The sequence below is a fragment of the Apostichopus japonicus genome, chromosome 9 (genome assembly GCF_037975245.1).
Source record: "Apostichopus japonicus isolate 1M-3 chromosome 9, ASM3797524v1, whole genome shotgun sequence".
Classification (NCBI taxonomy): domain Eukaryota; kingdom Metazoa; phylum Echinodermata; class Holothuroidea; order Aspidochirotida; family Stichopodidae; genus Apostichopus; species Apostichopus japonicus.
Window position 1 is genome coordinate 17,217,501 of NC_092569.1, and position 128,368 is coordinate 17,345,868.

Here is a 128,368-nt window from a genome sequence, read left to right on the forward strand (position 1 = left end):
ATTGGGGGGGGGGGGGGGGGCAAGCATGTCTGGAAGTTAAACTCAAACTCAATAAATAATTTAAATCCATTCAAACAAAAACTTATTTTAAATGCTATCTTGATTCGTGTAGTATTATTTTTTTTATATTTGTTCCAGAAATATTTGCACGGAGATTTGCTATCCATTCAAGGAACACAGATGACTATGTGACAATATAAGTTTTTCAAAGCGCTATGTAAGTGATGAGAAATAAATGAAGATTTAAGAAACAAGTTACTAATTTCGGATTTTGCTTTTTTAGATTAAAGAACATGTGAAAGATATATGTTTGTGAAAATTAAGTTTATAAATTGATTTTCATTTAGGTCGAAATGAGATATTCTTGCTTTTGCTTATAGAAGTAGCAACTTTTCGAGTGAATAATAGAATGTCCCAAATAATCTTTAAATATTGTATATACAAAGCAATGTGAACAACTTTGCAATATTTTATACCGGTGTATTTGTCATGGGAAGTTTATGTTATCAAAATCGTATGGTTTCATGTGCTTGTATGAAACGAAATGAAGTAATGCTTTTTGTATAAAGCATCCTCAGATTGGCATGAACAAGTACAAATTCTTACAATGTTTACGCAGAGACCGTTCACGGTACGTTCGAAGCGTTGTCAGGGGATGATAAATTAATGACGATTAGAATTAAGAAGTAATTTTTGTGAAATACCAACAAAGTGATTTTAAGTTAAATGATACATTTATTTAATAAGGTATTTGCCAGTGTTTTCTAGCTGATAAAACATAGCAATTATTTCAATGAATAAAGTATACGACGTGAGTTGTGTGAAATAAACACAACAAAGACTTTGAATTGGAATTGAATATATTGAAGGAAAGGTATGAAATGCAACACTTGCATGGGTTAGGCTTGAAAGAGATATTGGCAGCTGTAAATGATAACAAAAATATATTTATATTTATATATTTCTCTCAATTGTAAATACGCTAACGCGTTAATAAATATTACGTGTGAACGTACCTGACAATATCCGATACCTTATTATATGTGTTTCAACCCGAGTTAGCGTTATATTAAATAAACAGTTAACGAAATAACAGTGCATGTTGTAACCGATATTTTTCGAAGGCGTCGAGAACTAGGTTTATAGTATAGTACCAGTGTAGAGAAGTAAATTAAAATATATAATTGCAAGTGATATGTAACCATTAAAGTTTACTATGCAAGTATTAGTGTTTACGTGACTTTCATAGATTGAAAAATGCCTACTTAGAAGAAATCAAATGAAACTAAATAGGAAGTATATAAGAAAATTATAGAGGCTCCTAAAACTTGTTTTCTCTCTACATTAAAATAAGATAATCAAGACAAAAATATACTCAATCTTGTTAAATGACGTTGATTGACAGACAAGGACAAAGAGGAAAAATTTTAATTAGTTCAAACATTGTCAGAATATTTATTTGTCCAAGCTTTCTGCATAGATATTTTCTAAGTTACTATATGAAAGTCTTTGTTTGTCCAATAACAAACAAACGTTGTCATTTAACAGTTCCGTTTATAATATTGCTAATAACTTTGTTGATATTTTGATTATGATTTGAATATATTGTCGATCATTTACTCTGTTTTCAAAACTCAACATTTATTTTCTTAAACTTTAAGACGAAGAAAAAACATAATGAAATGATCTAAAATTGTTTACCATACTTTCTCAATTATACGATAGATTTTTTAAGTAATTAACTTAGACTAGTGGAAACGTATAAGGGTCCACACAGGCTTTACTTGGACAATAAGTGTAGTGACTAAATGTAACAGAGAGCGGACTACAGTTATCATTATAACATTTTTGGCTTAAGTTAAAGAAATTCAATCTAAAGATGTAATCATTTGGTCAACGCAGTTTATTTCGAGTAAGATAACCTATACTGTAGGCGTACAATACTTTGTGTAATAATATAGTCAAAACGTTTTGTTAAGGGGCAGTTATCCGTACCTAATGGGGAATTATAGGGATATATATAATAGTCGATTAAATTTAGTGAGATCTACGTTCAAAGTTTATAAAATGATTATGGTAGTTTAATGAATTTAACTGTTCAGCTGCCTTAAAATAACTTTCACGAATGTTTTGTTTTATTCTGAAATATTACAGAAGGCTTACCACATTTTCTCAATTATAAAATAAATTGTTAACATATTTAAATTAGACCAGTTGAAACGCGTTAGGGTAAAGGCTTTATTAAGATAAGAAGTGGAGTGATTAATTTAACAGAAAGCGGGTTACAATTAATTTTTTTCTTATTGATATTATTATATATTTTTCGCTTGAGTTAAGAAATTTCAAGATAAAGATGAAATCATTGAATTATTCAAATGTAAAGTGTAAGTTAATCATATTACTTAGTCTTACAATACTTTGCGTACTACTATAGATAAATCGATTTGATAAGAGGCAATTATCCGTATCTAGTGGGAAAATATAAAGACTTGATAATAGTCAATGAATTTAAGTGAGATCTATGTTTAAAGTTTCTAAAATGATAAAGATAGTCTTAATGAATTTAACGGTTCAACTGTCTTAAAATAATTTTTACGAATATTTTGTTTTATTCTGAAAATATTGACAGTCTTATACTAAACAATTTAGTAAAACAAACAATTCTTGTGTATGAAATTTAGTATTATATTACATAAACTAGCGACAAATGGGTAAACATTAACACTTAGGTTTACATTAGCGGGATTGTGCGTTATTTATTGAAAATATAAGAAAACGCTTCTTAAGGCAATTTAAAATTTGAGTTTTAACTAAAAAAACAAATTTATACATTTTTGTAGCTTTTAGTGCACATTTTACAACAAAACCACACTTTCCTGTACGCTGCTGAAGATAGATTATTATTTTGGAAAGAAGGAATTAATTGAAGAAATATTAGTATTAACAAAATAAATTTACTTTTTTATAAGTCGCCATATTCAAACTGCATAAATTTTAAGAATTATATAAGAATTATATTATAAATTGTCGAACATGTTATTATTATTTTTTTCTTCATATTTATTTCAAAAATGAAACATAAACAAGTTTATCCAGTGATTGAATTTTCGACCTGACTCTCTTGTTGTTAAAATTGTAACATCTAACAATCAAAAAAGATTCATGAACACAACGATTTATAAGAAACAAGAACGAGAAAGAAAACTGTTTAACTCACCGTTTCTTCCGAGGACGTAAAGGCGATAGTTGTTGTGCACAAGAATGCAAATATTGCTCGAACAGCCACGGAAGGCTCCATATTTTATGAATGTCTTGGTATAATATGAATGACAGCTAAAAATGAAATGTATCTCGTGAGGTTAGAAATATCCTCAATTTTCCTGAAAACAACGGATGACCTGAAGGTATTCACAAAGATGTAAAATGATTATGTCTCGCAGCCAGTTTACATTGTTCTTCTTCGTTATTAGATACAGTCTGTCAGTTTTAAATATATAAGGATTCAAAGGCACCCATCCACAATGGAAACTTCCAGTCAGTCAAGAAAGACTGATACATATTACGTCACGTTGCGGAAATATTTACACATTGTGCGAGAATTTACCATTAACAGTTTTGTAGATGTGTTAATTTCTATGTAAGGTAGCAGGTTGAGTATAACAAGTTTACTCTCAATTATTGGATGAGACACTTTACCAGGCGACTTTCAGTGTCACATAAATCTGCCTCCACGAATTATGGTGAAGCTTTTATTCATTTGATTCTAGGACAGTTGAAAAGATTGAAACATGTAAGGATGCAGGGATGAAATTCAATTTTCTAAAAACTTAAAACTATATTATCAACATAAATCAAGTTCGTAATGTTAAATATACGGTAAGCAATTGGTATGCAACCTTTATTAAAGATATCAAATTACTCATATCATTGCGTGGAATCAACGTCCTCTCCCCTCTCCCTTCCTTTGTCCTCTCTTATTTAGTATTTGCCCTATTGACACACAACATTATACCAGGAACCTCGTACACCAGGTTTACCAGAGAGAGGGGGCAGGGGCAGAATGCACTCCACATTTTTAGAGGAAGAAGCGTGGAAGAGTAATCGATATTCTCTCAAACATTGAGAAGATTTGGAGTTCTACCACAAAATGTATTATAAATGATGGAAAAGATATCACTTTCCATTTACCAAACTAAACATGTGTTTACTTAGATCCCTCCCCTAACCGATGTCAGCCAAATTTGGTGACCCTTCACCCCCCCCCTCTCCAATATAATTTGAACCGAAACACTTTGGCGGTTTCAATCCTCAGAAGGATCCAGGAGGCCCAACCAACGCCTCTCCACCGGCAGACAGAAAATTAAAAACGATTCCAGATGCCAAAATGTGCATACATGCATAGTTATATATATTATCGTTTAGTTACTTAACAACCTAGCAATTGTCGTATCATTGACAAAACAAATATACACCTTTATGTGCTAACGTATCCATACTTGCATATTTACATTGTAAGATATCTTAACTTAGCAACCTAGAAACTAGCTATCATTTCCAAAATAAAGTTGCATCTTTGACACATATAAATTTGTCTCTTTCAATCGTGATTTTCTATTATGTTTCTTATCTTGAACAGATTATCGTTTGGGGAAGTTAGTAAGCGGAAAGAATTTCTAGCGTAAACAAATAAACACTTCCGAACCATAACAGTGGTAATTTAAGTTAGTAGATATTGAAGTCTAGACTAAAAATCTTTATGGTATCTGTATAAATGGGTTGTGTTAAATGTCAGTTGTTGAAGCATAACGAGAATGTTATAGTTTATGTAAAAACTGTTTTCTTATGACAGGAATCTGCTGCGTATATGAACATTTCCAACAATATGAATGTTAGAGATTATTTGTGTATACGTGTATACATTTGTAAAGATATAGCTTTCGACCTGGCTCCTAGGCTAAATAAAAATGAACCTATGAAGAACTTTCTGATTAATAGAATGCCAATCTAGATCTGTCCAGTCTTGCCAGGTGATGACGAGAACTCGCACAACAATGTTGTAAGAAATCAATAGTATATGCATACAAGTTGGAAATCATCGTACTATTCAAATATAACCGTTCATTAGCATATTGCTCCAAAGAGCCAATCACAAGAAAACAGAGGTAGGTACATTCATAAGTGTTATGGCCCGCGGATTTTTAGAAAATTGCTATGGGATCCCGCAAGTTACATTTCAGGCCGACAGTAAAACGCCGACTTTTTAAGTAAAATGTTCAGCCATATTAGAGATAATATGAATGCTAAAATTCCTTCGCGCTCTCTGTTAATATCAGGTCATACTTGAACACCAAATAAGATTAACTTGTGTAAACTTCAGTACAATTTAGCAGCACACAAGATCGTGTTTCATCTTATTTTCTTTAATTATTTAACTGATTGTATTTATGGATTTATTGCATCTTTAGAATCATGCAATCTTCTATATGGAAAGACATTCTTGCTAGTGACAACAGAAGCAAAATGGTGCCACACGAAGCTGATGACAGCACTATAGTACAGCGGTATCGAAAATGGAAATAATATATCATCTAAAATATTATAACATGTAAATGCAGAGAACATATAATCAATTCTAGATCGTTTTAGTTCGAAACAATTCAGTAAGTGTGTTGTTCTTATATTCAAACTCACAACTAATAAGACATTGCTGGGCACGTATTTACTACTTTAGTAATTAGAGCCCTTGTTAAAATATCTTCGTTAAGGAATTGATCAAATAAATGAACGTGCTAAAATGCCAATGACTGCCGCATTAGTTATTTGCATCTTTTTTGTTGTGTAGAAAACTGGAAGGTTACACATCCAAACAATTAGGAATATGGCTTCTTTCTCAGCAAATTCAGGAAGCCATGGACTACCAGTGGCGTAGCCAGCGGGCGGCAGAGGGCAGAGGCCCCCCCCCCTTCAATTTTTTTTCGGAGACGCGATTGGCGACGGTGAAAAATCGATGGGAGCAAACAAATTAAAATGTACTCGAATTTGGGGGATGGGCCGATAAATGGGGGGGGGGGCGGAGGGTGGCATTAAATAGAATATCATTAGCGATCACCTCAAAAATGTACGTGCTACACGCGCGTTTGCAGTGACTCTCTGAGTAGCCATATATTTGTATTCACATATTTTTTTTTTCAATATGTGATCTAACCGTGTTCCCAAAATTGGTAAAGTTTTCGAACCAAATATGGAAAATTTATTACACGAATGTAGTTTAAAAAATAGAAATGATAGCACCATTTTGCATCTAAGACCATTTCGAAATTTGAATCATCAATTAATCTCCCGTCCCTCTGGACGGCGACCCATCGCTATGTGCCTGAAAATGGGGACAGCAAACTGACTTTGCCCGCTACTACATCAACAACCTACCTAAGCCCCTGTGGACCACGCCGTATTTTCAGGCACTTATTTTATAGTTTGATGCTACATACTGACAAGTATATCCTTTAACCGTCACATGCATGCAGATTTCAGACTGGTATTCCGAGACATGGACACTGTGGTTACGGTAATCGCATAAACTATAGGCCATATATATATATATATATATATATATATATATATATATATATATATATATATATATATATATATATATATATATATATATATATATATATTCATGTCATTGTCTGTGGGAAGGACTTGAAATGTTCGGATGTGACGTTTAGGAGGCTAACATAGTAATGCATTGTTTAAAAGTGTGCTTATTTCCCACCTTAACACCATTAACGTCCAAGGTACTTTACTTCCTTTACTTACTGCTAATTTTAAAAGTACTTCAATAGAAACTGTTGCTATAAAAAGAAAGTTCTGCTAGGAATCAAGCCTTTCCAATAATTGCTGTAAGAATAGTCCATAAGTAAAGTGTTGCCTCACTTTACTATACTATTGTGGTTCAGTGATATTACTACATTAGGTTGTGGTCTCAAAGACCTCCTGAAAGGCATTCAATACGTCATATCACTTTCATTTAACCAGGTACCAACTGACGTTTTTCTATTCCATCATCATTACCAGCACACTTGTTTAAACATATGTTGGATTATGTCTGTATACTTTTAACGAGATTTCTGCATCGCTTCATGTGACATATTGTTGAAGTTATTCGGTGTTTTATATGGTACACAAGGAAGGAATAACCCCTCTACTTGATAAACTTTTGTTTAAGTAGGGATGCTCAAAGTCATGCAGTGAGGTGGTGAAGGGAAGGGGGGGGGGGGAGGTAACGCTAATGTTTAACATGTTGCCAGTGGCTAGCCCCTGAGTACATTAAATTTTGCCCGTTCATGTTTGTCTATAGTTACGGTTCGATTTGTGGGAATTTTCCTCACCATCGAAAACTTTTGTTTTAAGTTGAGAGAACTCAATGTGATATGATGATGCCTAATGCAACTTATCAAGAACATTTATTATCACGTCAGTAGCCCTAAAAACATGGTCTTCATTTTGTTGAATGTAATTAAGCTTATAGAGATACATTTTTACACACACCATTAATATACAACATATATATTTTCTACATACTACATCATGCTGGGAGGGGGTTGTAACATTATTATGTTGAAATGCTTACAATGTTCTAATTGCATTGTAGATTAGGGGTATATATGTTGAGACAGAAGGAAAGAACGTTAATCATAAATTCCGAACCAAGTGGTGCTAAAGTTCGTGGATATTGCAGCAGGCTTTGTTTTCCTAAATTCGCTGACTTATAAAGTTTTTAGTTTTACGACTTGCTTCTTTTGGTCTGTATCATATACAACCATTTAATAATGCATTATATTTTTAAATTCACTACATAATTTAAGCAGTAAGTTCAACTTGATAACTAATTACGGCAAAGAAATTGTTGACAGTATTACTTTCTTGCAAAATTTTAACGAATATGTGACGAAATCATCCCATCGGCCGTTTACCTGTGAGCAGAATTCGGATGGAAGCTCACTAAGTTATTAGCCAGAGTAGGCTACATATAGTGCATTGTTTTATGTATGGCTGATCAAAGATAGTGAATTTAAAGTGATTTGAATATATTATATCAAAATATGGACATTTTAGTTGACTGTTGTGTCTGTATAGTATAAAGTAGACACCGTAATAAATTGCTCACTGGGCGCTGTAGGTTTTAAGTCACTGACTGATACACAGATGGCCAATTGACCCTAATTGTGTTATGGTATCTTAGTAATTATAGGTTATCTGTATAAATTCAGATGAATGAAAGCAGGCTAGTAGAGGTCGAGCCTTAAGACTTCAAAGTCTAATAGAAATAGCCACAAGTTATATTGTTGTTGTGTAAGCGTTATTGGGAGTGCGGTTGGGAATGATCTTAAAGCGCGAGATCTGGTGATTCAAGAATGGAATAGCCAGTATATATTAAAATTTCCTAAAGGTATTATTGTTCTAGTATTAATACTTTACAGGGTAGGGGAAAGGTCTTAATGCGGGGAATCGGAATATGTCATTCTTGAAACCAGTACCTATTAAATGTATACTCATATATAGATACTAAGAAGTGATCTTGTTATTGTGCTAGCATTTAGCCAAGCTTATATTAGGCGGCGTGATTCGAGCTCAATGACAGAAAGAGGTACATCATACAGGCAACTTGTTCAACAAATGTATTTGGTACAAGTATTTTATAATCGAATCTTATTTTACTCACGAAGAACAACAATAATGATGGATAAGACACTAGTACTAAAGTCATGCTTAAAGACTTGATTGTGTCCTTTGCTTCAAGTTCAAGCCCTGAATTTTTTTCCAGTTAGCCATTTACAGTTTTGATCCTAAAAGAATAGTCGCGTACTTTATTGGCCTTCTTTGTTGAATGGCGTTAGTAATTTAGATATTATTCTTTCCTTTGTTACAAGACGAGTCACTTTTATGGTTATTCGGCGAAAGTAGTCTTCTCTTTGTTGTCTCGTGAGAAATTTTATGACAGGCTAAGCCATTCAAGAGGATGGACGAATTTTCATCTCAACAGATCTGACGTTGCAGTAATAACTATAATAATCATAAGTGATGATGTTTTCTCCGTTGCCTCCATTGTAGTCGCCATTGAGGTTGTCATAAGTACAATACGAGTGACAGTTCCCGTTGTATTGGAAATAATAGCAATAGCTAGAACGATAATAGCAGCTTTTACAATAATAACTATAGTTGACATGCCACCAGCCGCTTCTGTGCTTCTCTGCGCAGTGAAAGTGACCACATGCATCATTGTCTTGTTCATACGTGCTGAATTGTTTGCCCCTGCTATAATAGAGATAATTACCTGCAAAAGGAAAAGAAGGAAAATCAGCTGACAGTGTTTAGTCGATAAAGGGGGGGGGGGGGGGGGTCAAGTCAGTCAACAAATAAGCTATCGCTGGACAGGAAAATCTTTTTGAACCAGATTTTAACATTTTATACCAGCTTGCTACAGCAATTGCTTTATTAATATATATATATATATATATATTTAACTTATATAGATGGCGTTTTTCTTCAAAGGTAGTTCAATTTTAAAGAACAAGACCTTTATTGATGTTTTTTTATCACAAATGATCATAAATTCAATGTAATATTTTGGAAAATGATGATCATCATCTGCAGAAAGTTTTATTGTTCACTGTTTTGTATATATATATATATATATATATATATATATATATATATATATATATATATATATATATATATATATATGTATATATATATATATATATATATATATATATATATATATATATATATATATATATATATATATATATATATCAATATTGTAGGCCTATGTTTATGGTATTTTACGTAAAATTCCATATATACCTATATTAATTTGTTATTTCAAAGGTTTGAAAGGTTTTAGGAGTAACTTGAGGACTGGTCTCTTTCCATATTCAGGACAATACTAGTGAGTAATAGCCTATTTCATTTTTTTTTCTCAGTTTCTTTCTATCATAGTACATCAAGAAGTAGAAGTTAACTTGCATCTGTATTTTCGAATACAGTATCATTGTTGTAACACTTAATCGTTGATATTAATTAGGTCTCTGTCATACCACGCAGAAGTACACATGTACAATGAATGAATGATGGTTGATATGCTTAACGTGTGTATATAATTGTAAGCATTGTCGGCAAAATGTATACCACTCTGTGAAAATTTGAAAAGAGACGTTTACTTATTGGATCAAAATGTCCTAATTCTCATATCCAGGTTTTTCTCACATTCAATTGTTTTCTCTAGACGTCTGTTTAGTTGATGAAATAGAAAATAGACGAAGTCAAAGGTTGTGAATTAGCAATAGTTATTTAAGATGTGATACTATATGTCAATTTTCTGTCTGTCTGTGTGGGACGTTATCTAATATGCACATGTAATAATATGACTGCGTTATTGGGGTGATGTTTAAACGTTGACATTTATACGTTGTAACTTGACAGAGGTTATCTAACTGCACAAAACTGTTTAACCCGATGGCGTCATCCAAAAACGTTAATAACATAATAGCAAGTTAATCGCATCATTGGTAAAATCCCTTTATGAAGTGATGATATAACTGCTTTGGACGATGGTAACATACACCGTATTAAATTATTTAACTAAATATTTGCTATATATTATATCACTTATCACGACAACGTGTAAATTACATACTGAGACATCCGTCAACAGAAACAAAACTCAGGATAAACAAATGACATGACCTTTGTTGATATTTGTGTGATATTTGTGATATTTGTGTTGAACTTTACATATTTAGATAGTAAACTTCTAGTAGGTTTTAAACTGACCTATTAAGTAAAACAGGTGCAAACATCAAATTATTTAACAAACCTGTACTTCCACTGTGACTGCCCAGTTTATTCATTCTGTACTTGTTGCTTTCAGACTCTATTTGAAACTCTGGATATTCAGCATATTTAGCCGATCCACTAGAAGTAGTGATGTCAAAGCGAAGCTTGTAGTTTCTCTGGTTCGTCAAGTAATAAAGCTTTTCGTTTCCTAGCCACAGATTCCTGTCGTTACCAAACCCGTTTTTGTACGCATCCCAGTTTCGATAGAAATCAACCGAGTCATCAGTACGACGCTGAAATACCTGAAAGATTTCACAAAGAATGTAAGAAGAAACTTGTAATAATGACGCGGGTTATTAGTCTTACAAATCAAAGACAAATAACAAAAACAGGTAGCTACTTTAGCGTTCTGGCAGCATTAGCTCATTAAGTCTTCCTCCAATATCTTTAACATATCCAATCCCTCCTGTTTGGGCTGTAGCAGATGTGTGGTGTAAGAAGCAAAACTAATAACAGTAAAAACGGACCGAGAACAAATTATTCTGCCATCTAAGATCATCTTTAACAACACAGAGGAGCAAAATTGGAAAGTACGTATTTTCTAAATGACTTACGGTCCATCCTCCACCGTTCTCCATTTTACAATGTACGTTGAATGGTGGATCAGGCCATCCAGTAGGCATGATTGTATAAACGCCATCTTGTCTATGCCCAGCGTCATAAACATCCTGGCAGTCTGTGAACAAGGGCTCACAAGTTTCACCGTCACCTTCATATCCCTCATTACAAGAACACTTTCGTGCTCCATCTCTGACATCACACACAGCATTGGTACTACATCTGTAGTCTTCACAGGTCAGTTGGTTATTGTTACAAGAACATTTTTGTGTGCAGTCATCGTTAACGAATGTTTCTCCATTCTGGAATTGAATTGTCGAAAAAATTAAGGCATTTCTTTCAACATATATTTTGTTCTTGCATGTTGTGTCATCGCAACGTCATTGAGCATTAGTTTTTTTTTCTGTTTCGTTTAAATTGCCACTTGATATTGAGCCGAAAGTCGTGCCAATACTCACTGGTATAACCAAGTTTGCCTCTGCTACGAAACACCCGCATTCACTCGCATTGATACAGTCACTCCCTTGCATTAAGAAACCAGCTGGACAGGTGCAACCCTCACTACCCAAACAGTCCCTGTTACAACCAGATTGTCCGTTGGGATCGTCACATGTTGCTTTGCAACTGCAGGTTCCGTAGATCGTGTTCGTAGGACATGTAGGGATCACTGTACCTGCTAAATGGGATTTAAACAAGAATGTTATGCAAATACTCCTGTCATAAACTTTCTAAATGTTGCAGTAAAATAGAAGAATATGAAAGATTTGAATTGAAAGATTATGCAAATTATTGAAAGTTGTACATTTTGTATCAAGATATTACTGCATTATTATTAATGTTTTGTTTTTACTTACGCGGATTAATTTCGTATGCGCCGATATATGTAGCTTTATATTGCCCCCATTCATCAGCGATACGAAAACCTCTGTATGATGTGAAGAAAGAAACTCCATTAGATAATAGTATATCCACACGAAGCTCGTAGTCTGCTTGATTCGTCAAATATGATAACTTTTCATTGCCGAGCCAAAACTCGGTGGAGAGAAAACCAAATCCATCTTTATAATGTGACCAACTCCTATTGAAATTGACAGCACCGCTATCGCGACGTTGTATGACCTGTAACAGAAAAGGAACAGATTGCGAATACTATCAGCACTTAAATGCACACTCTCAATTGTACACAAATATTGTAAATGGACAATTTATTGTATCAATTGCTGAAACTATTCACTAAGGTCGTCTCCAAAAAAGCTAGCTATTTTTTCCCAATTTATACGTTACTGGGTGGAGGATGTGACTTATTGATTACGACTACACATGTTAAAGTCATGATCCTACATACTTGCGAAAAACTTTACCACGTTTAAAATATGACATAAACATTTCAATGTATAGACATACCGTCCAGCCTCCTCCGCCAACGTCGTTGTTGCAGTACACCTCAAATGGTTCTTCAAATCCGTCTGGCTTAATGATGTATACTCCGCTAGAGTTGGACGTAGAACACTGGCTTTGGACGTCTCGGCAGTCCTTTGGATATTCGGAACGTTGATAAAAGAAGTAATGAGCCACTGTAACAAGGAGAGAGAAAAACATTGACAATTTTGAAAATATGCTTTGTGTTCAATTTGTCACGAAATCGTGTCACCGTATACTGATACTTTACATTTAAAGAAAATCCTACCAAGAAATTGGCAATTATCTGTGATTTTAGGAGACGATTAAAAAACGCAACCGGAAAAATAGAATTAAATATTTGTTTGTAGTAACATGAACTCCTTAACATCATATTTGATACATATATCATTTTGCTTTCATTTTTTCTCACCCTTTCTCTCTTTTCCCCTCTCTCTTTTTTTATGTTCATTTCTTTTATTTTTTTAGGAAGGGACCGGTGAGTGTGAGGTGGAGGTGGGTGCTGGTGAATGTATATATATTCTAAAACAATTTTCAAAACTAAGTAACTTGTCTTGTTCTATAATATTATATGTAGTAATTTTTCTATTGTTTTAAGTTGTCGAAAGTAACAAACTAAATGCTGTCTCACATACATAATGGCAATAAAATTGAAACAGAAATTCACCAAAAGTTATCTTGGGAATAACAAAACACATTTAAGTAATTTAATTGGGTTTTGAATATCTAGATGGAATGACAATATACATGATAACATATCATGTAAATGAAATATCTTACTCTGAGTGCCATCTGTAGTTGAAGGTAAACTTCTCCGATGAATACTCTATTGATGAAAAGAAGAGTCACAGAAATGATATAAATATGTCATGTTTATTGATGGTAATGTTTAAAAAAAATATTAAAAATGCAACAAATTTCGGAAAACAATATTTTGAAAATAATAAATAATTAAAAGGGTTATTCAATACTTGCTCACGTCAGGTTGCTTAACATATTATCCATTAAAATTGCACAACTTTTAATTAATTTTTTTGAAATATGTTGCTTGAAATGTGTAACTTGTTGATATGAGCAAAACTTAATCAGAATTAAACTGGATATATTTCCCGTATATCATATTTTGGGGAAGGAGAAGGTAAGTTGGGGAACTAAATATAGTATAGAATTTAAATTTAATCTATCTGAATAGTTATTTAACTTGATTAAGACGTAAACAGTACTTTCAAAAGTTGTTTGGATTTGTGTAGTACTTTTTTTTCTTATTTGCACCAAAAATATTAGTAAAAATATGGACTTTACATTCAAGGAACGCAGATGAAAATATAATATATTTTTCACAAAACTATGCAAGCGATAAAAAATAAATGAAGATTAAAGAATTTGAATTTTACTTTTACTTTCTTACATTAACGGAAAATGTGAAGAAAAATATGTTGGAGAACATATATTTTTATTGAAACAGTCAACCCAGCATATCATTAAGTTCGACATGGGATACGCCTGTATTTTGTTTAGAGCAGTAGTAACTGCAGTGAATAATGAAAACATGACAAATAATCGTTAAATGTTCTATTTACTACAAAGCAATGTGGGCAACTTTGCACTATTTTAATACAGTATATTTTACAAAAGAAATTGATGTTATCAAAATTGTATCGTTTCATGTGTTTCCATGAAACGAAATGAAGTAGTGATTTTTGTGTTGATAAAGATCCTCAAAATTGACATAAAACAGCAAAATTTAATACACCATATACACAGAGATCTTCCACGTTATTATGACAGCGTTGCCGGGGTGATAAGTTAATGACGAGTGGAATTAACAACAGTCTAATTGTGAAAGAAGTAATGTTATTGAAGACTAAAGGCGTGACTTTGAGTTAAATGATAACTCGAGTCTATCGTTAATAAGATACTTGCCAGTGTTTTCTAGCTTGATAAAACATATCAATTATTTCAATGAATAAAGTATACGACGTGCGTTAATGTGTAAAACAAACACAGCAAACATTTTGTCTTTTGGAAATGGAATTTAGTATATGAAAGGAAATTAAGATTTATATGAACCGTATATTGTATTTTTTATTAAGACCTTTCTTACACCGTGAAAAGTACATTATTGATTTACATGGGAATACAGCACGGTATAAAACGCACCAATTGCATGCGTTAGGCTTCCATGAGATATTGGCCGGAGTAATTAACAAAAAATATGCTTTAAATTGCAAATACAAAGTAAATGGCAATATTTGATAACGGATTACAACCCAAATTAACGTTACATTACACAAACAATAAAACGAATTAAGGATGCAAGTTTTGTAAACTTCATAATGCGAAGTCGCCGAGAACTATCTCTATAGTACATTACCCATGCAAAATTTCAAGAGTATCAACATATTGGGTCTTAATGTCAAGTGAAATTACTTGTTTGATAGTTTAGAGCATAAACTCTATAATGTTGTATCAGTCTTCAAAATCACGGTAGTTTAAACTTCTAAGTACTTTTAAGTCAATGAGAAGGACGAAGTTGAACGAGCAAAATGAACATATACCTAGATATTATTAGTTTAATGTAAAATAATGATAAAGTTCTGAAATGCATGGAAGTGAATTATGAATTAAGGTTGCATTTTGTAAATGTCATAGTGCGTAGTCGCCGAGAACTAGTTTTATACTATAGTACCCTTAAGTTGCAGATAACTTTCAAATTCCAAGAGTATGACAATATCGTATACAAGGATCTCATTATCAAGTTTAAAACTACTATATTGATAGTTTACTACATAAACTCTATAGTTATGCATTAGCCCTCAAAGTCATGAAAACCATTGAAATTTTATACATGTAATTATTACATCGAAGCTAATTGTTAAGTTCAATTATGCGAAGTAAAAAATAGCATTGGTGTCTAAGGTGACCTTAAAAGATTATGCCAATGCTTACTTTGATGAACTCAAATAAAACTAAACGGAAATATATTAGACAATTATAGTAGCAAGGTTCTAAAACATATGTTCTAACTACATTAAAATTTGATAATCTAGACAAATTATAAGTCCGTCTCGTTAAATGAAGTTAATTACCAAGCAAGGACGAAAAAAGCAAAGTTTAATTACAAACTTTGATATGAATATATTGAAAATAATTTTACAAATATGTGTTCAACGCTCACCAATAATTTTCTTACAACTTAATGACAAAGGGAGGAAATGAATTGATCTAGAATTTTTAACCAAAGTTTCTCAATAAGACAATAGATTCCTAGAATACTCAACGTAGACAATTGGAAATGTAATAGTTTTTTTTTTTTACGATTAAGATAAACCTAAACTGTAGCCTGGAAATACTTTGCGCACTAATGTAGTTTACTCGTTTCGTAAAGAGGAAGTTATCCGTTTCTAGTTGGAAATTATATAGAGACTTGATAAAAGTCAATGAATTTTAGTGAGATATATGTTTAAAGTTTCTAAAATGATAAATATAGTCTTAATGAATTTAACGGTTCAACTGTCTTAAAATAACTTTTACGAATGTTCTGTTTTATTCTGAAGATATTAACAGTTATGCACTAAATCATTCAGTAAAATAATTCTAGATTGGAAACTTTGGTATTATATTTCCTAAATTAGCGACGAATGAGTAAATATATACACTTAGGGATACATACTCGGGAATCAGCGTTATTAATTGAAATATGAAGGTGTTTTAAGGCAATGTAAACTCTGAAATGTAACTAAACATTTTTTTTATTGCAAACTTAATGTTATATTACTTCCAGTGAAAATTTTACCCCAGTCCCCACCACCTCAACTCCCCCCCCCCATAAAAAACACACACATTCATATATGCTGCTGTAGATAGCTTATTATTTTTGGGAAGAAGGAATTTGATGAAGAAGAATTATTATTAGCAAAATATTTTTTACTTTCAGTCGCTATATTCTAACTGCACAGGCCAATAAAACAAGAATGTTGTTTAAAAAATTGTAGAAAAGGTAACAAACCAATTGAATTTTCTTCATACTTTGGGGGTTATTGGAACATCTAACAAGCAAGAACGAAAGTTGAACGCAACGATTTATAAAGAACAAGAAAGAAAACTGTAAAATGTTTAACTCACCGTTTCTTCCGATGTCGTAAAGGCGACCATTGTTGTGCACAAGAATGCAAATATTGCTCGAACAGTCACGGAAGGCTCCATATTTATGAATGTCTTGGCTTAATATGAATGACAACTCAAATGAAATGTATCTCCAGAGGTAAGAAATATCCTCGATGTTCCTGAAAACAACGGAAGACCTGAAGAGTATTTACAAAGTTGTAAAATAATGTCACGCAGCCAGATCGCATTCTTCTTGTTCGTAGTAAGATACCGTCTGTCAATCTTTAAAAGATAAGGATTCAAAGGCACCCATCCACAATGGAAACTTCCAGTCGGTCAAGAAAGACTGATGCGTGTTACGTCACATTGCGGAAATATTTACACATTGTGCGAGAATTTACCATGTACAGTTGTGTAGATGTGTTTATTAAATGTAAGGTAGCAGTTTGAGTATAACAAGTTTATTCTCAAAGACACTTAACCAGACGACTTTAGGTGTCAGAAAAATCTGCCTCCACGGAAATTTGCAAAGTTGAAACATGTAAGGATACATGAATGAAATTCCATTTCCCTTAAATGTTAGTTTTAAGGTCCCGCTGTCTATATTATCAACTTACAACGTGCTCGTAATGTTAAATATACGGTGAGCAATTGGTATGCAACCTTTATTAAAGATATCAAATTACTCAAATCATTTCGTGGAATCAACGTCCCATCTCCATTCATTTTTCCTCTCTTATTTAGGTTTTGACATATTGACACACACACAGTTTACAATAGGAACCTCGTACACAAGTGGTTAACCAAAGGGAGGGGGCATAATTCACCCCACCTTTGTTTAGAGGAGAAGCGTGGAAGAGTTCTATCACAAAATGTATCTTGATGGAATGGATATCATTTCCCACTTACCAAAATAAACATTGCTTCCTGAGATCCCTCCCCAGTAACCAATGATAGCCAAATTTGGTAACCCTATACTCCCACCCCCCCCCACCCGCCCCAATGAAATGTTTACAGAAGGTAGAGAAAGGTCTCAACCACGTACATTTTGGGCGGTTTCAATCCCCAGAAGGAGTCAGGAGGCCCTACCAACGCCTCTCCACTGGGAGAACGAATATTAAAAACAATTTCTGAAGTATTCCTTTAATAGTAAATATACGCAGTACAAAATATTTCAACATTTCTTCAATAATTGCCGAATATAGCACCTTGTTACCTCGAAGCACCCTCCATTTTACAACAGTTCTCAAAGGAAGATGACATACGTCCCATTAGACCCTCCCCTGGACGTCAAAAAATCTTATCCTCCCGCTACAAATAAATCCGTGCCCCGCTAGATTAGAGCCTAAATCATATCTTATGACCTTATATTCTCGGACTCTTAAAATAGTGACGAAATATTTATTTTTTCCTGCTTCATGAACGCTGGCTTTCTGCCTGTCATATATAAAAGATATCCCCACATCCCGCGCGATGATTGTTCATGAACACTATCAATAATATATATAACGCTTACGCGGCATACATGATGTATGCTTGAATGTTGCTAGATTGTGTAAAACTGAACCCAACCCTGTATTACCCTGTCGTTTCTAGGCTGGTTATTACATGATCACATCGATATAACAAAAGCGAAAATTCGTAGCTTCGAAAACACAAAAGATAAAAACAAGTTGCCAAAAGTTGCATACGTGCATAGCTATATGTGCTATCGTTTGGCTACTTCACAACCTATAGCAATGTCGTATCATTGAGAATACGAAGATAAAACTATATATGCCAACGTGTTCATATACTTGCATATTTACATTGTAAGATATCTCTACCTAGCAACCTAGAAACTAACTATAATTTCCAAAAGAAAGTTGCATCACACATAAATTTGTCTCTTTTCAATCGTGATTTTCTATTATGTTTCTTATATTGTACAGATAATTGTTTGGGGGAAGTTAATAAGCGGAAAGAATTTCTAGCATAAACAAAGAAACACTTCCGAACAATAACAGTGGTAATTTAATGTAGTAGAGATTGAAGTCTAGACTAAAAATCTTTATAGTATCTGGATAAATGGGTTGTGTTAAATGATCGTTTATTAAGCATAACGAGAATGTTATAGTTTATATAAAAACTGTTTTCTTATGACAGGAATCTGCTGCGTTTATGAACATTTCCAAGTGAATGTATACGTGCCGTTTTTTTTTTAATAGCGTCAGGGGGGGGGGGGGGGATGAGGAAGTCTACTAAAACACCCATTTTATATTCCATTTGTAAAGATCTAGCCTTCAACATGGCTCCTATGATAAATAAGAATGAAAGTATGAACTTTCTGATTAATAGAATGCCAATCTAGATCTGTCCAGTCTTGCCAGGTGATGACGAGAACTCGCACAACAGTGTTGTAAGAAAATAATAATATATGCATACAAGTTGGACATCGCACCATTCAAATTTTACTTAAAGGGAAGGTCATGAACGGTCACCTCAGAAATATTTGCGCTATAGGCGTGTTTGCAATGTCTCAGCCGAACGAATTACATATGTTTGTAGAACTGATAGCTGTTAATGGGTGAATTATGTAGGTGAAACAGGCTACCAGTTCTGCTTACGTTTTAATAATCACAAAAAAAAAAACTATTCGTGATAATTTTGCAGGATTCCCCGTTTCCGAACATTTCAATCTTCATAAACATTCTCTCAAATACCTAAAATGTATTTTAAATTCGTCGAACCTTCAAATTTGTATCTGACCGTAATCGAAAAGCAATCGATTGGATATTTCGTATTAAGTCTCACATCACCAGCCTCAACAAAGACTTGGGACCACTAAACAGCTATCAGTTTTACAAACATGTAATCTGTTCTTCCTACTCTTTGCTCCTTAATCTGCTTACTGTATAGTCATGGTTTATTTGGTTCTATTTCCAGCAATGCCACTTACACTTATCTAGCGTCATACTTTCATTATTACATTTTGTATTTTTTCATCCCACTGTCTAGTATTGCTGACGAATGTCCGAGGGGTACCGAAAATTACAATATATGTGTCATATCTTATTTCTGTGTTTGTTCTAGGGGGATTTAAAAACATTGTTAATCCTGACTAATAATGAATAAATAGGACGCATCTGGGAACTCAAACAAAAGTGAAAAACAGTATGCGAGTAATTGATACAAATAGATTTCAATTTTATTCAGAGCTGTCTTCTAGACGTAGATCATTAATTTTCTATAATTTCCATTTACAAGATTTTTCAAACACAAATACCACCATCGTAAATGTATTTCAACATTACGGTAGCTCATAAACGCCACACAAATACACCACCTTTTGACTAAAATCCATTTATCTATGAAAGAATATCGAAACGGTAGTTCTGCAATGAAACTTAATCATATATCTTGCATATGAAAGAATGGAAATTAAAGTAAATATTAAAAATATAAAATATAAAAAAAATGTATGAATTTGACATTAATTTCTTTTTAACATTTCACTTGAAGTCTATATGAAAAACAATGTATCTTTTTACAGAATTTCCTGTTAGTTGCATTGTTACTGCAAACCAGTAGAGACTTAATTCCACAAAGTACTTCTAACAACAGTCACGACAGGAAAATGTTTTTGACTGAGAATGATGGAGTAAGAAAAACTGTGAAAGATGGAGCAAGGATGACTGGCATGGTTACAACCAACCTGAGGTTGAATAATGTACACAAATCCAGGTTAACTAATTTACAGTAATTTTATTGAAATAATTCTTATGTACAGACCGTACGGGATGAATATTGACTTTTCGCCTAGTATGATTATGAGAACCATTCTTAACATCTCATTTAAATATGATCTATAGCAGGGTTGTCCAACCTTTTGCAGTAGGGGGGGGGGGGACACATGGAATGATTATGAAGAAGGAGGGGGCAGCATGAACCCTACGCTCGATTTTCGATTTTTTGCCCGAAGCCCAAGGCAACAAGATGTGAGCACTGCGCGCAGAGCACACTGATTTAATTTCCTTCCTGATAAAACAGATGAATAAAATTCAGCCACCGCCTCCCCCCCCCCTACGGGGAGAGAGTGTCACACAAACTGACCTGTATGCAGTTTTATTGACCCAGAAGGTTCGAATGATTGATTGTATAGCTTCAAATTGTTATCAATAAATCTGCTCACTAAAATTTCGCACCGTAGAGCATCTCTGGCGGGCCGGACGCAACCCTGCGGCGGGCAGGACTGTGGCCCGCGGGCCGTAGGCTGGACAACCCTGATCTATAGGGATACATGCAAAATGATGCAAAAGTCACGATCAAATATAAATAAATAGTGATAAACTGGCAATGCTTGATACTTGTATCACCTCAATGATGTAAGTGTGTGATTGAGTATTGGACAGAAAGGTTTTATTTTCAAGTTAATAACATTCTGAGAACTGCTTAGATCTGTCCACTACCAAGTTTCCTTCCTGTTCAGATTAATTCCCCAACGGAAACATTTTGAAATGTCATGTTTGGACCTTATCATGACCCCAAAGGATCTTTGACCTACTTTTGTGAACACACCCAATGAAGTCCTTGACATGTACAACAACTTGGGCAATTTTGATGCACATAAGCACATTGATCACACATACAGTAAGTAACTGGGGGCAACAGTTGCTTAACATAATCGAACAGAGGGATGAATGGACAGACAGACAGATGAATAGATTCATTTCTACGATATCAACTTCATTGGCTTGGCAAGCAACTTGATCTTAAAATACAAGTCTAGATTAATCCATTTGGGTATTTCCTTTAATCCCCTCTCTGTCCCTCTACTTCTTCTGAACACTGTGAGGAGCACTTGCAAATAATTATTTTTTGTTGTTTTGTAATTGAATGCTTACATGATCAACACAGAAGACCCAAACAGACATCTGTACTTAAAATACATCTCAGGTCTTACATCCTGATTTAAAGAAAAACATAAACAAAATTGCTACAGAGTTGATAAAGCACCCAGATATTCATGCCACTGCAAAATGCTAACAGCCAGATCTTATGATAGTGTACAGTGATATTTCCTGATCAGACGTAACCCTTTCTTATCCGTATCATTTGATGTTGCAATAGTACATCCTAGATCAGAGAAACAAGAAATGGAGATGCTTGGACTATGACCAAGCTGCATAGTGATGAATATTCATAGCAGATGTCTAGACCAGTTTACTGTACGAGCTTTGATTGGGCGATTATGTAAGGGAGAGGATAATAGCCATTTAGTGTTCAGTCTTTTCAGCAATTGAGAAGGCTGATTGTACAGATTGGCTGCGATTGGTCCACTACAGAACAGAAGAGCATAAACACCATAAATACGGTAAATCTTGTACTCAGCATGTCAAAATGATGTGTGTTAGCTGCCTGTGATTGGTCAATTAGATATGGTAGTGCATAAACTCCATTGGGTTGGCTAAATAATGTCCACATGTTTCACACTATATTGCCATACACAAGTTATGGTAGTTTGTAAGGGGTTCCCGAATACGGATTGGTCAAATAAACACGGAAGGGCATAAGCACATGTTTTCTTGAAAGTATTATAACTTAAATGAAAATTCAATAACTAACGCCAGTTAAGAGACCGTTGTGCAAAATGGCACCAACATGATACAGTGAAGTTAACGTATTAACCAGTAGTGATTGGTCAGTAACGGTAGTCCGATAGCAAATTACTGTCGCTAATTGGTCGATAGGAATTAGTGTAGAGAGGAAGTAGCTTTTTTCAATTGTGTCCAATTATATCTCTTGCTGTAATTTAAAACGTATTGTTATTAAAAAAGATACAAATAATGTAGAAAGAAAATGGAGGGGAAAAATGAAACTAGAAAGATAAAAAATTAAACCTGAGAGAATAACACCAAAAACAAACAGTGTATACTGTATACACATTGCACCCAAAAGAAGCATTCATAAGTACAGTACTGCACACATAAATAATCTACATGTATAGCTTAGTTGATTAAAAAATTGGGCAGAAATATTTTCTCTTGAATGTTGAGACTACTGACATTATATTATCCTGAACTGGCTTCTTTTCCATTTCAAATAATTGGAGATTTACACAGCAGAAAACACTAGATATAATATTAAATAATAAAATAGAAAGATTATATATCCAAATAAAAATAAAACACCTGATAAGTGTATTTAATTAATATAAGGTCATCAGTTTTAATCTTACCTAACTAAATAAATTTGAACACTACTAATTTTACTTCAACTAGTATCTTAATACTACCTGCAAAGTATTTTGTTCCCTTATTTAGCCATTTAATTGTCTAATTTACAATGGCTGAATGTCTGGAATTTTTTTACAAATCTTGAAGTTACTTTTTTTTTTACTTTAAGCGCATCTTTAAGTATGGTAAAAGCGACTTTACATTTGAGACAAAACAGTAACACTTACTGTAAATATTGTATAATCTTATTTGCTAGAGGGTACGAGAATAATCTGTAAAGGTGCTGTAACAACAGTTTTCAGGACTACTTTAAATTCACAAGCCAGTAATTACAAAAGGTTTGTAAACACAAAAATTGGCATTTAAAATATAAAATATAAAACTCAAAGGACAGCCATAATAATGAGATAATTTAATAAAATGTCAGAATCGATTTCAGCAATTTCTTTTCATTAATTTCTTTTCATCATGACTATTTTCTAATTTTCAAGAAAGCTTTTTTGATAAGTTATAACAAATTAAAGTAGTTGTTTCTTGATTGTGAAACATCAAGAATTTAGTAGAAGTAGCCTCAGATTGATGTAAAAAATGAACAGCTTGGCATATCTATTTGAAACAAGGGACTGCAAAGTACTGTTTAAAATATATCTTATGATAATAAAAGGTAAATATTATATTAAATTGGAATTACAGCACAATTATAAGCCATATTTCTAATGCACTCCCAAGCTGTTTGTGTTTAGATTGATAACCAAGGAGTTGTGTGTTACGGTTTATATAGTTATGAGCTCCAAATGAATGATTTATTTTTCATTTAAAAAATACTAAATTGGTAATATTGTACTATACCAAGAATGACACATTTATTTTTGCAAATAGATGAGGTGAAACTTACATTTAAATCTATGGTGATGGTATTATATGTTAGAAGCAAAGGAACAGGCCAACCAGATGTCTTCCTACATTTGAAAAAAAGAAGTATATTTCATTGTTAAAATATCAGCTTTTCAAAGTGATTTTTTAAAATAGTTTTGTTAAACAACATAACTGTAATTATTTAATTGGTTGACTTAATTCCACCATGGTATGCTGTAAAGGAAAAGGTCACAATGCAGGTACACTATTTTGGTGAACAATTCATGTCCTACAGACCCAGTAGTACATATTCTCAGGTTCCCAAAAGGCAGAACTAGCTTCCTTTATATGAACATTGGGCAGCAACTTTGTATTATATTTGAAACTTTTGTAAATTTTACAAAGTATACATATAAAGAAAAGAAACAGCAAAGATACAACACAGTTCATGCTATTTTGATGATGTTTTTGCCAAACACAACACACAAAACAGTATTCTCAGGTTTACTACAGCCATGATTGGCTCTGTCAAATCAATTCAGCATCAAACATATTTGATTGATTTTGCTTTCTTACTGCAATGCTAATGTAAAAAAGATAAAAATAAAAGGGGGAATACTGATTTACAGTAGTTACAGTGTACAATAGCAACTTTACATTGTATGACTCTTTCAAAAGGCATATATTAATTACTGTAAATTGTGCAGGCAATATTTGAAATGCTGCATTGTAGTTGCAACTATGATCCAGTACTTACTTATTGTATGTATAGTGTAATTAAAATCACTAAATAATTATTTTTCTAAAAGGATTCCAAATAGTTTAATTCTAAGGTACAGAAATACACAAGGTAACAATTAACTTTTATTTCTTTTTCAATTCCAAACCTTGGATACTTTTTACCTATATAAAGTTCATTCCTCCTGGGATTTACCTGAAAGAAAGTTTTTTTTTTTTAAGGAACAAAATTAGACATGAACGGAATATCTGCCTTGGATTTTACACATGCTGAATATCTTTCCATACGGTACATACTGTAAAAACATGTCCAATGTGTTGGTCATCTGATCGTTAAATGGCTGTTTGATTTAGGATTATGCTAAAATAAAATGACTTTCAAAATTACTATGTTATGTAAAATTAGTACAGTTTCTAAACAGCCAAATACAGTTCTCTTTTTATTGAACTTTAATTTATTTGAAAAATGTTTTAATTATAGCAATTTTTTAATTTTTTTTTAGTATAACATGTTTATTCCCAATTATTGGATAAGACACTTATAAAAAGTTGAAACAGGTAAGGATACAGGAATGAATTTCCACTTTCTAAAAATGTTAGTTTTAAGGTTCCGCTGTCTATATTATTTTCATACAACGTGCTCGTACTGTTAAATAAACGGTAAGCAATTGGTTTGCAACCTTTAATAAAGATATCAAATTAATCCAATAATTTCGTGGAATCAAGTCATCTCCCCTCTCTATTCCTTTTTTCCACTCTTATTTAGTATTGGGCATTTTGACATACACACCCACACGATTTATACAAGTAACCTCGTACACCAGTTAATTTTAGGGGACGAAGCGTGGAAGGGCAATCGATATTGTCGCAAACATTGAAGTTCTAAAACATATGTGAAAGTAATAGTGGAAATAATATAATTTTCCATTTACCAAAATAAACAATTGTTTCCTTAAATCCCTCCCCTAACCGATGTAAGCCAAATTTGGGACCCTCCCCACCCCTTCTCCACTAACATTTAAAATCGATACGGAGGGTAGAAAAATGGCTCAACTACGTACCCATTTGGCGGGTTTAACCCCCAGAACAAATCAGGGGACTTACCAGGGGCGTATCCAGGGTTTTCTGACCCGGGGGGCGCCAATTACTATCTAAGCGGAGCGCCACCATCGGTTGGCGCGCAGCGTAGAAGAAAATTTTCTGGTTTTGATACCCCCTAGACCACCGGAAATGGCACTTCTCAGGCTTAAAAATGACCAACCAGATGTACACTTTTTGCCTGAGAACCAAGTATTTCCCAATAGTTTTTTTTCCATCCATAACCATTTTTAAGATTGTCACCAGTCACAAATCATGTTCAACCTCATCGCATGTCCTGTGGATCATTGCTTTTGTAGGTGATTCTACGTCGCGGCCCACAATACCCGTCAGCCCCCTTTTCAAGGTTTTCCCCATCTACATAAGATATTTTGTTGTTTACATTAGCATCCCGCGGTATACTGCGAAACTTTCACGGATCGTACGGTACACGATGCCATACGATGTAGTAACCGATGCTGGCTTATGTGATATTGACATTAACATGTTTTTGGTTATTTTTTTCCGGGCAAGTCGTTACAGTCCCTAAATCAAATTGGGCTCGCACGCCCATGACTTCACACATAGACAGTTTTGAGGCTGTTCATCTTTGAATGCCATTTTCATGCTCATTGATATGATGTGATATCTGCTGTTTGCTTTACAAATTCGAGCAGGCGCGTAGCCAGGAGTTTGCCAAGTGAGGGGCGAAGCCTGTAGGCAAACTATCTAAGCGTAGCGCCACCATGTGTTGGCGCGAAGCGTACAAGAAAATTTTTGGTCGAAAATGCCTCCCAGATCGCTGGAAATGGCACTACCCTGCAGGATCATTTGTTGGCGCGAAGCGTACAAGCAAATTTTGGCCGAAAATGCCTCCCAGATCGCTAGAAATGACACTTCCCCAGCCTTGTAAGTTGCATCTAAGCATTTTATTTTTTGAAATTACTAACGATATCATAAAAAAATATGCTCAAGGGGGGGGGGGGGGGTGGGGGCGGTCGCCCCCATCCCGAAACGCGTCATGTTCCCCGACGACACGGTCGAGTTCGAGACCAGCCACAGTTGGTTTCATAGCAGGTTTCATATACACACACACGCGTTATGATAGACCATATATAGTATATATGTACATATACATTATTGAGAGAGGACAAAATGGAAACGTCAAAAATGGAGTTGACGATGGTATAGGGTGAGGCGCACGCCGCTTCCGAAATCCTTGATCAGTCATATAATAGGGATCAGCGCTGTAATGATGTCACTGTTCCTCTTTCTCTTCCAGGTGTCTTGGCGTTTTTCTTTTACTCCCTCCTTTTCTCCTTTTTCTTTCTTTCTTCTTTTTCTTCCTCTCCTCCTCCTCTTTTTCCCCCTCTTTTTTCCCTTTTTTCTTCTCTTTTTGTTCTCTCTTCTTTTTCTTACCCGGGGGGCGCGCGCCCCCAACGCCCCCCCTCTGGAAACGCGCCTGCTTACCAACGCCTCTCTACTAAAAGACATAAAATTACAAACATTCCTGACGTATTCCTTTAATAGTATATATATGCAGTCGAAAATCTTTCAACATTTCTTCGAAAGTTGCAGAATACTACACCGGGTTGCATCGAAGCAGTGTCCGTTTTACAACAGTTCTCAAAGGAAGATGACAAACGGTTCATAAGATCCTCCACAGGACGACCACAACTCTTATCCTCCCAGTACAAATAAATCCTTGCCCGCTAGATTAGAGCCTGAATCGTTTATTATTACCTGCTATTCTCGGACTCTTAAAGTAGTGACGAAATTTTTTTTTCCCTACATCACAAAAGCTGGCTTTCTGCCTGTCAAAGAAGACAGCCCCTCATCCCGCGCGATGATTGTTCTTGATAACTACCAATTATATAACGCTTACGCGGCATATATTATGTCTGCTTGAATGTTGCTAGATTCTGTGGAACTGGACCCAACCCTGTATTAACATGTCGGGTTTAAGCTGGTTATTACATGATCACATCGATGTAACAAAAGCGAAAATTCGACAACACAAAAGATAAATTCAGATGCAAAAATGTGCATACGTGCATAATTATATGTACTTTCGTTTGGCTACTTAACAACTAGCAATGTCGTATCATTGACAAAACAAAGCTTAACTTATATATGCTAACGTGTCCTTACTTGCAAATTTACATTGTAAGATATCTCTACCTAGCACTCTTACAACTAACTATAATTTCCTCTTTTCAATAGTGATTTTATTTTATGTTTCTTATCTTGTACAGGTTATTGTTTTGGGGAAGCTAATAAGCGGAAAAAATTCTAGCGTAAACAAGTAAACACATCCGAACAACAACAGTGGTAATTCAACGTAGCAGATATTGAAGTCTAAACTGAAATTCTTTATGGTATCTGGATAAATGAGTTGTGTTTAATGAACGTTCTTAAAGCATAACGAGAATGTTATAGTTTATGAAAAAACTGCTTTCTGATGACAGGAATTTGCTGTCAATATGTGTGTAAGTGCCGTTTTTGAGAGGTTTGAATAGGGGGGGGGGGGGGATGAAGTCTACAGAAACACCCGTATCTAGCCTTCGAAATGGCTCCTAGGCTAAATAACAATGAACATATGAAGAACTTTCTGATTAATATAATGCCAATATAGATCTGTCTAGTCTTGCCAGGTGATGAAGATAACTAGCACAACAATGTTGTAAACAATGAAGAGTATACGCATACAAGTTGGAAATCATCGTACCATCCAAATATTACCGTTTATTAGCATATTGCTCCACAGAGCCAATCACAAGTAAACAGAAGTAAGTATATTTATAAGTGCTATGGCCAGCGGATTTTTTAGAAACTTGCTATGTTATCCAGCAAGTTACATTTCAGGCCGACAGCGGGCTTAAGACATTTATAGTTGTGATACGCCGAAATTTGTAAGCAAAATGTTCAGCCATTTTGGGGATAATATACATGATGAAGTTCCTTGGCGCCCTCTGTTAATATGAAGTCATACTTGAAAAACAAATAAGATTAGCTTGTGCAAACTTTAGTACAATATAGCAATATCGTTTTTCATCTTCTTGTTTTATGTTTGGTTTTATTGCATCTTTAGAATCATGCAATTCTTCTTCCATTGGAAGACATTCTAGCTAGTGACAACACAAGCAAAATAGTGCATCATGAAGCTTATGACAGCACGAGTAATGGAAATTAATATATCATATTAGATAATATAACATGTAAATGCAGAGAACATGTATTAAATTCTCGATCGTTTTAGTTCGAAACAATTCAGTTGGAATAGCTAAGTAACTCTTACAGTAAGTTGTTCTTACATTCAAACTAATTACTTATACGACGTTGTTGGGCACACATTTCTATAGATCAGAAGTGATAGCCCCTGTTCCCTTTTTTTATGTAAAGGAAGTGATCACACAAATACACCTGCTATATATCCATTTACTGTCGTATTACTTATTTCTTTATGTTTGTGCAGAAAACTGGAAAGTAACACATCAAAACAAAGCATAAGGGAAATTACTCCGTTCTCAGAAAATTACGAAATTCATGGACTACCAGCCAGCAGAGTGCACCCCACATAAAATGTTGGGGACGCAATGGGCGACGGTGAAATATCAGTTTACTCGAACCTGGGGCTGACTGTGGGGAGAGCAACGCGGGGGGGGGGCACTTAGAGAATGTCATGAACGGTCACCTCAGAAATATTTGCGCTATATGCGCGCGGTTGCATTGAGTGGGTATATATTTGTATACACATACTATTTTTTGGCGATACGTGATATACCGAATGGTTTTTGACCGCGGAGGTGCGCACTTTATGTTATCCTTTCTGTACAAAAAAAAAAGAAAATTTTAGTACTCGACTGTAGTTAAAAATGGAAATTTTAGCACCATTTTGCATCAAAGCCTTATTCGGAAAATTTTTGTTTTCCAAATTGTGTTTATTAATTTATTCCCCTCCCTCTGGACGGCGATCAACCGCTAAGTGCATGAAAATGGGGACAGAAAATTGCCTTCCCCGCTTCTACACCAAAAATCTTACCTATGTCCCTGTGGACAACACCGTATTTTCATGCACTTATTTTATAGTTGGATGTTACATACTGACAAGTATATCTTTTTACCGGCACATGCATGTAGGTTTCGGACTAGCATTCTGAGACATGGACACTGTGGTTGTGGATATCTTATAATCGTATATATAATATGCAATGGGTTTCATACTTATCATAATATTAGCAGGTATTTTCTTCTACGTAACGTTTCTCATGATGGTACGATTGTGTTTTGTGATTTTTGTTCTTGGGATTAATTTCAATCGATGCTTTCATACGTACGTACATTCGGCTCTCTGTTTGTGTTCCATAGATTAGAACCACAAAGACACAAATACATCGCTTACGCCACCTTTGACCATTATCTATTGATAATAGAAACCGGGGTCATGCTAAAAATAGTATTTTGCACATGATACAACATTGACCTACACAACCGCACTTTATACTGACACATTTCTCGCCACTGTCATTTGTGTCTACAATGTGTAATGTGTCTAATAATATGTAGCATTACCCTGGTACTGCTGATGACAATTACCTTTTATACCACTACACGAATGTTAACAATCAAGTTGGATGTTGTGGTATATTAACCAGTCATGCCCTAGGCCGTCGTACATTTCACATCAAGGTGCATTTAGAAGTTGTCACCAATAGGAGGAACCATTCACGGACCTTGCAGGTAATTATAAATCGGCCTATTCTGTCCTTGTTTATATTTATAGACGTAAACAACAGCATTGAGTTAAAATAATCAGTTAACGGTTTAAAGTGAAGTACAAGAGTCTTCAGATGAAAGAATTCAGTTAACTTACATCATCAAAATATCATTGAATTTTTTTTTCTCTGTCTGCTTTTTTGGCAATTTCTTTATAAATTATATTGTATAAATATACGATATATTTTAGCATTTGATAGCAGCAAGATCTCATTTCCATAAAAGAAGGGCAGTTTGTATGGTGTTTTCTTCTCAGCTTGTTGATGTTTCACTGATGAACTGGTTGTATTTGACAAAATGGATACAAAATATGTTGGAATTCATTTCGGTCATATTCTCAAATTAAAATAACCTTTCATAAACTTGTAAATATGATATCACAAGAAAGTAGTTTATAGGTATCAGGAAAGATTCAGCTAATTTTAAACCTCAGAACCTCAATTTATTTTAAATTGATTCTTCTTACTTTTTGACAGGTTCCTCATAATATATTTTACACAAATAATGGATATCCTTAAAAAAAACAGGAGGCCCTCACTTTCATATATGAGTCCATTGAGATTCTTGATATTCATACCGCATTGGTCAAAGATAAACTGGCAACTCTGAATACCATTCGTTTAAGACTTATAAAGGTATTCCTTAGAAAAACATTCCTTTCCTTTCGGACCCTCGTCGAAAATATAATGATGACACCAACCTTTTCTTCGCAAAGATTAAACGAGACTTAATATCACGCCACGGAGGAAAACATATTTGCTTCAGTTCATTTTTGGACGCCTTATCGAATCACTTGGGATATAAGGTCCCTATTGTTAGAGGACCTAAAAGAACTTTTACGGGAATATATAATGTACACGGGGCGTTACTCATTCATGGCCTCACTAATCCCGGAAGTAGACATTTAGTAGAAGCCAATCATACATATCAAATGCACCTGGCTGTCCCAATCGATTTCACAGAGGAGTCTCTGTTGAACGGGTTTGATCTAAGTGAAAGAAAGATCGTCAACGCTTGAGACGGTGTTTTTAAATACCGCGTACGACTTAATACCAAAGATCACAATTTGGTGAAGTTTTTGAACAAATTAGCCAACTCTGGGAAATAATCATACAGTACAATACTGGGAAGGCATTAAGTTTATCAGGATTTGTTGACATTGCTACTTTAATTTGTTATAGTATTCCTTCGTTCTGCTCATTCTACCACATAAAATGTACGAATGATTGGCTTTTCTGGCGACAAATTGGTGTTCGTTCATAATAATAACGTGACTCTAAAGGATTCACAACATTACTTTATAGAGAGTTTTGAAACGCCTGCTATGCAAGAAATTGTCGATATAGTGACAAAGTACTTTCCACAATATTCACCAGCACTGGTAGAAGAAAGCATTAATGTGATTAATCATTATAGAAAGCTATTGTCTATGAAACCATCTGAATTAAAATCCGTCGATATATCTGCCTTGCGTTTGATAGAAGATCCACAATAATTCACGTGGCAATTCATACTTCATCGATCTGATATAGCGGACAGGTTATGCAGAGTGGGACCCGGGTCACATTAGGTTATCGAGAGATATCGGATAAATAATAGCGTATTCTGATTTTTATCATGAAGCCTTCACAAAGAGCCTCTTGACATAATTGTCCTCCTTGAGTCGACCTGGCTCTGCGCGCCATAGATATAGTAGAGAACATTCACATAATTATCCAATGGGAGGTATACATTTCATTACGTAATTATTAATCGAGACGTATCGACTTTTTAACGATCATTCCTTGCGCTTGGAACTAACGTTCATCGCGTTACTGAAGAAACATGTTAAAGGTTTTATTCAGCCATAACATATGTTGTGGATATTTTATATTAAAGGTTGGATTTAAATAAACGTTCGGGTAACAAGTGTCATTACTATTTTAAGTTTTTAAATAAACGATGCATTGCACAGGAAGAAGCAATGGCTGCGTAATACAATTAGGCGTGTTGCTCTCCCTCTAGAGGAAAAGGACGTATTCAGTAGATATGATGGTTGTCATGGTAGAAATTTACGAGTGGAATGCTTTCATTATTCAACCCTGTTTCTTCTAAACCGTTCTGCTGTACGCTGTAAATTACGTATATTGTTGTATATGTTCATCCTTATTTTTCATAATATTAGACACTAATCAGATATGTTATCAAAGGGTAACATTGTTTCCCTAATTTATGCAATGATACAAAGAAAAAGGTGGCAACCTGTCTCAACAAGACACTGACCAGATCAACTTAATGAAGTAACTGGATGCATTGGAATACCGGATTACTGTTCAGACGGCGGTCAATTCCGGCCACCGGAAGTACCCACACCCTACCCCAACACATAATCCACCCACATTCATGATTGGTTAATGAACGTTTGTTTGTGAAAATGGAAAATTAACATTTGATCTTTGTCTATCTGCAGATTATTCCTTACCCTCTTACCTGCAACCTATCTTTGTCCCTCTATAGTTCGCCTCTCCCCTGTTAGTTTTTTCTTCTCTCCATCCATTATCTACTAATCCTCTTACTCATATCTCGTTTGTGTTTACATTGCTCATTAACCTGTCTGTATTCTATGTGTGTATTTGTCTCTTATGTTACTGTTACTTGTCAGTCAGACTCTGAGGAAGATCCTGCTAGGATTTAACATTTGTTTGTTTAATTTACTTACAGATCTTGATAAACGACACAGTTAAGCCTAGTCCTACTTTATAAAACTAACTTTGAATAGTTACAAAATATTAGGTATTAAAGTGGTGCGGACACGCTGTGCGGTGTGAAGGTCTTACTTCGGATGTACTGTATGGCTTACCGTACGGCTGCAAACACAAACCAGGCCGTCCGCATATGCAACTTAACCAAATTGTCTCGTCGTTCTGCTAACCAGCTGATTGAAGATGGCAGACGTCGGATTAATATTAATAAGTGCTGTGAACCTCATCACGTGTATAATCTTCGAGGAAACAGGCCAATTTGGCTTATGACTATTGATATGTAAGGTAATTGTTATGTTACACGTTACTCAACACGCAATCATATCCTTTAACTATTTTTGAAATAAAGACCTATAGGTCATGTTAATATGTATTTATCCAGCTATGCAAAGAACAAGCGTTCTCTTAGACACTTCCATGGACGACAACAAATCTTATTCTCCTACTACAAAAAAATATGCTTCTGCCGCTTGGTTAGAGCCTACATAGTATCATGAAACATTAGCTCTCGGACCCTTAGGATGGTGTTAAAGATTCGTTTGTTCCATCATACCGCGAACGCTGGCTATCTGCCTGTCATGCAATACATTACCACATCTCATGTGATGATGATTCTTGAACACTACCAATTATATAACGGCTTACATTATGTATACTTGCACGTTGCTAGATTTTGTGCAACTGAACCCAACCCTGTATTACCATGTACTGTTTATGCTGGTAGTACATCATCACATCGATATACCACAAGGGAAAATTCGTAGCCTCAACAACACAAAAGATAAAGATGGATGCCAACATCTGCAAACGTGAACAGTTTTATGGTACTTTGGCTACTTATCTACTTAGCAATGTCGTATCATTGACAAAAGAAAAGATAAACTTGTAGATACCAACGTATGCATACTTGCATATTTACATTGTAAGATACTTTACTTAACGGCCTCAAAGCTAACTATCATTTCCAAAATAAAATTGCATCGTTGACACACATAAATTTGTCTCTCTTCAATCGTGATTTTTTATTACGTTTATAACCTTGTGCAGAATATTGTTTTGGGGTAGTTAATGATAAACGGAAATAATTCCTAGCGTAAAAATAAGAACACTACCGAACAATAACATTGGTAATTTAACTTAGTAGAAGTAAAAATCTAGACTCCGTACCGTTATGGTACTAGATACACGGGTTGTAGTAAATGACTGTCATTGAAGCACAACAAGAATGTTATAGTCTATCTAAAAACATATGCGTATTTGAAAATCCCCAACAATATAAAAGTTAACTATTCTTTGTGTAAACGTACCATTTCCTGGCTTGAAATGGGGGTGGGGTGGGGGGGGGAGGTCAGTGCGGATTGTGGGGAGTCTACACAAACACCAGGAGAAAGTCCTTGATAGATTTTCTATTTCATTCGCAAAAGTTTAACTTCCGATCTGGCTACTAGATTAAATCAGAAAGAACATATGTAGACCTTCCTGATTTATAGAATGTAAACCTCGATCTGTCCAGTCTGGCCAGGCGATGACTAAACTATTACTATAGTGAGATGTGGTATACAAGCTGGAAATCAGCATACCCCTAAAATATTACCGTTCATTAGCAGTCAGAAGCCAATCAAGAAGTAGGTACATCCATTAGTTCTATGGCCCTGTGGATTGGGTAGAATATTACAATGGGATCCAGCAAGCTCAATTTCGGGTCCACCGCGGATATAAGTCAATGGAACAATTATGGTTGTGGTACGCCGACATTTTTGAAGACATTGTTCAGCCATATTTGATATTCTACCATAATACTGAAGTTCGTTGGCGCCCTCTGTTAATATAGAGTCATATTTGACAGTGACTTCTGTTAACATGAAGTCATATTTGAACACCAAATAAGATCAGCCTGTGTCAACTTTAGTACAATATAGCAGAACACGATATCGTGTTTCATCTTCGTTTAAAAATACAATTTCTTTCTTGAGCCATGGGAACAAATCCTTACTCATAAAAAAACAAGTAAAATGGTGCATTTTGAAGCTGATCACCTTACTAGTACAGCGGTATCGAAATGGAATAATATATCATCTTAGATATCATCAAATGTGAATACAGAGAAAATGTCTACATTCTCGATCGTTTTTGTTCGAAATATTCCAGCATGTGATAACTACCGTACGTAAAATTCAAACTTACAACTGATACGACGTTGCTTTTCCCATGTATCTAAAATTTGAAGTAAGCCTAATATGTATAAAATCGGTCTGTTTTGAATTTTATGGTCGTAATTTTTTCGCACGATATATATTACTGAGGTATAGTTAAATGACATACTTATTAACAGTTGAGATAATAAAGTAAGTGGAATAAACTGGTAAGTCCTTTCATGGGCTTCATGTTACGAATGACAACGAATAATAGTGTGAACCCAGTTTTGAATGTTTACGACATGAGCACACTGCTTGATGATACTGCTATTCCTCTGAGGTAACTTAAGCAAGCATGCTTTATACCCGCGAAATTATTAACTATACCCAGATTATCAACATACCCTTTAATCTGTGAATCAGTCAACATTTATTGAAAATCAACATTGAAATATCTTGTATGAAAACTTCAGATTTATAAATAAATAACTATTGTAGAGGTTAAAGTTTTTTTTTAGTTCAGTACACATTGTAGATGATTCCAAAAATATATTTTCACGGTGTACCAAGACAATCTGTACATCTTTTACGATGTAAAATGTAATAATTGACGAAAAATGTTATGTTAACCAGATATGTTTTGACGCAAAATGTAATCAAAACAACGGGAAACGTAACAACACATAATGCAATAATCTGTGTCGACAAAGACAAGCGCAATGTGTGCTCTGTATAGTAATTGAATATTGCTGGAATTTCTTACACCGCTACTATCATTTGCAACGAATAGTTATAACTAATGAATAGGTGGAACGCACTTTATATTATTTTGAATGAAGAATGTCATAACGATATATTTATTTTTAAATTGATTTGAAATGATAGGTAAATATAGCCAAATATTTCCTTCTTTATTAATACCAGGGTTGAAAATACTTGTACCAATTTGTACCAATATAATATGAAATATAACGAACGTTCAATAAGCGGATATCATCTACCGGCTAACACATCGTCTTTAAAAGGAGCCGCTATTTGTAATTACAAAACAGGATGTATGGTATATTTCTCATACCGCCGGATTTTCCCAATATGTAAGACAGATGTTCATAGAGTTCTTGATTCGCTCCCTCGTTCTACAATGAGCATTTCAGATAGTATGTTATTAATACTATTATTTTTTCGGGAAGAGGGGGATTCGTTATTGGCATCTGAACATGTCAATAAAATAAAGTTGTGTTTCGGCAAAAAATCGTGCAAATAAAATTACTTAGCTCGAAGAATAAACTTGTACACAATGTGCTACAATAAACAGAACGAACTCCGTTATTTCATTTTTTATACCATTTATGTAAACCATGTTAAAATTAAAATTGGCCGAAATTAATCCTCATTAGCAACCGACTTGATAAAAGACAGGCCGTTTCCGTACGATATTTACAAACTATGAGATATGAGGTAAACAGTCTCGATCATTTGAAGCTTATTGTAGGATATATTCTCTCAATTGAAATATCATATATTACTTCATTGTTTTGTGAGTATAGTGTATATATATATATATATTTATATGATATTATAAAAATACACGAGGATAATATAAATATAAACTACCCGATGATAAACTGGAAATACCTTTTTTTTAAAAGTTTAGTGTAACTATATTCAACCAATACTGAAGCATTTTATCAGAAGTTGAGCCTGAAAATTCAAGGTTCAATGTTGAAATAGTCGGTAACATAATTAGAAACGATTTTGTTATATTTTGATAAGGGCAGGGAGAAAATTGCTTCATAGACCATCTTTCAGTCTCTGGCAGAGAAGACAAATGGAGTGTCGAATACCAACAATCTCTGATATTGTTCCCCGTATAAGTAAGCCTACGTATGTCAGTTTGATTCAAAAAGTACATACTACGTGGATCTCGTTTAACAGATACAAAAACAAATTATGGTTTTGATACCCACCCCCCCCCCTCCCCTCTATCTAGATCGTCGGAAATGGTACTTCTCGGGCTTGAAAATGAACAACCAGATGTACACTTTTGCCTGAGAGCCAAGTATTTCCCATAAATTCTTTTTCATCCATAAAATTTTGAAGATTGTCACCAGTCACACCTCATCGCATCTCCTGTGGATCATTGCTTTTGTAGGTGATTCTACGTCGCGGCCAACAATACCCGTCAGCCCCACTTTTCAAGGTTTTAAGCCCATTATTTGTTCAGAATTGACAATTTACTTTTCTCGTGAATAACATCAATTCTAAAACATACCCATAATGTTGCACAAAATTTCATCTATGGAAAACCAATATAGATAAACCTCCTTCAACCCGTAACAGGCCGGTCAAAATTGCACGAGTAGAGGGAATTATAATGAAGAATGTTGGTCAGGAAATTCTCGAAAATTCAGACACAGTTAATTTATTGGTGTACAAATATTAAAGTCTCTTATAACGGCTACTATAAAACTTCGTTAAAGGAAATGAAAAGATACCAAATATTTCCGAAAACGAACACTACACATGTAGACAGTTTGAAGGCCGTTCATCGTGGTACGTCATTTTCATGCTCACTGATATGATGTGATATCTGCTGTATGCTTTACAAATTGAAATAATTGAGATGAGACTGAAATAAATAACTTTTATCTGTTTATTGTGCGATCCCCCACATTCTTTCATTTCAACAGAAGTACAGTTTTAAGTTCATTACACACTGAACGCTTCGATTCTCTATCTGCCTTTAGTTTGACAGAAAGGTAGCGAACTTCAAACGTCTTGGCTTTGCGTTGACGAACTTGTCAGCGGCTGACTCCAGGTTGATGTCATGGTGGTGATGGATAGCCATCAGTGTAAGGCCATTCAATATATCTTCTCCCATAGTTGTTCTGAACGATAAGGGCAGTGGTATTATTATTGCTCAATATGAATAACAGTAAGATTGCCCTACTTTTCAATATCGAAAAAGTGCATAAAATAGGTGATAAACAAAGAAACACGACGTTGGGAATTAAATATGTCATTCGATCGAATTTGGCAAAAAAACTACGGCATCCAATTCAATCGATGCGGACATGATAGGATGAATGTAGGTTCGAAAGCTGATAAGCAGAGGAGCCGAAACAGGAGGCAGGCAGGTAATGTTGTATTTCATCGAGCATAGTTTATTATTTCTCAAGTTTACCAATGCCAAGTTAGAAGAGAGCAGGAGGAGGTTTGAGTGGCAGTGATCTGACAGGTTTCCTCACAACACCGTACTGGCTTTCAGCATTGGTGTCATCGTAACAATAGTGCACCTGGTATAACAAGCGATCATAACGACTCACATCGCTATGCGTCCTCAGATGTCACTGCAGTCGATGTGTTTCAAAACATTAACCGAGTTTAGGAAAGTTCAGATGATGCAGTATTTCCACTTGTAGAATGCTGTAGCAGATCATTTTGTCGAATGCCTGTGCCAATTAACTTTTTGTAGCATTTTTATCACAACTAGTCCATCGAAATGAGCAAAATATAGCCTATTACGAATTAGAATGTCAATAAGAATTCAATGAAATAAATATCGTCTTTGTAGAAGGGAGGGTTAGGGAGATACGGAGTTTATCGTAACCCCCCCCCCAAAAAAAAAAACCCAAAATGGCGTCGGAAAAAAAGGGGAAATTCATGCTTTCTATATTCCCTAAGAAGCTTAATCCCGACCAACCCCGCACAAGCCGGGAAGAGCGGATTATTTACGCTCACAATTTTTATAACTCTGCGGTTTGCCTCCAGCCTGTCCTTCACATAGACATAAACGGGCCGCACTTCATGAATGAACCTAGTAGTATATTACTACGCCAGAGACATTTCCACTGATTTGTTTATGTCTACTATCCGATTGCATAGGCAAATTCCCACGGAGGCAACCTCAGGAATAATGCGTGTAAAATGTATCAATGTTGCAATAATGTTGCTTTCACAGTCATGGGTCGCTTTGATAACTGCATGCATCAAATAAAATTTAGTAGGCCTAATACAGCAGTGAAGTAAATAACTTACGGATCTCTTCTTGGCTGCCATTGTGCTATAATTACTAACATGTGATAAAGCCGATGTTCAGCGCTTTACGTGTATTTTTAAGTTTCCCGCAACTATTTTTCTATGGAAATAGGAAAGATCTTGGGATTTTCATCCCTATAGATATCGCTAGATATTGCTAGATATCCATACAGTACAGTAGCCTTAGGATTTCTTGGGATTTTTCGGGGCCTGTATTTGGGACATTGCAAAATCGGGAGTGGTCACACTGCATGTAGGTCAGTGCACGACCTCTAGACATCACTAATGCACAACCAAATCACTTGTAATCGACGAAGTGGTGTGTGGCCGGATTTTCTAATGTTCATGGTACTACGGGCGAAGGTCATTAATTAAGTTTCGTAACTCATCAGGAGGCGATTAGAAGGGTAGGGCGTAATGTTATGGGGCGTGCGTTTTCATGCAGATGGGAACAATCTCGAGAAGTGCTGGTGTGTCCGCCCACACCCTTCCTCCGCCAATCATACACCCTTGGATCCACTACATGATATTCACAGGAGATGTGCTCAATTCTCCAATCGCATGCGGAATTTATTTTTAGATTCATTGTACGAGTTACGGTACTAGGTTTGGGGTAACAATTAGCATTCAAGTCGGAGTGTACCGTATAACATTTTATATCTGGATGGCAGTGTTGCATCGAAGGACATAGGTCTAGTGCAGTTCGCATATAGATCCTGGTCTAATACCGAAATGCGTCATGTTTCCCTACGACTCGGTCGAGTTTGAGACCAGCCACAGCCTGTTTGTTTCATAACACAATCAAGCAATAGTTTAAGGCGTTCATAAACACACACGCGTTATTATGGACCATATATGGTCTAAATATAGACATTAGTGAGAGAGGAAAAATGGAAACTTCAAAAATGGTGAAGCGCACGCCCCTTCCGAAATTCTCTACCCTTTTTATATAATAGGGATCAGCGCTGTTATTATGTCACTGTTCCTCTTTCTCTTCCCGGTGTCTTGGCGTTTTTCTTCTACTCCCTCTTTTTCTCCTTTTTCTTTCTTTCTTCTTTTTCCCCCTTCCTTCCTCTCCTTCCTCCTCTTTTTTCTTTCTCTTTTTTTTTTCCCTTCCTCTCCTTACTTTTTTTTTTCTCTCCTCCTTTTCTAACCCGCCCAACCCCCCCCCCCCCCTGGAAACGCGCCTCATAACAAAGATGTAAATTCAGACACTTTGCTCTAATTCGGTTTTAGACGTTGTAGAGTAATGTTTGCATTTTTAACACACAACATTATTCCATTTAGTCCTGTATGGGTTGGGTGGGGATGGGGATCTGGTGTATCAAATATACGAAAAAGTTCTTTGGCACAATTATAATACAACTTATATCAATAGTAAGGTCTACACGCCATATTATGCTAATAAGTATTTATGAATTTCGGTGTGTATTTTGTGTACGACTGGTGTCTCCGTGTCTCTGTTTAAAAAAATTGACAAATTAAAGAAAAACTCGAACTCTTTTTTTCTATTATAACTTTATTTATTGAAATTTAAGTGTTATTGATGTCTCTTAATTATTTGCAGTGATGAAAGACTCACCAGTAGAGCAATTTCATACAGGTTTTTGCTCCGATTTTTCAGGATGTCATTCACTTTCGAACAAGGAACTTTTTTAGTGAATGGTCCAATTTAAAGGTTTAATGTTTTCTTATGTTGTGTCCATAAAGTCTATCCCAACCACGCTCCGTTTGGTCATATTTATTTAACTTCTGCATTATAACGAAAATGAATCGTAAAATGCTCAGTTTACAGTCATCTTGTTCATCAACTCAAGTGGTTGGTTTAATTTTCATCTCAACATATTGGACGTTGCAGTAATAATAATAAAAATAAGAGTAGATCATTTCCCCGTTGCCTCCATTGTAGACGCCGTTGAGGTTCCCATAAGTACAAACTACCTTGCAGCTGCTGCTGTATTGGAAATAATTACAATAGCTATAACTATAACAATAGGAGCAATAATAATCAAAGTGCCACCAGCCGCTTATGTGCTTCTCTGCGCAGTTGAAGTTTGCGCATGGGATGTCTCGGTCGTATGTGCTGAACGGCTTACCTGTGTTACTAGAGAGATAATAACCTGCGAAGTAAGAACAGATCCATTCAGTGGTTAAGTTGTGAACAACAAAAATTAAGGTAAGCATTGCGCTTATTTTCCACACCTTTCTATGAATCAGAAAACGTATTAAAGGTTCACAATAGGAGGGGGGGGGGGGATCTCAGTGGTCTTATTAAAAGATATTAAGAAACAATGTCTTTTTCATATCTTTGTTTTAGTTCTAACACATTTTCAGAACTGGAATATTAACATTTAGTTTCCTGTATTCTAACTGAAGCTTATTGAAGCATGTATTTTAGCCAATCATTTCCCAGGGGTGATTTTCTTGCTTTACATAATTATATAGATTATATGAATCATCTCGTGGTGGTTGAAATCAGGCTTATATTAGAATGGTGCGTTTATTGGTTTCTTGTAGCTCTGAGAAGTTGCATCTTCACGCTACATTTTACACGTGAGTACACATCATGTTTTCTTTGGTAGTCATAATACTGTTGTATTGAGCAATGCAGCTTTAAAATATTAGCAATCGTATCGGATAAGTCATATGTCTTCAAACATTGCCGGGAACTGATCGAATTATGATACGTCACATATTTGGCAAGGAACTTGTGTGCGTTTGTTAAATGTATGAGTGTTTGTTTTTAACTGTGATAACAAAACTCATAATCGTCATGTTGACCTTGTTATGTCTCCTACTAAATAGATACTTATATAATGGGTATACAAGACTTAATGACATTAATGTCTTGATGAGAATGAAAAGTTAGTTATCAAATGATACTTATGCGCTCTTTTGTGTTTATTAGTTTATTAATAAAATACACAGATAGACGCTAGAAAACAAAACACGTTCCTTGATATTAATGTATGCTGCCAGTAAAGAGGAATATTATTTATAGTCCATCACGTGTTGGTTTACACTTTTGCATTATTTCTTTCTTGTTCCATAATTGGTGTTTGGGCTAAATAAAGTAATATTAGCTTTTATTGTTCGCACTACTAAAATAGACTCGAACCTAGATTTCATCCTATGTACCTAACCAGTGTGAGAACGTACGTCGGAGCCGGAAAGGGTAGGGAGGTTTCATACAAACAAAGTCATGTGTTACAGCATATCAACAAAAGATAAGGTTTTTTATATTTAATATTCACATGCCATTTGTCACAATTTAAAAGTCAATTCCTTACTCAAAATTGACGTTAGATGCATCAGTCTGATAATGAATATGTATTGCAGACATTATACATATAACAACAAACCTGCATATCCACTGGGACTGGTCCTGCGTCCCAGTTTATTCATTTTGTAGTTGGTGTCCTCGGACTCTATTTGAAATTCTGTAAACTCAGAATATAGACTCGTCCCATCTGAAGTAGTAATGTCAAGTCGTAGTTTGTAATCGTCCTGATTGGTCAGGTAATAGAGTTTCTCATTCCCAAGCCAGAAGTTTAAGTTGTTACCGAAGCCGTCTCTGTATGCATCCCAGTTTTGATAAAAACTAGTACTGTCATCAGTGCGACGTTGGAAAACCTACCATGGAAACGATAGAAAGAGACACTGATATCAACAGAAGAAAATCCATATCCAATCCAATTTTATTTTGGGAATTGCCCTTTACATTTGTTAACGTTCTGGATTACAATCGATTGAACAGAACTGAAACGTATTCATATGTTCAACGTAGTTTTACACATAAATTGTCATATTTGGTACATTCAGTTACGATATGTTTCGGATGTTGGTCTAGTGTAGTTAAATTGTTTAATGCATATAAGTAGTGCGACTTTATCGAGAGCATTTATTCATAAATTAGCAGCGTTGAAGTGACTCACGGTCCATCCTTCGTCGCCGTGCATTCTGCAGTGAACATTGAATGGAGACCCTGGCCATCCAGTTGGCATGATTGAATATACGCCATCTTGTGTATTCCCAGCGTCATAAACATCCTGGCAGTCTCTATAGGACAAGGATCGACAATCTTCACCGTCACCTGCATATCCCTCATTACAATAACACTGTCGTATTTTATTCCTGACATCACACACAGCATTTGTACTACATTTGTAGTCTTCACAGATCAATCGGTTATTGTTACAAGAACACTTTCGTGTGCAGTCATCGTTAACGTATGTTTCTCCATCCTATAATAAATAGATAAAAATATAAAGATGAATTTTCTTTATTAGCCTAAGTTTCGTATCTGTTTCGTTTGCATAGTCATGTGATTGTGAAATGATGCATACATATACTCACTGGTATAACCAAGTTGGCCTCTGCCACGAAACACCCGCATCCACTCGCACGGATACAGTCGCTCCCTTGCATTAAGAAACCAGCTGGACAGGTGCAACCCTCAGTACCCAAACAGTCTCTGTTACAACCAGATTGTCCGTCGGGATCTTCACATGTTGCTTTGCAACTGCAGGTTCCGTAGATCATGTTCGTAGGACATTGAGTAAACGGTGTACCCGCTAGTTGGTAAGATCAAGAACAAAATATAAGATTTTAACAAGAACATATATATAATATGTGAATATAATATCATATTTGATTTAGGAGCAAATTCTTGTTGTATTATTAATTAACGTTTCGTTTTCTCACTTACTTGCATTACACTCATTGCCCCCATTCATCAGTGATACGAAAAGCTCTGTATGTTGTATAAAAAGATGCCCCATTAGATAACTTTATATCCACACGTAGTTCGTAATGTGCTTGATTCGTCAAATATGATAACTTTTCATTGCCGAGCCAAAACTCAGTTGAGAGAAAACCAAATCCATCTTTATACTGTGACCAACTCCTATCGAAATTCACTGCACCGCTATCTCGGCGTTGTATGACCTGTAACATGAATTGAATAATATAGCAAATATTATCACCTCTTAAATACACCATCAATATTGTACACACATATTGGGAAAGGTACAATTTATTGTACCCACTGATGTAACTATGTGTGTGTGTATATATATATATATATATATATATATATATATTAATATATATATATATTAACATTAACTTATTGAGTACGCTTACAGATGTTTCAAGTCACAATACCTACATGCTAACTAAATGGCTTCATCACGTTTGAAATATGGTTAAAAAAAACATTTCCTTGTTCACACACCGTCCAGCCTCCTCCACCAACGTCGTTGTTGCAGAACACTTCAAATGGTTCTTCAAATCCATCTGGCTTGATAATGTATACTCCGCTAGAGTTGGACGTAGAACACTGACTTTGAACGTCTTGGCAGTCCTTTGGATATTCAGATCGTTGATAAAAGAAGTAATGAGCCACTGTAATAAATATTATAAAATGTGTATTATGTTCAACTTGTAACAAAACGTGTCACTGTCAACAGTTACTGGACCGTTAAAGAAAATCCTGTCAAGAAAATTGACAATTATCTGTGATTTTACGAGACAACTTTACCCCCAGCAGGAAAGATTCAATAATAGACAATTGTGTGAAAAGTAACATGAACATCACCATATATCATGTTCTGTGTTAGATTATCTTGCATTCGTTTATTTGAAGATAAGATATGTCTTGGTTGGAATGACACGACGAAATAATGAAGCACTTATCCTCGTATCCATGTCTTACAATGTGTGTGAAAAGCATCTCGTGGGGTACAGGGTTATCTAACGTTTTCTATATTCTAAATCATTTGTCAAATGTAAGTGTATTGTCTCGTTATCAGTATTATCGGTTGTAATTTTTGTATTGTAGCAAGTTGTCGAAAATAACATATCAAATGCTCTCAATGAAACAGTCACCTAAATTTTATTTGGAAACAACGGAGCATATGTATATTTGGTAATTACGTGTTTATATATCTAAATGAAACGACAAAACAAAGTAATTGAGGTTAAGAAGTGAAATATCTTAACAAGTAACATGAACACCTTAACATCAAATTTGATATATATAGTTAAGGTAAAAAAATGATATATCTTACTTTGAGTGCCATCTGTAGTTGAAGGTAAACTTCTCCGATGAATACTCTATTGATAAGAAGAAGAATAATCAACAAAAACATAAATATGTTATGTTTAATGATAGTAAGTGCTTGTAAAGAACTATTGATTTTACTCAATCTCAGTTACCAACTAATTATTTAAAAAAAAATTACATTTGCAATAAATTTTCGGAAAACAACTATTTCAAAATAGTTAATAATCTAAATGGTTGCACAATAAATATATTCATATGTCTTATTGGGGGGGGGGGAGGGTAACCATGTCTGGAAGTTAAACTCAAACTCAATAAATAATTTAAATCCATTCAAACACAAACTTATTTTAAATGCTATATTGATTGTGTAGTATTATTTACACGGAGATTGGATATCCATTCAAGGAACACAGATGACTATGTGACAATATAAGTTTTTCGAAGCGCTGTGTATGTGATGAGAAATAAATGAAGATTGAAGAAACAAGTTACTAATTTCGGATTTGGCTTTCTTAGATTAAAGAAAATGTGAAAGATATATGTTTGTGAAAATTAAGTTTATGAAATCATTTTCATTCCAGCATATCATTAAGGTCGATATGAGATTTTCTTGTATTTGCTTATAGAAGTAGCAAATTTTCGAGTGAATAAATAGAACGTCCCAAATAATCTTTAAATATTGTATTTACAAAGCAATGTGGACAACTTTGCAATATTTTATACCGGTATATTTGTCATTGGAAGTTTATGTTATCAAAATCGTATGGTTTCATGTGCTTGCATGAAACGAAATGAAGTAATGCTTTTTGTATAAAGCATCCTCAAAATGGCATGAACAAGCACAAATTCTTACAATGTTTACTCAGAGATCGTCCATGGTACGTTCGAAGCGTTGTCATGGGGTGATAAATTAATGACGATTAGAATTTAGAAGTATTTTTTTTGTGAAAAACCAACAAAGTTATTTTAAGTTAAAAGAAAAAGGTATTTGATAAGGTACTTGCCAGTGTTTGCTAGCTATACGACGTGAGTTGTGTGAAACAAACACAACAAAGACTTTGAATTGGAATTGAATATATTAAAGGAAATTAAAAGATACATACACCGTATATTGTATTTATTAATTATGACCTTTCTTAGACCGTGAAAGTACACTATTGATTGCCATGTGAATGCGGAAAGGTATGAAATGCAACACTTGCATGGGTTAGGCTTGAAAGAGATATTGGCAGCTGTAAATGATAACAAAAATATATTTATATGTATATATATATTTTTTTCAATTGTAAATACGCTGACGCGGTTAAAAAAATATTACGTGTGAACGTACTTGACAATATCCGATACCTTATTATATGTGTTTCATCCCGAGTTAGCGTTACATTAAATAAACAGTTAACGAAATAAGAGTGCATGTTGTAACCGATATTTTTCGAAGGCGTCGAGAACTAGGTTTATAGTATAGTACCAGTGTAGAGAAGTAAATTAGATGATATAATTGCAAGTGATGTGTAACCATTAAAGTTAAGCAAGTATTAGTGTTTACGTGACTTTCATAGATTGGTAAATGCCTACTTAGAAGAAATCAAATGAAACTAAATGGGAAATATATAAGAAAATTATAGAAGCTTCTAGAACATGTGTTCTCTCTACATTAAAATTAGATAATCAAGACAAAAAATATACTCAACCTTGTTAAATGATGTTGATTGAAAAACAAGGAAAAACAAGGAAAAAGAGGACAAATTTTAATTAGTTCAAGCAGTGTCAGAATATTATATTCGTCCAAGACTTCAGCATAGATATTTTCTATGAAGTTACTATATGAAGTTACTCAACAATTATTTTCTTAAAACTTTAGGAGAGAAAAAAATTAAAAAATATGATCTAAAATTGTTTACCATACTTTCTCAATTACACGATAGATTTTTTAAGTAATTAACTTAGACTAGTTGAAACGTATACGGGTCCATACAGGCTTTACTTGGACAAAAAGTGGAGTGATTAAATGTAACAGAGAGCGGACTACAGTTATCATTATAACATTTTTGGCTTAAGTTAAAGAAATTTCAATTTAAAGATGTAATCATTTAGTCAACAAATTTTTATTTCAAGTAAGATAACCTATACTGTAGGCGAACAATACTATGAGTAATAATGTAGTCAAAACGTTTTGTTAAGGGGCAGTCATCCGTACTTAATGGGGAATTTTAGAGATATATATAAAAGTCGATTAAATTTAGTGAGATCTACGTTCAAAGTTTATAAAATGATTATGGTAGTCTTAATGAATTTAACTGTTCAGCTGCCTTAAAATAACTTTCACGAATGTTTTGCTTTATTCTGAAATATGAACAGAGGGCTTACCACATTTTCTCAATTATACAATAAATTGTTAACATATTTAAATTAGACCAGTTGAAACGCGATAGGGTAAAGGCTTTATTAAGATAAGAAGTGGAGTGATTAATGAAACAGAAAGCGGATTACAATTAATTTTTTTCTTATTAATATTATTATATATTTTTCGCTTGAGTTAAGAAATTTCAAGATAAAGATGAAATCATTGAATTATTCAAATGTAAAGTGTAAGTTAATCATATTACTTAGTCTTACAATACTTTGCGTACTACTATAGATAAATCGATTTGATAAGAGGCAATTATCCGTATCAAGTGGGAAAATATAAAGACTTGATAATAGTCATAACATTAAGTGAGATCTATGGTTAATGTTTTTAAAAGTGATCAGGGTAGTCTTAATGGATTTAAATGTTCAACTGTCTTAAAAAAAATTCTACGAATATTTTGTTTTATTCTGGAAATATTGGCAGTCATTTACTAAACAATTTAGTAAAACAAACAATTCCCGTGTATGAACTTTAGTGTTATATTACATAAACTAGCGACAAATGGGTAAACATTAACACATAGGTTTACATTAGCGGGATTGTGCGTTATTCATTGAAAATATAAGAAAACGCTTCTTAAGGCAATTAAAAATTTGGGTTTAACTAAAAAGACAAATTTATACATTTTTGTAGCTTTTAGTGCACATTTTACAACAAAACCACACTTCCCTGTACGCTGCTGAAGATAGATTATTATTTTGGAAAGAAGGAATTAATTGAAGAAATATTAGTATTAACAAAATAAATTTACTTTTATATAAGTCGCCATATTCAAACTGCATAAATTTTAAGAATGTTATATTATAAATTGCCGAACAGGTTATTAAGTATTTTTGATTTTCTTCATATTTATTTCAAAAATGAAGCATAAAAGAGTTTATCCAGTGATTGAATTTTCGACCTGACTCTCTTGTTGTTAAAATTGTAACATCTAACAATCAAAAAAGATTCATGAACACAACGATTTATAAGAAACAAGAACGAAAACTGTAAACTGTTTAACTCACCGTTTCTTCCGAGGACGTAAAGGCGATAGTTGTTGTGCACAAGAATGCAAATATTGCTCGAACAGCCACGGAAGGCTCCATATTTTATGAATGTCTTGGTATAATATAAATGAAAGCTACAAATGAAATGTATCTCATGAGGTTAGAAATATCCTCAATTTTCCTGAAAACAACGGATGACCTGAAGGTATTCACAAAGATGTAAAATGATTATGTCTCGCAGCCAGTTTACATTGTTCTTCTTCGTTATTAGATACCGTCTGTCAGTTTTAAATATATAAGGATTCAAAGGCACCCATCCACAATGGAAACTTCCAGTCCATAAAGGAAGACTGATACATATTACGTCACGTTGCGGAAATATTTACACATTGTGCGAGAATTTACCATTAACAGTTTTGTAGATGTGTTAATTTCTATGTAAGGTACACTGAAAAAATAAAGTAGTCAATATTGCCACGGACTAACGTTAAATTAGTCTGTAACGTTAGTCAATGCACACGGACTAGCAAAAATCTTCGTTTCATCGCTGCTTCTTAGTTAGTTTACACAGACTAAGGAAAATATAATCGCAGCTTAGTCGGTGGCGACGGACTAAGGTATTTTAACCCATGGACTAAGAACGATACGGACACCCGATTTACGCCATAATCGTAGCTTAGTCGGTGTCGACGGACTAATGTATTTTAACCCAATTCGATTCACTTCAATTTGGAAACCGAGAGGCAACGGCAGCTTGCTGGGCTTGGCATAGTTTCATACGATCACTCTAAGCAACTTTCAACCGTAAATCACCCAAGAAGGTCTTTAGAAGAATGGAGGTATTAACTGCATCATCGGCCTACCTGTTATTCCTTTAACTTGAAGGTAAAATTAAAGTTAATTGTTAGGCCACTGGCACTAGTACTGTATTATGGTTAGTGTAACGCTACCGTTGTCACGTTGGCGTTTCGCAATACACAAGTGCAATGACAGTGAGAAGCCTATAGGCTTCTATTGGGTACTGCAGTGCATTCTCAACACTAAAGTGTGCATCCTAAACACCAATTAACAATGTGTTATGTGTGTATTGGGCTAGATTGAACAGTGGCACATAATCTTCTTATTTATTCCCAAACAAATGCTGGAACTATAAGGCTCAATAGTTTATTTGAAGTCTACACTCATTTGGTAAAGATTTCCTGTAATTTCCCATGTGAATCTAAATGAGTAGGCTTTGTGATATTGAATAAGCAAGGCTAGACCTTCAAACGTACAGTCACAGTAGGCTGAACAAATTATGTTGGCTAGTCAACGGTATTATATGTTACGAGCAGTCAGGATGCACGCTTCAGTTCTATTTAACCTTTTCATTTATCATTTTTTAGTATTTAATTTCCGGTCACGCCCAGGAAACAATTGCGACATTCCTTCACGGTCGACTTGCTTACTGTAAGAAGTATTAACCGTTTTTTCTCAGGAAAGCTTGTTAGTCTGAAGTTATTATAACATGTGCTTTTAGTATACTGCCAAAAGAGTAAGTTGTTGTATTTGTATTGATATTTTATGTAGAAGTAACGGAAAATTTAGTATGTTTAGTTTGGTCTAATTGCACGTTTTTTTTCTGTCCAATGTAGTGCAGGGTTCACTTGCGCGAATTCAAATTATTCTGTTTATGTATATGTATATGCATCGATTCTTAGATTATGATGTTTTTTTGACATTTATTTGTAATTCAAGCATATCTGTTTAGTAGCAAAGTTTAAAGGTTAAGATTAATTAGTTTTCTCTTTTTGATCCTAGATTGAATGAAACTCATTGGCGTAAATAATAGATCAGATGATACAGTTTAACGCAGTTGCTAAAACTCTGGGTATTCTCTAGTCTTCGCCGGTCCATTATATACTTCAGTACTACTAGTAAGACTATATCAAAACGACCGAAGACAAACTTAGTGTAACAAAGTACTGATTCTCCTCTAGCCTAGGTCTAAACAGGCTTGTTATATGAGCAAGCAAAATAACAACTAAAAACGATTAGGCCTATAAATAAGTTGGCTCAGTGCATTTCTGTTTCTAAAATTTTATATTTTTAAAGATCATAAAAACAAACAAAGATTTAGCCCATGTTTTATTATCTCTGTATTCTGGGCATTTGATTCTGGTTGCAATGGTGATGACACTCTCGTTCAAATTTTCAGCTTTATACAGTCTGCTTCAAACTTTGGGATTGTTTTTAGAGACTATAGTGGAAGCAAATCTCACATAACTTTGTGGTGACAACTTTATTTTTTTTTTTTCAAATGATGAATACTTTGCTGTTTCTTTCTTCCAGCAGGAATTGAAAAGCCAAATATCTAAGTCAAGGGTGAGCTTTCCTGTGATGTACGACACCAGTGTCGAGGCAACAACAGAAGAGGAGAACTGTGTTATATATGGCTTAAAGACATGTTTTAAGATGATATATTGGTACCCTTCGCAGAACAAAAGAAATTATCCAAGAGTCCAAAAAAGCAAAGGAACAAGTACCATAGAGAAAAAAGATGGAAGAGTGAGTTTAACTATTGTACCCAACTGTGTAATGATATTTAAGATACTTTTCATAACCTGTTTTAAAAAAAAAAAAACCAGTCTAGTATATCATTTACGTGCAAGCTTCATAAGTTTGGTCAAATTTTCACTACTCTGTAGAGCGGGAGTCCAGAGGGTTTGGTTAGCTGGGAAGGTAACCAATTGCCTGGTACATCACAATGTTCACAATGCATTCCTGTATATGAAACCTGATGACTGGCAAACCGACTGTGGTGGATGTGGCTGGGAGAGCAATTTTAAAGTCACCTAACAGCTAACCTAGAGCAGCTTTCATGGTAACCACATCAAAGTAAGAACAATGTGTCAGGTATGGCCCCAAGAGCAACAAATGGCCATTGCCAGTAATTATTGGTGGTGGGGTACCTCTGCCAGTGATCTATAATTGACCCCTCACGGCTGACCTAGGTCAGCTCATGAGGTAACCACTTGAAACCTACTGGAAAATGTTGGTTAGGACTTCAGATACAAGGGATGGGCATTGCCAGTAATTTTTATTGGTGGGGTACCCCTGCTAGTAGACCCCCAATATGCCCATCCCCTCATTGACCTAGGTGAGCTCATGATTTGACCAGTTGAAACCTACAGGAAAATGATAGGTATCACTTCATATGTAAGGATGGGCATTTCCAGTATTTTATATTGGTGGGCCACCACTGCCAGAGTCCGCCCATCCCTTACATATAGAATCCTGTCAATAATTTTCCAGTAGTTTTCAACTGGTTAAATCATGAGCTGACCTAGATCAATGAGGGGGGGGGGGGGGCTTTTTGGGGTCTACTGGCAGGGGTACCCCACTAATATAAATTACTGGAAATGCCCATCCCTTACATATATATAGAGTCCTACCAATCATTTTACAGTAGTTTTCAACTGGTTATCTCATGAGCTGACCTACGTCAATGAGGGAATGGGCATTTTGGGGGTCTACTGGCAGGGTTACCCCCCCCCAATATAAATTACTGGAAATTCCCATCCCTTACATATGAAGTGATACCATTTTCCAGTAGTTTTCAACTGGTTACATCATGAGCTCATCTAGGTCAATGGGGGATGGGCATTTTGGGGGTCTACTGGCAGGGGTACCCCACCAATAAAAATTACTGGCAATGCCCATCAGTTGTATCTGAAGCCCTAACCAACATTTTCCCGTAGGTTTCAAGTGGTTACCTCATGAGCTGACCTAGGTCAGCCTTGAGGGGTCAATTATAGATCACTGGCAGGGGTACCCCACCACCAATAATTACTGGCAATGGCCATTTGTTGCTCTTGGGGCCATACCTGACATATTGTACTTACTTTGATGTGTTACCATGAAAGCTGATCTAGGTTAGCTATCAGGTGACTTTAAAATTGCTCTCCCAGCCACACCCACCACAGTCGGTTTGCCAGTCGTCTGGTTTCATATACAGGAATGCATTGTGAACATTGTGATGTACCAGGCAATTGGTTACCTTCCCAGCTAACCAAACCCTCTGGGATCCCGGTCTATTGGGATCATTATTAACATGATTAACGTAATTATTAAGCTTTGAGAAATAACTTGGTGTTATGCTGTGCAAAGCTAATAATAATTTGGTAAAGCTGCTATTCCTGGCTTATAATTTGAGGGACCTAGATTTAAATGTATACCTCCCAATATGTTATAAAATTTTAATGTAAATGTATGTTTATGATAATGTGAGTTATCATGTGCTATATCTGTATCTGTGCTTACACGTATATCATATTTTCTGTTCACAGGTCAATAATGGTGCAGATTTTGGCTTCCTGAAGACAAGTGGGAGGCCATTTGTAGTTAAGAGAAACACTCTGTTCGTGAAGACTTAACTGGTGTCGATTTGGGGTACCACTTTAAAACGAAAGTCATGAGGAACCCTTGCCCAAGATTCAACTTTGCATTATTGTGCAGTGCTATACTTTTGCGATTCATGTTTGATCCATTAACTTGTCTTAAATTTGCTGGGAAAAAATCAGATTTTCAGATTTTATTTACAGTGATTTCTTCTCTATCTGTCGAAAGTCAGCCTTTTGTAGACATCAGAAGTTTTATCAGAAATAAATACTGCCAACGTACACATTATTTGTGTTTCTTCTGCTCTCTTTTCTTTCAGTGATACTAGTCAGTGAAACTAGTCGGGTTTAATTCTTTCAGTGAATCTAGTCAGTGCAACTAGTCAGTCGATACCGACTAAGAAAGGTTAGTCGGGAGAGGCACCATCCTGACTAATGTAAAACCTGCTATAAACTAGTCGGTGGCTCATATAAATTAGTCGGTAAAAACCTACTAATGTCACCAACTAATGTAACTGACTAATATACATTTACCAACTAAGAAATTGTTGATCGACTAAGCTGACGGACTAAGATGACCGACTAAGAAATCCAACTGACTAAGGAATAAATTAGTCGGTATAGCAACTGACTAAGGCTATGTTAGTCGGGAGAGGCACCAGATGGACTAACGTTTTGTTAGTCGGTGAACCAATTTAAGTTTTCAGTGTAGCAGGTTGAGTATAACAAGTTTATTCTCAATTATTGGATGAGACACTTTACCAGGCGACTTTCAGTGTCACATAAATCTGCCTCCACGAATTATGGTGAAGCTTTTATTCATTTGATTCTAGGACAGTTGAAAAGATTGAAACATGTAAGGATGCAGGGATGAAATTCAATTTTCTAAAAACTTAAAACTATATTATCAACATAAATCAAGTTCGTAATGTTAAATATACGGTAAGCAATTGGTATGCAACCTTTATTAAAAATATCAAATTACTCATATCATTGCGTGGAATCAACGTCCTCTCCTCTCTCACTTCCTTTGTCCTCTCTTATTTAGTATTTGGCCTATTGACACACACAAAGTTATACCAGGAACCTCGTACACCAGGTTTACCAGAGAGAGGGGGCAGGGGCAGAATGCACTCCACATTTTTAGAGGAAGAAGCGTGGAAGAGTAATCGATATTCTCTCAAACGTTGAGAAGATTTGGAGTTCTACCACAAAATGTATTATAAATGATGGAAAAGATTGCATACGTGCATAATTATATGTACTATCGTTTGGCTACATAACAACCTAGCAATTGTCGGATCAATAACAAAACAAATATACACCTTTATGTGCTAACGTATCCATACTTTCATATTTATATTGTAAGATATCTTAACTTAGCAACCTAGAAACTAGCTATCATTTCCAAAATAAAGTTGCATCTATGACACACATAAATTTGTCTCTTTCAATCGTGATTTTCTATTATGTTTCTTATCTTGAACAAATTATCGTTTGGGGAAGTTAGTAAGCGGAAAGAATTTCTAGCGAAAACAAATAAACACTTCCGAACAATAACAGTGGTAATTTAAGTTAGTAGATATTGAAGTCTAGACTAAAAATCTTTATGGTGTCTGAATGGGTTGTGTTAATTGTCCGTTGTTGAAGCATAACGAGAATGTTATAGTTTATGTAAAAACTGTTTTCTTATGACAGGAATCTGCTGCGTATATGAACATTTCCAACAATATGAATGTTAGAGATGATTTGTGTATACGTGTATACATTTGTAAAGATCTAGCTTTCGACCTGGCTCCTAGGCTAAATAAGAATGAACTTATGAAGAACTGTCTGATTAATAGAATGCCAATCTAGATCTGTCCAGTCTTGTCAGGTGATGACGATAACTAGCACAACAATGTTGTAAGAAATCAATAGTATATGCATACAAGTTGGAAATCATCGTACTATTCAAATATAACCGTTCATTAGCATATTGCTCCACAGAGCCAATCACAAGTAAACAGAAGTATGTACATTCATAAGTGCTATGGCCCGCGGATTTTTTAGAAAATTGCTATGGGATCCCGCAAGTTACATTTCAGGCCGACAACGGGTTTGAGACAATTAAAGTTGTAAAACGCCGACTTTTTAAGTAAAATGTTCAGCCATATTAGATATAATATGAATGCTAAAATTCCTTCGCGCTCTCTGTTAATATGTCATACTTGAACACCAAATAAGATTAACTTGTGTAAACTTCAGTACAATTTAGCAGCACACAAGATCGTGTTTCATCTTATTTTCTCTAATTATTTAACTGATTGTATTTATGGTTTTATTGCATCTTTAGAATCATGCAATCTTCTTTCATGGAAAGACATTCTTGCTAGTGACAACACAAGCAAAATGGTGCATCACGGAGCCGATGACAGCACTAGTACAGCGGTATCGAAAATGGAAAATAATATTTCATCTTAGATATGATAACATGTAAATGCAGAGAACAGGTAATAAATTCTAGATCGTTTTAGTTCGAAACAATTCAGCAGGAATAGCTACGTAACACTCACAGTGCGTTGTTCTTATATTCAAGCTCACAACTAATACGACATTGTTTGGCACGTATTTACTACTTTAGTAATAAGAGCCCTTGTTAAAATATCTTCGTTAAGGAATTGATCAAATAAATAAACGTGCCGCATTAGTTATTTGCATCTTTTTTTGTTGTGTAGAAAACTGGAAGGTAACACATCCAAACAATTAGGAATATGGCTTCTTTCTCAACAAATTCAGGAAGCCATGGACTACCAGTGACGTAGCCAGCGGGCGGCAGAGGGCAGAGGGCAGAGGCCCCCCCCCTTCATTTTTTTTTCGGGGACGCGATTGGCGACGGTGAAAAATCGAAGGGAGCAAACAAATCAAAAGGTACTCGAATCTGGGGGATGGGCCGATAAATGGGGGGAGGGGCGAAGGGTGGCATTAAATAGAATATCATTAGCGATCACCTCAAAAATGTACGTGCTACACGCGCGTTTGCAGTGACTCTCTGAGTAGCCATATATTTGTATTCACATAATTTTTTTTTTCAATATGTGATCTAACCGTGTTCACAAAATTGGTAAAGTTTTCGAACCAAAAAACACGAATGTAGTTTAAAAACGTAGAAATGATAGCACCATTTTGCATCTAAGACCATTTCGAAATTTGAATCATCAATTAATCTCCCGTCCCTCGGGACGGCGACCCATTGCTATGTGCCTGAAAATGGGGACAGCAAATTGACTTTGCCCGCTACTACATCAACAACCTACCTAAGCCCCTGTGGACAACACCGTATTTTCAGGCACTTATTTTATAGTTTGATGCTACATACTGACAAGTATATCCTTTAACCGTCACATGCATGCAGGTTTCAGACTGGTATTCCGAGACATGGACACTGTGGTTACGGTAATCGCATAAACTATAGGCCCTATATATATATATATATATATATATACATATATATATATATATATATATATATATATATATATATATATATATATATATATTCATGTCATTGTCTGTGGGTAGGACTTGAAATGTTCGGATGTGATGTTTAGGAGGCTAACATAGTAGTGCATTGTTTAAAAGTGTGCTTATTTCCCACCTAAACACCATTAACGTCCAAGGTACTTTACTTCCTTTACTTACTGCTAATTTTAAAAGTACTTCAATAGAAACTGTTGCTATAAAAAGAAAGTTCTGCTATGAATCAAGCCTTTCCAATAATTGCTGTAAGAATAGTCCATAAGTAAAGTGTTACCTCACTTTACTATACTATTGTGGTTCAGTGATATTACTACATTAGGTTGTGGTCTCAAAGACCTCCTAAAAGGCATTCAATACGTCATATCACTTTCATTAAACCAGGTACCAACTGACGTTTTTCTATTCCATCATCATTACCAGCACACTTGTTAAAACATATGTTGGATTATGTCTGTATACTTTTAACGAGATTTCTGCATCGCTTCATGTTACATATTGTTGAAGTTATTCGGTGTTTTATATGGTTCACAAGGAAGGAATAACCCCTCTACTTGATAAACTGTTGTTTAAGTAGGGATGCTCAAAGTCATGCAGTGAGGTGGTGAAGGGAATGGGGGGGGGGGGAGGTAACGCTAATGTTTAACATGTTGCCAGTGGCTAGCCCCTGAGTACATTAAATTTTGCCCGTTCATGTTTGTCAATAGTTACGGTTCGATTTGTGGGAATTTCCCTCACCATCGAAAACTTTTGTTTTAAGTTGAGAGAACTCAATGTGATATGATGATGCCTAATGCAACTTATCAAGAACATTTATTATCACGTCAGTAGCCCTAAAAACATGGTCTTCATTTTGTTAAATGTAATTAAGCTTATAGAGATACATTTTTACACACACCATTAATATACAACATATATATTTCCTACATACTACATCATGCTGGGAGGGGATTGTAAAATTATTATGTTGAAATGATTACAATGTTCTAATTGCATTGTAGATTAGAGGTATATATGTTGAGACAGAAGGAAAGAACGTTAATCATAAATTCCGAACCAAGTGGTGCTAAAGTTTGTGGATATTGCAGCAGGCTTTGTTTTCCTAAATGCGCTGACTTATACAGTTTTTAGTTTTACGACTTACTTCTTTTGGTCTGTATCATATACGACAATTTAATAATGCATTATATTTTTAAATTCACTACATAATTTAAGTAGTAAGTTCAACTTGATAACTTACGGCAAAGAAATTTTTGACAGTATTACTTTCTTGCAAAATGTTAGCGAATATGTGACGAAATCATCCCATCGGCCGTTTACCTGTGAGCAGAATTCGGATGGAAGCTCACTAAGTTAGTGGCCAGAGTAGGCTACTTATAGTGCATTGTTTTATGTATGGCTGATCAAAGATAGTGAATTTAAAGTGGTTTGAATATATTATATCTAAATATGGACGTTTTAGTTGACTGTTGTGTTTGTAAAGTATAAAGTAGACACCGTAATAAATTGCTCATTGGGCGCTGTAGGTTTTAAGTCACTGACTGATACACAGATAGCCAATTGACCCTAATTGTGTTATGGTATCTTAGTAATTATAGGTTATCTGTATAAGTTCAGATAAATGAAAGCAGGCTAGTAGAAGTCGAGCCTTAAGACTTCAAAGCCTAATAGAAATAGCCAAAAGTTATATTGTTGTTGTGTAAGCGTTATTGGGAGTGCGGTTGGGAATGATCTTAAAGCACGAGATCCTGCGATTCAAGAATGGAATAGCTAGTATATATGAAAAGTTCCTAAAGGTATTATTGTTCTAGTATTAATACTTTACAGGGTAAGGTAGGGGAAAGGTCTTTATGCGGGGAATCGGAATATGTCATTCTTGAAACCAGTACCTATTAAATATATACTAATATATAGATACTAAGAAGTGATCTTGTTGTTGTGTTAGCATTTAGCCAAGCTTATATTAGGCGGCGTGATTCGAGCTCGATGACAGAAAGAGGTACATCATACAGGCAACTTGTTCAACAAATGTATTTGGTACAAGTATTTTATAATCGAATCTTATTTTACTCACGAAGAACAACAATAATGATGGATAAGACACTAGTACTAAAGTCATGCTTAAAGACTTGATTGTGTCCTTTGCTTCAAGTTCAAGCCCTGAAAATTTTTCCAGTTAGCCATTTACAGTTTTGCTCCTAAAAGAATAGTCACGTACTTTATCGGCCTTCTTTTTTGAATGGCGTTAGTAATTTAGATATTATTCTTTCCTTTGTTACAAGACGAGTCACTTTTATGGTTATTCGGCGAAAGTAGTCTTCTCTTTGTTGTCTCGTGAGGAATTTTATGACAGGCTAAGCCATTCAAGAGGATGGACGAATTTTCATCTCAACAGTTTGGGGGTTGCAGTAATTATAATAATAAGAGAAGATCCTCTCTCCGTTGCCTCCATTGTAGTCGCCGTTGAGGTTTTCATAAGTACAATACGAGTGACAGTTCCCGTTGTATTGGAAATTATAGCAATAGCTATAATAACAGCTAGCACAATAATAATTAAAATGCCACCAGCCGCTTCTGTGCTTCTCTTCGCAGTTGAAGTTATCACATGCATCATTGTCTTGTTCATACGTGCTGAATTGTTTGCCCTTGTTATAATAGAGATAATAACCTGCAAAAGGAAAAGAAGGAAAATCAGCTGACAGGGTTTAGTCGATAAAGGGGGGGGGGGGTCAAGTCAGTCAACAAATAAGCTATTACTGGACAGGAAAATCTTTTTGAACCAGATTTTAACATTTTACACATTTTATACCAGCTTGCTACAGCAATTGCTTTATTAATATATATATTTTTTAACTTATATACATGGCGTTTTGTTTTTCAAAGGTAGTTCAATTTTAAAGAACAAGACCTTTATTGATGTTTTTTATTACAAATGATCATAAATTCAATGTAATATTTTGAAAAATGATGATCATCATCTGCAGAAAGTTATTGTTTAATGTTTTGTATATATATATATATATATATATATATATATATATATATATATATATATATATATATATATATATATGTATATATGTATATATATATATATATATATATATATATATATATATATATATATATATCAATATTGTAGGCCTATGTTTATGGTATTTTACGTAAAATTCCATTTATACCTAAATTAATTTGTTATTTCAAAGGTTTTAATGGTTTTAGGAGTAACTTGAGGACTGGTCTCTTTCCATATTTAGGACAATACTAGTAAGTACTAGCCTATTACAATGTTTTGCTCAGTTGATTTTCTATCATAGTTCATCAAAACGTAGAAGTTAACATTGGATCTGTATTTTCGAATACAATGATCATTATTGTAACACCAAATCGTTGATATTAAAAAGGTCTCTGTCATACCACGCAAAAGTAAACTTGTATGATGAATGAACGGTGTTTGAAATGCTTAACGTGTGTATATTATTGTAAGCACTGTACGCAAAATGTATACCACTCTCAGACTGTGAACATTTGAAAAGAGACGTTTTCTTGGATATAAATGTCCTAACTCTCATATCCCAGTTTTTCTCACATGCATATGTTTTCTCTAGTTGATGAATTAGAAAATGACGAGGTCAAAGGTTGTGAATTAGCAATAGTTATGTAAGATGTGATACTATATGTCAATTTTCTGTCTGTCTGTGTGAGATGCTATATAATGTGCACATGTGATAAAATGACTGCGTTATTGGGGTGATGTGTAAACGTCGACATTTATAAGTTGTACCTTGACAGCGGTTATCTAACTGCACACAACTGTTTCACCACATGAAGGAGGAATAAACTCAACATGGAAAAAAAATGTAAGTCACCGATGGCGTCATCCAAGAACGTTAATGATATAAAAGCAAGTTAATCGCATCATTGGTAAAAACCCTTCATAACAAAATGATATAACTGCTTTGGACGGTGGTACCATATAATAAATTATTATACTAAATATATTTCTATATAATATCAGTGATCACGACAACGTGTACGTTACATACTAAGACATCCGTCTACAGAAACAAAACTCAGCATAAACAGATGACATGACCTTTGTTGACTTTTTTTGTGTTGTCAAACCATGTATGTATGCGTGTATATATATATATATAGGCCTATATATATAGGCCTATATATATATATAGGCCTATATATAGGCCTATATATATATATATATATATATATATATTTAAAAATATATATTTGATTTGCCTTAATGTGTGTTTGGGTGCGTGTGTGTGTTCACTGATCAGATTAAGCAACTGATTACGATTTCAAGTATATTCGAAACAAAAAATACATAATACATTTTCGATGATGGTGTAGAGGGCTGCAACGGAATGTGGACCCCCTTGCTACTTTTGGACGGACATTCAGTGTCTGTGGTCCAGTTGGTTAACGTGACCGCCTCTGTTGTCAGAAAACCTTTTTAGAATCGGTCAGTAGATGCTGGAATAATGTTCTAAATCTCCCAGCTAAATGTTTTCCAATAGTATATATATAAATCTATATATATTTAGATAGTAAACTTCTAGTAGGTTTTAAACTGACCTATTAAGTAAAAAAGGTGCAAACATCAAAACATGTAACAAACCTGTATCTCCACTGCTGCGACTGCCCAGTTTATTCATTCTGTACTTGCTGCTTTCAGACTGTATTTGAAACTCTGGATATTCAGCATATTTAGCCGATCCATCAGAAGTAGTGATGTCAAAGCGAAGCTTGTAGTTCCTCTGGTTCGTCAAGTAATAAAGCTTTTCGTTTCCTAGCCACAGATTCCTGTCGTTACCAAACCCGTTTTTGTACGCATCCCAGTTTCGATAGAAATCAACCGAGTCATCAGTACGACGCTGAAATACCTGAAAGATTTCACAAAGAATGTAAGAAGAAAATTGTAATAATGACGCGGGTTATTAGTCTTAAAAATCAAAGACAAATAACAAAAACAGGTAGCTACTTTAGCGTTCTGGCAGCATTAGCTCATTAAGTCTTCCTCCAATATCTTTAACATATCCAATCCGTCCTGTTTGGGCTGTAGCGGATGTGTGGTGTAAGAAGCAAAACTAATAACAGTATAAACGGACCGAGAACAAATTATTCTGCCATCTAAGATCATCTTTAACAACACAGAGGAGCAAAATTGGAAAGTACGTATTTTCTAAATGACTTACGGTCCATCCTCCACCGTTCTCCATTTTACAATGTACGTTGAATGGTGAACTAGGCCATCCAGTAGGCATAATTGTATAAACGCCATCTTGTCTTTGTCCAGCGTCATAAACATCCTGGCAGTCTGTGAAAACATTAGATGTACAAGTTTCACCGTCACCTTCATATCCCTCGTTACAATAACACTTTCGTACTCCATCTCTGACATCACACACAGCATTGGTACTACATCTGTAGTCTTCACAGGTCAGTTGGTTATTGTTACAAGAACACTTTTGTGTGCAGTAATCGTTAACGAATGTTTCTCCATTCTGAAATTGAATTGTCGAAAAAATTAAGGCATTTCTTTCAACATATATTTTGTTCTTGCATGTTGTGTCATCGCAATATCATTTAGCATAAGTTTCTTTTCTGTTTCGTTTGAATTGCCACTTGATATTGAGCCGAAAGTCGTGCCAATACTCACTGGTATAACCAAGTTGGCCTCTGCTACGTAACACCCGCATTCACTAGCACTGATACAGTCACTCCCTTGCATTAAGAAACCATCTGGACAGGTGCAACCCTCACTACCCAAACAGTCCCTGTGACAACCAGATTGTCCGTTGGGATCGTCACATGTTGCTTTGCAACTGCAGGTTCCGTAGATCGTGTTCGTAGGACATGTAGGGATCACTGTACCTGCTAAATGGGATTTAAACAAGAATGTTATGCAAATACTCCTGTCATAAACTTTCTAAATGTTACAGTAAAATAGAAGAATAAGAAAGATTTGCATTGAAAGATTATGCAAATTATTGAAAGTTGTACATTTTGTATCAAGATATTACTGCATTATTATTAATGTTTTGTTATTACTTACGCGGATGAATTTCGTATGCGCCGATATATGTAGCCTTATATTGCCCCCATTCATCAGCGATACGAAAACCTCTGTATGTTGTAAAGAAAGAAACTCCATTAGATAATTCTATATCCACACGAAGCTCGTAGTCTGCTTGATTTGTCAAATATGATAACTTTCCATTGCCGAGCCAAAACTCAGTGGAGAGAAAACCAAATCCATCTTTATAATGTGACCAACTCCTATTGAAATTCACAGCACCGCTATCGCGACGTTGTATGACCTGTAACAGAAGAGGAACAGATTGCGAATACTATCAACACTTAAATGCACACTCACAATTGTACACAAATATGAGGAATGGACAATTTATTGTATCAATTGCTGAAACTATTCACTAAGGTCGTCTCCAAAAAAAGCTAGCTATTTTTTTCCCAATTTATACGTTACTCAGTGGAGGATGTGACTTATTGATTAAAACTACACATGTTAAAGTCATGATCCTACATACTAGCGAAAAACTTTACCACGTTTAAAATATGACATAAACATTTCAATGTATAGACGTACCGTCCAGCCTCCTCCGCCAACGTCGTTGTTGCAGTACACCTCAAATGGTTCTTCAAATCCATCTGGCTTGATGATGTATACTCCGCTAGAGTTGGACGTAGAACCCTGGCTTTGGACGTCTCGGCAGTCCTTTGGATATTCAGAACGTTGATAAAAGAAGTATTGAGCCACTGTAACAAAGAGAGAAAAACATTTACAATTTTGAAAATATGCTTTGTGTTCAATTTGTCACGAAATCATGTCACCGTATACTGATACTTTACATTTAAAGAAAATCCTACCAAGAAATTGACAATTAACTGTGATTTTAGGAGACGATTAAAAAACGCAACCGGAAAAATAGAATTAAATATTTGTCTGTAGTAACATGAACTCCTTAACATCATATTTGATACATATATCATTTTCTGTGTTAGATTATTTTGCTTTCATTTTTTCTCACCCTTTCTCTCTTTTCCCCTCTCTCTTTTTTTATGTTCATTTCTTTTATTTTTTATGAAGGGAGGGGTGAGTGTGAGGTGGAGGTGGGTGCTGGCGAATGTATATATATTCTAAAACAATTTTCAAAACTAAGTAACTTGTCTTGTTCTATAATATTATATGTAGTAATTTTTCTATTGTTTTAAGTTGTCGAAAGTAACAAACTAAATACTGTCTCACATACATAATGGCAATAAAATTGAAACAGAAATTCACCAAAAGTTATCTTGGGAATAACAAAACACATTTATATAATTTAATTGGGTTTTGAATATCTAGATGGAATGACAATATACATGGTAATATATCATGTAAATGAAATATCTTACTCTGAGTGCCATCTGCAGTTGAGGGTAAACTTCTCCGATGAATACTCTATTGATGAAAAGAAGAGTCACAGAAAAGATATAAATATGTCATGTTTATTGATAGTAATGTTTAAAAAACTTTAAAATGCCACAAATTTCGGCAAACAATATTTTAAAAATAATAAATAATTAAAAAGGTTGTTCACCGACATACTTGCTCACGTCAGGTTACTTGACAACTTCATCTATTACAATTGTACAATTTTTAATTAAATTTTTTGAAATATGTTCCTTGAAATGTGTAACTGTTGAAATGAACAAAAAAACAATCAGAATTGACTGGAAATATTTCCCATATATCATATTTTGGGGAAGGAGAAGGTGGGTTGGGGAACTAAATATTGTATAGAATTTAAACCCAATCTATAAATAGTTATTTAACTTAATTCAGACGCAAAAAGTATTTTCAAAACTTGTTTGGATTTGTGTAGTATTTTTTTTCTTATTTGCACCAAAACTATTAGCAAAGGTATTGGCTTTACATTCAAGGAACGCAGATGAAAATAGAATATATTTTTCACAAAACTATGTAAGCGATGAGAAATGAATGAAGATTAAAGAATTGAATTTTACTTTCTTACATTAACGGAAAATGTGAAGAAAAATATGTTTGTGAACATTAATTTTTATTTAAACAGTCAACCCAGCATATCATTAAGTTCCATGTGAGATGCGCCTGTATTTTGTTTAGAGCGGTAGTAACTTCATTGAATAAAGAAAACATGACAAATAATCGTTAAAGGTTCTATTTACCACAAAGCAATGTGGGCAACTTTGCAATATTTTAATACAGTATATTTTACAATAGAAATTGCTGTTTCCAAAATTGTATCGTTTCATGTGTTTCCATGAAACGAAATGAAGTAATGATTTTTGTGTTGATAAAGATCCTCAAAATTGACATAAAACAGCAAAAATTCTTACACCATATACGCAGAGATCTTCCACGTTACTAAGACAGCGTTGTCGGGGATGATAAATTAATGACGCTTGGAATTAACAACAGCCTAATTGTGAAAGAAGTAATGTTTTTGAAGACTAACGACGTGACTTTGAGTTAAATGATAACTCGAGTCTATCGTTTATAAGATACTTGCCAGATTTTTCTAGCTTAATAAAACATATCAATTGTTTCAATGAATAAAGTATACGACGTGCGTTAATGTGTAAAACAAACACAGCAAACATTGTATGTATTGTGGAAATGGAATTGAGTATATGAAAGGGAATTAAGATTTATATAAACCGTATATTGTATTTTTTTTTTTATTAAGACCTTTCTTACACCGTGAAAAGTACACTATTGATTTACATGGGAATACGGCACGGTATGAAACGCACCAATTGCATGCGTTAGGCTTCCATGAGATATTGGCCGGAGAAATTAACAAAAAATATGCCTTAAATTTCAAATACAAAGTAAATGGCAATATTTGATAACGGTTTACAACCCGAATTAACGTTACATTACACAAACAATAAAACGAATTAATATGCAAGTTTTGTAAACTTCATAATGCGAATTCGCCGAGATCGAACTATCTCTATAGTACAGTACCCATGCATATACTTTTCAAATTCCAAGAGCATCAACATATTGAACTTAAGGGTCTTAATGTCAAGTGAAAAAATTACTTGTTTGATAGTTTAGAGCATAAACTTGATAATGTTGCATTAGTCTTCAAAATCATGGTAGTTTGAACTTCTAAGTACTTTTAAGTCAATGAGAAGGGCGAAGTTGAACGAGCAAAATGAACATATATACCTATATATTATTAGTTTAATGTTATAATAATGATAAAGTTCTGAAATGTGTAGCCATTGGAGTTTACCCACGCAAGTATTGCATGGATGCGAATTACGAATTAAGGCTGTATTTTGTTAATGTCATAGTGCGTAGTTGCAGAGAACTGGTTTTATACTATAGTACCCTTGCAAATAACTTTCAAATTCCAAGAGTATCACAATATCGTACCTAAGGATCTCATAATCAAGTTAAAAACTACTTGCTCGATAGTTTACTACATAAACTCTATAGTTATGCATTAGTCTTCAAAGTCATGAAAACCCTTGAAATTTTACTCATGTAATTATTACATCATAGCTATTTGTTAAGATCAATTATGCGAAGTCAAAAATTAGCATTGGTGTCTAAGGTGACTTTTAAAGATTAACCAATGCCTACTTAGATGAACTCAAATAAAACTAAACGGAAATATATTAGACAATTATAGAAGCAAGGTTCTAAAACATCTGTTCTAACTACATTAAAATTTGATATTCTAGACAGAATATAAGTCCGTCTCGTTAAATGAAGTTAATTACCAAACAAGGACAAAGAGAACGAACTTTAATTACAAACGTTGATATGAAAATATTGAAAATAATTTTACAAGTATGTGTTTAACGCTCAACAATAATTTTCTTACAACTAAATGACAACGGGAAGAATGAATTGATCTAGAATTTGTTAAACAAAGCTTCTCAATGATACAATATATTGTTAAAATACTTAACGTATACTATTGGAAGTCTAAAGGTTCTTTTTACGAGTAAGATAAACTTATACTGTACACTGGAATACTTTGAGCACTAATGTAGTCTAATCGTTTTGTCAAGAGGAAGTTATCCGTTTTTAGTTAGAAATTATATAGAGACTTGATAATAGTCAATGAAATTTAGTGAGATCTATGTTTAAAGTTTCTAAAATGATAAAGATAGTCTTAATGAATTTAACGGTTCAACTGTCTTAAAATAACTTTTCCGAATGTTTTGTTTTATTCTGAAGATATTAACAGTTATGCACTAAATCGTCCAGTAAAACAAACAATTCTAGATTGGAAACTTTGGTATTATATGTCATTAATTAGCGACGAATGGGTAAATATATACACTTAGGGATACATAATCGGGAACCGTTGCTAATTGAAAATATGAGAGGTTTCTAAGGGCAATGTAAAATTTGAAATGTAACTAAACTTTTTTTTGTTGCAAACTTAATTTTCTATTACTTCCAGTGCAAATTTTACCCCCTTCCCCACGACCCCCACACCCTCCAAAAAAAAAAAAAACGCACATTCATACATGCTGCTGTAGATAGGTTATTATTTTTGGAAAGAAGGAATTTAATGAAGAAGAATTATTATTAGCAAAATACTTTTTACTTTCAGTCGCTATATTCTAACTGCACAGGCCACTTAAAACAAGAATGTTGTATTAGAAATTGTCAAAAAGGTAATAAAGAAATTGAATTTTCTAAATATTTTGGGGGTAATTTCAACATCTAACAAGCAAGAACGAAAGATGAACGCAACGATTTATAAAGAACAAAAACGAAAACTGTAAAATGTTTAACTCACCGTTTCTTCCGAGGTCGTAAAGGAGATAGTTGTTGTGCACAAGAATGCAAATATTGATCGAACAGTCACGGAAGGCTCCATATTTATGAATGTCTTGGCTCAATATGAATGACAACTCAAATGAAATGTATCTCCATAGGTAAGAAATATCCTCGATGATCCTGAAAACAACGGATAACCTGAAGTGTACTTACAAAGTTGTAAAATAATGCCTCGCAGCCAGATCGCATTGTTCTTGTTCGTGGTAAGATACCGTCTGTCAATCTTAAAAAGATAAGGATTCAAAGGCACCCATCCACAATGGAAACTTACAGTCGGTCAAGAAAGACTGATACATGTTACGTCACGTTGCGGAAATATTTACACATTGTGCGAGAATTTACCATGTACAGTTTTGTAGATGTGTTAATTTCTATCTAAGGTAGCAGGTTGAGTATAACAAGAATATTCCCAATTTTTGGATAAGACACTTAACCAGACGACTTAAGGTGTCACAAAAATCTGCCTCCACGGACAGTTGAAACATGTAAAGATACAGGAATGAAATTCCATTACCTTAAATGTTAGTTTAAGGTTCCGCTGTCTATATTATCAACTTACAACGTGTTCGTAATGTTAAATAGTATACGGTGAGCAATTGGTATGCAACCCTTATTAAAGATATCAAATTACTCAAATCATTTCGTGGAATCAACGTCCTCTCCCATCTCCATCTTCCTCTCTTATTTAGTATTTGACCTATTGACACACACACAGTTTACAATAGGAACCTCGTACACCAGTGGTTAACCAAAGGGAGGGGGCAGAATTCACCCCACCTTTTTTTTAGAGGAGAAGCGTGGAAGAGAAATCGATATTGTCGCAAACATTGTGAAGATTTGGAGTTCTACCACAAAATGTATCATGATGGAAATGATATCATTTTCCATTTACCAAAATAAACATTGCTTCCTGAGATCCCTCCCCTAACCAATGTTAGCCAAATTTGGTAACCCTTAATCCCCCCCCCCCAACCCACCCTCCCTAATGAAATGTGTACAGAAGGTAGAGAAAGGTCTCAACCACGTACATTTTGGGCGGATTCAATCCGCAGGAATCAGGAGGCCCAAGCAACGCCTCTCCACTGGGAGAACGAATATTAAAAACAATTCCTGAAGTATTCCTTTAGTAGTAAATACATGCAGTAGAAAATCTTTCAACATTTCTTCAATAATTGCAGAATATAGCACCTTCTTACATCGAAGCACCCTCCATTTTACAACAGTTCTCAAGGGAAGATGACATACGTCCCATTAGACCCTCCCCTGGACGACAACAAATCTTATCCTCCCACTACAAATTATTCCTTGCCCCGCTAGAGTAGAGCCTAAATCATATCTTATGACCTTATATTCTCGGACTCTTAAAATAGTGACGAAATATTAATTTTTTCCTACTTCATGAACGCTGGCTTTCTGCCTGTCATACAAGATATCCCCACATCCCGCGAGATGATTGTTCATGAACACTATCAATAATATAACGCTTACGCGGCATACATGATGTATGCTTGAATGTTGCTAGATGTTGTGCAACTGAACCCAACCCTGTATTACCCTGTCGTGTTTAGGCTGGTATTACATGATCACATCGATATAACAAAAGCGAAAATTCGTAGCTTCGAAAACACAAAAGATAAAAACATATGCCAAAATTTGCATACGTGCATAGCTATATGTGCTATCGTTTGGCTACTTAACAACCTATAGCAATGTCGTATCATTGAGAATACGAAGATAAACCTATATATGCCAACGTGTTCATATACTTGCATATTTGCATTGTAAGATATCTCTACCTAGCAACCTAGAAACTAACTATAATTTCCAAAAGAAAGTTGCATCTTTGACACACATAAATTTGTCTCTTTTCAATCGTGATTTTCTATTATGTTTCTTATATTGTACAGATAATTGTTTGGGGGAATTTAATAAGCGGAAAGAATTTCCAGCGTAAACAAAGAAACACTTCCGAACAATAACAGTGGTAATTTAAGTTAGTAGATATTGAAGTCTAGACTAAAAATCTTAATAGTATCTGGATAAATGGGTTGTGTTTAATGACCGTTGTTGAAGCATAACGAGAATGTTATAGTTTATGTTAAAACTGTTTTCTTATGACAGAAATCTGCTGCGTTTATTAACATTTCCAACGATATGAATGTTAGATATGATTTGTGTATACGTGCCGTTTTTTTTTTTTTAATATGGTGAGGGGGAGGGGATGAGGAAGTCTACAAAAACACCCATTTTATATCCCATTTTTAAAGATCTAGCCTTCGACCTGGCTCCTAGGCTAAATAAGAATGAACATATGAAGAACTTTCTGATTAATATGATGCCAATTTAGATCTGTTAAGTCTTGCCAGGTGATGACGATAACTAGCACAACAATGTTGTAAGAAATTAATAGTATATAAGTTGGAAATCATCGTACCATTCAAATATTACCTAAAGTGTAGGTCATGAACGGTCACCTCAGAAATATTTGCGCTAAAGGTGCGGTTGCAATGTCTCAGCCGAACGAATTACATATGTTTTAGAAATGATAGCTGTTAAGCGGTGAATTATGTAGGTGAAACAGGCTACTGGTTCTGCTTACGTTTTAAAAATCACAAGAAATATGTTCGTGATAATTTTACAGGATTCCCCGTTTCCGAACATTTCAATCTTAATAGATATTCTCTCAAATACCTAAAATGTATTTTAAATGCGTCGAAACTACAAACATGTAATCTGTTCTTCCTATTCTTTGCTCCTTAATCCGGTCATGGTTTATTTGGTTTTATTTCCAGCAATGCCCCTCACACTTACCTAGCGTCATACTTTCATTATTACATTTTGTATTTTTCATCCCACTGTCTAGTATTGCTGACGAAGGTCTGAGGGGTACCGAAAATTCCAATATATTTTCTAAATCAATACTCCTTATTTGTCAATTATGTGTAATATCTTATTTCTGTGGTTGTTCTACGGGGATTTAAAAGCATTTTTAAACTTGACTAATAATGAATAAATAGGACACATCTGGGAACTCAAACAAAAGAGAAAAACAGGATACGAGTAATTGATACAAATAGATTTCAATTTTATTCAGAGCTGTCTTCTAGACGTAGATCATTAATTTTCTACAGAAAAATTTTCGACAGAAAAATGTTTTTGACTGAGAATGATGGAGTAAGAAAAACTGTGAAAGATGGAGCAAGGATGACTGGCATGATTACAACCAACCTGAGATTGAATAATGTACACAAATCCAGGTTAACTAATTTACAGTAATGTTATTGAAATTATTCTTATGTACAGACCGTACGGGATGAATATTGACTTTTCGCCTAGTATGATTATGAGAACCATTCTTAACATCTCATTTAAATATGATCTATAGCAGGGTTGTCCAACCTTTTGCAGTGTGGGGGGCACGTGGAATGATTATGATGAAGGAGGGGGCACCATGAACCTACGCTCGATTTTCGATTTTTTGCCCGAAGCCCAAGGCAACAAGATGTGAGCACTGCGCGCAGAGCACACTGATTTATTTTCCTTCCTGATAAAACAGATGAATACAATTCAGCCACCACCCCCCCCCCCCTCCGGGGAGAGAGTGTCACACAAACTGACCTGTATGCAGTTTTATGGACCCAGAAGGTTCAAATGATTGATTGTATAAATTCAAATTGTTATCAATAAATCTGCTCACTAAAATTTCGCACCGTAGAGCATCTCTGGCGGGCCGGACGCAACCCTGCGGCGGGCCGGACTGTGGCCCGCGGGCCGTAGGCTGGACAACCCTGATCTATAGGGATACATGCAAAATTATGCAAAAGTCATTATCAAATATAAATAAATAGTGATGAACTGGCACTGCTTGATACTTGTATCACCTCAATGATGTAAATGTGTGATTGAGCATTGGACAAAAAAGTTTCATTTTCAAGTTAATAACATTCTGAGAACTGCTTAGATCTGTCCACTAACAAGTTTCCTTCCCGTTCAGATTAATTCCCCAACGGAAACATTTTGAAATGTCATGTGTGGACCTTATCATGACCCCAAATGATCTTTGACCTACTTTTGTGAACACACCCAATGAAGTCCTTGACATGTGCAACAACTTGGGCAACTTTGATGCACATAAGCACATTGATCACACATACAGTAGGTAACTGGGGGCAACAGTTGCTTAACATAATCGAACAGAGGGATGAATGTACACACAGACAGATGAATAGATTCATTTCTACGATATCAACTTCATTGGCTCGGCAAGCTACTTGATCATAAAATACAAGTCTAGATTAATCCATTTGTGTATTTCCTTTAATCCCCTCTCTGTCCCTCCACTGTCTATCCCCTACCTCTCCTCTTCCCCTGTTGCTCTCTTCTCTCCATCCCCTGTCCACTTATAATTCCCTTTCATCCATCTCATTGTGTTCACCGTGCTCATTAACCTGTCTGTATTATGTGCGTGTTTTTGTCCCTTCTGTTACTGTTACTAATCATTTAGCCTCTGAAGAAGATCCTGCTAGGATCGAAACGTCAGGCCAATTTACTTTTACACAAATTCAAAAGAAAAACAAAATTTTTAAAACAATTATGCAGATTTAAAAGAAAAAAACTTCAAAATATATGACTTCTAGAAGGTTAGTATAGCATTATATGAAAGGAAATGTTTCCATTGAATCTAATTAGTAAATGAACTTCATTTTCAAGAGCTAAACATATACATATAAGGAAACTGATCAAGAAATTGATCAACATTAACACAGAGAAGCTGTTAAAGAGTATTGCTGCATATCTTCACCTCTCATTCTAAATCCAGGCAGCTACACTGTACTGTACTTGCTTGACAGTAGCATCAGTAGCATCATTTTGATGTAAATTGTTGAAATGATGACATCCTGATGCATGGGTTATTACAGATTTTGCTGGAAAATGCTGTTAATGATCTTTTAATTATCAATTTATCATTTATTTGCTACAATTACATGGTTGAAATGTCTTACTATGCGAAACGGTGGTATATAATGTCATCATTTTTCATCATTATATTGAGGTAAATCACTTTATAAAGTTAAGAAATGTGTTTTTTTTTTCATTTTGGCAAATTGTTTAATAGAGTATACTACAGTAACTGAAAGCTGCTAAGTACAAGTGATGTAAAATGTTGGCAGCACTTTAACATTCCCATAGAAAGTGACACAACACGATGTAAATTATGGCAAGTACATTGAGTCAATTATCCCACATTCCAAATGCTTCAACAATACATATCATGATGAGCTGTACTAAATGAACAAGACAAGAAGAAAAGGGTTCCGACGAGGTGCACCTTAATGACCCTGTTGACAAACATACCCCATCTTCTGAACACTGTGAGGAGCATTTGCAAATATCTATTTTGTTTTGTTTTGTAATTGAGTGCTTATATGATCAACACAGAAGACCCAAACAGACATCTGTACTCAAAATACATCTCAGGTCCTACATCCTGATTTAAAGAAAAACATAAAGAACAATGCTACAGAGTTGATAAAACACCCAGATATTAATGCCACTGCAAAATGCCAATAGCCAGATCTTATGATAGTGTACAGTGATGATTCCTGATCAGACGTAACCCTTTCTTATCCGTATCATTTGATGTTGCAATAGTACATCCTAGATCAGAGAAAACAATAAATGGAGATGCTTGGACTATGACCAAGCTGCATAGTGATGAATATTCATGGCAGATGTCTAGACCAGTTTACTGTACTAGCTTTGATTGGACGATTATGTAAGGGAGAGGATAATAGCCATGAAATGTTAAGTCTTTGCAGCAATTGGGAAGGCTGATTGTACAGATTGGCTGTGACTGGTTCACTACAGAACAGAGGAGCATAAACACCATAAATAGGGTAAATCTTGTACTCAGCATGTCAAAATGATGTGTGTTATCTGCCTGTGATTGGTCAATCAGATATGGTAGTGTATAAACTCCATTGGGTTGGCTAAATGATGTCCACGTGTTTCTTACTATATTGCCCTACACAAGGTATGGTAGTGTGTAAGGGGTTCCCGAATAAGGATTGTCTAATAAACACGGAAGGGCATAAACACATGTTTTCTTGAAATTATTATAACTTAAATGAAAATTCAATAACTAACGCCAGTAAAGAGACCGTTGTGCAAAATGGCACCAAAATGATACAGTGAAGTTAACGTATTAACCAGTAGTGATTGGTCAGTAACGGTAGTCTGATAGCAAATTAGTGTCGCTTATTGGTTGATAAGAATTAGTGTATAGAGGAAGTAGCTTTTTCAATTTTGTGCAATATATCTCTTGCTGTAATTTAAAACGTATGGTTAATAAAAATATGCAAAGAATGTAGAAAGAAAAGGAAGGGAAAAATGGAACTAGAAAGAAAAAAATAAACATGAGAGAATAACACCAAAAACAAACAGTTTATACTGTATACACATTGCATCCAAAAGAAGCATTCATATAGTACAGTACTGCACACATAAATAATCCATATATACAGGTTAGTTGATTAAAAAATTGGGCAAAAATATTTTCTCTTGAATGTTGAGACTATTGACATTATATTGTCCTGAACTGGCTTCTTTTCCATTTCAAATAATTGGAGATTTACACAGCAGAAAATACTTGATATAATATTAAATAATAAAATAGAAACATATATCCAAATAAAAATAAAAAAAACACCTGAAAATTGTATTTAATTACGTTGAGGTCATCAGTTTTATTCCTACCTAACTAAGTAAATTTGAATACTACCAATTCTACTTCAACTAGTATATTGAAACTACCTGCAAAGTATTTTGTTCTCAAAGAAAGATGACATACGTCCCATAAGATCCTAAACAGAAAGACCACAAATCTTATCCTCCCACTACAAATAAATTCTCGCCCGCTAGTTTAGAGCCTGAATCGTATCGTATTACCTGATATTCTCGGACTCTTAAAATGGTGAACAAATATTTCTTTTTTTCCTACATCACAAAAGCTGGCTTACTGTCTGTCATACAAGACAGCCCCTCATCCCGCGCGATCATTGTTCTTGAACATTGCCAATTATATAACGCTTACGGGGAATACATTATGTATGCTTGAATGTTGCTAGATTCTGTGGAGCTGAACCCAACCCTGTATTACCCTGTCGGGTTTAAGCCATTTATTTCATGATCACATTGATGTAACAAAAGCGAATATTCGACAGATAAAGACAGATGCCAAAATTTGCATACGTGCATAGTTATATGTTCTATCGTATGGCTACTTAACAACTAGCAATGTCGTTTCATTGACAAGCTAAACTTATATATGCCAACGTGTCCTTACTTGCATATTTACATTGTAAGATATCACTACTTCGCACCCTCACAACTAACTAAAATTGCCAAAAGAAAATTGCATCTTTGACACACATAAATTTGTCTCTTTCAATCGTGATTCTCTATCATGCCTTTAACCTTTTTCAGATTTTTGTTTTAGGGAAGTTAATCAGCGGAAAGAATTTCTAGTGTAAACAAATTAACACTTCCGAAAAAAAAAACAGTGGTAATAAAACTTACTAGATATTGCAGTCTAGACATTTATGGTATATTGATAAATGGGTTGTGTTAAATGACAGTTTTTGAAGCATAACGAGAATGTAATAGTTTATGTAAAAACTGTTTTCTTGTGACAGGAATCTTATGCGTATATGAACATTCACAACAAAATGAATGTTAAAGATCATTTGTGTATTATGTATAGTGCCATTTTGGTTCTTGAATGGGGTATGTGGAAAGGAGAGGGGGTGAGGTAGTCCACAAACACCTGGAGAAATTCTTTCATACAATTTACATTCCATTTGTAAAGATCTAGCATGCAACCTGGCTCCGAGGCTAAATAAGAATGAACATATGAAGAACTTTCTGATTTATTGAATGCAAATCATCAGTCTTGCCAAGTGATGACAAAATCTCGTACAACAATGTTGTGAGATATTACTTATAAATGCATACAAGTTGGACATCATCATACCATCCAAATGTTACCATTCGTTAGTATATTGCTCCACATAGCCTTCACAAGTTAACAGAAGTAGGTACATTCATAAGTGCTAAAGCCCGCGGATCTGTTACATTATTGCTATGGAATCACGCATGTTACATTTCAAGGCCCACAGCGGGTTTAAGACAATTATAAGTGTGATACGCAGACATTTGTCGGTAACATGTTCAGCCACATTGGAGATAATATTTATGGCTGAAGTTCATTGGCGCCCTCTGTTTATATGAAGTCATACTTGAACAACAACTAAGATTAGCTTTTGCAAACTTCAGTACAACATCATCGGTTAAGTTGTTGTACCAAAAGAGGAACCTTTGGTACACGAATGTAGTTAACGAAATGAAAATGATAGCAGCATTTTGCAGTTATGCCCTTTTCGAAAAAAAAATTAAAATGTTATTTATTAATTTATTCCCTTCCCTCAGGACGGCGATCCACCGCTATGTGCCTGAAAATGGGAACAGAAACATTTCTTTGCCCGCTCAACACCAAACACCTACCTACATCCCCGTGGACAACACCGTATTTTCATGCACTTATGTTATAGTGTGATGCTACATACTTGGAGGTATAACCTTTTACCGTCACATACATGCACATTTTTGTGTTATGTTTTTGATATAACTCTGCAAATGAGTTTCATACTAAAAGTAAGATTGGAAGATATTTTCTAGTACGCAACATTCCTTGTGATGGTACGATTGTCTTTTGTGATTTTTGTTCTTGGGATTAGTTTCAAACAATGCTGTTATACTTACGTACATACGTACATATAATAAAAACCTAGGTCATGCTAAAATAGTACTTTGCACCTTATACAACATTAACATATACAACCGCATTTATACTGACACATTTCTTTCCACTGTCATTTGTGTCTACAATGTGAGTTGTGTCTGATAATATGTAGCATTACCTGCTACTGTTAGTTAGCTGAGCACGATTACCGCGTTGGCCACTCCACAAATGTTAACAACGTTCAATGTTGATGGTAAGCATGAGTTCAAGAGCGAATATCAAGGTGCGTTTAGAAGGTATCACCACCAGGAGGAACCATTCACGGACCTTCCATGCAAATATATATCTGCATATATTGTCTCTTTTTTTATATAAAGACGTGCATAACTTTATTGAGTTGAAATAATAGGTTAACGGTTTATAGTGAAGTGCAAGAGCATTTTACTGTGGCCTGGGTTTGGGCTAGCGCTTTTTTCCATGTTGAGATGTCTTTTGTTTAATTTATTAGAGATGAATGCCAGTTGGCCCGCAGCAGAGTTCAAAGATGGAAAAGTTGTACAGTAGGCTCACACAGGATATATCAAGAATGTCAAAGGTAACGTGAGATCAGAAGAGAGTTTGCATATAGGAACTTACTGGAAGGTAATCTCACACTTTGTATGGGGATTTCTCATAATAAAGACATACTTAATTCAGTAGGCTTCAATCAAGTCATTACTAAGGTAACAAAGACCAAACAGGGTGTAAACCTCGTGAAAATGGGAGTCTTCTGATGAAAGGATTCAGTTAACTTACATCATCAAAACATCTTTGAAGTTTTTCCTCTCTCTCTCTCCTCCTCCCCCCCCCCCCCCTTCTCTCTCTCTCCATCCACCTCCACCTCTCTCTCTCTCTCTGCCTTTTTTGCAAGTTCTTTATTTTTATATTTTAGCATTTGATTGCAGCAAGATCTCACTTCCATAAAAGAAGGGCAGTTTGTATCGTGTCTCCTACTCAACTTTTTGATGTTTCATATTGGTCAGAGATCATTTTGTCTTTAATGTATGCCAAAGGTTATTGGAAGTCAGTAGAGGTCAAAGTTTGGAAACTTAATATACCCAGTAGAGGGAATCCAATACTGTTGAACTGTTTGGTATTTGACAAAATGAATACAAAATATGTTGGAATTCATTGCAGTCATATTCTCAATTGAGAATAAACTTTCATAAACTTGTAAATGTGATTTCGCAAGAAAGCAGTTTTTAGTTAACAGAAACATTTCAGCTAACTAAACACCATCGAACCCCAATTTATTTAAATTAATTCTTCTTTCTCTTAGACAGGTTCGTCATAACATCAACTGCACGCATAATGGATATCATTTAACAAACCAGGAGGCCCTTACTTTCATATCGGAGTCTCTTGAGATACCTGATATTCCTGCCGCACTGGTCAAAGATATACTGGCAACGCTAAATACTACAATTTTAAGACTTAGAAAGTCTTAAAAGTTTTGCTCCCATGACAAACATTCCTTTCCTTTCGGACCCTTTTCGAAAATACAATGTTGACACAAACCTTTTCTTTGCGAAGATAAAACGAGCCCTAATGTCACGTCACGGAGGGCAATGTATATGGTTCAGTTCATTTTTGCACGCCTTATTGAGTTGCTTGGGTTATAAGGTCACTTTTGTTGGAGGACCTGAAAGAACTTTTATGGGAATATATAATGTACGCGGGGCGTTACTCGTTCATATCGTTACTTATCTCGGAAGTAGACATTCAGTAGAAGCTAGTCATACATATCAAATGTACTTGGCTGTCCCTCTTGATTTCACAGAGGAGTCTCCGATGTACGGGTTTGATCTTAGTGAAAAATAGTTCGTCAACGCTGGAGACGGTGTATTTAAGAAGCAGGTCATATCGCCCAACCTTGATTAAATATGACACTTTATTAAGGAAACGTTCGGGGATTGTTAACGTTACGAACCGAATATTAAGGAAACTTGAGGATGTATCAGTGTTATAGGGGTTAGGTTTGATAGGTTTAATGGTTAACTTTGGGGAATTGTTAACGTTACGGGATACGAACCGAATATTAAGGAAACTTGAAGTCGTGGTTCAATTGATTACATAGTGATTGCATATGTGGTAACATTGACACAGTGGTTACATTGATTAAATATATTACTTCAATATTACGGACGGGTTTTATATTTTATCTTATTTTTCAATTTAATAAGGAAACGTTCGGGAATTGTTAGTCGGTAGGATTGATCAGTGTTTAAGGGATTAGGTTTGATCAATTTTTTATGGAGACCGATTCCCCTTTGTCAGGCTGGTTGGGCGAAATGATTAGGCTGGTTGGGCGAAATCGAAGTTGAGCGAAGTGACCAGAAAGCTTTAAATACTGCCAACGACTCAATACCATAGCTTTCCCAAGATCACAATTTGGTGAAGTTTTTTAACAAATTGGCCAACTCTGGGAAGTTATCATACAGTACAATACTGTGAAGAAGTTAAGTTTTTTAGGATATGTTGACATTGCTACTTTAATTCGTTATAATATACCTTCACTCTGCTCTACCACATAAATGGAAGAATGATTGGCTTTTCTGGTGACAATTGGGTGTACATTCATCATAATTATGTAAATCGAAAGAATTCAGAACATAACATTTTAGAGAGTTTTGAAGTGACTTTCCTCAATATTCACCAGCACTGGTAAAAAGAAAGCATTAATGTGATTAATGTAATGTCCATGAAAACCATCTGAATAAAATCCATCAATATGTCAGCCTTACATTAGATAGTAGATCCACTATAATTATATGTCCACCTGGTAATTCATACTTCATCAATTTAATATAGAGGACAGGTCTGCAGAGAGGGAACCTGGGGTCAGACAGGGGATCGAAAAACATCGGATAAAATAGAGCGTATTCTAAATTTTATCAAAAATCCTTCACAAAAGGGGTCTGTTGACAATGGTTCCTTGAGTCGACCTGAATGTTGTAGAGAACATTAATGAGTTTTTTTCAATAGGATGTATAAATGTCATTACGTTATAGTTAATCGAGATGTATCGACATTTTGAGGGATCTTTTCTAGCGATTGGAACTAACGTTCATCGAGTTACTGAAGAAACATTTTACAACAGTTATTGAGTAAAGCATATATTGTTTACATTTAATATTAAAGGTTGGATTTCAATATACGTTAAGGTACAGTGTCGTGACTATATCACGTTTAAAAACAATACGATGCATTGCAGAGGAAGATACAATGACAGCGTAATACAATTAGGCCTGTAACTCTTCGTCTGGAGGAAAAGGACGTATTCAATTGATAAGATGCTTGTCGTGGTAGACATTTACTAGTGCAACGCATTTATTTTTCACCCATGTTCCATCTAAACTGTTCTGCTGTTCGGTGTAAAATAAGTATAATATTGTTGATCCTTATTTTTCATAATGTTAGACACTAATCAAATACGTTAACGTTATTGAAGGATAACATTGTTTCCGTAATTGCTGAAATGTTATGAAGAAGGAGGTGGCAACCGGCTTCAACAAGACACCGACCAGGTCAACTTAATAAAGTAACTGTACGTGGATTCATTGGAATACCGGAATACTGTTCAGACGGCGGTCAATTCCGTCAACCGAAAGTTCCAACACTCTTTTCCTAACACAAAATCCAATCACATTCATAAATTGTTAATGGACATTTGTTTGTGAAAAAGGGAAATGAACATTTGTTTCTTTGTCTTTCTGCAGTTTATTCCCCACCCTCTTCCATTAATCCTCTCTTTGCACATATTTTACCTATCCTATTCCCCCTGTTGGTTCTTTTCTTCCCTCCATTCCCTTGTCTACTTTTCCTCTTACTTTTGTCTTTTCTTGTGTTCACCTTACTCTTTAGCATGTCTGTATTTTGTGCTTGTATGCGTACCTTATGTTACTGTTATTTGTCTTCAGGCTCCGAAGAAGACCCTGCTACGTCAGGCCCACACAGTTTTAGTGGATACGTTTTTTGCTTAAGTTTTGTTATATTTTCTTTACCATTTGTTTGTGTGAGATATTGCTTAATGTATTTAAATATCCTGATAAACGATGCACCATGGAATCCACTTTCTGTATTACACAAGCATGGAACATTAAGAGAAACACTTTGAACACGTTGATCCAGGTAATAACACAGACTATGATTGATGGTTAATATCACCTCGTGCAATAAGGCTTGCTAGCTATAGGTTGAATAAACAGGAGATACAAATCTATGTTTTTTCTCCAAAGTTACTATTTTCATACATTTCTGAAATTCAAATCAGCCTATAATTTGCCGTCCATTCAATTCAACCTCTGCGAATAAGAGTTAATGTGTTCAAAGATGCTACATGACGAGTTAAAACGGGTAACTTTGTATAGCTTACCAAATGGTTCAGTACTGGTTTACAGTTGGTTGGTTCGTTGGACTTTAACACTATATAGTTACCTCAATATCCTAAATGTCTTAAACATATTCCAGACCATGCTAGCTTATATTTATGGCTTACCTAGTAACCAGGCCATGTGTAGGCATACCTTTTGAAGTTTATTCTATACAGCAAACAGCAATGTTAAGTGGACTATGAGAGGAAGGCTTTGAACACAATATTGTTAAACAAGAGCATCAATGACGCAGTATCTCAATACTGGAAGCTCTAATTTCGATTCCTAGTTTCATATCTTTGCTCTGTCTCTACAATTATCAATATCAATTATGGTACAACAAATACAGAACTTGCATTTACGCTACTTTGCCACGAAAAGTCTCTGCAGGTTACACTTCATCCTGCGAGTGTTGCCTTTAGCGCCCATTGCCTGTTTGTCGAGAGAACGGGATTGCAAGGTTTAGCAATGTCATAGAATATTTAAGAAATTGTTTCTATATGTGGTATCCTTCATCTTGGGTCAGTCTCTGTTGGACTTTTTGGTCATATAGTTTATGATGTATCAGGTTCCTAGACATCAAGCTTATCTTCGTGATGAATTGAAAAGTATTTTTGGATACGTGAAATGTACGTCTAATGTAGGAACTTCTTGTTAATTTTTCTGAACACTGGTGAATATGAATGTACGATTTAGTGCAAAAGAATATAACAGGAATGTGTTTTTTCAAGGTTAATCAAAGTTTATTGAATCAAGGCAATGAATGAAATGGCGTGTAAAGTACTGAATTAAATTAAGAAGTCCAAAAAGTTACTATATCCCAAGTGCCCACATAGGAAAATCCAACCTGCAGATGCAGAAAGAGTCCTGAAAATGAAAGAAAAAAAAACATGTTAACAGAACGTTGCATAATTGGAGACAATATATAAAGTCACATGACGAATGACTTCACATTGCTTTTAAATGCAACAAGCCCATATTACATAACACGTTGTAGTGGAACTTGTAAATGCATTTCTCTCTGAAAATTACAGAAACATGCAGCATCACAGGGTGAAGAACTTCGAAACAAAGTGAAATAGGCACATGCACAACCAAAAAAAAATTAACTGCAATATGAATTCACAAACAAAAGAATACTGCCAAAATGCGTTGCAAACACTGTACGAAAATTCAGTGCACACTTATCCATTGGGCAAAGTAGAGAACCAATGTTCACTTGTCACTGACTCGACCAACCTGTAATGTAGCCTACAGTGAATTTATCCAGAATTAGCAGGTGGGCCTATGTATCTGGGTACACCGGATAAAATCACACAAGGGTAAAACTATACTTAGTACTAACCAGAGCCGACCAAGGCAGTATTTGTTTTAATACAAGCTTATTTAATTCTCAAGTAATATTATATACTGGGCATGAAGGTATTGCCAGTGCTGAGAACCACCAGTGACAGTTCTAGTCAGTAGTAAACTAATTATACCAGCATATGCTTAGTATTGTGTAGTTGTACTATCACTACCCTACTACTAAGTGCTTAGGTCCTTCAAACTTCAAGGCAACGACATTGCATTCGTAAACAATGTTTTGAAAGCAAACAACAGAAATCATAAACACACGGTCCCGTAATATGAATATACTGCACTATAGAATAATTAAAACTATAACCCTAGGCTACACACTATGGTAACGTGCATATACATGTACATATGCAATTAACCACGATAGGATACGTTGATGCCCGTTAACAAGTGCAACCTGAAAAATGTCACTTTAATTCAACCCAGAATGCTGGAACAACTCCGAATTTAGCCTAAAATCATTGTTTAACTTGTTTTAAACAATCGACCGGACGATGGAGGTGGTACTTTCTTGAAAATGGAAAATGTGCAATTCGAAAGATGAAAGGATTTTACTTACGTTTCGTTTTTATTTTTCAAGCCGAGGCAAAGAAATTTCCGAATTTCATCCACATTGTGAGTCCGACATCGTCGCAAACAGATATTTAATGAATATTCAACTTCTTTTGTTTTGCTTGAAGCACTTCGATTGCTGCTTTATGAATATGTATTTAAACGGATTTTCAGACGATATTCAAGCCGCAGTGTACTAAAATATAGTGATGGGCTAAGCTCCCACAATGCATTTCATGGCTTTTGAGAAGTGTTTAACGATTGCGCAATAACACAAGTTTCGGAGCGTGTGCAAAAAAAGGTTGAAAAACTGTGTTTCAGACCGATTTGGCCCAATTTGGACATAAATCGGTGAAAAAGTCATAGAATGAGATACAATTCTCGAATAAAAAATAGTAACTTTTGTTGGCCTATATGATATATGCTTGCTATGGAAATTTCAGAGAAAAAGAACTTTGTATGAAGACGCTGAAAATTTGTTAAGAGAAGAGAGAGTCCCACTTACTGTTACAATATCTCTATACATGTAATGTATTGAGATAAAAACACCTGCTCAAATTCTTCACGAGAGGGGGAAAGGATGATTGAATCGATGTACAAAGCTGTCTTAAGGATCATGGTATCTTAACAATTTGATCAGTTCTGTAACATTAGAGTAATTTGATCACGGACTTCCGTTTGCAAAATAAAACGACATTTTATCAAGGCAAAGGATAAAACATGTAAACATTGTTCCAAAACATTGGGTAGATCCCAGTTATATTTTTTGCCTAGAAACATAAGCGTCCGCAAAGTGAGGGAAGGTTAGGGGTTACTTCCCCTGGAAAATTAAAATTTACGTAAAATAATGAGTAAGAGCATATAAGGGGTTTACCCTCTAAACTTCCACTAAATCTTTCAAGTAGTTTCCGGAGACACAGAAGTGCTCTCTATCATTATCAAACATATAGATCACAAAATATTTTCTTCCGGAAACTATGTTTATTTTTGGGGTTAATAAACACAATGAACCGAATAAGATCCATCAATGATTCTGTTTCTGTTTTTTTATTATTTTGAATTTCTTAACATTGAAATTTCAAACGAAAATCCTTTTCCGCATGGAGGGTTGGGCACACAATTAGGATTTTGGGCACTTATCTTGTTAGGGCTGGTTTATAAGGTTAGGGACAACTTCTATATTAGGATATTGATTTAGATCAATAGGGAACAAAATTTGGAATTGATAAATTACAAAAAAATGCAAATTATATGAAAATTATATTATGCAAATTAGGACGAAAATTTGTTTGTAATGGAAAACACCAAAATACCCAATAAAATCATTAATGACTTCAAAATTGACTTCAAAATATTTGATAAAGGGTTTGTCTGGGGTTGTTCTTTCAGATGATACCAACTTTTCTGAAATCTGTTGAGGATTGACAGAGTATGACTGATTTCATTTTAGTACATGTTGTTTTCTTTGTTTACATTCTACAATTACAGCCTAACGTTGGCATAACTCTAAACCTAGCCTAGCCTTTGTTGTAAACAACGCTATTGACTTACAATTTCTGGATCCTCAAAAAGGACCGAATCTTAAAACACTGCTTCGACCAGAACGTCCTGGTCCTCATCATCAATAGTATCGGACCAATCGTCCCAAATCTCTTAGACCTCTTGGGCCGTAAATGTGGGGTAGCCGCGTGCAGTGCGTGGTACACTTGTAGACGCCATATTTGCAAGTGTACGTGCACAGTATGACGCAACAGCTGCGGTTGCGATCAATTTACAAAAGAATGCGAGGGCGCTATGTCATAACTATTAATTAGAAATGAAGCAGTGGCCTAAATATCTAAAACAACAAGAAAAAATCACGTACCTAGGATGTAGCGTTCGGGAACGATAATTTTTTCAAAAAAGAATGGATTTGGACAAATTTGGTGTCAAATTACAGGAAATTTTGAGGACATTTGCATTTTATTCAGAACTCTCTATAGATTTATTGCTGAAATGCTCAGAATATGTTCAAAACATGTTAGGATTTACTCCAAATATAATAGGGGGTCTGTTCAACTTCTACTCTCTGTCACGATTTTTTCGATGCGAACATCGATTTTTAGCCAAATTACGTAATTTTCAGATTGACCTTTGACATTTGAGCCCCACCTACTAAAAGGAATCAGAGTAACCTCCTTTTTATTTGTTTTCTACACAAACGCATGGTCTTAGCTACATTTCAATACTTAAATGAATGTTGTAGGATGTAAGATGGCTGAGTGCTATTTTTTTATTTTTTTATTCAATGATTATTTGGGTCCATATCGACCCAGAATGCGGATCACAGAGTAATGTTTGCATATTTATTTTCTGACACTCATATTTTGAACAAATAATATCCTAATTACAATCTTCCTTGGAGTTGTCAATACACTTAGATGATGCATCATTTTAAGGTATTTGTTCAGATACTAAATATTTTTAGTCCACAATGGTTTTGAGATGAATCACATGAGAGACTATCCGTTATCAACTCAGTCAAGAGGTTGGTCGAATTTTCATCTCTACATATTGGACGTTGCAGTAAGTAGTATGATAAGAGTATATCATTTCCCCGTTGCCTCCATTGTAGACACCGTTAAGGTTCTCATAAGTACAATATGACTTACAGCTGCTGCTGTATTGGAAATAATGGCAATAGCTGTAACTCTCACATAAAGAGCAATAATTATCATTGTGCCACCAGCCGCTTCTATGCTTCTCTGCGCAGTTGAAGTTACCACATGCGTCATTGTCTCGGTCGTATGTGCTGAACTGCTTCCCTTTGTTACTAGAGAGATAATAACCTGAGAAGTAAGAACATATCCATCATTGATTAATTTGTGAACAATGAAACTTAAGGTAAGCAACGCGCTACGTTCCCACACTTTTCTATCAATCAGAAATACGTACTAATTTTTCACTTGCTAAAAGGGGGCGGGGTCTCAGTTGTCTAATTGACAGATGTTAAGAAACATTTTTTTCATATCTTTATTTTAATTTAACAATATTCTAAGAACTGAATATTAACATTTAGTTTCCTGTATTCTAATGAAAGCTTGTATTTTAGCTCATCAAGAACAAGACCATCAGTGGTTAATTTGTGAACAATAAAATGTAAGGTAAGCAGTTCGCTACGTTTCCACACCTTTCTATGAATCAGAAAACGTACTAAATTTCCACTTACTAAAAGGTGGGGGGGGGGGTCTCAGTTGTCTAATGGACATTTATTAGGGAAACATTGTTTTTTTTATATCTTTATTTTATTTTTAACACATTTTAAGAACTGGAATATTAAAATTTAGTTTCCTGTATCCAATGAAAGCTTATTGAAATATGTATTGTAGCTCATCATTTTCCCGGAGGGAATTTTGCTTTACATAAATATATAGATTGTATAGATTGTTGAATAGAAGTTGAAATCAGGCTTAATTAACATGATGTTTATAGGTTTCCCGCTGGTCTGAGAAGTTGCATATTCACGCTACATTTTACACGTGGGTACACATCATGTTTTCTTTGGTAGTCATACTACTGTTGTTTTGTGCGATGCAGATAGAAGATTAGCAATCATATCGGATAAATCATACAACTTCAAGCATTGCCGGGAACTGATCGACTGATATAGTATTATACGTCACATGTTTTGCAAGGAACTTGTGTGCGTTTGTTACATGTATGTGTGACTGTCATTAACTGTGAAAACAAAACTAATTATCTTTATGTTTACCTTGTTATGTCTCCTACTAAATAGATACTTGTATAATGGGAATACAAAACTGATTTACATTAATATTTTGATTAAAATCAAAAGTTAATTATCAAATGTTACGTATGCGACCTTTTGTGTTTATTTCATTTATTAATGACATACAAAGATAGTTACACGACAAAATAACACGTTCCTTGATATTAATTTATGCTGCCAGTATAGAGGAATACCATTTATAGCTCATCATGTGTTGGTTAACACTTTTGCATTATATCTTTCTTGTGCCATAATTGGTGTTTGGGCTACATCAAAAAATAGTAGCTTCTAGCTTTCACACTACTAAAATGGACTCCAAGCTAGATTTCATCCCATTCACCTAACCAGTGTGAGGACGTATGACGGAGCCGGTAATGGTCGGGTGGTTTTATTTCAACAAAATCTTGTGTTACAGTATGTCAAAAACCTAACTGTGTATATACTTAACATTCACATGACATTTGTCACAATTTTGGAATCAATCCTTACTCAAAATTGACGCTTGATGCATCAGTCTGATGATGAATATGAATTGCAAACATTTAACATATTAACAACAAACCTGCAGATCCACTGGGACTGGTCCTGCTTCCCAGTTTATTCATTTTGTAGTTGGTGTCCTCGGACTCTATTTGAAACTCTGTAAACTCAGAATATAAACTCGTCCCATCTGAAGTATTGATATCAAGTCGTAGTTTGGTAGGGTTCTGATTGGTCAGGTAATATAGTTTCTCATTCCCAAGCCAAAAGTTTCTGCTGTTGCCAAAGCCGTCTTTGTATGTAGTCCAATTTTGATAAAAACTAATATCGTCATCAGTGCGACGTTGAAAAACCTACCAAGGAAACGATAAAAAGAGACATTGTTATCAGCGGAAGGACATCGCTACGGTTTAAAAAAAATCTTAAGAAGCGAAGCTCTACAGATCGTCGTAAAGATTTCATCATAAATATCATCACATTGAATTACTCTTTAAATTGTTGTCACTTTCTGGATTACAATCGATGGAACATAACTGAATAGTATTCAAATGTTCAAGGTCTTTTAAGATATTAATTGTCATATTTAGTACCTTCAGTTTTGTTATATTGTTGAATGTAGTTAAATGGTTTAATGCATATATAGTTCGAAAACATTTATTAATAAGCATAAATTAGCAGCGTTGAAATGACTCACGGTCCATCCTTCGTCGCCGTGCATTTTGCAGTGAACATTGAATGGAGACTCTGTCCATCCAGTGGGCATGATTGTATATACGCCATCGCCATGTCCAGCGTCCTTAACAGCCTGGCAGTCAGTATACAAGGATTCACAAGTTTCACCGTCACCTTCGTACCCGTCATTACAATAACACTGTCGTGTTTCATTCCTGATATCACACACAGCATTGGTACTACATATGTAGTCTTCGCAGATCAGTCGGTTATTGTTACAAGAACACCTTTGTGTGCAGTCTTCGTTAACGGATATTTCTCCACTCTATAATTGAATTCATGTAATAATAAACATGGTATTTATTACACATTAGGTTTGTATTACATTTTATGTTAACACAATGTCAGGTAGCTTAAGCATCATTTTTTTTTTAATTTGCATAGTCACGTGACATTAAAATAAAAAAGTCATTCAAACTCACTGGTATAACCAAGTTAGCCTCTGCTACGAAACATTCGCATTCACTGGCATTGATGCTGGACAGATGCATCCCTCACTACCCAAACAATCACTGTTACAACCAGATTGTCCGTTGGGATCTTCACATGTTGCTGGGCAACTGCATGGTCCGTAGATCATGTTCGTAGGACATGTAGAGATCAATGTACCTGCAAGTTGGTAAAATCAAGAAAACAACATCCGATTTAAAAAAAAAATCACAAATATTATTCAAATACCCCATAAAGGTGCGATGACTTCTAACTTAAACGGTAAAATAGTAGAATAGAAGATGTTAATTAAGATTATGCAGATTGATGAAAACGAATTATTATTTTGTATTAGGAATGGAGTTTTGATGCATTATTATTAACGTTATCTTTTGCTTACCGGCATTACTTTCGACTTCCCCAATATGTTTAAACTGATATTGCCCCCATGCATCAGTTATGCGAAAACCTCTGTATGTTGTATAGAAAGAAGCTCCATTAGATAATTCTATGTCCACACGAAGTTCGTATTCTGCTTGGTTCGTCAAATGTGATAACTTTTCATTGCCGAGCCAAAACTCAGTTGAGAGGAAACCAAATCCATCTTCATACTGTGACCAACTCCTATTGAAATTCACAGCACCACTGTTACGGCGTTGTATTACCTATAACAGAAAAGAAATAGATTGCGAACACTAGCACCACTTCATTATTGGCAAACGGGCAATTGTTCAACCCATTGATGTAACTATTAATGAAGATCGTCTCCGAAAATGATAACTATTTTCCTAATGTCGACGTTACTGAGTGGAGAATGCGACTTATTGATCACGCCAACACATTTTTAAGTCATAATACCTACATGCTAGCGAAAGGCTTTATTACTTTTAAAATATGTCTAAAACATTTCCCTGTAGACGTACGTACCGTCCAGCCTCCCGGGCTAACATCGTTGTTGCAGTACACTTCAAATGGTTCTTCAAATCCCTCTGGCTTGATTATGTATACTCCGCTGAAACTGGACGTAGAACACTGACTTTGAACGTCCCGGCAGTCCTTTGGTTATTCAGAACGTTGATAAAAGAAGTAATTTGCCACTGTTAAAAAGAGAGAAAAACATTGAAAATATTTAAAATATGCTTTGTGTTCAAATTGTAAAATAACGTGTCACTGCATACTGATACTCGACCGTTAAAAATATCTTGCCAGGAAAATTGGAGCAGGTGATGTGGAATTAGACAATTTTCAGAAAAGACATGAACACCTTTACATTAAATTTGGTACATATATCATTTTCTGTGTTAGATTATTTGGAATAAATTTATGTTAATGTAAGATATGTCATGGTAGGAATAATACAACGAAATAATGAAACAGTTCTATGCCTTATAATTTGTTTTAAAAGCACTCGTGAATACGTTTGGAAAAATTGTCAGTTGTAATTTTGTATTGTCGCAAGTTGTCGAAAGTAACACACCAAATGTTGTATCACATACATACTGTCAATAAAACAGAAAGTCACACAACGTTATCTGCGATGTAGCGACACAAATTTGTATTAGTTAATTACTTGTTTGTATATCTAGATGACATGGCAAACGAAGCAATTATGGTTAAACATCTTACTGTGATTGTCATTTGTAGTTGAAGGTAAACTTCTCCGATGAATATTCTATTAATGAGAAGAAGAGCCATAAGCAAAAACATAAATATATATGTTCTGTTTATTAATAGTAGGCTAACAAACAATCATTTACAGGCAAATAACAAATGCAACAAGCTTCGGAAAACAAGTATTTCCAAATGGTTGCTCAAGAACATTTTTGCCAGCGTTACGGATGTTTGACAACTGCAATCATTACGATGATTCAATTTTTAATTGTAATTTTAAAATATTGACTCAACTTGGTAAAGTGAGTAAAATCAATCAGAACTAAATGGAAATATTTCCCATATGTTATTTGGAGGTGAAGGGGTGCAGCGGGAGTAGGGGCTAGGGTTGAAGGACAAAACATTGTCTAGAATTTAAACTCAATATATCTAAATAGTAATATAACTCTTTTCAAACGTAAAATTATGTTTCAATACTATTATTTTTTTTAGTATATATTTTCTTTTCATGTGCAACAGAATAAATTTGCAACGAGATTGGAAATGCATTCAAGTTACACAGATGACTATGTGAAAAAAGAATATACTTTTACAGCGCTATGCAGGCGATGTTAAATTATTGAAGATTGAATTATTTCGTATTTTGCTTTCTGACATTAAGGACATTTTGAAAGAAATATGTTTAAGAACATTAAGTTTAAGAGATAATTTTCATTTACACAGTCATTCCAGCATATTATTAAGGTCGATATGAAATTTGTCTGTATGTTGCTAAAGATCACATAGATAGAGATGACATAAAAGTTCTTACATCATATACGCATTTATCGTCCACAGTACTATCGCAGAATTGTCAGGGTGAAATATTAAAAACGAAAACGAATAAAAAAAAACCTTCATGGTGAGAGAATGAATGTTTGTGAATACTAACGAAGTGTTTTTAAGTTAAATGATACTTGTGCCTGTCGTTTATTAGATAGTTGGCAATGTTTTCTAGCTTGATATAACAAGTAATCATATCAATGAATAAATTAGACAACGTGAGTAGATGTGTAACAAAAACAGCAAACACGTCATGCTTTTTGGAACTAGATTTGAATATGAAAGGAAATTTTTCTACACCGTATATTGTATTTAATAATGTTGACCCTTATTAATTGACATGGAATTACGAAACGGTATGATATTCAACAATTGCATGCAATCGATTTGCAGAAGATATTGACTGATCCAAATGAAAAGAAACATGCTTTCAATCGTAAAAACACTAGAACTTTAAAAAGTAATACGTGTGAAATTACTTGACAATATCCTGTGCCGGTTTATGTGTGTTACAACTAGAGTTAACGATACACTAAATAAACAGTAACACTTATTAAGGATTCATGTTTTAAATGTCATAATTAGAAGTCGCCGAGAACTAGGTTTATACCATGGTACCTTTGTAAGAATCACATTGTCAAGTTACAAACTACTTCCTTGGTAGTTTAGGACATAAACTCCATAATTGTGCATTAGTCTTCAAAGTCATGAAAACCACTGAGGTTACTCATATAATTATTACATGGAAGCAAATTGTTAAGTTGAATTATGCGACGGAGGCAAAAGTGCATTGGTGTTTAAAGTTACTTTTAATAAAAAGTATAAAATCCAACTAGACCCGAAATATATTAAAACGTATATAGCAGCAAGTTTCTAAAACATATCTTCTTTCTCTATGAACATTTTATAATCTAGAAAAAAATATAACTTTGTCTTGTAAAATGACGTTGATTGACAAACAAAGACAAAGTGGACTGATTTTAATTACAAACATTGTCAGAAAGTGTCATTTGTTCAAGCTTCCAACATAGATATTTCCGAAGTTACAATATGAAATTCTTTTTTTTTTGACAAGCAACGTTATCATTTTACAGTTCCGCCTATGATATTGCAATAATATAAGCTCTATAATTGTGCCTTATAGCCTTACAAATCATGAAAACCATCGTTTACTTATGTTAGTTTTGCGTTTAAGCTAACTGTTAAATACAATTGTTGCTAGACAAAATACATTGTGTTTGAAGTTACTTTCAATAATTGACCCCTCTTAATATGTTTATGAGAATTAGTGTTATTTTGTTTGGTCGTAAATTTAATCGTGTATATACTTTGTAGCAAATCCGAATTAAAGTTTGAAATTGATTTGTTCATTTGAAACGAATAATATCAATAAATGGAGTTTAACAAAAAAAAAAGTAGCTGAAGGTCCTCATGATGGCTGTCCAATCACATCGTCAATGTATTTTGATCAGGTTAAATATCGAACTGAATATGCAAATTTGATATACATGCATCAAACTGGTACTACAGATATATAAATGAGGTTTAAAAAATTAACCCCATCTTAATAAGAAGTGATCAAATAAATCTAAACGCGGTATATATTAAAATATTTAGAAGCAAGGTTCTGAAACATCTGTTCTTACTACATAAAAATTTAGACAGTGTAGAAATAAGTTTCGTTAAATGACGTTGATAGACAAACAAAGAAAAAGTAGACTAATTTTAATTACAAATGCTGTCAGAAAATTTGTTCAAGCTTTAAGCATAGATATTTCCGAAATTCATGTTTATGTTCTGCCTATGATATTGAAACAACTTTGTTGATACTTTGAGTATGATATGAATATATTCACCATAACTTAGTATCCTATCAACGCTCAACAATAATTAAAAACAAAATATATGATAAAGAGAAAAAGTAATAAATGATCTCGAATCTATTACCAGATTTTCTCACTTATAACATATAGAATACGCAAATAATTAACGTAGAATATTGGCAGCGAGAAAGGGTAAAGGCTTTACTTGGACAAGAAGTCGACCGACTTAATGTTACAGAAAGTGGGAATTGATTGTTATTATATTATTTTTATTTTTGGCTTTAATTAAAACCTGTTGAGATAAAGATGGAATCATTTAATTAATCAAATGTCAAGTCTCTTTTTTTTTCGGGTAAGATAAACCTATATTGTAGTCTGACAATAATTTGCGTACAAATGTAGTCAAATCGATTCGTTAATAGGCAATTTTCCTTATTTAAATGTTATGGATTGCGTTTTGAATTTACCCGTTCAACTGTCTTAAAATAATTTTCGCGAATTTTTTGTTTTATTCTGAAAATGTTAACAGTTATATACTAAACCATTCAGTAAAACAGACAATTCTAATACTTGATCGTTTGTGTTATATAACATTAATTAGCGACAAATGGGTAAAATATATACACTTGAGGATGTGTAAGCGAGAATGTGTGTTGTTAATTAAAAATATGACAAAACGTTTATCAAGGCAATGTAAAATTTGATATGTTACTCAACAGAAAATATAATTTGTTATTGCAAATTAGTTTTGTATTACTTCCAGTGCAAATCTTTGCAGCACAAACACACCTTGATGTAGGCTGCTGAAGATACATTATTAATTGGAAAACGAGGATTTTTGGTTAAGAAGAATTATAAGCAAAGTGCATTTACTGTTTTATCAGTCGCCATATTCAACTTGATATTTTGAAAATATAACTTGTAAAACAGGTTATCAAGTATTTTGAGTTTCTACATATTTTTGTGGAAATTATCAAATCTAACAAGCGAGAAAGATACATTAAAGAAAGGTTATCAAATTATTGAATTTTCTACCATATATTTTTTTCTTTAAATTGTAACATCTAACAAACAAGAAAGATTCATGATTTATGAGAAACAAGAACGAAAACTTTTAAACTTTTAACTCACCATTTCTTCCGAGGACGTAAAAGCGATCGCTGTTGTGCACAAGAATGCAAATATTGCTCGAACAATCACGGAAGGCTCCATATTGATTAATGTATTGGTCTGGAATGAATGACAACTCAAATGAAATGTATCTCAAGAGGTAAGAAATATCCTCGTTGTTCCTGAAAACAACGGATGACCTGAAGTGCATTCAAAATATTGTAAAATAATGATGTCTCGCAGCCAGATTACATTGTTCTTCTTCGTCGTTAGATATTGTCTCTCAGTTTTACACAGATAAGGATTCAAAGGCACCCATCCACTATGGAAACTTCCAGTCGGTCAAGAAAGACGTGTTACGTCACGTTGCGGAAATATTTACACATTGCCATCTACAGTTTGAAGATGTGTTAACTCTGGGATTCTGCCTTTCGATATTACAAATGTAATATTCGTGGCTTCGACAACACAAAAGATAAAGCCAGTTGCCAACATTTACATGCATGCATAGTTACACTGTTATATAGCTTACATATTTTTTTTCTCTCTTCAATCGTGATTTTCTGTAACGTTACTTACCTAGTGCAGATTATCGTTTTGGGGAAGTTAATAAGCGGAACAATTCCTAGCGTGAACAAATGAACACTTCCGAACAACAACAGCGGTAATTGAACTAAGTAGATACCCAAGTCTACACTACAAGTCTTTATGGTATCTAGATAAAGAGGTTTTATTACATGACAGGTATTGAAGAATAACGAGAGTGCTCAAGTATATGTAGAAGTTTTTTTCTTATGACAGGAATCTACTGCGTAAATGAACAATCTCACTATTTAAGATTAAAGATCCTATGTGTATACGTACCATTGTCTGGCTTGAAAGGTGGTGAGGGGAGGGGGGGGGGGGTAATGAAGTACACACAAGCACATGGAAAAAGTATTTGCTAACGTTTTATATTACATGTGTAAAGATCTAGCTTACGACCTGGCTCCTATAGGTTAAATAAGAATGAACCTATAAAGAGCTAGATCTATCCAGGTGATGACGAGAACTGACCCTGCTAAGTTTAGGGAAACTACAATTGTGGGATGTTGTATACATGTTAGAAATCATCATACTATTAACAATATTACCGTTCATAAGCATATTGCTCCAGAGACAAATCACAAGTGAACAAAAGTAGGTACTTTCGTAAGTGCTGAGGCACGTTGAAAATGCTAGAAAATTACATTGGGATCCCGCAAGTTACATTTCGGGCCCACCGCTGGTTAAGATAATTATAGTTATGATACGCCTTACATCTGTAATAAAATGTTCAGCCATATTGGACATAATATCAATGCTAAAGTTCCTTCGCGCGCTTTGTTAATATGAAGTCATATTTGATCAACAAATAAGACCATCCTGTGTCAATTGAGATCGTGTTACATGTTTTTTTTTTTGTTAACATTATATACAGAGTTTATTGATGGTTTTATCGCATCTTTAGAATTCTAAAATTTCTTGTTTTGTAGGATGACATCCTTGCTAGTGACAACACAAGCAAACTGGTGCATCATGAAGCTGATGATATCAACACCCCCTTGAGTCTGTGAATCAGTCAACATATACTGAATATAGTCATGACATATCTTGTATGGAAACTTCAGATTTATATATAAATATACTATTGTAGAAGTGAAGGGCTTTGCTTTAAATCAGTACACAAGACAAATTATACCATAAGACATGTTTACGGTGTACCAAGACAATCGAGGCATCTATCAAGCTACGAAATGTAAGAATTGACGCAAAATGTAATTTTAACCAGGTGTGTAATAACTTTCACCGCAAAATGTGATCTTAACGTAATATGCAATTTCTTGTTGGCGCGAAATGTAATAAAAAAAGAGAGATGTAATGAAGCAAAATATTAAAACTGATTGACTGAAAAATGTCATAAATCAAAATGTAAGAACCTTTGTCAACGAAGACAACCGCAATGTGTGCTCTGAGTAAGAACTTAAATTATCGATAAGTATAAGTGATGTAACCAAAGTGTTCCTTTTATTGGGCTAAAGTGTTCAACGAGTATTGTGACTGGTAATATACAGTAATAACTACCGATAATGTAACACCAGAACGTATAGATGCATTAAGATTTCGCCAGAACACAATTTTCCGAATCAAATCTTCAGGCTGGTTCAACCCACACAAAAAAAGGCCTTAACACCTACACTGACATACATAGAAATTCCTAAAGTTTTCCTTTAGGAGTAAATATATATAGTTGAAACTTATTCAATATTTTTCTTCAAAAGTTGACGAATATAGGACCACGTTGCCTCTTAACAGCCACCACCTTTACGATATTTCTGAAAGGAAAGGGGACATCTATCCTCTTAGACCTATGCACTGGACGATATGAAATACGTTGCCTAACACTATACACAGCATTCTTGCGCTGCTAGTTTAGAGCCTATATCGTATCATCAAAAGCAATCGTTACAAGCGTTGATTACAAATTAACTCTTGGACACTAAGAATGGTGACAACAAATTGGTTTTCTGCCCTCACAGCATGAACGCTGGCTACCTGTCATACCATACATTATCCCGCGTGATGATGCTTATTCAACGCTACCAATTATATAAAGCTTACACGGTATGCATTATGTAATACATAAAGTTGTCCCTCTTCAATCTTGATTTTCTGTTTGTTCCGTTCATAAACTTCGTGAGATTATTGAATCAGGATGTTAGCAATAAGCGGAAAGAATTCTTAGCGTGAGCAAATTATAACTGCGGAACATTATAGAATGCAAATCTAGATAATGTCCAATCTGAACAGGCGATGACGCAAACTCGCCTTCCATAGTTGTCGGATATTACTATTCGGAAATGTTGTATGCAAGCTAGAAATCAGTATAGCCCTTAAAACATTACGGTTCATTAACACATTTCTCCACAGAGCCAACACTACAATGGGATCCCACAAGATCCATTTCGTTCCCAACCCTGCTGAGTGAATGAAACAAGTATATGCGTTGCGAAATCAAGTACACTGTTCAGCCGTATTTGATATTCTATCACTATTTCAAAGCATACTTAATCCCGTAAATAAAGTCAGCCTGTGTTGGGTCACCAAAGACGCATAATGCGAAAATTTGACATATGCAGTTAGCCGTTATGTGTATTTAAGAAGAAGCTGGTTTAGTAGCAGCACTTCCATTTTCTATTATAAGATAAGACCCGACAGTATGCTTGATATTTATACCCCACACGTATACAAACTCATGAAAGTTGTCAACTTGTCAACAAAATTAACATCCTTTCCTCCTCTCTCATAAAGGGGAGGGGTGGGAGGGGGGGTTAGAGAGCAAAGTATAAAAACCTGACAAATGCTAATAATTATCATCTCATTTTTCAGTCATAGATTTAATCTTACATACTCCTTAAACAAAATATATAATATAAACCAGTATTTTAAACATTTAATTAGCTCGTCACAGAGGGTGACAATCATTGCATACTGCTCTTGCTACATTAAAACCACAGCAGGTCGATCAATTGTTGTTAAAGTTGTGTAAGGAATCACTGCCAGGAATATAAAATGATTGTTTAGTCTGTAATACAAACTATATGCATTGGCAAGCATTCAAGTTTCATTTTTTATCGATCTACGTTTCCGTATATTTCTTCAGCGTATATTGGTTTGCAGTATAATTAGTTTTGTCGTCGGCATCAAATGTAATGATACGACAATTTTCACCTTAGTCAAGTAACGAATGTCAGTGGCATACTGAATTTGAGTTCAATGCTTTGTACAAATCAGTTACTACATTGGGTAAATGGTTAATGATACATATAAGTTACACGTTATTGTCAGATGAAATAAAATAAACCATTGGAAAAATATCATAAATTATATCATTAAAATATTAGTAAATTAGTTTTGGAAAAAGAATTAAATGTTTTAAGCAAACTAAATTTCAAAGAATTGGACTCATATCAGAGAATTTGATAAACACGTGAACCGAAGGACTATGACGCTCAAACAGATGCCATTTAAACAGGTTGTACAAGTTATGATAGTCTTGTAAGCATAACTAACCAAAAAATACCATACCCTTGGAAAATTAATCCGAGTAAGTCTTGTTCTTTTAGTTTCTCGTTAAAATAATTAACTTTTTTTGTAAAGATACAGAAGGTGATGATTTTCAATTAATAACCAGGCCGTAATAATCATCCCTACACTTAGAGATACAGAACAGCAATATATGTGAATTATTTTTTTGTAAGGGGAGGGGTGATGGGGTGGGGAGGGGAGGGGCCGCAAACTCTGACATGATCACATGGGGTGGACTACATTTGAAGTGTGGGAGTTCGATTGATTTTCTTATAGCATGGTATAATGAGATCTATGAGAATGGCGAATGAATTTAGTGTCACGATGGACACTTGAGATGAGAAACGGTTTATTAAATATAAAAAAAGGTCACGAGACTATATCTCCGGGAAAATGTTGATAACTGAGACTGCGAGGAAGGGAAAATCTACATATTCAATATTTATATCATGAAATATTTCTAGAGGGATGCAAGAACGTTTGATTTTCAAGCGTTTGATAAGACATTGTATGGTACATTCAGATATTCGAGTAAGTGTGTTTGTGTTCGAAATACAGAAAGCACGAGAGTGCCATATCCTGGTGTCTAGAGGTGTCGAAATCACGAAATTGCTCATCCAAACAACAGAAGTCCTTGTATGAGCACGCTCTTGACTCGGCCAAAATAGGTTCAATTTCATTTTGAATATGTTGAATTTATAGCAAACTGAGAGAATCTGCCACCGAAGAGCAATTCAATCAGCAAGTCAAGTCGAGACTAATTCATGGTTCTATTCGATCCATTATGAAAGTGTAAATACTAACTCACTAATGTTCATAGCTGATCATAAAGTATATGCTGTCAGTGACATATTTAAATTTATTTGCTGATTTCATATAGTTATTTTGTAAAGTATAAAATACCAGCCTTGTTCACCCGCAACGGAAATACTTTTGTTTTAAAGTCACCCTCGAAACATCAAGTTACTTGATCTGTTCTTAACCCTAGTAACTTTACTTTGAGAGTCTACCCATGTAATCATACTGGTGTTACGTCAAGTATAACTAGTCAATTTGAAGATACTGGCCATAGTCCTGGTTAACTGTTGATGACCGATCTTTCCTATATATGGTGTAGATATCAGAAGAACAAAGCGCGTATTCAGCTTACATTATTAACATTAAGTTACTTCCACGGTTTGTTACATTATGTGTCGTTCAAGTGAAAATAGTCACATTAGGATTTATTTACATTCGGTGTCCTTCCCTTTATGTCCCGAGTGTACTCGTTAACATCTTTAAAATAGGTGTAGGTAGTTTACATGGACCTTGGCGGGTGAATGACATATCACAGGCTGCTGATGCAGTGCTTTTGCTTCCCTTGCAGTGCCATTTTACTTTAACCGATTCCCAGGGGCTCCAAGCTACAAGGTTGCTATGTTTAAAATTGGATAATGTAAAGTACTAAATAGAGGGCGATGCCGGAACAGTCTCTTAATTTACAACATTGTGAATGTATTTATAGTACAAATGTAGGAGAAACAAAGGTGCGGGGAAATAACACTTTGTCGTTAAAGGAGCATTACAACAGTTAAGCATGTCTAAAAATTGATGTTGCTATGAGTACACAGAAAAATAACGAAAATAAATGTTGTTCTGATCACTTACTTGTATTTTAGTGCACCACCCCTTTAAATATCATCAAGTGGAAATCGCCTCTTTTATCAAGAATCTCGCATTGTTTATACGTGCCATATCAACATTAGAATTATGTACATTTGACGGAAGGGAAAACAAGCTAGTGCTTTACGGTTTGCATTTTTTTTTCATTTTGCAGATGTTAGCACACCATAAAACAGATGGTTTACTTATTAAGAGGTTTGAAGATGATTGCAGGCATTTTAGAAATTCGCCGGCGAATGGGAAAGTTACGCAACGTGAACTAAAATATGAGTTGCTAACACCTATGGCAAACTGTTACCTCTAATATCGCAAATCATTCCGGTCACAGAAGTTAAATTTCGCAGGCAATCATATGTCGAGTGAGATATGCTAGTTGGAGACGTTTTACCCATGCTATTGTGGCCTTGTTAAGGGGTGGGTGTAGTGTGTAATTCAATCAAGCAATTAATAAATTGAAGTTTGATACATTTGTCCGATCATTTCATCTCAAAGTTTTCAAGTTCAATGTTCTTCTTCATAACGCATTAAAAACTATAAAGAAATATTAATTGTATATACTGCACGAAACATGAAGATTATGAAAGATATGATTGTCACCATATGTACGTTTTGCTCTATTGTAAATATATTTACTACATTAAGCTATATTACTTTATATACTTCATATACTATATACTTTAAGGTAATAAATACAATAAACCAAATAAAGACACACAAATAATTCTGTTTTGTGTTTTATTTAGTCTCATTACAATTTATAACAATCAATTAAAATACTTAGTGTAAATAATGGACGATTCAATGACGAGTCTGTAGTTTCAACAATATTTAACTTGATCAATCTGCTTACCACATTTGAACAAATATGTTCAATATAAAAGATAATTTTCATCCTCGAAGATGATACATAATTCAAATGTATTTGTTCAGATAATAACATTGTCTCGTTTCCTCCAGTTAACTTCTCATAATTATTACGCCAATTGATTTCAGTAAATAAGGTTCCTTATACAACAATGCGTTAGGGAGAAATCCCATTATACGTGATCCTTCATCAAGTCAAGAGGTTGGTCGAATTTTCATTTCAACGAATTCTGGGTTGCAGTAATAATAATAATAGTAAGAGTAGATCATTTCCCCGTTGACTCCGTTGTAGACGCCGTTGTCTCTGTATTGGAAGCGGTGACAATTGTCACCATAACATTTAGAGCAAAAGTTATCATAGTGCCACCAACCGCTCATGTGTTTCTCTGCGCAGTTGAAGTTGCCACATGCGTCATTGTCTCGGTCATGTGTGCTGAACTGTTTTCCTCTGCTGTAATAGAGATAATTACCTGTGAAGAAAAACAGCAAGAACCGTCAGTGGTACTTGGTCCTTCAACAATAACGTTAGTATCTTGATAATTTGCAATGTTTGTCGGGACGTAATCTTAGTTTTAAAATATACTGGGAAGAAGGAGGGAGGGGAGGGGGGGGGGATGAGAGAGAGAGATTCACATTGAAAGAGATTTAGAATTCATTGTTAATGGGATAAAACCGCGATCATTAGATAATTCATGTGCTGATTTATTCTTTGTTATTCTTTAATTTAAATAAGTTTCTTTCTCAATCTAAGTTATCTGGATCTAAGTTAAATAATGTATGGTAATTTACAAACTTAACTTGCTAAGACGAAATTATTGTCTGCTGATATTAAACAGTACGGTAAAATTAGTAAACATTATATTTGGTCTTAACGGAGAACTAAATCCTAAGCTGTGCATTAACTAGGTTTACTTATTATTTTCACATTTTTAATTGCATTCTATGTCTCGGTTTTTCAATGTCTTGAAACACAATGTATGGCTCTTCTTCATATCATTGTTTCACATATGTTATAAGAAACATTGTTCTGCTAATGGTATGTGTTCACTGCAAGCTCTTTTTTAATTTTCTTTTAATGGTTCTGTGAAGATATATGGTCGTATTTTTCTTCTATAATATTTTCTATTCTTATTGATGTTTGCTCATTCAGCATACATTCTTGTTCATCTGATAGTCAGACTACTTCAAAGTGTTGTCAATGATACCAACGGTATCCAGTTGATACGTAAATACCTACTACTATACGGTCTCTTTAAAGTAACGGGACCACACGGGACGAGATGGTTTGTAGTTGTTTTCCTTCTTCTTTAAGTCGTGAGAATACTTTCTCAAATACCGTTGGATACAAAACTTTCTTGCTCATTCAAGACTCTAAAACCAAAACTGGCAAAAGGAAATAGTTTTTGCAAATCAATTGCAACTGATTGAGGTCACTGAAAGGGGAGAGACAATAAACAATACTATGGTCGTTTTAATTATTTAATTAATTGTTCTGTTTTTATCGGTTTTTGCGTTCTAAGTAATGTGTGTGACTGATCCCACATTCCTTGAAATGGATTATAAACTATATAATTTTAATTATTTCGTTGACAAATCCGGAGAAAAAGGTGCGCGTGAAGTGTGAATGGGGATGGGTGTTACAACAAACCCTCTTTGAGGGGGTTAGACATATTTGGTAGGTAATAATAACATCAAGAACTTTAACTTGACATATTATCCTAGGCAATGCGCAATATCAAACATGCAGCAAACCTGTGTTTCCACTGCTACGATCAGCGAGTTTATTCATTCTGTAGTTGTTGCTTTCAGACTCTATTTGAAACTCCGGATATTCAGCATATTTAGCCGATCCATCAGAAGTAGTGATGTCAAATCGAAGCTTGTAGTTTCTCTGGATCGTCAAGTAATGAAGCTTTTCATTTCCTAGCCATAAGTTATAAATGTCACCAAACCCTTCTTTGTACGCAGCCCAGTTTCGATAGAAGCTAGTAGAGCCATCAGTACGACGTTGAAACACCTGGAAAAATAGCGGGTAAAATTAATGCTAGAAAGATAATTGTGGGAGTAGTTGAAGCATGCTGACAGACAAAGTAAATGTAAGAAATACAGCACGACTATATAGTTATAGAATAATAATTCAGTTTGGAATTGTCTTTGTTTTGTCTCTTTCTTCAATGCTTAGATTTGCCTCCCTTTACATCTACATAAGCAGTTTTGATAAACCTAATCCTTGTTATGGAGTTATAAAAGTTTATCCACACCGAAAACCGAAACTCGTATTACATTACCGTCTGCAATATGATAATAATAATAATGCTAATAATAAAATTACAGAAGCATAGTTAAAACATTCCATTTTTTGCTTTAAAGCAAAACTTACGGTCCATCCTCCACCGTTCTCCATTTTACAAGTTACGTTGAATGGTGAACTAGGCCATCCAGTAGGCATGATTGTATAAATGCCATCTTGTCTATGTCCAGCGTCATAAACATCCTGGCAGTCTGTATACAAGGATTCACAAGTTTCACCGTCACCATCGTATCCCTCATCACAATAGCACTGCCGTACTTCAGTTTTGACATCACACACAGCATTGGTACTACATCTGTAGTCTTCACAGATCAGTCGGTTATTGTTACAAGAACACTCTTGTGTGCAGTCATCGTTAACGTATGTTTCTCCATTCTAGAATTGAATTGTTGAAAATATTAGAAAGATATTTATTTGAAAATATATTTCGTTCTTGCAGTTTTGTAATCGCAATGTTATTTAGCTTAAGTGTCATTTATGTTTCATTTGCATGTTACGTGATTTTGAAATTCATACGAGTATACTCACTGGTATAACCAAGTTGGCCTCTGCAACGACACACCCGCATTCACTCGCACTGATACAGTCGCTCCCATTCATTAAGAAACCAGTTGAACAGATGCAACCCTCAGTACCCAAACAGTCCCTATTACAACCAGATTGTCCGTTGGGATCTTCACATGTTGCTTTGCAACTGCAGGTTCCGTAAATCATGTTAGTAGGACATGGAGTAAACAGTGTACCCGCTAGTTGGTAATTTCAAAAACAAAATATGGAATTTTAACATCAATACTACATTTCTGGTGTTTTGCATTTCAAAATTACCTATCAGTCATGAAAATATATATTAAGTTTTACGGTAAATATCAAGAAAGGAAAGACTTGTATTCAAAAGGTTATACAGACTTTTGAAAACGATCTCGTTGAAGATTTTGTATTAGAAATAAATTGGTTATGACATTATTCTTAACGTTTCGCTTTTACTTACGTGGATTCATTTCGTATGCCCCAATTTGTGTAACCTTATATTGCCCCCATTCATCAGTGATACGAAAACCGTTGTATGTTGTATAGAAAGAAGCTCCATTAGATAATTCTATATCCACACGAAGTTCGCAGTCTGCTTGATTCGTCAAATATGATAACTTTTCATTGCCGAGCCAAAACTCAGTTGAGAGAAAACCAAATCCATCTTTATACTGTGACCAACTCCTATTGAAATTAACAGCACCGCCGTCGCGACGTTGTATGACCTATAAAAATAGAAAAACAGATTTCGAAAACTATCACCATTTGAATACACTCGTTCCATTGCATACAAATAGTGGGAAATGGACATTTTATTTTACCAATTTTTGTAACTTTTAAAGAAGGTTTTCTCCAAAAATGATAGCTTTTTTTTCCCAGTTTCGACGTTACTGAGTGGAGTATGCGACTTATTGATTACGACTACACATGTTAATGTCATGATACCTAGATGCTAGCGAAAAGCTTTATATATGACATCAACATTTCCAAGCAAACGTACCGTCCAGCCTCCTCCGCCAACGTTATTGTTGCAGTACGCCTCAAATGGTTCTTCAAATCCATCTGGCTTGATAAAGAATACTCCGCTGGAGTTGGACGTAGAACACTGACTTTGAACGTCCCGGCAGTCCTTTGGATATTCAGAACGTTGATAAAAGAAGTAATTTGCCACTGTCAAAAAGAGAGAAAAACATTGAAAATATTTAATATGCTTTGTGTTCAAATTGTAAAATAACGTGTCACTGTATACTGATACTTGACCGTTAAAAATATCTTGCCAAGAAAATTGAAGCAGGTGATGTGGAAATAGACAATTCTCAGAAAAGACACATGAACACCTTTACATTAAATTTGGTACATATATCATTGTTTGTGTTAGATTATTTGGTATCAATTTATGTTAATATCAGATATGTCATGGTAAGGATAATACAACGAAATAATGAAACAGTTATCTTCGTGTCCATGTCTTATAATTTGTGTTAAAAGCACTCGTGAATACGTTTGGAAAAAATTTCTATATTCTAAAACAAGTTTCGAAAGTAAAGGAGTTGACTTGTTTACAATGTTATCAGTTGTAATTTTGTATTGTCGCAAGTTGTCGAAAGTAACACACCAAATGCTGTATCACATACATACTGTCAATGAAACAGAAAGTCACACAACGTTATCTACGATGTAGCGACCCAAATTTGTATTAGTTAATAACTTGATTGTATATCTAGATGACATGACAAAACGAAACAATTATGGTTAAACATCTTACTTTGATTGTCGTCTGTAGTTGAAGGTAAACTATTCCGTCGAATATTCTATTAATGAGAAGAAGAGCCATAATCAAAAGCATAAATATATATGTTCTGTTTATTGATAGTAGGCTAACAAGAAATCATTAACAGGCAAATTACAAATGCAACAAGCTTCGGAACACAATTATTTCCAAATAATGAATAATCTAAATGGTTGCTCTAGAACATTTTTGCCAAAGTTACGGAGGTTTGACAACAGCAATCATTACAATGATTCAATTTTTAATTGTGATTTTAAAATATTTAGTCAACTTGGTAAAATGAGTAGAAACAATCAGAACTGTATAAAAATATTTCCCATATGTTATTTGGAGGTGGAGGGGTGCAGCGGGAGTGGGGCTATGGTTGGGGGAAAAAAACATTGTGTAGAATTTAAACTCAATATATAGTAATATAACTCTTTTCAAACGTAAAATTATGTTTCAATACTGTTATTTTCGTATTGTATATTTTCTTTTCATGAGCACCAGAATATATTTGCAAAGAGATTTGATATGCATTCACGTTACACAGATGACTATGTGAAAAGAGAATATACTTTTACAGCGCTATGTAAGCGATGGTAAGTTATTGAAGATTGAATTATTTCGTATTTTGTTTTCTGACATTAAGGACATTTTGAAAGAAATATGTTTAAGAACATTAAGTTTGAGACATCATTTTCATTTAAAAAGTCATTCCAGCATATTATTAAGGTCGATATGAAATTTGTCTGTATGTTGCTAAAGATCATATAGATAGAGATGACATGAAACTTCTTACACCATATACGCATTTATCGTCCACAGTACTATCGCAGAATTGTAAGGGCGACATATTACTAACGATAACGAATATAAAAAAAAAGCTTCATGGTGAGAGAATGAATGTTTGTGAATACTAACGAAGTGTTTTTTAAGTTAAATGATACTTGTGCCTATCGTTTATTAGATAGTTGGCCATGTTTTCTAACTTGATATAACAAGCAATCATCTCAATGAATACAATTGACAACGTGAGTAAATGTGTAACAAACACAGCAAACACTTAATGCCTTTTGGAACTTGATTTGAATATGAAAGGAAATTTATCTACACCGTATATTGTAATTACTAATTTTGACCTTCTTGATTGACATGGGAATACGGACCGTTATGATATGAAACAATTGCATGCAATCGATTTACAGAAGATATTGACTGATATAAATGAAAAACAAACATGCTTTCAATCGTAAAAACACTAAAGCGTTAAGTACATTACACGTGTGAAATTACCTGTCAATATCCTATGCCGGTCTGTGTGTGTTACAACTCGAGATAACGATACATTTAGTAAACAGTAAACCTAATTAAGGACGCATGTATTAAATGTCATAATTAGAAGTCGCTGAGAACTAGGTTTATACTATAGTACCGTTGCATATACTTTTAAATTCAAAGAGTATCACAATATCGATCTTAATGATCTCATTGTCAAGTTACAAACTACTTCCTTGGTAGTTTAGGACATATACTATATAATTGAGCATTAGTCTTCAAAGTCATAACAAACGTTTAGGTTTACTCATGTAATTATTACATGAAGGCTAATTGATTAGTTAAATTATGCAACTGATGCAAAAATGCACTATTGTTAAAAGTTACTTTCAATAATTGACCACCTTTAGCTACAAAGAAATCAAATCTAACTAATCCCGAAATATATTAATAAATTATATATTAAAAGCAAGTTTCTGAAACATATGTTCCTTCTACATGAAAATTTGATATTCTAGATAACAAATAAATTTGTCTCGTTAAATGGCATTGATTGACAAACAAAGACAAAGTTGACTAATTTTAATTACATACGATGTCAGAAAGTGTTATTTGTCTAAGCTTTCAGAATAGATATTCCGAAGTTACAATATGAAATTCTTTTTTGACAAATAACAAACCACATTATCATTTTACACTTCCGCCTATAATATTGCAATAACATAAACTATAAATTGTGCACTACAACCTTACAAATCATGAAAACCAGCGTTTACTTATGTTAGTATTGCATCTAAGCTAATTGTTAAGAACAATTGTTGCGAGGAAAAATACATTGTGTTTGAAGTTATTTTCAATAATTGACCGCCTGTTTATGAGAATAAGTTGTATTTTGTTTTGCCGTAAATTTAATCGTTTATATACTTTGTAGCAAATACGAATTTGTTTTAAAAAAAAATGGTTTGAAAATGAGTTGTTCATTTCACACGAACGATATCAATAAATGGATTTTTTTTTAAAGTAGCTAAAGGTCTTCATGAGAGCTGTCCAATCATATAGTCCATATTTTTGATCAGGTTAAATATCGAACTGAATATGCAAATTTGATAAACAACCATCAAAACGGTAATACAAATGATAAAATGAAGTTAAAACAAATTATAATAATTGACCCCTCTTAATAAGAAGTAATCAAGTAAAACTTAACGCGAAATGTATAAAAATATATAGAAGCAAGGTTCTGAAGCATTTGTTCTTTCTACATGAAAGTTTAGATAGAATAGAAATAAATCTCGTTAAATAACGTTGATAGACAAGCAAAGAAAAATTTGACTAATTTTAATTACATACGTTGTCAGTGTTTTATTTTTTTAAGCTTACAGCATAGCTATTTCCGAAGTTACCATATGAAATTTTTTGTTTGACCAATAACAAACAACGCTATCATTTAACTGTTCCGCCTATAATATTGAAACAACTTTGTTGATACTTTAGAAGAGAAAAGGTAAGGAAATGATCTCGATTTTTTTACCAGATTTTTACTGATACAATGTAGACTACTAAAATAATTAATTAGTAGATTCGTGGCAACGCGAAAGGGTAAGGCCTTACTTCGACAAGAAGTGGACCGATTTTTTGTTACAGAAAGCGGGTTTTGATGTTAATTATTTAATTTATATTTATATTTTTTGGCTTGAATTAAAACCTTTCGAGTTAAAGATGGAATCATTGAATCAATCAAATGTAAAAAAAAAATCGGGCAAGATAAACCTATATTGACAATACTTTGCGTACTAATGTAGTCAAACCGACTCGTTAAGAGGCATTTATCCGTATTTAAATGTTATGGGTAGTTTTAATGAATTTAATTGTTCAATTGCCTTAAAATAACTTTCGCAAGTGTTTTGTTTTATTCTGAAAGTATTAACAGTTACGTACTAAACGATTCAGTAAAACAAACAATTCTTATATTGGAACGTTTGTGTTACATCACATTAATTAGCGAAAAATTGGTAAACATATACACTTATTATACATAAGCGGGAAAGTGTGTTGTTAATTGAAAATATGACAGAACGTTTATCAAGGCAATGGAAACTTTGATATGAAACTAAAAAAATATATAATTTGTTTCTGCAAATTAGTTTTTTATTACTTCCAGTGCAAACTTTACCACACAAACACAACTTGATGTAGGCTGCTTAAGATAGATTATTATTTGGGAAGAAAGCATCTTTTTGTTAAGAAGGATTATCAGCAAAGTGCATTTACTGTTTTATCAGTCGCCATATTCAAACTGCATATTAAGTAACTAAAACAAGATATTGATATTATAAATTGTAAAATGGGTTATCAAATAATTAGATTTAACACATATTTGATGGAAATTATTAAATCTAAATAGCGAAAAAAATATATAAAAAAGGTTATCAAGTGATTGAATTTTCTACCTTATATATTTTTAAATTGTAACATCCAACATTCAAGAAAGATTCATGAACGCAACGATTTATAAGAAGCGAAAACGAAACAAAAAACGAAAACTGTAGACTGTTTGACTCACCGTTTCTTCTGAGGACGTAAAAGCGATCGTTGTTGTGCACAACAATGCAAATATTACTCGAACAGTCACGGAAGGCTCCATATTTACTAATGTCTTGGTATAATATGAATGACAACTCAAATAAAATGTATCTCCAGAGGTAAGAAATATCCTCGTTGTTCCTGAAAACAACGGATGACCTGAAGTGTATTTATTAATTTGTAAAATAATAATGAGCAGATTGAATTTTTTTCTGCGTTGTTAGATACCGTCTTTCAATTTTAAGCAGATACGGATTCAAAGGCACCCATCTGCTATGGAAACTTCCAGTCGGGTTAGAGAGACATGTTACGTCACGTTGCGGAAATATTTACCCATTGTCATCTGCGGATTTTAGTTGTGTTTACTAGTTTTATATAAGGAAGCAGGTTGAATATAACAAGTAACTAATTATTAGATGAGACACTTGACCAGTCGACTTTAATTGTCATTAAGCTCTGCCTCAACGATTTTTGATTCAAGATTGATTCTAGAACAGTTAAAAATTTTAAACATGTAAGGATACAGGAATGAAAATCTAATTTCTTTAAATTTTAGTTTTCAGGTTCCGTTGTCTATACTATCAGTATACATCGTGCATGTAATTTTAAATACACGGTACGCAATTTAGTATGAAAACTGTATTAAAGGTATCAAAATATGCCTATAATTTCGTGGAATCAACGTCTTCTCCTCTCTCCCATTGTTTTTCCTCTCTTATTTAGTATTTGGTCTTTTGACACACACACACAAAATGCATACAAATACCCCAGTACACCAGTGATTTGCCATAGGGAGGGGGCAGGGGCAGAGTGTTTCCTTACATAAAATTTGTGGGACGAAACGGGAAAGGGCAATCGATATTGTCGCAAACATTGAGAAGATTTAGAGTAATATAAAATATGGAAATAAGATCATCATATCCCATTTATCAAAATAAACATATGTTTCCTTAGATCTCCCAATAACGGATGTAAGCCTAATTTGTTGACCCCCCCCCCCCAACCAACTAATATTTAAATTCGATACAGAGGGTAATCCAAGGGCGCAACCACGTAGATTTTTCGCGGTTTTATCCCCGAAGAAACCAGGAGGCCTAACCAACTCCTCTCCATTGACAGACAGACAGTTACAAAATATCCTTAGTAATCCTTTCATAGTAAATACATGAAGTCGAAGATCCCTCAATTTGTGTTTCTCCAAAAGTTCCAAAATATAGCACCGTTTTGTATCTAAGGTCCCCGTAAACCCTCCCCTGGACTACAAAAGCTCTTATTATCCCACTACAAAAAAAAAAAAAAAAACATCCTAGCACCGCTAGGTTAGAGCCTAAACCACATCATGAAACCTTAGTTTTCGGATTCTAAAAATGGTGAAAACAATTTGTTCCCTCACACCATGAACTCTGGGATTCTGCCTTTCGATATTACAAATGTAATATTCGTGGCTTCGACAACACAAAAGATAAAGCCAGTGGCCAGCATTTACATGCGTGCATAGTTACACTGTTCTATCGCTTACATATTTATTTTCTCTCTTCAATCGTGATTTTCTGTAACGTTACTTACCTAGTGCAGATTATCGTTTTTGGGAAGTTAATAAGCGGAATAATTCCTAGCGTGAACAAATGAACACTTCTGAACAACAACAGTGGTAAGTTAACTAAGTAGATATCCAAGTCTACACTACAAGTCTTCATGGTATCTAGATAAAGAGGTTTTATTACATGACAGGTATTGAAGAATAACGAGAGTGCTCAAGTTTATGTAGAAGTTTTTTCTTATGACAGGAATCTTCTGCGTGTATGAACAATCTCACTATTTAAGAGTAAAGATCGTGTGTGTATATGTACCATCGCCTGGTTTGAATGGTGGTGAGGGGAGGGGGGGGGGGGGGATAAGGAAGTACACACAAGCACATGGAAAAGGTATTTGATAACGTTTTATATTACATATGTAAAGATCTAGCTTAAAACCTGGCTCATAGGTTAAATAAGAATGAACATATAAAGAACTTTCTGATTTACAGAATGCGAATCTAGATCTATCCAGGTGATGACGAGAAATGACCCTGATAAGTTGTGGGAAACTACAATTGTGGGATGTTGTATACATGTTAGAAATCATCATACTATCTAAAATGTTACCGCTCATTAGCATATTGCTCCACAGACAAATCACAAGTAAACAAAATTAGGTACTTTCGTAAGTGCTGAGGCACGCTGATATGCTAGAAATCTACATTGGGATCCCGCAAGTTACATTTCGGGCCCACCGCTGGTTGAAGACAATTAACGTTATGATACGCCTACATCTGTCATAAAATGTTCAGCCGGATTGGACATTATATCAATGCTAAAGTTCCTTCGCGCGCTTTGTTAATATGAAATCGTGTTTAATCTCCTTTTTTGTTAACATTATATACAGACTTTATTGATGGTTTTATTGCATCTTTAGAATCTTTAGAATTTTAAGAACCCCACAAGTTCTTCTTTTGTGGGATGACATCCTTGCTAGTGACAACACAAGCAAACTGGTGCATGAAGCTGATGATATCAACACACCCTTGAGTCTGTGAATCAGTCAACATATACTAAATATCGTCAAGACATATATTGTATGAAAACTTCAGATTTATACATAATACATTATTGTAGAGGTGAATTGACTTTTCTTTATATCAGTACACAAGGCAAATTAGTCCATAAGACATGTTTACGGTGTACCAAGACAATCGGTGCATGTGTTACGCTGCGAAATGTAATACTTGCCGCAAAATGTAATTTGAACCAGGTATGTAATAATTGTAACCGCAAAATGTGATTTTTACGTAATATGCAATAACTTGTAATAAATGTAATAAAACACATGAGATGTAATGAAGCAAAATGTTATTACAAAATTACTGACAAATGTAATAAATCAAAATGTAAGAACCTGTGTCAACCAAGACAACCGCAATGTGTGCTCTGAGTATGAACTTAAATTATCGATAAGTAGAAGGGATGTAACCAAAGTGCCATGCGCTAAAGGGATCAACAAGTATTGTGACTGGTCATGTAATAACTACCCATAATGTAACATCAGAACGTATAGTTGCAATGTGATTCGCCAGAACACAATTTTCCGAATCAAATCACCGCAATTAAGACAAAAAGTGACCAGGTTTTGCGACTGAGGGAACCAGATGGGGAAGGAGAGGTTGCATCGCCTATGCGTGTAATACAAAATTAGGGTCTTTGATGAATAGTTAAAATGATGATGTGACTTAGGACGTCTATCTTGAAAAGAGTTCCCAGGTATGCGTGACCAAGAAGTGATACATTTTGCGTTATTACATTTCTCGTTAATTTTATTATTACAATTTTTACAGAAAGCTATTATTCATTAAAACATTATTACTTTATGCGTCAAACGTTATTGTATTTTTCCTTAAGATTATCTTTTGCTGCGTATCACTTAAACACTTACACCCGCTTGTTAAGAGTCTAACCAATCACACATTTGGTTTATGACGTGGAAGCAGACCAGACTAGAATGTCAAGTTACGTTGGGGCGCTCCGGCTCAATTAGTTCGGGCTACGTTATTAAATAAGTATAATGAACAACAGATTAAGAGAACTCCAGACATAGATATAATTGTAGAATATAAGCTTTTTTTATTCTGTTAGGCGATATTGTTGATGGAGTGTATCTGAACTACACTCTTTGAAGTCGGGAATCTTAGTCTTTCTCCATACTAAAAAACTACAGTATTTAACTTCCTGTGAATGGGCAATAACCTCTCTGTGACATAAACTCTTGGTCACAGAGTATTTTACTTATAATTACTAAGGCACATAGGAGAGTGCTATGACTAACCACATTTGAATACACATGAGATGCAACAGGTTGTCATCTGTGGTAAAGCATGAGTATTTCATGGAATTAAGACGAAGGGGCTTCTAAGAATATAATGTGGGTGTAGGGGTAAGTAAACTCGGGAACAGGAAGTAAGTAGACAAAGAGACATGTAAGCACATGTTTCAAGTAATATGATGGGGATATTACTACATACTACATTACAGTCATTGGACAAGTTGAACAATGTACTTCTTAGTGCACAAAAGCACGCTGTAAACCCTATGATAAAAGACTACAACGATTCATAATAAAGCTGAGTTTTTTGGGGGGATTTATTATGGTATAGAGTTCTAGGCTGAAAAAATACGATTTCATTCACGTCTGCTTATTCCCGAGTAATTGCAAAACCTACTGCATATTTCTATTTCTACTTCTATTTGAGCTACAGACAGGGAAGAGATTCCTGAATAAACCAGTCATTGTATAACATATACGTATATAATCTACACTCGACATGTAATTGTACTTAATTGACTTATGGTTGATTGTTTTTGAAAAATGTCGTTTTTTGTTCAAAAACACTGAAAGTAAAATGCCAAACTTAGTTTGCAGAAAGGTAAAGTAAATGGCAGTAAATTTGTACCGATAATGATTATTTAGTATAACAGGAGTCCACTAGAACGTATATAGAATAGCAATTTTGAATTCTTTGCATCCTGTTTTCTTCTTCTTTCTGATTAGTTACCAATCTGGACATGGGTAAGTAATGTGGTATTTAACAGGAATACTTTGGACAAGGCCTATTAATGTGATACCTTGACAATGACGCAATCAAAATTATGTCATTTTCTTTCAATGTCAAGAGTAATGAATAAGGCCTAACGAACTTCGAAAGGGAAATTTATCAAATGATATGCACAAAACAAAACAAATCCATAAATGCATCCTTCTTAATTTTGACACACATGAAAAACTGTTGCTCTCCTTTGAAACCCCTTAATGGCGCACTAGAATGGAGGCACACTAAGAACGAGATCGACAACATATTTAATTAAATGTTCATTTAATGTATATATCGTTTGATAGCTCTATTTTGGTAAATAAAATTAACGATTTTCGCCTTAGATTTGATTTCTCTGTAATTTCGACATAAAGTTGGCTTTGTTCCTCGCAGCATGAAAGATGGCTACCTACAATACAATACATTACCACATCCTGCGCGACGATGCTTCTTCAACACTACCAATTATATAATGCTTACACGTTATGCATAATGTATTACATTAATTTTATGTAATTTTCTGTTTATAACCTTCTTGAGATTATTGATTCGGGAAGTTAGCAATAAGCGGAAAGAATTGTTAGCGTAGGCAAATTATAACTTCCGAACAATAACAATACTTTAGTAGAGATAGTGTAGTTTACACTACATATTTTTTATGGTATCTGGATAAATGGTTGTGCTACATGGCTGTTACTGAAGCATAACCATGAATGTTGGTGTTAAAAATGTTTGTTTTACAGACATCTTCTAGGTAAATGCTCAGCAATATAAAGTTTACGGATTATGTATATATCAGTAAATATTTGTGGCTTGAATCGGGGGTGGGTCGGGTGAGGGGCGGTGGGGAAGGGTTGATTGGGAAGTCAACACAAATACCAGGAGAAAGTATTTGATAAATTTTCTATTACATTTGCAAAGGTTTAGCTTGCAACCTGGCTTCTAGGTTTAATAAGAATGGAAATATAAAGACCTTCCTGCTTTAAAGAATGCAAATCTAGATCTGCCCAATCTGAACAGGTGATTACGAAAATTTGCCTTCCAAAGTTGTAGGATATTACAATTCGGAAATGATGTATGCAAGCTAGAAATCAGCATACCGCTAAAAATATGACAGTTTATTAACATATTGCTCCACAACGCCAATCGAAATTTAATAGAAGTAGTTACATCCATCAGTGTTATGGCCTTCGGATTGGGTGGGATAAAAAGATATAATTATGAGTCACCAAAGACACATAATGCAAAAATTTGACATCAGCAGTTAGTCGTTGTGCGTATTTAATATAGGGAAGCGGGTTGAGTATACGCTCTTCCATTTTCAGTTATAAGATAGGACCCGTCAGTATGCTTTATAGATATACCTCACACGATTTGGTATACCAACTCATGAAAGTTGTCAACTTATCAACAAATTTAACATTCTTTTCTCTTCTCTCACAAAAAGGACGGATGGGAAAGGGGAGGGGGGGGGGGGGTTAGGGAGCAAAGTATCAAAACCAGACAAATGAGTAATATTGTCTTATCCTAATAATTACCATCTCATTTTCAGTCATAGATTTAATCTAATATACTCCTGAAACAAAATATATAATATAAACCATTATTTTAAACATTTAATTAATTCTTACAGAGAGTGACAATCATTGCATACTGCTCTTGCTACATTAAAACATTAGCAGGTTGATTAATTGTTGTTTATGTAGTGAAGTTTCCGGATATTTCTTCAGCGTTTATTAGTTTGCAGTATAAGTATTTTCGCCGTCGGCATCAAATGCGAGGAAGGGAAAATTCACATTTGTAATATTATGTCCCTTAGTGCTCATTTTAAAGAGGCAAAGGTGTTACGCATGCTTCAATAAATACACAAATGGTCACTTGTTTTCAATATTTATATTATCAATTATTTCTAGAGGGATGCAAGGACGTTTGATTTTCAAGCTTTGGATAAGACATTGTTTTGTATATTCAGATAATCAAATAAAAAATTATAGTGCTCGAAATACAGAAAGCACGAGAGTGCCATATCCTGGTGTCTAGAGGTGTTTAATTCACAAAATTGCTCACCCAAGCCCAAACAATGGTTGGCCTTGTAAAAGCACGCTCTTGACTCCGCAAAATAGGTTCAATTTTACTTTGAATATGTTGAATTAAATCCTTTATAGCAAACTGAGAGAATCTGCCACCGAAAGCAATTCAATCAGCAAGTCAAGTCTAGACTAATTCATGGTTCTATTCGATCCATTCTGAATGTGCTATTGTCAACGCATAAATGTTCATAGCTGATCATATAATGTATGCTGCTAGTGACATATTTAAATGGATTTGCTGATTTCATATAGTTATTTTGAAGTATAAAAGATCAGCCTTGTTCACCCGCAAAGGATTTTTTTATTTTATTAAGTCACCCTCGAAACACCAAGTTACTTGATCTGTTCTTAACCCTAGTAACTTTACATTGAGAGTCTACCCATGTGATCATACTGGTGTTACGTCAAGAGAAGTATAACGAGTCAATTTGAAGATACTGCCCATAGTCCTGGTTAACTGTTGATGACCGATCTTCCCATATATACAATGTAGATATCAGAAGAACAAAGCGCGTATTCAGGTTACATGGTTTTATATTAATTGACTTCCACGGTGTGTTGCGTAATGTGTAATACAAGTGAGAATAGTCAGATAAGGCTTTATTTTCATTCGGCGTCCTCATCTATATGTCCCGACTGTTCTCTTTAACATTTTTAATAAAGCCTTATGTAGTTTACATGGACCTCGGCGAGTGAGATACATCACAATCTGCTGATGCAGTGCGTTTGCTTCCCTAGTAGTGTCATTTTAGTTTAACCGATTCCCAGCGGCTACAAGCTTACACGAAAACAATGTTTAACATAAGATAATGTAAAATACTAAATAGAGGGCGTTGCCGGAACAGTCACTTAATTTAGAACATTGGTGATTTGTATTTATAGTCCAAATGTAGGAGAAAACAAAGGTGCGAGGAAATAACACCTTATCCTTAAAGGAGCATTACAACAGTTAAGCACGTCTAAAAACTGATGTTGCTATAGGTACACAGGAGCATTGTAACGAAAATAAATGTTGTTCTGATCACTTACTTGTATTGCAGTGTACTATCCCTTTTAAATATCATCAAGTGGAAATCGCCCTTTAATCAAGAATGTCACAATGTTTATACGTGCCATGTCACCATTACAATAATGTACATTTGACGGAACGGAAAGCAAAACCCTGAAGCTAGTGCTTTTTTCGGTTTGCATTTTAATTTTTATTATGCAGCTGTTAGCAAACAGAAAACAGATGGTTTACTTATCAATAGGTTTGAAGATAAGTGCAGGCATTTTAAAAGTTCACTGGCGGCTGGAAAGTTTACGCAACGTGAGCTAACATAAATGAGCTGACAACACCTATGGCAAACTGTCACCTCTAATATCGCAAATCATAACGGTCACAGAAGTTAAATTTGGCAGGCAATCATATGTTGAGTGGGATATGTTGGTTGGAGACGTACCCACGCTCTAGTGGCCTTGTTAAGGGGTGGATTTAGTATGTACGTCAATTGAGCGGGTTTAGTGTGTGAGCCAATTTAGCAATTAATAAATTGAATTTCGATACATTTGTGCGATCATTTCATCTCAACGTTTTCCAGTTCAATGTTCTTCTTTAGAACGCATTACAAACTGTAAACAAATAATAATTTTATATATTGCATGAAACATGAAGATTATGAAAGATATAAATGCCACGATACGAACGTTTTGCTATATTGTAGACATATTTACTACATGAAACTATGATAATACGTTAGGGTAATAAATACAAGGAACCAACGTAAGACATATAAATGGTTCTGTTTTGTGTTCTATTTAGTCTCATTACAATTTAAAACAATTCAATTAAAATAATTATTGCAAACAATGGACGATTCAATGACGCGTCTTTAGTTTAAACAATATTTAACTTTACCAATCTGCTAACCACATTTGAACAAATCATCTCAATATTAAAGAGAGTTTTCATCCTTGAAGATGATGCATAATTCAAATGTATTTATTCAGATACTAACATTGCCTCGATTTCTCCAGCTGACTTCTCATAGTTATGAAGACAAATTAATTCAGTAAATGAGGTTCCTTCTATAACAATGCGTTCGGGAGAAATCCCATGATAGGCGATCCGTCATAAAATCAAGAGGTTGGTCGAATTTTCATCTCAACATATTGGGGGCTGCAGTTATAATAATAGTTAGTGAAGACCATTTCCGCGTTGCCTCCATTGTAGACGCCGTTGAGGTTGTCATAGGTGCAATATGACTTGCAGCTGCTGCTGTATTGGAAATAGTAGCAATGGCTATAACTATAACAATAAGAGCAATATGTATCATAGTGCCACCAGCCGCTTCTGTGCTTCTCGGCGCAGTTGAAGTTACCACATGCGTCATTGTCTCGATCATGTGTGCTGAATTGTTTTCCTCTGCTATAATAGAAACGATAACCTGTGAAGCAAAACAGCAAGAACCGTCAGTGGTTATTACTCGGTCATTAAACAATAGCGTTTGTATCCTGACATGTTGCAAATTTTTGTTAGGACATAAACTAAGTTTTACAATATTCCGGGAAAAAGAGGGGGAGGGGGAGATTCACATTTAAGAAATTCAGAATTCATTGGTAATGGAATAGATCCGCGATCATTAGATATTTCATGTGCTGATTTATTCTTTGTTATTTTTTATTTTATTTAGGTTTCATTTTCAATCTAGGTTATCTGGATATAAGTTAACTAATATATGGTAATATACAAACTAAACTTGCCAAGAGGAAATTATTGTCTATTGATATTAAACAGAATGATAAAATTAGTAAACATTGTATTGGTCCTAACGGAGTACTAAATCCTGGGCTGTGCATTACCTAGTTTTACTTATTAATTTCACATTTTTAATTTCCTTCTATGTCTCGGGTTGTCAATGTCTTGCAACAGTATGTGTGGCTCTTCTTCATATAATTGTTGCACATATGTTATAGGAAACATTATTCTGCTAGTGGCATGTTTTCACTTCAAACCCTCAAGATTTAATTCACCTTTAATGGTTATGTGAATATATTTGGTCCTATTTCTCTTCCATAATATGTCATGTTCTTAAACTGAGGCTTGCTCATTCAGCATACAATCTTGTTCATCGGCTAGTCAGACTACTTCAATATGTTGTTAATGATACAAACGGTATCCAATTGATACGGTGATACGGTAAATACCTAACACTATACTGTCTCTTTAAAGTAACGGGACCATATGGGACCAATTAGTTTGCAATTGCTGTTTTTTAAAGAAATTGCAAGAAAGCTTGCTCAAATCCCGTTGGAAACAAAACCTCCTTTACTCTGTCAAGATTATAAACCAAAAGGTTTCTAAACATCAATTACAACTAATTGAAGTGACTGAAAGGGAGAGACAAGTAAACAATGATATGAAATTTTGTATTATATCATTACTTGTTCTGTTTTTATCGGATTTTACGTTCGAAGTAATGTGTGTGACTAACTTGAAATAGATTATGAACTATATAATATTTTTTTGTTGACACAACCGGAGAAAAGGTGTGCGTGTAGTGTGAAGGGGGGGGGGGGGTTACACTAAACCCTCTTTGTGAGGGTTCCTGATCCAGTGTACTTAGACATATTTTGTAGGTAATAATATCATCAAGATCTGCTGAAACCGTGACGACCATTTTCTCATGAATTTTCTTGTGGACAGGCTAGTAACTTTAAAGAGGTTATGAAATGAAAAATTTTCATGTCTTAGAATGGTTTATCTACATTACTACAACACCATCCATGCACAACTTTCCGTAAATACGGCTTCAAACGCCAGAAATTCGCTGTCAAAGTATTCCCCAGAGACCTCTCGAGCTACCACTCGTAAAAAAAAAGCAAAGCTGCCCACCGCAGTTCATCTGACGTCATCAAAGGAACCATTTCAGCCAAAGCCGACTCCCCGCTGTTTACCGATACGGCGTTACACAGTTTACTACATGTAACCACAACACTCTTCTCATCAATTGAAAATGTCTTCTCCCGAATCTTCCGATTCAGAGGAAATCTCTCAGGACATTCGTAAGCTTTGACGAAAATTATTTTCTTGAGGAAGAAGAGGAGGAAATAGTTTTCGAGGGTGATGAAGATAATACCGGTGTTTTGCCCTATCAATTGAGCCCCTTGCAGAAGAATTGTAAAACGATCCCGGTGGCCGAGACGCGTCGCTGCCGATCGAAGTCCCCGAGCAGAACGGTTGGACGACCCTGAACCGAAACTGGTCGGTTGAGCATAAACAAAACCACCGTTATTAAGACCATCATATGATTTAAATTATCTCGAATGTCGATGATCCTGCTACTTAACTTCGTAGCGAAGCTTCTAGAATTTTGTGTCTTACAGTGCAAGGAAAATGTGACATTCTGTACATTGCAACCCTATAGTACTAGTAGTGGTAACATGGGGTCTAGACCTAACTAATAGACGTTGTATAACAGGCTAGCCAGTGTAATTGTATCATCCAACTGTTACGTAAAATCACAACGCAACGCCAGTTTTACCACAAAAGAAAACTTGCAGATCTAGTATTGATTGTTCTTAAACCAACTGGCTTTAAAATTTGTGCGAAATATTAGGTAACCATAAAAAAAATCGTCATTTGCTGTATCAAGGAGGCCTAGGCTATGGTCATAACAAGTAATTTGGCAACAGTATAGGCCTACAGGCACTCGTAACGTTGTGTATGTGTAGTGTTTTGAGCGAGTCGTGTTCAAATTCTTCGATTTTGTCATCTTTTGGAAAAGCTTGCAGTAGAAATCCGTCTTTACTTGTGGTGGAGCAACCTGATACCACATATCGGCTCGGCATTTTTAACATTTACGAGATAAATTTACGTAAAAACAAACTCCAAACACCAAATCTCAATTACTACGGAGCAATGCAACAGTGTAATGGTGTGTGTTCTCAGACGTTTAAGAATGTAAACATAGCGTCTCGGAAGTGAGCTGAGTTCCTCGACTGACGTCACGCCGCGTTACCGTAAATACAACAATTTTTAGAAAGTTTTTATTACCCTCGAATTTTTGATCGTTTATTCCTCGAGAATGCAAGCTTCGTTTGACACAAATTGGGTATCATTGGAAAGCTACGAGTGTACAGAATACGATGATAAAGAATTTTTTTTCATTTCATAACCTCTTTAAGGTGACATATTATCCAAGGCAAGGCGCAATATCAAACATGCAACAAACCTGTATTTCCATTGCTATGATCAGCGAGTTTATTCATTCTGTAGTTGTTGCTTTCAGACTCTATTTGAAACTCTGGAAATTCAGCATATTTAGCCGATCCACTAGAAGTAGTGATGTCAAAGCGAAGCTTGTAGTTTCTCTGGTTCGTCAAGTAATGAAGCTTTTCATTTCCTAGCCATAAATTCCTGTCGTTACCAAACCCGTCTTTGTACGCAGCCCAGTTTTGATAAAAACTCGTAGAGCTATCAGTACGACGTTGAAACACCTGGAAGGATAGCGTGTAAGAATAGTAGTTGAAGCATGATGACAGACAAACTAAATGTAAGAAATACCGCACGACTATATAGTTATAGAATAATAATTCAGTAAGGCAAAGTTAGGACTTTCCTTTGTTTGGTCTTTTTCTACAGAGAGGGGAGGGGGGGGGGGTGCAATGCTTAGATTTTCCTCCCTTAACGTCTACCATAGTATTTTTGATATACTCAATCCCTGGTTAAGGAATTATAAAAGTGCAACCAAACCGAAAACAGAAACTCGTCATCCATAACCGTCTGCAATAGACTTAATGATAATAAATCACAGAAACATAGTTAAAGCATTAAAACAATTTTTTTAAATCAAAACTTACGGTCCATCCTCCACCGTTCTCCATTTTACAAGTTACGTTGAATGGTAAACTAGGCCATCCACGAGGCATGATTTTATAAACGCCATTTTGTCTATGTCCAGCGTCATAAACATCCTGGCAGTCTGTATGCAAGGATTCACAAGTTTCACCGTCACCTTCATATCCCTCATTACAATAACACTGTCGTACTTTATTCTTGACATCACAAACAGCATTGGTACTACATCTGTAGTCTTCGCATGTCAGTCGGTTGTTATTACAAGAACACTTTTGTGTGCAGTCATCGTTAACGGATGTTTCTCCATTCTAGAATTGAATTGTTGAATATAGAAGAAAGATATTTATTTCAAAATAAATTTCGTTCTTGCATTTTCTGTTATCTCAATGTCATTAAGCTGAAGTGTCATTTCTGTTTCGTTTGCAAAGTCACGTGATATTGAAATTCATACAAGTACTCACTGGTATAACCAAGTTGGCCTCTGCTAAGAAACACCCGCATTCACTCCTACTGATACAGTCACTCCCTTGCATTAAGAAACCAGCTGGACAGGTGCAACCCTCACTATCCAAACAGTCTCTGTTACAACCAGATTGTTTGTTGGGATCTATACATGTTGCTTTGCAATTGCAGGTTCCGTAGATCATGTTAGTAGGACATGGAGGAAACGGTGCATATGCTGGTTGGTAAGATCAAAAGCAAAATATGGAATTTAAATAAGAATATATATAAATATATTTGGGCATTTCATAATTATCTATCAGTCATGAAAATATAAAGTTTTACAGTAAATATCAATAAAGGAAGGACTTCGATTGAAAAGGTTATGCAGACTGTTGAAAGGGACCTAGTTGTATACTTTGTATTAGGAATACATTTGTTATGGCCTTATTATTAACGTTACGTTTTCACTTACGTGGATTAATTTCGTTTGCGCCAATTTGTGTAACCTTATATTGCCCCCATTCATCAGTGATACGAAAACCTTTGTGTGCTGTATAGAACGAAATTCCATTAGATAATTCTATATCCACACGAAGCTCGTAGTCTGCTTGGTTCGTCAAATGTGATAACTTTTCATTGCCGAGCCAAAACTCAGTTGAGAGAAAACCAAATCCATCTTTATACTGTGACCAACTCCTATTGAAATTAACAGAACCGCTGTCGCGGCGTTGTATGACCTATAATATGAAGAGAAAAAGATTGCAAATACTGTCACCACTTAAATGTACTCTCTCAATTGCACACAAATATTGGGTAATGGACAATTTATTTTACCCATTGTTGTATTCACAAAGGTCGTCTCCAAAAATGCTCGTTATTTTCCCAGTTTTGACGTTACTGAGTGGAGTATGCGACTTATTGATTACGACTACACATGTTAAACTCATGATACCTAGATGCTAGCGAAAGGCTTTATATATGACATAAACATTTCCAAGCAAACGTACCGTCCAGCCTCCTCCGCCAACGTCGTTGTTGCAGTAGACCTCAAATGGTTCTTCAAATCCATCTGGCTTAATGATGTATACTCCACTAAAGTTGGACGTAGAACACTGACTTTGAACGTCTCGGCAGTCCTTTGGATATTCAGAACGTTGATAAAAGAAGAAATGAGCCACTATAGTATGGAGAGAAAAACATTGAACATATTAAAATATGCTTTGTGTTCAATTTGTCAAAGAAAACTATGAGAAATTGACAATTATCTGTGATTTAAGTATTTTTAGTTGTTTGAAGTAACATGAACACCTTAACATCAAATTTGGTACATATATCATTGTTAGTGTTAAATTATGTTGCATACATATTTCTCTCCCTCTCTCTCTCTTTCCTCTCGCTGTCTCTGTTATTTTATTGGAGGGTTGGGTGGGTGGGTAGGTGTGGGCGAATATATGTATATTCTAAAACAAATGCCAACAACAAGTAACTTGTCTTGTTTACAAAATTATATGTTGTAATTTTTGTATTGTGTTAAGTTGTCGAACATACATACTGTGAATAAAAGTGAAACAGAAAGTCACCAAACGTTATCTTGGAAATAACAAAACACATTTATGTTTGTTAATTAGGTTTTTTATATCTAGATGAAATGACATAACAAAGCACTTAAGGTTAAAAATTCAATATCTTACTTTGAGTGCCATCTGTAGGTGAAGGTAAACTTCTCCGATGAATACTCTATTGATGAGAAGAAGAGTCACAGAAAAGATGTCAATATGTCCTGTTTATTGATAGTAATGTCTGTAAAGAACTATTGTTTTTTCCTTCAACATTAGTAACCAAGTAATCAGTTACAAGCAAATTAAAAATGCAACAAATCATCGGAAAACAATACTTTCAAAATAATAAATAATTGAATTGGCTGTTCACTGACATAATTGCCTATTGCCTACATCACGATGTTTGATAACTTAATTTATTACAATTATTCAATTTTTAATATTAATTTTGGAAATGTGTACACATACAGGTATTTTTTACAATGGAAGTTTATGTTATCAAAGTTGTATGGTTTCATTTCTTTTCATGAAATTAAACGAAGTAAAGATAAAGATGCTCAGATTAACGTGAAAACAAACTCTTTACACCATTTACGCAGAGATCGTCTACAGTATAATCGCAGCGTTGTCAGGGGTGATAAATCGTTGACGATTGGAATAAAGAAAAACCTATTTGTGGGAGAAGTACTTTTTGTGAATACAAACGAAGTGATTTTTAGTTCAATGATAACTTGAGCCTATCGTTAACAAGATAGTTGCCAGTGTTTTCTAGTTTGAAATAACATAGCAATTATTTCAATGAATAAAGTTAACGACGTGAGTTAATGTTTGTAACAAACACAGCAAATACTTACATGTATTTAACAAAAGGAATTGAATATGAGAGGAAATTAAGCTTTATATACACAGTATATGGAATATATAAATTCATACCTTTCTTTCACCGTGAAAGTACACTATTTATTGACATGGAAATACGGAACAGTAGGAAATGCACCAATTACATGCGTGAGGTTTACAGGAGATCTTAGCCGATATCAACGAAGAAAACACATGAAAATAAAATGCTTTAAATTGTAAATACACGAAAATGTTAAAAAAAATACGTGTGAATGTACCTGACAACAACTGATTTATCTGTGTTACAAGTCGAGTTGACGTTACGGTAAATAAACAGTAAAATGAATTAAGAGTGCACGGTGTAACCGATAAAATTCAAAGTTGCCGAGAACTAGTTTTATACTATAGTACCCTTGCATATACTTTTCAAATTCCAAGAGTATCACAATGTTGTACTTAAGGATCTCATTATCAAGTTAAAACTACTTGCTTGATAGTTTAGGACATACACTTTTTAATTGTGCATTGTCTTCAAAATCATGAAAACCATTGAAGTTAACATATGGAAGTATTGCATGGAAGCTAATTGTTAAGTTCGATAATGCCAGGCAAAATGAATTGGTGTTTTATGTAACTTTCAATAATTGACAACCTCTTAGTAAGAAGAAATCAAATAAAACTGTCAATGCGAAATATATTAGATAATTATAGTAGCAAGTTTCTTAACCTCTGTTCTTTCTATAATAATCTTTACAGAATATAAATAGGGGGCGTTGAATGAAGTTGATTGAAAAACAATTAAAAAGATGATTTTAATTACAAACGTTGTCAGCAAGTGTTATTTGTCCAAGCTTTCAGCACAGATATTTCTGAATTTACTATAAGAAACTATTTGTTTTTCCAATAATACACAACGTTATCATTTTACAATTCCGCCTATCATATTGAAATAACTTTGTTGATACTATGAGTATGATATAAATATGTCGACCATAATTTTACTATGTTATCAACTTTCAACTATACTTTTCTTAAAACTATATGACATAGAGAAAAAGTAATGAAATAATCTATAATTTTACAAAATTTTCTCAATTATATATGTAATACCTTTTTAAAATATTTAACGCAGATCACTGGAACTCGAAAGGGTGAATGCTTTACTTGGACAAGAAGTGTAGCGATTTTATGTAACAGAAAGCGTACTGTTACTATTATGAGTATTATTATGATATATGTTTTGGCTTTTTTTTAATTCTCTTTTGGGTAAGATAAACCTATACTGTAACCTTAAAATACTTTGCGTACTAATGTAGTCAAATCGATTTGTTAAGAGGCAGTCATCCGTCGTTAAGGATAGACTGAATGAATTTATCTCTTGTCTTGTATTATTCTGACAATATTAACAGCTTTGTACTAAGCCATTCAGTAAAACAAACAGTTATAGTATTATAAATTTTGTCTTATATTACAAAAAATAGCGATGAAGTGGTAAATATAAACACTTAGAGATACACAATTGGGAGTGTGCGTTGTTAATAGAAAATATGAGAGTTTTTTCTTAAGGCAATGCAAAATTGATAAATAAAAGAAAGATATTTATTTCAAAATAAATTTCGTTCTTGCAAAAAAATAGATGTAACTAAACATAAGATATACTTTGTTATTGCATTTTTTTTTAACTTCCAGTGCAAATTTTACAAAAAAACACACCTTCCTGGAGGATGCTGAAGATTATTATTTTGGAAAGAAGGAATTTATTGAAGAAAAATTATTATTTTGGAAAGAAGGAATTTATTGAAGAAAAAATATTATTTGCTAAGTACATAAAATGTTATATTAGAAATTGTAAAACAGCTTATCAAGTAGTTAGATTTTCTTCAAATTTTGGGAGGAATTATCAAATCAAACAAGCAAGTAAGAAACATATGAAAAGGTTATCCAGTGCTTGAATCTTTCTACATTACTAATTTTTTTTTTGTTAAATTGTAGCATCTAACAATCAAGAAAGAAACATGATTTATAAGAAACATTAACGTAAACTGTAAAATATTTAACTCACCGTTTCTTCCGAGGACGTAAACGCGATCATTGTTGTGCACAAGAATGCAAAGATTGCTCGAACAGACACGGAAGTCTCCATATTTGTGAATGTCTTGGTATAATATGAATGACAAGTCAATGAAATGATTTATATTTCAAGAGCTAAAAAATATCCTCGATGTTCCTGGAAACAACGGATGACTTGAAGTGTACTTACAAAGTTGTAAAATGATGATGTCTCGCAGCCAGATCGCATTGTTCTTCTTCTTGGTTAGATACCGTCAGTCAGTTTTAAACAGATAGGGATTCAAAAGGCACCCATATACTATGGAAACTTCCAGTCCGTCAAGGAATACCGTTACATGTTACATCACGTTGCGGAAATATTTACATATTGTGCGAGAATTCGACATCTACAGTTTATAAATATGTTTATTTAAAGTAAGGAAGCAGGTTGAGTAAAACATTTATTTCTTTATTTTAAGATAAGACAACCAAACGACTGTAAGTGTCATAAACTCTGCCCCCATGATATATGGTGTATATTTTTTTATTGAATTGATCCTCGAATAGTTGCAAAATGTAAAGAAACAGGAATGAAATTACATTTTCTTTCATTTTTAGGCTTTACGTTTCCATGGGCTATACTATCAGAATACAACTTTCTCGTAATGTCAAATATACGGCACGCAAATTGGTATACAATCGTCTTAAATGTGTTAAATTATTCAAATCATTTCGTGGAATCAACGTCTTCTACCCTCTATCCCATTCCTTGTCCCTCTCTTTTTGAGTATTTTGCGTTTTGACACCCACCCACAATAAAGTGTACAAGGAAACTGTACAGGAGTGGTTTGCCATAGGGAGCGGATAGGGGCCGAGACGAGGAAGGGCAATCGATATTGTCGAAAACATTGTGAAGATTTGGAGTTCTACCACAAAATGTATCATAAACGATATAAATGGATATCATCATTTCCCATTTACCAAAATAACAATTTGTTTACCATTACGGATGTAAGCCAAAATTGTTGACCCCCCACCTAAAATTTGAAATCGTCACAGAGGGTAGAGCAAAGGCGCAACAACGTACACTTTCGGCGGTTTATCCCCAGAATAAATCAGGAGGCCTAACCAACCGCTCTCTACTGACATACATACTATTAAAAAAGTCGTGAAGTATTCCTTTAGTGATAACAAAGAAGTCGAAAATCATTCAACATTTTGTTCAATAGTTTGCAAAATATAGCACCGTGTTGCATCTAAGCACCCTCCGTTTTTACAAAAATTCTCAAAAATGACATACGTCCCCTTAGACCCTCCCCTTGACGACAAAAAGTCTTATCCTCCCACTACAAAAAAAAAATATATATATATCCTTGCGTCTTTAGGATAGAGCATGAATCTTATCATGAAGTCTTAGTTCTCGGACAAAATTGTTGTTTGTTCCTTCACACCATATAACCATGGCTACATATACCTGCCATACAAGGCATTACCACATCCATCACGATGATGCCTATTTAACACTAGCAATTATATAAGGCTTACGCGACATACAGTGTGTATTCTTGTACGTTTGCTAGATTTTGTGCGACGGATCCCAGCCCTGTATTACCCTGTCCTGCTTAATATGGTATAAAATGATCATATCGATATTACAAACGCGATAATGTGTAGCTTCGACAACATAAAAGATAAAGACAGATGCCAAAATGTGCATACGTGCATAGTTACATTGTACTATCGTTTGGCTACTTAACAACTTAGGAATGTCGTATCACTGATAAAACAAAAGATAAACGTATAGATGCCATCGTATGCACACTTACTTAACAACCTTACACGTTACTTAACAATCTTGAAACTAACTATATTTTTCCAAAATAAAATTGCATCTTTGACACACGTAAATGTGTCTCTCTTCTGTCGTGATTTGCTATTACGTTTCGTATGGGGAAGTTAATAAGCGGGAAGAATTTCTAGCTTAAACAATTTAACACTTCCGAACAATAACAGCGGTAATTTCACTTAGCACATATTGAAGTAAAGAATACAAAACTTCATGGTATCTAGATAAATGGGTTGTGTTAATTGACCGTTCTTAAAGCATAACGGGAATGTTATAGTT

General features: G+C 34.6%; 4 protein-coding genes and 1 long non-coding RNA gene across 6 annotated transcripts in view; 1 reads left to right on the forward strand and 4 right to left on the reverse strand.

Moving 5' to 3' along the window:
- Positions 1-8,668: 8,668 nt before the first annotated feature.
- LOC139973653 (uncharacterized) lies at positions 8,669-49,146 on the reverse strand. Of its 2 annotated transcripts, none has more exons than XM_071980474.1 (8): positions 49,049-49,146; positions 45,636-45,681; positions 44,801-44,970; positions 12,318-12,582; positions 11,922-12,139; positions 11,460-11,765; positions 10,886-11,147; positions 8,669-9,337 (listed from the first exon to the last, which is right to left on the reverse strand). In XM_071980474.1, exons 1-8 carry the CDS (start codon positions 49,127-49,129, stop codon positions 9,015-9,017), a joined length of 1,671 nt encoding a protein of 556 aa, XP_071836575.1. In that variant the 5' UTR covers positions 49,130-49,146; the 3' UTR covers positions 8,669-9,014. The 2 variants fall into 2 exon arrangements, with proteins under 2 accessions (XP_071836575.1, XP_071836574.1); XM_071980473.1 differs by lacking the exons at positions 44,801-44,970; positions 45,636-45,681; positions 49,049-49,146 and adding exons at positions 12,868-13,037; positions 13,663-13,708; positions 17,008-17,149.
- A 421-nt stretch (positions 49,147-49,567) lies between these two features.
- Positions 49,568-54,124, forward strand: LOC139973665 (uncharacterized). Its single transcript, XR_011795281.1, has 3 exons — positions 49,568-49,915; positions 51,362-51,577; positions 53,359-54,124. It is a non-coding gene; the product is annotated as an uncharacterized lncRNA (long non-coding RNA).
- Positions 54,125-58,942: 4,818 nt separating this feature from the next.
- LOC139973656 (uncharacterized) lies at positions 58,943-67,856 on the reverse strand. The gene is made up of 8 exons (XM_071980477.1): positions 67,761-67,856; positions 64,363-64,408; positions 63,554-63,723; positions 63,002-63,266; positions 62,606-62,823; positions 62,142-62,450; positions 61,565-61,829; positions 58,943-59,593 (listed from the first exon to the last, which is right to left on the reverse strand). The coding sequence occupies exons 1-8, from the start codon at positions 67,839-67,841 to the stop codon at positions 59,289-59,291; spliced, it is 1,659 nt and encodes a 552-aa protein (XP_071836578.1). The 5' UTR covers positions 67,842-67,856; the 3' UTR covers positions 58,943-59,288.
- Positions 67,857-84,309: 16,453 nt separating this feature from the next.
- On the reverse strand, positions 84,310-105,796 carry LOC139973920 (uncharacterized). Its single transcript, XM_071980810.1, has 9 exons — positions 105,743-105,796; positions 104,938-104,983; positions 104,173-104,342; positions 103,633-103,897; positions 103,173-103,390; positions 87,868-88,170; positions 87,256-87,526; positions 85,576-85,752; positions 84,310-84,335 (listed from the first exon to the last, which is right to left on the reverse strand). Exons 1-9 carry the CDS (start codon positions 105,794-105,796, stop codon positions 84,310-84,312), a joined length of 1,530 nt encoding a protein of 509 aa, XP_071836911.1.
- Positions 105,797-117,308: 11,512 nt separating this feature from the next.
- LOC139973921 (uncharacterized) overlaps positions 117,309-128,368 on the reverse strand; it is an 18,160-nt gene continuing 7,100 nt past the window's right edge. Inside the window, exons 4-10 of the mRNA XM_071980811.1 lie at positions 123,487-123,532; positions 122,803-122,972; positions 122,268-122,532; positions 121,813-122,030; positions 121,354-121,659; positions 120,726-120,990; positions 117,309-117,938 (exon numbers count right to left, since the gene is read on the reverse strand). Coding sequence (XP_071836912.1) covers positions 117,631-117,938; positions 120,726-120,990; positions 121,354-121,659; positions 121,813-122,030; positions 122,268-122,532; positions 122,803-122,972; positions 123,487-123,532 — 1,578 coding nt within the window. The 3' untranslated portion in view covers positions 117,309-117,630. The remainder of the gene's footprint in view (positions 117,939-120,725; positions 120,991-121,353; positions 121,660-121,812; positions 122,031-122,267; positions 122,533-122,802; positions 122,973-123,486; positions 123,533-128,368) is intronic.

Coding starts and splice junctions, on each gene's coding strand:
- LOC139973653 (XM_071980474.1), bottom strand. CDS start 49,129: ATGGAGCCTTCCGTGGCTGTTCGAGCAATATTTGCATTCTTGTGCACA. Junction 11,148..11,459: donor AGAACGGTGGAGGATGGACC/GTAAGTCATTTA, acceptor GAAATCTTTCAG/GTATTTCAGCGTCGTACTGA. Junction 9,338..10,885: donor CAGTCACAGTGGAAGTACAG/GTTTGTTAAATA, acceptor TTCCTTTTGCAG/GTAATTATCTCTATTATAGC.
- LOC139973656 (XM_071980477.1), bottom strand. CDS start 67,841: ATGGAGCCTTCCGTGACTGTTCGATCAATATTTGCATTCTTGTGCACA. Junction 64,409..67,760: donor TTACGACCTCGGAAGAAACG/GTGAGTTAAACA, acceptor TTTCATCAATAG/AGTATTCATCGGAGAAGTTT. Junction 63,267..63,553: donor TTGGCGGAGGAGGCTGGACG/GTACGTCTATAC, acceptor CTTCTGTTACAG/GTCATACAACGTCGCGATAG.
- LOC139973920 (XM_071980810.1), bottom strand. CDS start 105,796: ATGTCGCCCTTACAATTCTGCGATAGTACTGTGGACGATAAATGCGTA. Junction 103,898..104,172: donor TTGGCGGAGGAGGCTGGACG/GTACGTTTGCTT, acceptor CTATTTTTATAG/GTCATACAACGTCGCGACGG. Junction 88,171..103,172: donor AGGCCAACTTGGTTATACCA/GTGAGTATACTC, acceptor ATTCAATTATAG/AGTGGAGAAATATCCGTTAA.